This window comes from Pholcus phalangioides, unplaced genomic scaffold (assembly GCF_987345545.1).
Source record: "Pholcus phalangioides strain wild (caught in Gottingen) unplaced genomic scaffold, Ppha-v1.0 ptg000021l_1, whole genome shotgun sequence".
Lineage (NCBI taxonomy): Eukaryota > Metazoa > Arthropoda > Arachnida > Araneae > Pholcidae > Pholcus > Pholcus phalangioides.
Window position 1 is genome coordinate 10008784 of NW_028301614.1, and position 121896 is coordinate 10130679.

Genomic DNA, 121896 nt, shown 5'->3' on the forward strand with positions numbered 1-121896 from the left:
TTTTCTAAATGTTGCGAGAAAAAACAAAAGTACTTTCAATATTATTCTATAAGAATAACAATAAAGATATTTAAACTTGACTTTTCATCAAATAAATCAAAAGGAAAATCTCTCTCCTGCCTTTTAAGGATTCTCAATTGTATTTCGAATTTATCTCAGATATATGTAAATTCTGTTGACTAGCCAAGCACTGGGAAATTCAATTATGATATCGTATTTGGATATTTGAATAAATGAGAAAGAAACGTCAAGAAAGTAAACTATTTTAAATGAAAAATATTCAGATTTGTTTTCTCAGAAATCTTCGCAATTTGATATTTTGCAATAAAAGCGAAATTTCGCTTAGCTTTATATTTCAGGTTAGAGAAAATTTTTTCATTTAGTTGAATTTAAAGCCGCTAATTAATTTTACTCGGTAGAAATTGGTATGGTAAACCTATTGTTTATAGGTTTAGTTTGCTTTCAATTTTGTCAAAATTAATGATGGTTGTTTCTCAAATTTTCGAGTTGATATTTCAAAAAAGTATTACCGAAAATTTTTGAAAAGAATTTTAGGAATTATTTTAGAAATTCTTGAATTTTAATTTCGATTTAAAGAAATCACATGTTTGTGTAATAGAAAATGTACAGTGAGAGAGACGGGAAATATTATTCAATAATAATAATAATGATAAAAACTCTTAAAACTTGACTTTTCATCGAATAAATCAAAAGGAAAATCTCTCATGCCTTTGATTTTACTTATAATAAAATAATTCACAGTTGCATTTCGAATGTTTATCACAGGAAAATGTAAATTGTGATGACTAGCTATGTGCTTAGGACTGGGAAATCCAATTACGATATCGTATTTGATTATTTCCTTAAATGGGAAAGAAATTTGTAAAAGAAAAATATCTTAAATGAAAAAAAAAATCAGATTTGTTTATCAGAAAAATTAGATATTTTACAAATAGCAAAATTGAATGAGACTTAATCAATTAGCATACATATTTTCTTTTTGATGTAAGAAAATTTTTCATTTAGGTGAATAGAAAGCTGGTGATTGATTTTACTATATTGAAAATAGTATAAACACTGCTTATTTGCTTCAAAAATTTTGATACATTTAGTGATGTTTTAAATTTTTGAGTTGATGTTTAAGAAAGTGTTATTATATACAGAAAAACTTTGAAGGGAATGTTAGAATTTACAGTCGACGCTCGTTATAACGAGCCTCTTCAGTCCACGGAAAACAGACGTTTTTGTGGGAGATCGTTATTAGAAGATCATTATATGGAACGTTTTAAAAACTCATAAAGTTCAGCTTGTCTAGAAAAATGTGTATTGTACGCTACTGATAGAATTAAACAAAATTCTTTCATTCTGTTACAATATTACAATAAACCGTGAGAAAAAGAACTACAATTTTTTGAATACAATAATACAGTACAGTATGTGCATTCCACTAACGACAAATACTATGCTATGGCCGAAACCTACATTTATTTTTTATTACATGCAGTAAAATAGGGGGGGATCTAAAAGATCGAATCACAATCCTGTACAGCATTTACATTATTATTTGATTATATTTATAGGTACAAAAATGGCTAGAACAGTTTTCATTGGTATTGATGTTTCAAAAGAAACACTTGATATCTCAATCGACAATAAACATCAGCGTATAAAAAATGTAGAAAGAGCTATATCTGAGTTTATAAAGTCAAAAATAAGTTAATTGTAATTAATAAGTTAAGTTGCATGTAAGAAATTAAGAATTTATTAACTATGAATAAGATAATAATTAAAATTTAGAATAAGATAATAAAAATCAATCACGTAGGAAGAGAGAGAGAGAGAGAGAGAGAGAGAGAGAGAGAGAGAGAGAGAGAGAGAGTGGGAGTGAACCACCATATATGTGAGAAAATAAAACTCAATCGTAAGCAAAGTTTCCAATCATGGCACCAGTTAACCACAGAGTTATTCTTATCCTTAAATCATATATGTTTGTCCATATAGAAATACGGTTGAAGTTCGTTATAACGATCCCATCGGACGTGCGCATCTATTATTACGACCGTTCCATTATAAAGAACATGACGATAAGTCCAAGATTTTTCATTATTCAAGACATGTTACTTTTTACTACAATATAGCGACCTATAAAGATCATCCAATCCAATACAGCGTACGATTGCGACTTCTGCTCCGCCTCTTTTTCACACAGAAATGAATAAAATCCTTTTTGTTTTCCAAAATTGTGTTTTACACACCGACTCTTTATATCAGAGGTTCTTGACCTACGAGTCACGATCCAAACTTGGGTAGCAAGGGCTTCTAAGGTGGGTCATACAAGAACAATCAACAGCCAGGGATCCTTGAAACATGTGCCACGACCCTAACTTGATTCGCAGGGGCTTCTTAGATGAGTCACACGAATTTGTTTATAGTGTTGTTCTGAATGCACTTTTTACGTCACTGGTTTCACTAATTTTGAAAAGCAAACAGTCCCATGTGTCACGAAGCTGACATTGTTGTTGATTTTGACTGACGGCTGAAAAAGGATGAGAACCCTTGCTTTATACAGTCGGCGTTCCTTATACCGACCCCACGTTATAGTGACATTTCATTACAACGAAGGGAAGTCCCAAATGTTTTCATAGATGGACTATCACATACGTTTTCCTTTGAATACAACGACCCTCCCGATATAACTTCCGTTTTCGATGGGACAAAAGGGGTCGTTGTATCGAGCTTTGACTGTGTATATGGGTCTATATATTGCAGAATTCGGTTAATAGGTTCGAGCATATAATCAATTATTACAATTTTATTATTATTTGCCAACCTGTCTCATTTTTACGGCCACTATATTTATATTATAACAAAATGAAAATTTTAATTTCTTATATATTTTATTCATTAATCATCAAGTAAATTTTCAATCATCCGTACAGGCATCACAGCCTCTGGATGATAAATATGTTTTTTTTTAAACTAATCTAAATCTCTGTATGTTGGAAATGGATAAATTTGATTTGATTTGATTATTCTGCCCAAATATGGCTTCTTTTAAGATTTTTTAGAACGTTCAGTATGACGACCGCCCTATATAACGTCCGTTTCCCCCTTTTCCGTCGAACGACGAGGGTCGTTATAACGAGCGTTGACCGTATATTTGAAATTCTTAAATTTCAATTGCAATTTAAATTATAGTACGTTGACGTCATTGATAATGCACAATAGGAAACGGCATTCTTGTGGAATTATTTCCAAATACTTTTTACTTGAAGAAGCAATTTCGCTCTTTTCAGAAAATATATTATTTTATCACCGAAATAAAGTGCATCGGAACATTAGGAAATTGTTATGATTAATAATCTTTTTTCAGGTCATCATCATCATCTTTTGAAAATAATATGAAGGTTTGTTTTTTTTTCAGCAAATTTTTTCACTTTTTCATGAATATTACTTATTTCTCTAATTTCTCTCAAAAATTTCTTGCAACTAATTTTTAAGTACGAATCTGTAATTTCAGCCTCCACCCGAGACCTCAGAAACCTCATTTCTGCCCAAAACACCAAATACTTCTCTCATTCACTGCCCCGTAATTTAAAAACTTATCCAACAATGGTTTGGAGTTATCTCTTATCAATGGTTTGGAGTGGGACCAAAAGCCCACTTTCCTCAGAAATTTAAATAAAGATACATCTTCTTCAGAGATGGCTGCCGAATTCGATTTAGCGTTCTGCTCGGTTTTTTCAGTAGACCCCTCCACAATACTCATTTTTTGACTACATTCACAACTTCTGTTGGCCCCGATGACATCTCAAATTCTATTCTTTTAATTTTGTTCAATGTTTCACGAAATGCTGCTATCCTCTCCAATGACTGGAAAACCAATAAAACTATTCCCATCCACAAATCACGTCCACTTTCCAATCCCCTTAACTTTAGGTCAATAGCAATCACCTATAATCCTGATTCAAAATCTTCGAACATATTGCAGCGAAATAAATCCATATCCACTTCAACTCCAACAACTTCTTTTCCCCAATCAACACGGCTTTAGACAATCTCTCTCAGCTACCTCTAAATTGGCCCTCTTCATCAATGACCTCTCGTGAGCCATCCCGAGAGGGGATGATTATTTTATGATCAAATTTATAATGTTTATGACGTCCATTATATATGTATGATTATACTTATATAACGGACGTTAATATTAAAATATGTTTGAACACTTCGATCATATCTCCTCGACATCTGCGTTCATCCAATGTAAACATATTCAAAAAATGAAGCCTCTCTTCATAATTCAAGACCCGTGTGGCAAAAAGGACATGCGTAGCTGTTCTCTGCACCCCCTCGACCAAGTCTATGTCCGCCTGCAAGTATGGTCTCCAAAACCTTACAGCGTACTCCAGTCCAGAACGAATTAAGCCTCGAAAAATCCTAATCGACTTTAATAAGAACCTGAAGAGACCTTTTTGAAAATGAAACTGATCCATTCTATTCGTTTTTTTTTACCACAGTGAAACAATGTTCAGAAAACCTAAGCCGCTCGTAATCTAACCCATGGGTTCTGACCCAAACTTGGGTTGTAGTGGCTTCCGAGATGGGTAGTCCAAATCCACTAACAACCAGGGGCTCTTGAGTTCAATAACCCGTACCCAGATTTGATCCGCAGGGGCTTCCAAAATATGCCGTACAAATTTACTTATAGCCAGGTATTCTTGAGCTACGGATGAGCTATAGATCGCTGTATCGCCACAGACTTGATTCGTATATAACGACACCTCGGCCAAAACGTCAATAATCGGTGTTCCGGGCTGATTCTTGTGGAGAATAATGTTTATGATCCTGGCTTATAATATCGATGAAACGTCACGAACTCGGTTATAGCGACATTTTTTTTCATCGCCTTTGATTCCGTTTTTATAGTGTTTCCCTAAGAATATCCTAAAATTAGAGCTCATTGCATTAAGGGAATGACTTTCTTTTGTTCTATTGATGCCTAATAATGAAAAAAAGATTTATTGTGGAAGTGTGACGTTCCTCATTTACGCGACCCGTATACGGGACGCTACGGTACTTTCCTGGAATTTTGCCCTTAAAAACTTTTTTGTTCATGAATATGTTCCGCGAGTGCTCTTCTCAACGAAGCTTATACTCATCAGATAATGGAAGTAATTTTCATTATTTATAAATTACATTATATATAATAAAAATTTAATAACTATAAATACTCATTAAACATATTTGCCATGTTATTTTTTTTTTCTTCCCGTGAGATACATTTTAAATCACTGCTGACTTGCTGCAGCATTCTATTTCTCGGCAAGAATTATTTACCAGGAATATATTTGGCATTTTTGCTGACCATTGACAACATTTTTGGTAAGAATAGACAATGTGCCGTATTAACCCTTTGGCTGCGGAAATAGTCGGAACAATGCTTCTCTCTCTCTCTCTCTCTCTCTCTCTCTCTCTCTCTCTCCGGGAGTATACAAAAGTTTCCAATTTTCTTTTATAAAAAATTTGCTTTTACCCGCAGCTTCGTTAGAGTGGATTTGGTAATCAGAAAATTTGCTCGGGGATGATCCCCACCCGCATATAACATTTGAACCCCTCATGGTCCTCTTGCGGGTTCAATTTACTGAAATCCCATCTCCGTGTGAGCCTCTATATTATAAAATACAATACTGACCAAATTTCATATTTATAGCTTCAGCGGTTTGGGTTCACTTGATCATTTTTGACGCACCACAACGGTCATTTTCTGCACACGAGGGCTAAGTAGACCGGGATCTACAATTCATTGCCGATTCCTAACGGCAGGATTTTTTTATACTCACCAAGAACTTGGCGCGCTAACTCCTCTATGTGAAACTCCCGGCCATAAAAATCATTTTCCGTGGTCACGACGTCATTTCTGTTGTACCTCTGTGTCAGGAAAATTTCTGACAAGAATGAACCAGGTATCGAACTAGCGACACCTCTAAACATCTTTTGGTACTTCAGGCAAGTATCTTAGCGACCTGGACTACCACACGCATACGATTTTGGATTCAGCGATGATTGCCCCCATATAATCTTTGAACCAATCCCTCCCCCTTACCCTCTTATAAGTTGAATTTGGAAACATCGCTTCTTAATGAGTCTGGATTATAAAATAAAACTACTGACAGAATTTCATATTTATAGCTTCAGAGTTTCTGGCTCAGCAATGATTTCTCCTTATAATATTTGAACCTGCTTATTAACTTCTTAGGGATCGAATTACAAAAGACCCTTCTTACTGAGTCTTTACATGATATAATGGAACTACTGGCCAAATTTTATATTTATTGCTTCAGCGGTTTTGGCTTGACAATGATGAATCATTCATTCAGTCAGTCAGTCAGGATATGGTATTTTACATATAAAGTGTGCTGTAGGTACAAATGCGGCCTTTATTTTACCAACCGTCGGTCATAAAGGTATGATTCCAATTTAAAAAGTGCTCAAAATTTTATTCAAGAATCACCTTGTTCCAGTGTTGAGAGTGAAAATGCAGTGCTTCACAAAACAAAAAAAGAATCTAAATTTTTATACGTTCCCCCATCCCCATGTCCTTTAACTTTCACTTAGAAATTGGTTGCCCTGTATCTCCTGAGGCCAAGGAAAACATCCCATGCTTCTGAATGCAATAGTATCTGAGATATTCGAATTCAAAAATCGGAGAAAAGTTGGGAAAGGGCAACATAAATCAGGGAAAGAAGCGTCGTCCGTGTGTTGTAGTCTTTTCTATTATTTTCATAAGTGTGTGTCATTATAACCAAGTTTGACTGTAATTCTGACTGAACTCGGATAAAAAGGAAGGCAGGGTCGTGTCTCCAGTTCATTTCAGCATAATATTCAGAAGATATCTGTTTCCTCTATATCTTGGGCTGAGGAAATAAGCGTCCATCTCTTTCTCTACCGTCCCACCTAGGGGTCATTTGCTGTAATTAAGAGAGGCTACAAATACCTATACTTCAGCACCTCAAGCAACAGTGTGTAAAATAAGTAAGGCGGGGTCGTATGTCCAGTAGTGTAGATGGCAGCATGCTTGCCCGATTTGCAAGAGGGTTCGAGTCTCGGTGATCCAGATGACTTCCTTTTTCGAGCTCGCTTCAGCATAATATCCAAAAAATATCTGTTTCCCTGATAGATTTCGTATGTTGGCAAGTCGTAATTTCTCATAGTAGATTTCTTTACGTGAAAATGAGTAAATTATATGAGCAGAAAAAAAAAACACGTTTCCGGACAATGCATCGTTATAGCCCTAAAACAGGTTAACTTGATATAGCCTTTAGGTATATAACTTGAAGCTGCATTCATTCACACACATACGCAACACAGGTGTGGCGAAATAAAGTCATTATTCCTCGGTAGAATATGGTGATGATGATGATGATTCTTCGCTCACCTCCTCGAGGTGCTGAAAATTGCAATACGACACAAAGAAGAATAAACATTAGTCTTAACAAATAACAGTTTACAGAAATTGCGGTTCATTTTTCATCTCTGGCGAAAAGTCTTTCTTTCTCTTTCCTCCTCTTTGTTCAATGCTATGTCGCTTCTCCCGAATCCAAGTCTAAACGTGTTAAGTTATGCCGCGGAAAATAGGTCTTAAATTATACATTTTTGCCGCTGGTTGCTATAAGACATGCATAATGCACTACCGTCAAGAGAATGACCATAAGAAAAGAAGAAGAAAAACACAGATGCAATTGAACCATAAAGAATAAGTTTAAGGTGTTAAAAAGATCATTAGGAGAGTAATTTAGATCTAAGGGGGACAAAAAAGGGAGAGTTGGTGACTTTGGCTGCTCGTAAATCTGCAGCATGTTGTTTTTCCTTATTCACGTTGAATCATACGTAGGCTGAGTATTTTGTAATTCGGGAAAGAAAAAGATAAAAAAAATTTCCTTCACTGTAATTTTATTTGAAATCTTAATTCTTAAAGCTAAAAACCTTAAACAAAAAACATTCGATTGACTCTTTTTCTTTTAGTTTAAAAGTCAAGATACAGTCTACGCTCACAGTAACTACCCTCTTCGTTTGACGGAAAACGAACATTATATTGGGAGGTCGTTATTTCGAACGTTTCGAAAAAATTAAAAAAAACATAAAGTTTAACTTCTGCGGAAAAATTGCATGTCGTGTATTGACCAGGCCTGGACAAATCCCAGACACCAGGTCGCCATGGCTACCAAAAAATTGGTATTGGCACCTTAAATTTTCATCACAAAATGTTTCAATTTATAGCACCATATCTACCAACATGAAAGAGTATCACTATGCCTTGAAAAAGTCAAAAGAAGCCGTTTTGGAGCTTTTTCTTCGGGTAAAAAATATGTTTGGTGCCTAAAAAATTATTCGCGCGCCTAAATTTTTTTTGCTATTTACCTAGTATTGACGGAATTAAAAAAGTCCTTTTATTTTTTTTGTAGTGTTGCAATGGAAATGTATCTGGCAGGGGATGAAACATACATAATTTATTACCGTAATACCCCGCCTTTCGCGATATCGGAGTTACCCGATTTTCAGTGGAAAATGTCCATTTCTGAAATTAAAGCATAATCACGGGATTATTGCTGAAACAGTGGAGATTATTAAGTGATAATCAAGTTTAGAATTGGTTTTTTTTTTTCGATCATTTCATTACATTGCATTTAATGAAATTACAAGGATTTTTGAGAGTCTACAGTGTATAAAAATGGAAGCTTTGTCAGGATATAGGAATGGAATCCCAAGGCTTGTTTGGTATTTGCTATTTTTAGATGAAAAGGTTACAATTTTAAACCTCACAAGTAAGTCCAACGACAGTTTGAAAAATAATTTGTGCAACGCCGGTGAACAATATGAAGTTTTTATAAAAATTATTCTATAAACCTTGACAAATCAAACTAATAAGCGTTTCGGTTACATTTGCTCGAATGTAATCGGATAAGCTTATCGGTTCCTTTTTTTCAAGTTTATATAATACCTTGAACAAAACTTTCATAGTGTAATGCACTGGCCTAATGTATTGCTCTTTTGTGATAATGCTCCTTGTCTCTCTGCAACTTTGAATAAACTTCAACTCGTGCGTGAAAGTTGTTTTGCTTACCACACGAGTAACGCCTTTCTTTCGATAGACTATAAACTGTTATAAAACCATTCAAAGGGCTACACGCATGATTTCATCTGCACAGATTTTAGGGGAATACAGTGTTTTTTACTGGACCAGATTGCTGTCGCAATGCAAGTCAGATTCTATGCAGCCAAGGAAGAGTACTATAGAATTATAGCCATAGCAAGAAAGAAAAAGACAGGTGATTTTCATAACATTTGGTCCCAATTAACTAATGTTTAGATGTATTTCTGTCAAAAACTTCCCCGATTTATGCGGTTGTCGCCGTTCCCATCTATCGCGTAACATTGAGGTTATATATATATATATACTACTGTATGTACAATGGAATTGGAAAAGAAAAAACATACATTAATTTTCTTATTGCATGCAGCAAAATAATATGTTAATTTGTCATTATATTCTTGCACCTTGCTACGATTCACCCTGCTTCCAGTGATGGCACTAGTTTACCACCGGCTTTTCCGTAGAAGTGACAACGCTTTATCTTTAAACCGTCCTTGCTTCATAATCTTCCTTTTCAAGCATCAAAGGTCAAGGTTAAACGCACTCAACGGCGGAATTTATCCATTATTTTTTTCTAAAAAAAAGCAACACCTAAAACAGGAGGAGGGGGCTTACGAACTGAGTTCGGTCGTCGTGACGCAGGGGACTTCAACGCATGACCCACGGATCGCATTTGGCCCTCGGAGCTTTTTTGTCGTGGCCCACCGATCATTTTGAGAAAATGTTGAAAGCATTGAAAAATTATTTATTCTAGAACTAATGAAAGAAATAATTCGGTAATAAACGAAAGGAATAATTCTGGAATAAATTAAACAGATAATTCTAGGTAAAAAAATGAAAGAAATAATTCCTGAACAAATTGATGAAAACTTAGAATTAATGAAGCAAACAATTTTTGAAGAAAAAAAAGATTTCAGAATTAGTGAAAAAATCTATAAAGTAACATGTCCTGACTGATTCATCGACCAGCCGAAACCGCTCAAGCAATAAATACCAAATTGGGTCATTAGTTTTGATTCATGACTTAAAGACTAAGTAAGAAGGGATGTTTTTAAGTTCGACCCCCCTCCCTAAGAGGGCCATAAAGGGGTTCAAAGGTAACCGAGGAATCACGCCGAGCCAAAACCACAAGCTATATGCATAAAATTTGGTCAGAAGTTTTATTTCATGACGTAAAGAGAAAGGAAGAAGGGGTTTTCCGAAATTCGACAACTAAAGCCCCGTTCACATGTGCAATAAAACATCCCGGGAAGTTCCCGGTAACGGGGATTTTCGCTACAAACCATTCACATGATGTTTAGTTCATGCCGGTAATCCCCCTCTTCTTTACGGAAGTCGTCACTGGTTACGTAGGTTGAACGGAAGTGATTGATTCAAGATGGATGACGATGGAGCTTATAATAGTTTTCGCGGCGCAGAGGATTATGGGAGAAAAGGTCGATGTCGACCTCCAATCCACCCCAAGAAAGATGGGCTTTTTTGATGACCTTCTCTCCCACCTTTTTCTTCCCTACGAAGGGAAAAAAGTTGTCTCATGCCGGTAATTATCACCAAAGTGACCCCTAATCTTGCACATGTGAACGGGGCTTAAGGGAATCATGGGGGTAGAAGGGTTAAAAGGTAACGCAGAGAAATTACGCCTAGCCAACAACGCTGAAGCTATTCATGAAATTTGGTCAGAATTTCTGTTTCATGACGTATACACTACGAAGGGTTTCTTTTCGAAATTTGGCCCTAAGGGGATCAGAACCGGCTTCAAAGGCAACGTGGAGGAAATCACGCGAAGCCGAAACCGCTGAGTCAATAATATGGGTCACAAAATTGATGATTGAAATGAAATCAATTGAAATGATGATGAGTGATGAAATTGTCATGATCAATAATATGAGTCTATATTCATGAACTCTATAGTCTCAGAAGTTTTATTTCATTACTTATAAACTGAGAAGGATTTTTTTTCTCGAAATTCGAACCCTAAGGTTGTCATAAAGGGGTTCAAATGTAATATACAAATCACGCTGAGACCAGACCACTGAAATTTGGTCGACCATTTTACTTCATGATCAACTAAAAATAGGGTTTTTTCGAAATTCGACACCCCTAAAGAGTTCATAAGGGAGTTCAAATGTAACGTAGAGAAAGAACTCCAAGCCAAAACAACTGAAGCTATATTCATGAAATTTGGCGATTTTTATTTTGTGACGTAAACACTCACTAAAATGATGTTTTCTAATATTCGATTCCTAAGAAAATGTTCAAAGGTTACAAAGTGAAATCATGCAGAGTCGGAACCGCCGAAGCTTTATTCGTGAGAAATCTATCAACAGTTTTATTTCATGTCGTAGAAACTAACTAAGAAGGGATTTTTCGAAAGTCGACCCCTAGGGGGATCATAAGGGGTTTCAATAAGACCGGGTGCCATATGGGGAAATCACGCCGAGCCAACACCACTAAAGCTGTAAATAAGAAATTTGGTCAGTATTTTTGTTTTGTAATGCAGAAACTCACTAAGAAGTGATTTTTGAAAATTCAACCCCCCTGGGGGAGGGGTGAGTTCAAAGGTTATATGGAGCAATCACTCAGCCAGAATCGATGAAGCTATAAATATGAAATTTCGTCAGTATTACACTGGTGTAAGAAATTAAGAGAATTTGCAGACTTGGTCGATTATCTCTAGAACTACTGTACCGATTTTAATGAAATTTGATATGTACATACATCGATACAATACAAAACAAATAACCATTCAATAATTGTAGTACACACGCATGATCGCGCGTAACACTCGTTGGAGTCGGAAGGTATGAAACAGCGGTTGCAGAATAAACAAAAAAAATTGGTTAATAGGGGGGTATGGTCCCCTCTTACAGATATACAGGTCTCGCAGCGTGATTTCATACTTGAAATAAGGCAGTTTATCATTTCTTGTGGCAATTGGTCCAAATCGTTCAGCAACGCTGTTTTCATTCCCTGGATGGTTCCCGGACGGGGGTTGCGAGTTGCAATTGCCCTCCCCAGAGCGTCCCAGACATGCTCTATAGGGTTAAGGTCTGGAGATCTGGCTGGCCAATCCATCCGGCGAATATCCTCACTCTCTAGAAAATCGTCGAGCAGAAGAGCTCTATGTGGCCTCGCGTTATCGCCCATTAAAATGAACTCAGTGACAACTGCACCCCTGAAAAGGCGAACATAGGGCTCCAAGACCTCATCCCTATACCTCACACCAGTCACAGTGCCTCTTTCTAAGACATGGAGAGGTGTGCGGCCATCCAACATGATGCATGCCCAGACCATTAAACCTCCTCCGCCATAATGGTCGATTTCGCGGAAATTGGAGGGTAGGTAGCGGGTCCCTGGCTCTCTTCATATTTTAGTACGGTGAGAATCGGTGCTTAGACTGAACCGGGACTCATCAGTGAAGAGAACGGTCACCCCTTGATCCATACTCCAATCTCTTATGCTCTCTGCACCATGATAAACGGATTCTCCTGTCCGTAGAAGTGAGCGGGACGCAAACAGCAGGTCTTCTTGCAAACAACCCTCTCTCATGAAGTCTTTTGGAAACAGTCACCCTTGATACACGGGTTCCTGTGGCTGCATACAGGTCACGAGAAAGCTAAGAAGCTATAGCACTCCTGTTACGCCTCGCTATAATCAACAAATGGCGATTTTCTCTGGCCGTCGTGGCTCTTGGACGACCTTGCCCAGGCTTTCTCTCGATGAATCCGGTATCCTGAAACTGTTTCCATAACTTACACACGAAGCTAGGCGTTAAATTGAACTCTCTACAAATCTGGACTGGACTTGAGATTGGCCTGCTTCTAGCCTCCCCACAATTCGCCACCTCATTCCATCATCTAAACGTTGGTGGTTACTCATTTTTACTGTTACAATTTGAAATTAACCGTTTGCTGCAAAATAACACCAAGAAATTCGCCGAGGTGTGCTAGCGAACGAAATGCGTCTTACCTTACGCGCACTTATAAAGCCTGTTTCTCTACTGGCTTCGCCTACACACACGTGTACGCTTACGTATTTGACGTACAAGATTTGCATTTTTGTCTAGAAGCAGTGGTTTTACATTCAGTTCAGTTCTTTTCATGAAATTCGATAAAATATGCAAATTCTCTTAATTTATTTCACCAGTGTACATTGTCAATGTCGATCCACTAATCGGGGGATTTCTGAAAGTTCATCGCTAAAGGGGGGTCATGAGGTGTTCAAATGTTATATGGGAGAATCATCGCCCAGTAATTTTCAAATTAATAAATCCACGCGAGCGAAGCCGCGGGTAACAGCTAGTAACTTATAAATCAATACAAGGTATGATTTTGCAATTTCTGGTAGAAATTATTCCACAATTAATAAAACATTGATTGTGGAATAATTTGTATAAATATTGAAAGAAATGATTCCAAGATACATTGAGAAGGAAAATAATTTCAGAATTATCAAATAAATAATTAAAGAATCATTAAAAGTGTTTTCAGATTGAAGCTAATCTCAAAATTAATTAATTTTTAATCAGTAGTTACTCAAAAACTTTTTCAGAACAAATGAAAAAAAAGTTTGATAATTAATAAAAGAAATAATATCAGAATAAGTAAAAGTCTTCAATTATTTTTTCCCTTTTTTTGAGTCGCAGCCCCATTGGCCCTTTCTAAACATGTCACTAAATTGCATGATTTGGTGGCCCGCGGGCTTCGTGGGAAGTTCCAATTTGGCCCACCGTGTCTGAAAGATTGAAAGACCCCTTTCGTTATGGATTGAATGATATTTACAGGTTGTAATATTGGATAAAAATGATATCGGAGGAGGGGGGGGTGTAATAGAAAAATATTTGAGATCTGTCGTACCGGTTGTTTTACGGAACGATCGTTTTAACGGGCATTCGATGTAACGAGCGGCACAAACTTCCAAAACGGCTTTTTGGCATTAAAAAAATATATATTTTGTAACACTGATGATATTTTTAGGAGTCACTGTAATAACTGTCAACCCAACTGCAATCGATGAACTTTCCGACCTCATGAAATGGATATTTCTTATCTGAATTTCATCATTACGTTTTCCGTATATAAATTTATTAGTTCGGAGGAAGTAATGATATACTACATCACTCGGGGACAAACTCCTTCAGAAGGTAACGAGTATTTCCCCGGTGGATTTTTTTCTCTGATAAAAAGGAACGTAAGATAGGCATTCGTGAAAAAACGGGGTGTAATATCTTCTCAACACAAAAATTTTCGACTTGGGAGGATTGAAAAAAAGCATTATATCGTGAAATAGATTCTGTCAAGAAATGCATCATGTGTTTTTTTTGTTTTGTTTTTTCATGATGCTGGTGAAAGTGCTAGATATTTCTCTTCTATAAAAAATCCACTCATTTGCTAGTTTCTCTCTTCAAATTTCGCAGATAGATAGCAGTACACACACAGCACCAAAAGACATGTTTACTGTTGGGTAATGGAACACTTTTCAACATGTTTCATTAGATATTTCAAATTCACTCAGAAATGTCACATGTGTTATCATAGAATCTATACCTAAAAATGGTCGATTGCGAAGAACCTAGCAATTAACCTCCCATCTTGTTTAAAATTCTTTTGTACATCAGTCAGTGACAACTGCTCAAAAACAGACTTATTACCTGAAAATCAGTGACTTATGATAGAAATTATGCAATGATAATTCACATAGTTCTAAGATACCAACACAATAATTTATAATATTATAATAGTTGAAAATATTAGACTTCCTTATCTGTATATGTAAATATAAAGTATTTTGGTACACACACACACACACACATATATATATATATATATATATATATTTATTTATTTATTTATTTATTTATTTATTTTTAAAGACGCGCTTGGCGTCTTTGCTCAGTGGACGTGGTCTCGAAGCTACTGCGTGACGTCAGTTACTGTTTAAACACTTTTTTTACAGACAAAACGTGCTGATTTTTTTACATTTTAGTTGCTTATTGCTTATTTCACTTAATTGAGTGATCTCTTATGGTGTTGTTTTAGTGTCACTTTTATGTGCGTGTGGTATTTTTATAATCTATAAGCTAAGAAATGAGTAAATACAAAAAAGTGTTGGTGAGTAATAATATTTCTAATAGTAATAAGCATTCAAAATAGTAAGTGTTCAAACATTTTATATTAGGTTTTTTTTATTTGTTTCCCATGTTTTTATGTCACAGTTATATTGGCAATAACGAAGTCGAATGCTTCTAAAAGCTACACCAAATTCAAATAAGCAAATGCAAAATTTCTTATTTTAAATGTTTAGATGGTTGAACGAAGCAAGCCAATAAATATACAAATACTAATGACGATAATCGAACAGCTTCAAATTATTCAGTAAAATAGGCAGTACAGCGATTGCAAACTATCGTAATTAACCGGGTAGCGAAACGGACGCACTCGCTTCTGTTTGGGCAATGACGTCAAGCATGACGTCAGCTTGTACCGACTCCGGCTCGTCAGGAAACAGCCGTTATTATACAGCCTTGGTATGTAGTAGCATTTTTCATATTAAAACTTGTATTTGTTTAGAATCAGTCTTTTCCCATACCAATACCGAAGCTCAAGTTATTGATACTTAGAATTTATATATACTTCTTTAACATATTGGTTTCACATAAGCTGTCTGATCACGACAAACCTAGCCTTCGGAATATTTTTATCACCAAACAAAAAGTTCAAAGTTAGTTTCTGATGGGAAAAAAGGAGCAAAAATATGTAGTGGAATGATCAGCGATAAAGTCGAAGGACCTTGAAGCGCCACCTACGATGGTCGTCACGTGTCCTTATCTCGTAGAGCACGCATTTTATACTCCGATTAGAGTACTTTTATCGTGCCGAACTGAAATATCTAAAGTATCTGAATGTCTTCCCTGTTTTTTTTTTTAATAGATATTTTTGCTAAAACTGCTTCCATTCCGTTTTATCCCATTAATTTCTCCAGCGAGTTCGCTTTCTAAAGATCTTTATGTTAACGTGTAATGGACATCGTGAACGGAGAACATCAAAAGGATCTGCTTGATACAGAATCATATCGCGTCTGGGAAGCACTGATTTGTGTGCATCTGGAATAAAAACGTCTCTATTTATATTGAGAAACAAAAAAGACTATACAGTAACTTTTCAAGAGCTTTCAAAAGTGTAGCGTGTTGTTTTTTTGTTTCTAGCACACGCATCCACTGAGATGAGTGTAATGTGACTTGAAAAATACGACACCCAATCTTCTATCTTTTTGTCATACATTAGAATGATTCGAGGGTGATTTTTCCGTAGAATTACGTGGACCTTCTTTGAAAACCGGGTTGTGACATCAAATGCGGCTATCTTTATAAAGTACAAATTGCATAGACGGGTCTGCCAAAAAATTTGCAAATATTGTGACACTATTTTGAAGCACCTTAAATATGAATAAAGTGCGCATTCGTAGTAGCATAATTTTTGTGAGTAATTTCATGCAGTATCTCAAAATTTTATTCCAGCCACAATCGTAGTAATTTTTCTCCAAGTTTCACAGAAATTATCGATCAATGTACAACTAGTTTAATCACGATCTTCCATCACTATGTTCATCAATAAGCGTCACCATATTTCTGTCCAGAGTTTAACAATGTTTACCACCAATATCAAAGAAAGAGCTACTAGGATTTGGGAAAAAAAATGACTGTTGTGGAATGCGAGTACCTTTAAATCGAACTTGCAGGTTGAGAAACGCTAGTATATATTACTTTGCTGGAAGTTGTGTTTTACGTTTTCCAGAACAGCCCAGCTGCAGTGTATGAGAGCCCATAATTAGCACCGAGCAACCAAATATTAGGACTTTGAAAATTGTTTTAAATTTCATCATTGACCACACATTCAAGTCATGGCTACCAAAAGAAGAATAAGTTTAAAACTTGTGTACGAACACTTGCATCATCGTTAGTTATTTTATGACCACCCAGTATATATCAATATTTAATCTGACATGACGGCAGAACATGCCTCACATGCGAGCAAAAAATAGCCATATTAATCCAACTTCATTGCAGGCACGCGGCTGTAAATTTCCTAGGTTTCTCCAATTTCATTCAGACGAAACCGAAAACCTTCACGAAAAATTCATCAATTCTTCTTCCTCTTTTCGTAGCACCTTACCTTATGCTTCGACACTGAAGTGCGAAAGGCGTCCAAGGGTCATGTGGGTCCCACCCACAAGTTCAGTTGAGGGAATTACGATGTCTGGGGTGCGTGCAGAGGTATATATTGGGGCACCCATGTGTGTAGTCAAGAAGAAACGAAAATCCAAAAGAGATTGAGAGGAAAAAGAAGAAATTACACATAAGATGGTGAAGGAGAAAAAAAAAAGAAAGATAGCGCGAGAGAGAGAGAAAGGGGCTCGCCCCGGGGCCCGATGCTGGGCGGGCCGGTTCTTAGGGTGTTACCCGTGTTCGTCAAGAAATCGAGTTGGGAATCCAAACCCGAACGAAGTCCCGTCAGAACTGGGATGAGAAATCTGTGGGTGCGCTCATCGCACAACACGTTCTCTCTGTCTCCGGTCCATCAGCAGCTCTTCTCAGCGTGGTGGTGGCGGTTTCATGCCATGTGCTTTTAACACTACCGGCAAATTGCTTAGACTTGTCTGTCAGTTACGCTACTGGATTACCAGAGGCAGTGGTGTCAGAAATTACAATCGAAGGAAGGAAGAGAAAATCTTTCACTCAGGATTGATGAATAAAGGTAAATCACTAAATATATCTTACTCTTAAAATATATGCAGTAAAAGTTCGTTATAACGGAAGTTCGCAATCACGAAGAAAATTGTTGTCATAGAAGGAATCATCGTTATACGTGAATTTCGAATTTTTTGCTCTGTCAGGTAATAAAATTGTAGAAAACTGATGTTTTAACTTCATTGGAACATCTTTTAGATCGTTTCGTTCTAATATTAACGATAGATCAAATCTCTAGTCGCGAGCTTGACTTTCGGTCTCAAAGCTGTTGTTTCCCCTAAACCAGTTTTAAGTAATTAAAGTGATTTAATCGACCAAATTAACAATTGAAATGCTCAATTATCATATCACTGCTTACTTTCCATGAACTCGTCTACATTTTTTTTCCCTAATAGGAGAGGTTCTTAGCACTATTTTTCAGAGACTCTAAAAAAGGCCTCGAAACCTTTGGTCTCGTGGTCTCTTAGTAAATGGGGGGAAAACAAAAGTTTTTCAAATTCAAATTTATTCATCTACATAGAATCAAGCACTTATGCGTACAGTAAAGGGGAAAATAAGACATACAAATATAATAATTGCAGAAAAGTAATTACAAAATGTGAATGGTATTTTTTGGGCAGGAGAGAAAAGGCCATAAAAATCACCAGAAAAAAGTTGAATAAAATAATCAAATTTTCATTGTGTAAGTGGGGAAGCCCGTAAAAGGAAGAGAGGGTTAAATTTTTCGACTTTTCTGTGTCCATACTTTGTTAGAAGGGCCTCAGAGTACATTTTACGAGGAACATGTTCCATGATAAGACTCATTATGTTTGAAGAGAGAGAGAAAAGAAAAACTGGCATTTTTTTGACAACTTTTTTGACGTTATGGCGAATGTTTCCTAATTTTGAAACTGCCATCCCTTTCAGACCCTGTTGCGAAAAATGTAAGGGTTGCTTTTTCCCCTTTAGAATTTTTTTTTTCTTTTGAACTCCTAGAGTTAAAGGATTATGACTTAAAGGAATCCCTGACTTAAAGTATTGTGTAAGTTTTGAGTTAGAAATATGGTGATATAAACTTTGGGGGGTTTCATCAGAGGGCAGCACTTAAATTCGAACTTTCAGGAGTTTTTTAAACAGATGACTTTCAGGAAAAAGTGTGATTTATTACGTAAAATAAAATTCACGTGAATATGAATATACCTTGCATCATCTTGGCTGAAAAAAATTGAGTGAAGTAAATTATTTTTCTCAAAAAAATTTTTTAAAAAATTTAGAAAAAAATTGAAAAAAAGGATTGATAGCATTTGTGTTTTTTATGCGTATTTTTGAGTATCAAAAATGCAAAAATATGTTTGAAATTTTACGAAAAATGAATGCTCAAATCTAAAAGGGCTATAACCGAATGTTTTTGTATCTTTAAATAAGGTATTTGATTATCACTTGAAATCACTCGTTATAGCGGAATTGTCGTTATAATCCGTACGCGTTATATTGGACTTCTACTGATTTGAAAAGATTGGGTATATATATCATTTCTAGTAGAAATTTTTCTTCTTGTATATAAATTATATTGTATACTAATTTATATTATGAATGTATATATATATCATTTTTTCTAATTTAATATGAAGCGTATTTCTGTGTAATTCGGTACAATACATTACTTTATATACGTATTGAATTGCAATGGTATCGTTGTTTGTCGAGAGGACTACCTCCCTTTAGTGAAATTTATTATGTGTTCCAGAATTTGTCCCATTATACTAGCTCACCTTTATTAAGTAGCCATGCCATATCTTTCTGAATATACTAAATTATTAGATCTGCCGAGGGTAAATCTGTATGTCCTCCCCCCCCCCCCCCACAGTATATTATACAGTTAGCATATTTCCTCAAGATATTCTCGCAAATATTAATTCGATACACCAATGTTTGACGACACAAATATCGGTCAGTTCGATAGTTATCATATTAATGAAGGTGTCAGTAAATTTATTCCAATTTTGCATGCAAAATGTATTCATATTTTAAATATTATGATAATGCTTATATGATACATTGAACTTCTTGAATTTCATCACTGTCAACAGACATTTCTTCGCTGAAAATGCAAAATGAGGAAATTATGACAGTATTTAATTAACAATTATTTACGATATCAATGAGTTAGTTAAGAATAATAGCAACGTGTTTGTTATCCTACTTAATACGATTTTCTTCCCGATCAATGTATCATATATTTCCCTAATGTATTATAATATTGTAATATTCCCTATTTTATTTCTCACACATCGAAGTAGTTCCCGTATAATTCGTTTTAAACGGTCCCGGTGTCTAAAGTGGGATTAAATTATTATATTTCGAGTATGTGGAAAAACATATTTATATAAACTGGATTTATATATATATATATATATATATATATATATATCTTTTATCTTTACTTTACGTTTTACATTATAATCATTCTCATTGAATGCAGATCGTGACAATAGTTAGAAGCCTTTTTAAAGACGTTTTATTTGTGAAGTAATGTGTTGGAAAAACAATGTTGTTGTATTTATAATAAATCTATTTATTTGTTACTCGTTAAATAATCAGCTAAAGTTTGTAAAATTAATGTAACTTCAAGAAATATAAGGCACTGCTTTGTTTTTTTTTTTCCACTTTGGAGCATTAAGACGCACGACAGAAGCATCAAACTATTGTATCTGTATTGTTGAAAAAGGCATTAAATGCTCCGAAAGTTGATTATGAAGCCTTTTCCAAAAACCATTATTGTGCGACAGTTTTTTTCCACCATTTCTTAAATACTGAAAAAGTTTAAAATTAATCTATTCGACTGTGCCAGGTTTTCTTTGCTACATTGGTAACATTTTGCAAAGATTTGTGAAAGATTATAAGTTAGTATCAAAAACATACACAGGCATATAGCAAATTTGGAGCATCAATATATGTCGAAAAATTTGGTATTAAGAGAAATTGACAAAATTAAATTGAATGAGAGAGAATCATTGATTGTCAGTATTTATTGGAGTGAATATTTCTCCGTTATATGAATTCCTGATTAATATCATCGCAATCAATCTTTCTTGAACAAATTTACAACGTTTCGTTGAACAATGTTAATTGTAACGATTGTTATATTGATCCTCATATGAATCATTTGTATTACGCTACGTAGGAAATCTTTACGAAGTTTTGTGTGCGCGTATATGAATAATATTTACTCGCGCGTGTGGTACGTTTCTTATTTTCATCAAATAACGTACCGTTACAATGGAAATATTTCATATAAGACGTACGTATCACATTGCGATTTGGGTGAAGATAACGACGATATCCTTTGCATAGATACCGAGGAACCAATTCAGTTTTTCCATGGAAACATCAGAAATGAACGGAATGGATTCTGCGGTAAATCTGATACACGGTTATTGCTTGGTTGCGAAAATGATTGTCTGCCCACGTAATCATATCGAAGTGCGGATATTAAATATACATATTTTTCGAGAACACTTTTATCACCAATGCTTACGGGAAACACTTTTGGACTAACACAAACTGACAGTTTTCTCCAAACAATAACGGGGTTATACCCATTATCTTCAAAAAATAATAATTTTGCAAAAATATTAATTAATTGAAGCCGATATTCAAGTCCACAAGTTCAGTTTCCAGTTTTCTATACGAGAGAACTTCTAACCTTTCTTTTCTTTCTTTCAAACCGAGCACAACTCAGGTTTATCACAATTTATGTATTGCCGGATAATCAGCTTGGGTTCAGGAAGGGAAAGTCATGTGTGACTAACCTCCTTTGCTTCTGTGATCACGTGACGAAGGCTTTGGATAAGGGCAAAAATGTAGATGTTGTTTACCTTGATTTCCTGAAGGCATTTGATCGCGTCCAACATGGTAAACTCTTGAAACGTTTACACGAGATTGGGATTGGGGGCAACTTGCTGAATTGGATAGAATCGTGGTTAAGAGATAGGTCGCAACGAGTTATGGTGAACGGGGAATTCTCTGGTTGGACAGGCGTCACAAGTGGAGTTCCTCAAGGAAGTGTCCTTGTCCCCATAGTTTTTTCACTTTTTATCGATAAACTCAATCAGGGTATCGATGGGATTGTTTGCAAATTCGCAGATGACATGAAGCTAATGGGGGGTAATCGGGAATCAAAGCGATAGGAAGTTGCTCCAGACCAATTAAAACAGGATTGCAGCATGGGCAAATGAATGGAGCATGACGTTTAGCGTTGACAAGTGCATGGTCGCTCATTTTGATTCAAACAACCCACGGCTCTCTTACGAGTTGAATGGTGTCAATATCCCGGATGCAACTGGGGTCACCGATTTGGGAATTCTCATGGAACGAGCAGCCTAGTTTTCCTGAACATTGTTCAGCGGTGGTCAAAAAATCGAATAATATGCTTGGTCTGATTTTCAAAAAGGCATCTTCGCGTTCTCCTAAAGTCATTCTTTCGCTTTTCCAAGGCTTAGTTCGTCCTGGACTAGACTATGCTGTAAAGTTTTGGAGACCATACCTACAGAGGGACATAGACTTGGTTGAAGGAGTGCAGAGAAGAGCTACGCGTGTCCTGAAGAAAGACTTCATTTTTTGAATATGTTTACATTGGACGAACGCAGGTTTCGGGAAGATATCATCGAAGTGATCAATGCAATTAAATATAATTTCAATTTCATTATTTATGTATGATTTATTCGAGAGAAAAGTTTTTTTAATATTGATCCCCCCCCCCCATCAGTTTTCAATATACAACCTATACTAACGGTGTGAAATGGCAATTGAATTGTTCAACACATAATCGGATGCCCGCTTAAATGGATATTGCACTGGAATCATTGATATCCGATTTAGCGGAGCCGAGTGTAATTTTCATTTCATTTTGATGTCTGATTTATTGCAGGAAGTTTATTAAAGTTGGTGTTTTCCATATGCACACTATGATAACGGTGTTAAACAGAAATTGAATCGTTCCCCGCTTAATCAGATATTTTGTAATGGAACCGTAGATATCCGTTTAAGAGGGAATAAACGAATAAAAGCTTCTGATAAATTTATATAAAATTTCTAACGTGCAGTGAAAGTTGTTTTCGAAAATGAAAACAAAAGTTCTTGATAGCGACGTTCATCAACTAAGTAGTCTGTTCCAAGGTGACTTGACCATATTTTCTTTGCTCTTCTCCATTCCTCTTTCCTCGGCTCCTTTTAAGGATTACTGTTATTTTTCAAAATATAGCCCTCTCTTCCCCTCCCCTTTTACTTTTATATATATATTTTGTTCCGAACCTGTTTTTAAAACAGTTGTTTCGATGTTGGACGCAAGTACTAATATTTGCTTTCGTAATGCATTCCATCACTTTATTCTACGTCTCTCTCTTTCAAGAAAATAATAACAATACACTTTTTCTAGTAAGATGTAAGAAAAAAGAAAAGAAAGCAACTGGTGGTGGAAGAAGGGACCTCCTGTCGTAAATGACACGCCGTAAATAAATATTTGGCCAAACGTTTTTTGGTGAACTTGACATTATGAAGCTTCTGTTGTGATAGCCAGTCCCGTCTATCTCCTCTCTATTTTTCTTATCTTTTCTTTACCGTGACTTCTTTTTCACGTCCATGTCATGAAATTGAATCTTAGAATCTCGAAACACGAGTTCTTTAAGAAAAAAGAAGTTTTGAAAAGTCTAAATGATATATATATATAGTTTTCATTACTAATCTCTTAACCTTCAGTAAAGTAGGTTATCGAAGTCATGTGATACGTCCACTTCGAAGATCCATATATCAAATGGGCAACCGATATAATGCAATATAACCGAAAACTCCAACCAATCTGTGAGGAGTTCATATAAAAGAAGACAGAAACAAAAAAAACAAAAAAAAAAATAATAATAGTGTAGTATCTCAAGGATCGTTCTGTTCGATCACGTGTTATTGCGGATAAAAGTAATATGAGTCCAGGCGAAGAATTTATTATCCGGAAATGCGTTTGAAACGATTTCGTGACATTTTCAAGGTATCGAGCTTATAGCAATGTGACAGATACAAATCGTTCTGCTTCAAGTACATATGATCAGAGAAGAAAAAACGAATTTCATTTGCCAAATTTTACCTTATAACCGCTTGTTATTTATGTAAAGTTCGGCTGGTTTAATACTGAGGAGAGATGATCACATAACGATAAGATCGATCTTGGTGATAACGAATAATGAGAAAAGACATAAAGATGAAAGAAGAGGTAACGAAAACGATTAAGTGGACACAATAAACAAAAACAAAGGATGCGATGAAAAGAGAGGAGAACGAAGTAAAGCGACTACAAACGAAGATCATAAAGATAAAAGGGAATATGTTAAACAAATATCTTGATGACAATAAGAAAAATGAGATCTTATGAATGATAAGCAATCATAACAGTAAGGTGTACAGGGTGTTCCGAAAATATTTAGACAAACGTTTTTTGATAAACTTGAAGAACATTATGAAGCTTCTGTTGCGATAGCCATTCCCGTCTATTTGCTGTCTATTTTTCTTATCTTTCCTTTTTCACGTTCATGTCATCAAATTGAATCTTAGAATCTCGATAAATGAGTCCTTTGAGAAAAAAATGTTTCGAAAAAGTCTGTATGATACATATATTCCATTACTAATCTCTTAACCTTCAGTAAAGTAGGTTATCGGAGACATGTAGGTTATCGATACATCCACTTCGGAGATCTATGTATCAAATGGGCAACCGATATAATGCAATACAAGAAAACTCCTACCAATCTGTGGAGATTTCATATAGAAGAAGACAGAAACAAAAAATAATAGTACAGATATCAAGGATCGTTCTATTCGATCACGTGTTATTGCAGATAAAACTAATGTTAGTCCAGGCCAAGAATTTGTTATTCGGAAATAGATTTTTTAAACGATTTCGTGGCATTTTCAAGGTATCGAGCTTATAACAATGTGGCAGACAAATCAAGTACATATGATCGGAAGAAAAAACGAATTTTATTTGTCAAATTTTATCTTATAACTGTTTGGCATTTCATGTAAAGCTGGCTGTCTTGATACAGAGAAGAGATGATCATAACGAAAAGACAGATCTTGGTGATAACGAATAATTAGAAGAGGGATACAGAGAGATGAAAGATATAACGGCGATAACGATTAAGTGGATGATAAACAAACACTAAGGACATGATGAGAAGCGAGAAGAGATAAGAGTGAAGAGATAATGGAGATCATAAAGATAAAAGAGTTTATGTTAAACAAATATCCTGATGATAAGATCTTATGAATGATAAACAACCATCAACAGTAAAATATACAGGGCGTTCCGTAAATTTGCAAATAGTTTAAGAATTCATAAAAATTTGGAAGAATTGGTATAAAAAGTGGTTTGCGATAAACATACGGTGTTTTTCCCGGAATAAATAGTTCAATTTTTTTGTCGATAGAGGGTGCTGCACGAAAGCAAAGAGCTATTGGAACTGAACCTTTCCTCAATATCTTATATGTCGAATACGTTCATAAAGCTTCAGCCGGCGATTCGTGGCTGAGGTAAAATAACTTCACCAATAGTGCTATATTCACCAATGGTCAACATCACAATTGATACCTTATGTTAGTGACAGTAACAAGGAAATTCAGAAATGAACTGTTAATCGTACATCCTGTGCAGCCTTTTAAATGACTCTGATTTGCATATTTCCAGTGATTTGCTTTCGCGCAGCATCCTGTATTGACAAAATTTGAACAAAATTTTTTTCTGCCCCACAAAAAAAATTATAATCATCATTTAATAAATTTAATTTAAAAAAGAATTCTCAAAATATTTTTTAATTTTAAATTCTAATATAAAATTTTAATTTTAAATATATTTTTTTAAGTCAAAAAAAATATTTTCAAAATGATAATTTTTTTTGTACAAGAAAGTAAAATAACAATCCCCTTCGTGAAAACTTTAACATAAATAACTTTAAAAAAATAACTTTTCACGAACCGCATTCAAATATACCATCTCCTTCAATTTTTATTAATTTTTATGCTAATTAATAATTTATGGCACGCCCTGTATAGGCATTAGGGATGGTAACCTTATAAATCAAATGATTGTGAAGATCGCGCTGTAACGTAACTAGACTGGCATTCTTTAAAGACGCAGCGTTTTCATTAAAGTTTCATCTACATATAGTCAATCCTATCTGAAAATTAATTTTTCTGGTAAGGAACTTTTTTTCCTGCAATTAGATCCATTTCTATTAAAGAAGTCCCATCTTTGGTGAATTGGTTTTATGAGGCACCAAAGGTGGCCTATTCGAGGGCTCTAGTTGGAATCAGATTTAAGAACCGAGAAATAAATTTAGAATTTAGTGAGATGAAATAGTTCAAAATTATTTACAATGGGAAATCTAAACTGCTCCTAATCTAAAAATTCAAAGATCGACCGGTGATTATCACGGAATTATATTTTAGAAGATGGGTGGCAGCAGTTCAAACACAGCGCATGACAATAATGTCTCGGAGAAATGTTTACGAGGTACATGTGTGGTTTCGTAACAGCAGTAGTTGTGTTTAACTACTGTGAATCTTTGTTTTAATACGATTTTTCATTTTGGTGCTTTTTCTTATTGACTTTGGTGTGTTTATTAATTTATTTCGTAATAAGAACGTAAAGGTCCGATAATTATAAATTAATATTATCATTACGATACTTAGAAGAAATGAATTCCTGAAAAAAAAAACAAATTGAATTGAGAAAAAATATACACACATACAAAATTAAAAGTGCAAACATAACTCTCATTACCTCATTTGGAAATATTTTCTTGATAAACAGTTTTTGTTGTGTAAGAGTTCGCAATATATAAATATATTCAATATCTATTAGAAAAACACTAAAGTTTTTCACACACAGTTCTATTAATATCCTTATTAAATTCTGATGAAGAACTTTTTTTTATTTCACAACATATGCATTCATATAATTTCTATTCATTAAATAATATATATTCAATTGTGGCGTGTATTAAATTTTTTAAACAATTTATAACTATTTTCAGTACGGATAACGCATTTTCATCAGTAAATTATTCAAAGAACGAAATTATGAACACATTCACTGTAATATTTCTTCATTAGAAATATTTCATAAATATTCAAATGCAGTGCTTTGAATCTTTCACTCGTATAATTTTGAAATATTGCTCAATATATATACTCTAGATTGAAGTATGAAATGCTTCTCGAATTTTCCTTTTAATTTTAGGATTCCATTGCCATATATTTACATTTCCATCCACTTAGGATCTCAATGAAACTTGTGGAAATATTTATTATCTCTCTACTCGTCTACTGTAAGTACATAAAATTCAATCTCATCAAATCTGTCAAATCGAGAGAATGAGTAAATACGTTTTCCCCCCTCTGGTTCATTTATTTTTCGCAACACCGGCGCCGATTAGATCCTTGAAAACGTTTTCACAAAAGTTGTATTGGAAAAAAAAGTTTCTCAATTACCGTGCGCTATTCCGTTACATAGCGCAACAAATTCAATATATCTGTCGATCCGAATATTTCATGGGCATTCGAGAGAGAGAGAGAGTAATATTCATCGAAATGCTCAATTTCTCCGATCACAAATTAATGGAAGGATTTTTGACGAGCTACTGAGTTTCTTAATAGCATAGTGTCGTGGTTGGAGAACTTCGCCAGTTGAAATTTTCGAATAATTTAGCAATAACTGGGCTGCGAATAAAATAACTATAACAGTTTTATAGTGCTTTCTCGACTCTGCATATGTATCACTTAATCTAATCGGGCGTCGTGTGCATAAAAATTACTGCAATGAAGTTTGTCATCATTGCAGGACGTGAAACGTCATGAACTATCGGGTATTCATTAGATGCAAAACACGGAACGTGTGGTGTTTGTCCCATTCAGACCTGAGAATTACTTTTTTTAGGGTTTTCAAAATGTTTTTTCATTACTGATACTCGAAAAATGCATTAAATACATGTCAGCTAATCTGTATTTTTCACGTTTGTTTTTGAAATTTCCAACTTTTCTTTGGTGAAGAAATAATTCCGTTCGCTCAGTTTTTCTCAGCCAAGATGATACAGGGTATATTCATCTTCACATACAACTTTTTTTTAGAATTTAATAGCAAAATTTTATGTAATAAATCACGCTTTTGCGAGAGGCACTTAATCCTGGAAACCATCTTAAAAACCATTGAAAGATGTTTTGTGGTGAACACCACTTTTTGTGTTGCCCTCTGATGGAAGCTCCCGAAGTTCATATTCACGATATTTCTAATCAAAATTTACACAATCCTTTAAGTCAGAGCTTAACTCCTTGAGTTTAAAAGAAAAAAAATCTAGTGAGAAAAGCAACCCACACATTTGAGGCACCAGGATCTCTGAAAGGATTATTACATTACATGTGGATCTGTTTCCTTCTATATAAATATCCCTTGAGGTTTTTTTTTTCATTTTGACATATTGTTCAGTGCTCAAGAATTACTCTTATAGTGGCATCAGACACGCATCCTCACTCATTCGCGTAATTCTGCCTGCGTACTCTCGAAATAATCGAATGCCAAAAAATAATAGAAATACCGATTTTTATAAAATTCCTTATTCTCCAGCTACTTTCAGCAAGTAACTGAAATTATTGCTCATTGTATCCGCGATTATCTTTCTGAATTTTCACGATATTCAGCTGAAAATTTTTTAAAGTTACACTATATATCTGAAAACCAAATTGTGAAACAAATTATATTTCCTGCGCATGCGTATTAAAAAATTATTTGCTTAAAATGTTCACATCACCTTATCGAATACTGAATTGTTAAATCTCAAATTTTTTCACAGTGTCTCTGTCTCTGTATAGTGAGTCGTGTATGGCGTCAAATTTTATGTGAGTCACGTAAAAATTTATAACTGAATGATGAAAAATTTGAATTTTTTTATAAGAAACATTTATATCTTCATAAACATACGTGCTTTTTTCACGAAGGTAGATACAAGTATTGGAAAGAGCAAGCAAAAAATTCTGAAAAAAGTTACAAATCATTCGCAGCTTTTTTATAATGCAACGTTGATCAGAACCTTTTTTTCCCTTTTTTTAGTTTTTCGTGGGTTCCCTAGAAACATTCGTGACTGCATCTGTAGCGAAAAGTATGAGCTCAATTATTATAATTACATGCCCAAAATTGCAGAACAATGTGACGATATAGTTCATGAAGAAGTGGCCACTCAGTGTACAATCCAATGAGATTGGCTGTATTTCTTCATATAGAAATGAAAAATTAAATTCCCAAGCATATGTATAAAACTATAATAATAAATTTAAAACTGCAAATGATTGTTCAATATTTTTCTCATCATCGTGAATAGGTGACGCGTGACTTTAACACACGTCGTAAAAATTTAGCTTTTACAAAAGATCCGTGAAAATTACTTTTCTCTTTTAACACGTACGATTAGGGATAATTTGTTCCGAAACGCTCTATTTTGGTTTAACTAGAAACAATAAATAAACTAAAATTCTATTCGCGTTATTTTATCAAGTATCTTCTACTGAAAGCATCGCATTAATTTTTTTATTGCAGCTTCTTCGTAAAAATAAACATAAGCTTCTATGTCAAGTTCAAGTAAGTTTGTAAGTTCCAAATTGCTTTTGCCCTTGAATATCCATTTTCGGAATTAAGAAAAAGAGATTTTCGGAAAAGATAACATATGCCGACAAAAGCACTTGGCATCGTTTACTGGAACGAATGACGCGTAGCATATATTCTGGATATACTCAGCTCATGAAAAACCCACTTTTTATTTTATGCTTCTTAGACCAAAGGAAAAGATGCCAGAATTTATTCGAGCATACTTTACCCGAAAGATGCGATGTTTAGCTACTCAAAGGAATCCTCAACTACGTTAGCTTTTCCTAGTCACATTGCTTATTCCCAAGTAATTTCCAAATAATTTTCTTTTCTTGTTTTTTATCACGTCTTATTCCAGCTAAAGGTTGAAAGAGCCGATTCATTTTTCTAAGTAACATTATTTCTAAGCAAAGTGCTACTTGCAAAATAAAGGTACTTCATCTATACATTCGAATGATCCATCCGGATAGAAAAAAACTACCATAAAATTAAGTTTTCCTTCTCATTCCATTAGCTGCACTAAAACGTAATTCTGAACGTAATGTCTTCACGTTCACAAATTGTATTTAGCTTTGGGAAAGTACCCATGAACGGTCATTATTTTTTTATGATAATTTAGGCTGATCTTGAAAAGAAATAATAGGAAACTATGTAAAACTAGATTTTTTTTTTCCTAAGCAATATTATGTATATTTCTTACACAATAATGATGCTTCGTTTTTATTACCCTGCTGGTATTTCTGTGAAATTTGCTTTTTTCTTAAAATGTCATTAATTTGTATTCACATGCATTCGAAATTTGTAATCCAATAATCCCAAGACAGTAAAAAAGTTGTTCGTGGACACTTTTATCAAGAAATAATTCATACTTTTACCGGCATTATATACTCGGTGTATGTCTGGGTCAGACTCCCGACGGCTGAAATATCAATAACACGAAATACGCCGATGCGCAACATGAACAATATCCACATCCTCATTTTCTATGTCGGGACAATATTAAAATTCTGGCATTCTAGTTGCGGACAACGTGAAAATCCGGACGAATCCAAAATTTAGGCAATACTTATCCCAACAAGCTAAGGCATCCCTGGATAACGCTACTGAAATTCCGAAAGAGCAAAATGGGGATCAGAATTTGGACATACCGGATAATTAGCTGTTGGGATTATGTCTGAATCTGATTAAATATTTACGCTTTCTGATATTTTTTTATGAAGTTGACTATTTAAATGAATTATGTGACTTTTCGCTCGTATTATGATATAAAATCATAAACCTTGCGTCTTCTGTTTTCATTAGTATGAGCAATAAAAGTAACTTTTATCGAGATAGTAGAGTTTCGATTATGCGGAGTTGAACTGGAAAGAGACCTCCACGGATAATCCGCAAAAAAATATATAAACTATTTTGAAAGGAGAAAGCCACTTTTATTGATTTTATAGATAATATATAAATAGTAAAAATTAAAAAAATTAAAAAAATAAAAAAAATTTCTAACAAAAAAGAAATGAAAAAAATTTTGCTGCATGTAAAAATTTCTTCTAGATCCAGTTTTATATTAATAATCAAACTGAAATGAAGTTGAAAAATATTTCATCGATGAAAAAGTGTACGAAATATTTGTTCATACTGCATATTCATAATTCATAACTCTCCAGTACATTCGAAGCTCATCGGAAACTCATCTGTGATATTTAACATCATCGGAAACACAATTCAATTGTTTATCAAGTTTCGAAACTTGTTTGTTTTTCTTGTCGGATCGAATGGCAATATTAGAAGAAAATCAATCAAACACAAAAAACTACTACGTCTTTCTCAACGTTTCCGAATCTACCTTTCATCTTCGAAGGTTATTCAATGACGCTCGTAAAAACGCCTCAATTGATGAATGAATAATGAACATTCTCCCACCCTGAAAATATCCAAACAAGTCGGTAAATATCCCTGAATGTCCTTACTCTACTGAAATCCTTAGAGGCTAAATTGGGGAATGGATTTTGATGCATCGAGAAATTGTCTGATATTGTACCGAAATCGGACAGTGTTTACAATTAGCGCTATCCTTAAATTAATTTGATCATTTTTTTTGTCGCACCACGGTCATTTTCTGCACACAAGGGCTAATTAGACCGGGACCTACAATTTATTGCCGATTCCGAACGGCAGGCTTGTTTTTTTTTTATACTCATCGAGGGGTTGGTGCGCTAACCCCTCGATGGAGGAACCCCCTGCGGTAGCAATTTTTTGCTGCGGTCAAGTCACCGTTTTTTGTTGTACCCCTGTGTCAGGAACGTTTCCTGACAAGGACGAACCGGGTATCGAACTCGCGACACCTCTAAACATCCTTCGGTACTTTAGGCGAGTATCTTATCGACCGGGCTACCGCGCCCCTATTTAAATTAATATTATGTGGCTTCCCTCTATGATATAAAATCACAAATCTTGATTGTAATGCTCATTTTAAGTAACATTAGTCGAGGAAATCTGCTATAGTAAAGGCAAAGTGACCAATTTAAAAAAATTGTTGTCTGTAAAAGATATCCCCTGAATTCAATTTCCCACTCATAATCAAACTGAGTTGGAATTGAAAAAATCTATTAAAATGATGAAGGGTATGAAATAGTTGTTCGTACTATAATAATAATTCTCTTATGCCTTTAAGACTACGCTCGATCGATTGTGCGGGTGAAATACTTAACAAACATTCATGTTTTTCAAAAATTCCCTGGTCTTAAAGGGTTATACGTCCAAAGCTCATCGGAAACTCATCTGTCATTTGTATCCTCACCATCATCATCATCGGAAACACAATTCAATTGTTTGTCACGTTTCGAAATTCATATTTGTTTTCTTGTCGGGGGGAATGACAGAGTTAGCGGAAAACCAATCAAACACAGAAAACTTCTACGTCTTTCTCAACGTTTCCGAATCTATCGTTCATCTTCGAAGGTTATTCAATGACGCTCGTAAAAACGCCTCAATGAACGAATGAATGAATGAATGAATAATAACTCATCTGTGTCTCGGTCATCGTGGAATAAAAACCTTCTTTCAAGACTAACTCGTCCTTTTAAGTAAAGGAGAAAACACCTCTTTTTTTTCCTTTTCTTACGCGTATTTCGTATTTCCATTCAAGGAAACGAGACAGACGGGAGCTCTAAAAGGTACCAAATAGCCGTTTGTCCACTTATAGAAATAATGAAAAAGGTCCCAACTGAGGAAACGCTATAATCAGTGATATATAAATTTAGGAAAAGAAAAAAACTTCTCTATATATATATATACGGACGCACACGCGTAGAAAGTGAATGTTCGATGAATGCTAACGAGCTTCCGCCTCTTCAGTCTCTCGACCTGTCACGTCAGCGGATTATTACCTGCAATTACGTGCATACTCTCTTTATAAGGCATTTCATACTTTGTCTACAATTAACTTGACAAATGTCTTGTGTTTACCTTTAACATTATATATTTTCCCCCTTTCGACTAATTTACGGATACAGTCGGCGTCGCTAAATCGAGTAACCCCCCTGCTTAAATATATAAAATATTCTGGGACCAAAATATCCCATAGAGAGAAAGTGTTAAAGTGACCCGCTTAATGAAACAGTTTTAACAATTTTTTCACGCCTAATCGAATATTGTGATTCACACGTCAATCGTAAATAAATACAGGTGAACTTGGATAATTCGAACTTGGTTAACCACTTTTCGATCGCGGGTGAAACATTTCGTACAAACGTCTGTGGAATAAATTCGATCGTTTTCTCTGTGTTTTCTTTCCTCTCTCTTCACCATCGCGACGATCTATTGTAACCCTACGAACCGAAGTGGTTTTTATCGACCAATGTTTTTCTGTACTTCTGTTAGTGGGTTTGTTTTCCCTTCATATCTAACATGTCTTTCTAATATGTATACGTGTAGCGTAAGGGTGAAAATAGACTCTGAAAAAATACTCTTATTTACTTATCTCTCGCACTGTTTTTTATTTTATATTATTTTTCTCTTATTTTTTTCTTTCCACTTCTTCCTTCTTTTAACGTGCGGCTTATAGGTTAGGACAAGATTATCAATATAAATAATCCAAGTTTTTTGCCAAAAGTTTTTACACGAAGTTGTTAATTCGAATATTGGGAATTCACTTTAAGTTTCTATTCATTATGATGTTGAAATTACTTGTTTTATTCGACTTCCCCCTCCCCCCTGTCTGGAATAATTCGAAGTTTGAGTAAGCTGTTCCAATTGCACAAAATTTTACTTCTCTTAAAATTCCTAGTTGATTTTTTTAGTCAGCCTTTTCTTTATACCGTGATTTACTGAACTTTCCAGAATATATATATGACACATAACCTACACTAAACACAAAAAATTACTATACAAAAAAATTTAACTTTTTCCTTTTGGTTCAAAGCACCAATGATATCATTAATAGTTTCACACACGGTGGTGATTCTTGCTCTCAGCTAGTGTTTTACCGAATCTTGGATGACTTCATTAGCACCTTCCAATTGCAGATGTTAATGATACTTCTCAGGAAGTACGTTTGTGGGAATGCGTGTTTGTGGTAATTTTCTCCCTAGACAGAATTTTAAAAAGCTGGAGTGCGCTGAAATCCCACTGACTTTTCTAATAAAACGTGTTGATGATTCATGTCGCTCCAGCATTATTATTTGTTTATTTTGTATTATCAATGTAACATGTTTCACCCTGTCCAAACGAGGTCAATGCAATTGTACAACTCATGCGCTTGAAAAATTGCGCGCGGACACTGAAAAAATAAAGAATAAAGTCGCATTCAATTTTCTCACGAAGAGGTCGAAAACTAATCTAAGAAAGCAACAGAGTTCCTTGTTCCAACACTCGTAGAAATTAAGGATATGTTAGAAATAATCCGGCTATTAAAGCTCGAACATCGCGTGTTCAATTCCCTACATCAACTCAAAGATTTTGTGCAATGTTTAACAGCATCAAAAAGAAAATTACTAATTCATGAATGAAATCATTTTCGTGATCATTTACATTTTATTCAAACCCTAGCGGTAACGAAGAGAAAATTAGCATGGTAAGCGGTAGAATTCAAATACATTTTTCGTAATTATCAGAAGTTTTTTATGTTTCTACGAAAGCATAGTCATCCTATATCGGATAGTATTGGAATCGTTGATATCCATCTAAGCAAGGCCGAATGTATCTCCAAATGTGAACAGCCGAGTTACGTTATACATTAACGCTTCAATTTATCTCTCTTTAGTCTCTGGAGCTATCTCTAAAGACGTTTGAAATTTTTATTTCCCGAGGAATTCCGAAAATTAAAATTCGAGTTTCGTATTTCAATTTGCGAAAAAAAAGTATTTCTCTATTGAAATAAGTCATAAGTAAAATTTGAGATCGGAAATTCTGAGAAAATCGTTCAGGTAATAATCGAAAAAAATTGTTCAAATAAATAAGAAAAAAAAATTCCTCAAATAATAATAATAAATTATGATTGAAAGATAATTGCTTTCCTGGAGTTCTAATAACCGGGGCTCCCTATCTTATTAAGGTGACGTTTTTTACTATGTTTTTTTTAATCTGAAAATTATCTGCGTAATTTGATGTTTTCCTATCAGCCCTTCAAATTTTTTTAATGTGCAGTTTCGAAAAGACCGTGTATAATAAGCTAAACATTTCGAAAGATAATTATTTTGCACTTTAATTTTTTGTCAATTCACGATTTTTATGAAAGATTGGCCATTTATAATCATGAGTGCATTTCAAAAAAAAGATGTGGATTTCTTTCTCAGAGAACCAGAACCACGTGACATTTCTTCTATCTATTCAAGTAATTATTTCGACAATCATTATAGAATAGTAAAACAGAGGACGAACGAACTCACGCAAAGCGATAGTTGAAATTTTTCCCAATAATAATTATTTTGCAAAATATAATTGCAAATTGTAATATTCACGTTTTCAAATTTTGGACGAAAGCGGTTTTATTTTCCTAAGACAAGTGAGTGCCACGATCATCATCCGTACTTACATTCCCCCTTGTCATTCAATTATTGAGAGACCAAAGCACACAAAATAACGTATCACGAATTCAAAACTCGTCACATTTTCCCTATAACAAATTCTTAAAAACGAATTTCGGTCAAGAAAATCATTTCGATGAAAACTGGGAAATTCGTACAAAGTGGGTATTCACCCAACTTAGATTCAGATTGGATTCGATCTTTGTGAATGAAAGAGTAATGACAATAAATCAGGAAAAGTCCTGCTCTTTCTGTAATGAATGCGTATCAGAGATTCGTCAGCGTGTGTGATCCTGAGATGCAAAATTTACAGTTATTATAGAATAAAATGATTGGGAGCGCCAAAATAAACTAATACTTTACATATTTTACAAAAAAATGATGATAGAGTCTCATATGTAAAATATTCTGGTTTCTTTTTTGGCATTTCAATGTTGCGGGACTTGTCTGCATTGTAGCGTTATAACCCCTTTTATACAGTTCTAGTATTCTATTCACTTTTTTGTGCAGTGTTGTGAAACTTAAGAATTTGTAATAGTCCCCGCTTTCTGTAGTATATTGCGAATCCGCCTGTACATTTTGTCGTATAGCATGCATATAAGTGTCTTACTCTTACGCCACACTTGTATTCAAGTTGACATGCACAGTAGTGTGACTTGCTTAGTAAAGGCATTACAGCCCTTCTTAACTTCCTCTAAAGGCCTCCAGGTGGCGGTTAACAAGTCACGCTACTGTGCATGTTTAAAAACGGAAAAAGATCTCGTCTCTATGGTACAATGTGCTCTTGCGCAGTTTGCAAAAAGTCTTGGGTTGGATTCCCGGTAGCAACAATGGAACTTCTTTCCCAAGTTCACCACGGCATAATATCCAGAAAGTCTATTGATTTGATGTATTCTGGAAAGAGAAAAAAAATCATTATCCAAATCTGAAAGACAATGCCCATAACGTGTAATTTTTCTTCCTGATTCCATAGCCTGACAGAACAAAAAAAAAGGAATTTATTTCTCTTATAACAGAAATTTTCCTCGTAATTTTGAACTGTCGTTATAACGGATTTTTTTTTACTCTACTATCACAACCTTTTCGTATATTTCTCATAAAAAAGGGATTCACCGGGATCTTTTCCCAATTAATGAAAAAATAAAAACGATATTCAGAGACAAGAGGATTATGGCCCTATCCTATAATAAAACATACCAACTCAGATTATACTTTTTTCAACTATACTGAGATTATATATATTATTATAATCCTAACAAATTGAGCATTTCGCCTGTTGTGACCTTGTATTTTTATTTATTAGTATTAAATTTTTCAATTTCTAAACATTGTTACGGAGAAAAATATTTACAGTAGATGAAAGAAATATTAAGGAACTCGAAAAAAAAAATTTCCAAGAAAAATTTTATTTTCTCTTTTTCGCTCCGTTTCGTCAAATCCAAACTCTTTCCGGAGGATCATTAAGAGCATGTTTCTCTGTAATGATTATTTTCCGCAGTTGCAGTTTTCTTCATAATAGTTTTTCTTACAAGAGTATTTATGTGTATACCCTAACACACACATAAACTTACATGGCTTGGGTGTTCGTCAGATATACGTCGTTAAGCTTCGTCGTCATCCAGAAACTCCCGATCCAAATCTGCCCGGATGTTTCCCAGCAGGATATTAACGACACACAAATATTTAAAAAAATTATCTTCTACTTGATGTTGTGGGCAACAAACATTTTTGATTTCATTTTTCCCTAAAAGAAATGAAAGTTTGTTTTTGAAAACATATTTTTCCTGGACATTACTCTATTTTCACCAGAAAAATAGCCGTCATTTATTTTTGAATTACGAAGGTATTTTCGCCATTATGTTTCTCGTTGAATGGGGTCCTAAAAGGCTGTCCCATAAATTCTTGAATGCAGTAGTTTAAAATTCATAAAAGTTGAACGAATTGGTATGGTTAAACTCGGTTATAACGGCGATATTTGTAACGACACTGTGGCTATAACGTCAAAAATTGGAGATCTCGACTGATTCCCGTAAGCAGCCTTGCTTGTAACATCGGTAAAAAATACAATTACCTCCGATATAAAACGACACTTTTTTGTCGCTTTTGTTTTCGTTTTTATTATTTGTTCCAAAGAATTTAAAGGTATTATAGTTCAGCACATTGAGAAAATGTTTGTTTGTTCTTCTATTGATACCAAAGGATAAAAAAAATTATTACCCCCAAATTTTTGACGGTCAAATTTATGATCCTTATAATGAACAACCCTGTATTTTCCCGTAGTTTTGTCCACCTTTACGTAAAAACGTCCCGTTTTTCAGTAAAGCTTACTTTAATTCACGATATTTACTGAACTGGAATAAGGAGGATTTCACTTCTTTTAACTTTGTATTTGTATTTATAAAGGTTTTGAGAACGTTAGCCTTGGTTATAACACAAAATTTCTCAAAATAATTTGTCGATATAACCAAATTGGACTGAAAATAAATGCAAATTACGAATAAAGTTATTCTCATCAACATAAATGTGTATTTTTTGGTACAAGCAAAAAAATTAATTCAAATTTTTGTCGATAGAAAGCACTGCGCGAAAGCGAATCACTCGAAATATGCAAAATCGGAATCCTATAAAATGTTGGGTGTACCATTCACGGCTCATTTCGGAATTTTCCTGTTACTGGAGCTTATAATAAGGTTTTCTTGACATTGGTGGATAAAGCAGTATTGGTGAATATGTTTTACCTCAGCTACGAATCACCGGCTGAAGCTTTATAAACGTTTCGGACATATAAGAAGTATTCGGTTACAGTCATTACTGCAGGACTTTCGTGCAGTGTCCTCTGTCGACGAAAATTTGAATAAAAAATATCTGTACCAAAAAAGTCCACTTTTGTAAGTATAACGATTCCGCAAACAGCTTTCAAATACAACAACCCCTTCAATATTTTTATGAATTCTTAGACTGCAGTATTTTAATTTATGGGGCACCATGTATGTGCAAAGAGCCATTTACACAGAATAGCCGCTGAAAAATAAGAATAGTTCCTTGAACAATAGCATATAGGAATTTGTGTTGAAAAGTAGGATTCTTTCTACACCATTGAAAGGAATTTATGAAAATGATTCACTATAAAACATTTCCCGGAAATATCTCAGCATTGTAATGTATGCCCTTTTTTTTCCTCGTAAGAATCGAGGTTAAATTCCGTCAAACAGAACTCTAAACGTCTAGAAATGATTGATGAAAGTACAAATACACTCGGCCCTTTTTACCTGAACGCCGAAAGCAAGGCAGAGGAAAATGAAGTATACTACCTCTATTTTTTAGGGTTTATCCAACAACCAGGTGATTTAAAATAATCACCACCTCTACTTCTGGTGATTTGTAAGCATCTAGCCGTCCTAAATGGCTATAGAAGCAAAAAAAAAAAAAAACTATTATCCTTTTGCCGAAAATGGTTAGGTTCGGTTCCATAGAGATATAGATAAAAAGAAATCTTCAGAGTGCCTGGTTAAAACACGGCGCTTATAAGTCGATTATCACCCTACCGCAGAGCGTGGCTCGGAATTATATTCCGAGCACATGAACTTCGACATCCTGATCTACGGATACTTACCGAGTGTGTATAATATAGTGAAAAAGAAAAGCTTAAATAACCTGATAAAGTGTTTTTTGAATGAGGCCTTGAAGAATAGAGACAGCGAGAGCATAAAAAAAAAGAGAGAGGAAAACAATTTAAACGTAGATTGAAAAAAGAGTAGGTATTTTGTGCCGGAGATCGTTAGAAATTCTATTGGGAAGGTGGTTCTTGAAGAGATTATAATTGGTCGTTTAAAAGAATAAAAGGGAAGGAAAACAAACGCTAATCTTGATCTATATGTGTTGCGGGTATCGTATAAATACCGCGAAGGCGCTTCTTCTAATCAAACAGACTTTATACACATGTAAGACTCATTAAATTGTGATGGAAGAAAAATAATATGAGTAGATGGATGGAATTCAAAATACAGTACTAAGAAGATAAGTAAGGAAAAAGTCTGAGCCGGTAAACAAGAAAAAAAATGGGGAAGATAAATAAAAACAAAAAAATAAATGCAAGATTCCAAAACGGAAAAAATAATCAATGCCAATAATAGAAAAGATATACAAGACCACAAACAGAAAAGATAAGCAAGATCAAAATTAGAAAAGATAAGCAAGATCAAAATTAGAAAAGATAAGCAAGATCAAGATTAGAAAAGATAAGCAAGATCAAAATTAGAAAAGTTAAGAAAGATCAAAATTTTAGCTGGTAAGTGAGACCTAAACCTTATGTGACTACAAAACCAAAATCAAAATTTAAACTCATGAAGAAGACAAAAATCTAAATTTGAGTTGATAGAGAAGACAAAAATCTAAGATGGTATGCAAGACCGAGTTCCAAGCAAATGAACAGAAATAAAACTTAAGATGATAACCGAAATAAAAATTTGAGTTTAAAAACAAGGCAAAAACCTGAGCTAATAAATAAGACCCAAATCCGAGCTAAAAAGAGACACTAAAATCTCAGCTAAGAAGAAAGGTTAAAATAAGAGCTAAAAAGAAATACAAAATAAAATTTAAAAAGGACTAAAATCTGAGCTAAGAAAAAAAACTGAAACAAGAGCTAAAAAGAAAGACTAAATAAGAACTAACAAGAAACACTAAAATTTGAGCTAAAAAGAAAGACAATTCTTTTTAAGCCAGAAAATTGAAAAAATGAACAATACCGAAATTTGATTTGATAAACAAAACCAAAACCTAAGCTGATAAACATGACCTGAATCTGAGCTAAAAACGAAACCAAAATCTGAATCGATCTGATAGACCAAAACTATTAAAAAAGAGCAAATTAAGCAATGTCGAAGATAAGCGCGGGGCGAAAAATGTTGCAGATTAGAGAGACAAGAATCTAGCGAATAAAAAGGGTCCAAACTAAAGGAGATAAAAAAGAAGTAAAAAATGGTGGAAAAAAGTCCTAATATCTCTAGCAAAACCCGAGTTCGAAACTGAGCCAAAACTGCGAAGATGAATATATAACAAAAAAAAAGCCGAGCACGTTACCAAATTTCCGCACAAGGACGGTTATTTTCCATAAAACTACTTCACGACAGTAGAGTAACGTGATCATATCCGACATGTGAAGGGAAAACGGAATCGAAATATGTTTGAATTTTATGAACAACGACGTGTAAATCGTGAAAGGTGAACATCCCAATTTTGTCAACAGCATCGAAACTGATATTATCAAGCGAATCGGCATTTCATCCAGCATCAAAGAGTATAAATTACTAATGCAGTAAAATACTTACCGATTCATGTTCTTGCCGCGCTTCAGAAGTCATGCCTACGTGTATGGATGGAGATTTACACAAGTATATACCTAGGAAAATAACGTCTCATTTTCATGTCAAAGCCAATTCAATCGTCTCCTTACCTCCTCACGTGATGAAAGTAATCAGTGATTGATTATTATTGTACAATTCATTTCCTTATGTCTTTTCGGAAGCCAATATTAACCGCATGCAATCACATCTTGCATGTTCATCTATTATATAATTGAATTTGGAGACTTGATTATTTCTCTCGGCTTCAAAGAATTGGGCACGAGGATTACATGGAAGAAGTCTACTTGCTCAGCGTCCATGGCATTGCTGTCGTCGGTATAATTTAATTCATTTTCAGTTTTCTATAAGTAGATTATACTTCATTTTCCTTATAAACATAAGTTTCTAAAATTTCACGTCGTTTCTATTCTCGTAAACCGTGACATGAAAATATAGGAACTGAATTAATGTAATAATGTAATTAATCGAATGCAGGGTGTCTGACCTAATGGTATTTAAAAGTAATTTCTTATATTGAGGGAACCAAACCACTGATAGGATACTCCTTCAAGTTTCTCAATCCAAGATTTCTATAAAAACGACGCATGTGTCGTCAACATCTGAGAAACCGTCCATCCCTTTAGGAAAGAGCACACGCAAACCATCCCAAGATGGTCTCTCTGGGCGGTCAGCGGTCATGTCTGTCTGTCAACGTATGATCTGTAGTTTTTTCATAGCAGTTCGTACCGACTGTCGGTCAGCATGTGGAAGATACAAATTAAGGTTTAGTGCATGCTTTGGCAAGGTCAATTAACATCCCCTTTCAATGGCATGAGCTCTAATTTTAGGCAGTCGGGAAAAGGCCATAAAAACGGAAACTGACAAGAAACGTGTCGTTATATCCGAGGTCGTTGAGTACTTATCTACATTATAAGTAAGGCATCGTTAACGTTATTCTCTATGGAAAATCAGCCCTGGCCACCAATTATTGACTTTATATTCGAGGTGTCATTCACCCGGTCATTAAAACTGTTTATTTAACTACAGTTGAGCTGTATTCCAGAAGCTGAGCTGGCATCATTTTCATTATTATTGATCATCGAATGCTGGAAACCATCACGGAAACGTTTTGACCAGAATACACGTGGGAAGACCAACGAGCATCTCAGTCGATCCATGTCATCTTTCTCGTGACCGAGTACACTTATAAGTTCATAAGTCAGATATGTTGAAAAATAAATGTTGCCGAGTAAGCTTGTGCGATAGAACATTCCACTTGCAGTTCCAAAATAATAATAATAATAATAATCAATCAGCCATATGCCCAGTTACTTTTCAGACGCGCCCAGCAAAACTCTTGGGCGATGAAATTTCACCCGAAACCTACTATCTTCGAGCAATCGGTATCTAATTTATTGCAGTTTAATGTGTAATGGTGTGTGTGATTGGTGCCGGTGACCCGAGAGTTTCATCGGAAAATAAAAGAGAGAAGTGTCGCGACACTATCCAACAGAGGCATTACATGTGTGTGAGTTCGTGTAAAAAAAAGAAGATGAACTGCCTAATTGAATTTCTAATCGGTACACGGGGTGTACATTCAACAAGAGATTTCACGCAATCTACGTCCACAAGACACTGTCATTTCGGGCCATTCTGAAAGTTGTCATTAGTCCTCTCATCACTCACCGCCCCTACTAACGAGTGGACCTTCCCATCGATTAATTAAGGAGACTCGGACCCTTGTGTAGACAATTTGATTGAATTTAATGAGATAATTAGAGGGTTAGACGGTCGGTGTTATACCTTATCCGCTGAATATTAATGGCTCATTGGGCTCTGATAGATGTAGGGGAAAAAATGGTTTTTTTATTATTATTCTTGTTATATCTTTGGTGTATTTGCTGAGGTGGGGCCCACTAATATTCTCTGCTCTGATGCAAAATAGGTCGGCTGTTGTATTGACTTTTTTGCTTTTATACCTCAGGGGCAAGAGCAAGACCAACTACCGACCGGAAACATAAATTAAACGCTTTTTACCGCAAGGAATGTATCCAATTGATGAAGCCGAGGTAGTTGGGAGGAATAATTACATCGCACGACGAGAATTACGAATGTGGAAAGTCGTAGTAGTTTCTTCACTTCTTCATCATTGTCCATCTCTTCCAGGTTACGCCATGGCGTAAACATTACTATCGAATTCCACGCTGGAGACTGAAAAAATATACAGTTGCTGGAATCGGATATCAGCGATTTCAGCATACAATATCCGATTATGCGGAGAACAATTCAATTGAATTTTACAACATTGGTATAGTCTGTATATTAAAAAAAAGATGAAGGATCAATATTAATAAAGCTTCTCGAAAAAATCAGGCATCAAAAATGAAGTGAAAATTATATTTAATTACAATGGTCACAATACCCATTATTTGTTCTTTCATTATGAAAGTTAGCGTCCTCTATTGGCTCAACACAGAACATGAATTAAATGATTAAATATGTTCGACTTGGACACCATGACACTATTTTTTTTTAATCTCAACTTAGTAACATACTTTCCATTATTCCAAATGTTTCATTCAATGAAAACATTATGGGTATAGAGGCTGATGTGTATTAACAGTTGACGTGTCAAGCGCAATATTGAATGAAGAGGGGGAAAATCGTTGAAATTATCATATTATTATTTTTTCTTCCTTTGTATTAACTTACAAGCACTTCACATCTACACAAACACGCACAAACTTGTCTATAACCCCTTCATAGCTAGCAAGGGCAGTCTGTAAGTCGCCAGGCAGCCCCTTCGGGCTGGCCAGCGACGAGAAAAATTAAATTCTGTCTGTCTGTGTAAATTATCATGTTACGCGAAAAACTTTAGCATTGCCTCTATGGGATAAATTTTAGTACCGGAGGATTTTATCCGTTTACGGAGTTTATCAGATTAAACGGGGCGACTGTACTTCCAATCCAGGCACACCTAATAAACGCTTATCCACGGCTCCCAAGAGCAGTTTAACAAAGAATCTCTTCGAAAAACCTTCGTTGGGCTACCGCTCCTCGGCACCTCAGACAAAAGTCGGCGGCGCACCAGGACGCCGTTTCACACAATTTGAGAACCCCGGTTTTAATGGATATTTTTATTCCGTGGTTAGTATAAGTGGCGTTATCTGCTGATGCAATATAAAGATAGCGACTTGAATGTTTTGGCAAATGAAAGTTTTAACAATGAAGAAGCAATACGAGTGTCATTTTTTTGAAAATTGACTCACACTGATTGGCATCTGAGCCTTACATATGTAAGCCTTTCGACCTGAAATGAACTGCTAGAGTTAACAGTTAACATTGCTACCTAGCATGGATAGCAAAGTGATTTCACCCGATCAAGGTAAATAAACAGCAACGTTTAAAAAAATCATTGATGGGGAGAGGGAGATACGTAAATTTAAATTTTTACGTTTCTAGATCAAACAAAAATGTCGAATTGGTAAAATTTGTGCCTCAATTATACTGAAAAATATTTTCCTAGGAACATTTGGATAAAAATTCACGACATATCCATGATTGAATTTCTTGATTTCTGTCACTTTTCAAAGTGTTGAAAATGTTCGAGACAATTATTTTAGCTCTTTCTCTTAGTGGGTTTCTGTCTAAAATTCTGATAAATTTCTTCTTTTTTACACAAAAAATAACAATACACTTTTTTTAAAATGGTATCATACAAGAAGAAAGCACAATTTTTATTTCTTTTTTTTTTATTTCTTCAATTACATGTATTCTTTTACGAATTGTCACAGATGACTTTTCTTGCTCCGTTGATTATTTTTTTTTTCATTTTCTATCAATTTTATGCGTGTTGTGTATCCTGTGATCACAGTAAATCACCAGTGGAAAATCAACCTCTTTAAAAAGTAGACACAGTTGACCTTCGTTATAACGAACATGCATTATTGCGACCGGTATGACTCGTCCCGTAGTTTTTCCTAGTCATTCCATGTTAAATTTCGTCCAACGTTATCTAACGACCCACAAAGGCCATTCAAACCACTACAAAGAACGTTCGAACTCAGTTCTGCCATACCATTTTTTACAAAAAAAAGTAAAAAATCCTATTTTTTGTTTGCCAAAATTTTGTTGGGTCTTCACCTTCGATATTAGAGAATTCGATTCGCCATTCATGGGTGCTTGCGTGTACTAATTAATTTTTCTGATTTTATAATTGTTTTCTAATCTGATGTATTTTCACTGCAATTGTTTTTTTTTTATTTCAACCAAGTATAAATTCTCTCAAGAATACAATCGTTTTGTCAAGCGTTTGATAAAACGATCTCCAATTATAACATCCGTTTTCCATGGAACGAGAAGAGGTCGTTGTAACGAACGCCGATTATATTGTGGTAGACATCGCGTTGATCGATTGTGCACCTATTCGAACACATTGGGAATTCCGATCCAATGAATGGAATCAGAGAACCACAAACTACTGTATTTGTTTTGCGAAAGTTAGAGTGTGATTGATCACAAAAAACCAGACACATTTAGAAAACTTCCGCTTTGGTTTGCAGAAACAATCAGAGAAGATCTGGTATACCGTGGATTCTGAAGTCTTAAGTTCTGCCAAGAGGAAAATCCAGGTGTGCTTGGCATCTGTTGGTCACATTCACGATTTTGGCAAAAAAATAACACAGTAGATGCTGTTTATTAGAATCACAGATAATGCTATCATTTGGGTATTGTGATCACTTTCGCAAAGTGTGGAAAGTATGGAACGAACCACATTAAACATGGACAAAAACTCATTGTAGTTATAAGGCTTTTGTGGCTTATGTTATCACTTTTTTTTTTCGTCAAAAGTTTTCTCTTTTCTCTAAGGTTCACCCAGACTCAGTTTTCCCCCCATAAGTTATCGTTATCAACCGACAATACTATATGGGTAGTCAGAAGGATCTCTTTTGACAAAAATTTTCGTATTGAGTTTACAATATCCTAACCGGGCTGCAATAGCCCCTAATATCCACGTTCGTGTAGAAATTGAAATGTTCTGATGCAATGGCTCTCCTATAGTGAGGAAAAACATGCGTAGGTAAAATAAAATGCCTTTCTCCAGTTCTTGGTCATTTTTGACCATAATCACGTTCCTTGGCCAGAAGACAAGGGGACCCATGGAGCGTCCCATGCGCTAACAAAAGTATCGTAATTCGACAGTTCTATTGTAATTCCTCACAATTTCCGAATAAAGAAATGAATTTAGCTTAAAGGAAATAGCATTCCGTTTTAATATTTCCACTCGTCTCAATGCTAAAGCAAAAAGGCTCGATTCAACACTTTGAAACCAGTTATATGGGGCAAAAAACAGTTATCCCGTGCTCATACGTACCGTTAAACCAAACGGGACATTTGGTCATCGTACAGGGCAATCAACGGGTTTTTTGGGATATAATTATAAATCGGTTATTTTTATCAAAAACCTCGAGTCCTGATTTGATCACACGAAGCGGCGTGAACTGTATAACGTGAATAACTAAAATGTTGCAAACTTTTAACTCATCCTAACGTTTGACTACAGTGTGATCCTTCGTCACAAACACAAGCACTTCCCCATAAATATTTCACAAAAGCATATTCACATGCTTAGCATGCATGAACCGCGATGATATTTCCTTTGAGTGACATACATCTGCCATAGCCGATAATAAATTTCGTCGAATTAACATATTTTCGTATCACAAGCACCCTTGCTCTAGTTTTCCCAAGCACTTCGGCCATTATCTCTGCCTCTCTCTCTCTCTCCCTGTTTCACAAACATTATCCCGTGAGCTCTGATTGGTTATGATTTTTTGTCGAAACCTCAGTAAACAGTGATATAGGTCACACGTAGATTTCATTCACAAAAAACTCGACAACTCGTAGTAAAAGAAAAATCACATACACAATATTTCGAAACTTAATGTGTGTGTGTGTGCTGTTATCACGACTTCCGGACTGATTTCGGGCTTTTTCTTAATAGTTGTAAATCCGATTTCCATATATGGAATGGTAGAGGTTAAGTGTGTGTCTGTGTGTTTCTGAAGAGAACAAGAAAAGGAAAAGAAGGTTCTCTCTCATTCACCCACTCGTCTCTGTCATCTTTCTTGTACTAACTTTTATTCCTACCGTAATTCCAACGAGCACTCACCCTGTTCATTCATAAGAAAAAACCAGAATTTTACACACACACACATACTCAGAAGGAAAACTAATGAATAGAAAAAGAGGCAATGGGAGGTGGTGGATAAGATAGTGTAGAGTAAAATACAAAAAAAAAGGCTAAAAAAGGCCTAGCCATGGCCGAAGGGGGAAAAACAGTTATTATAGAAGTTGTCTTTCTCTTCCCCTTGTTTTCACTTTTCCTGCGTAGGCGAACCACCGAAGGATAAGACGAAGTAGAACCTGCAAATCGTACCTTATTTTAGTGCCTTTGACTTTAGCTAGTGTAGTTTAGAATGGCCTATTTGGGACACGACATTTTACTGACGACAGGAAAAGAAATACTTTTCTATATATGTTTATTTATATTTAATTCATATCTATCTCTAAAGAACTTGTCAGTGGCCTAAGCCGTGTCCCCGACAGGAATACCAATTCCTTGGAAAGATATTTCTAGATGATAAGCCACTTGGGGATGATGGAGCGCTGTTCTCTCTCTCTCTCTTACTTAGCAGTCTTATTACGGTGGACATATCTTCTGAGATAACCTAACCGATGACTTATTACGGGCTGTAATTGGTAGAGGAAAATGCAGAATAAGTCAGAAAATAATAAAAGCTAAGATTATCTCAATCAGTTGTTCAGTCGCCATTTATAGTATGTCGTCGCCGTATGAAGTGAAGCATCGACCGAACGTCAACGTCGATTTCTTTTTATTGAAAACTGACAAACGTGGCGTTTCAATCGTTATTAATAATTCTTTGCATGTTTATTTTGGTTAAGGATTGCTTTTTAAATTTGTCCAAGTAAAATTTTCCCAGCTCATTTGGGTTCATCTATACAGTTGACGTTTGCTAATTTGAGGTTGACGGGACCGAGACGACCTCGAATTACTGAAAGAACTCGGATTATCCCTAAAACACCGGAGAACAAGTTTCAGGTGGGAAAAAACCTCCCTATATTTATTTTATGGTAAATATACCGTATAGACTATAGCGTGCAGTAAAAATTAAGAAAATACAAAGTCGAACCCACATGTTAACTTCGGACATACGTATTCGTACTAACTCTTATCTTTTCAGTTCTTGCTTCACTGACATAATTTACTGAATTATGGATTTCACGATTAATGTTCTTTTTGTAACTAGGACTGACGTGGGCTCTAGTCCTGACGACCTGATATGAAAATATGTTTTTTATGCGGTTTTTGTTTACATTATAAATTTACTATAGAGAAGCCATGAATTCATTCCTGGGGGCCCAACGAAGACCACAGGATCCAGACCCCTCTTCAATTCCAGGGACAAAGTCCTCTTCAAATTAAAAGTACTGGCATTCATAGGAAAAATTAAACAAAACGCGTTCTTAGCGAAAAACAGAAAAGTAAGGTTCAGAGGAGAGGAATTTTGAAAAATTCCAGCACTTTGGATTATAAGGAACCTTAAACTTTCGAGACTCGAATAATCAAAACATGCTACTGTAACATAAATATGTGTACAGCATTCATAGTCATTACTACTAATAATCTCTGACTTATTTCTTGTGGTATTCTAGTGCGTATCTTTCTGAATGTCTTAAGATTAACACACACACACACACACACTCCTTTTAATCTTGGTACTAAAAATCTTAACGTTAAGATAACTCCAAAAATCCAATCTAATTGTTCTAATTGAGGAATGTAGAAGATGAGCCTGTTGGCCAGTGGCTTTTTACTCCACCACTTTTTTTCACCTTACAATAACACTCATAAAGTACTTTTTAACTCTGTTAACATGGTGATATCTCCAAAACCAGAGCCAATAAAACTAAGAAAAAACTCAAACTGATTTAGAATTTCTTATTTTCATGTCGGACACAAAATCATTGTTGTCTAGTGTTATTTCAATGGAACATTAAAAAATGAGCCTCACCACCCTCACAAAAACTAGAACAAATGATGATGTTGATGAATATTTCATGACACGCACATTACATTTAACATACATTTCAGTCATACAAAATGCATGCATTCGTCCAAGGCACTCCCATCGCGTATAATTGCCAGCTCGCATGAAACATGAATGAATTTTAATGAATTTTCAAAATTTCACATTCCCTACGCGTGGGTGCGGGTCCTCCCGTATCGATTAAATCTGGTGATGATTTCACGATCGTAAATGATAAACAACAATAGCACAATCGTGGGAGGGCGAGTTCGAATATTTTGTGATACTTTATAATGACGGAAATGCGCCGATTTCACGCGAATCAACTTAATTACTGGAATATCGAAGGCGGGTCTAATCACTTCGTAAAACCGCAACCCAATTTCATTGCTGCTTCAACACGGCGTTACAGTCATCACCAAACGAATGGTTCGCGCACGAAAATTCGTGACTGACTCACTAATTAAAAATCGGTCCGCAATAAACAAAAGGACCCACAAAAAAATATAAAAAGGATCGAAAAAATATTTTTTCCTAGCCGATAATTACCGTTAAGTAAGGCTCAAACGAAGGCGTGATCTTCGCAAGGTTGGAACGTGCCTCTTTCCATCTCTTATCTTCGTCTTCATTACCGCTAATTAAGATATTTTGTTGAGAACTATTAAAGTGGTAAGTTATTGGATGCAATACATCATTAGCTGGGTATTGGAAAAATGCAGAGCTCACTGTGTAAGGATTTTCCAGAAGATGTGCTCAAAATCACTTTGTAGAATCCGTTCTCGTGAACTTTCGTAATTCGAGTTCTCCGAACGAATTCTGCAAATGAGAGCTTATTTGTCAGAATCAGAAACTTAAATCCTCATTCGCCACGATCTTACGGGAAATATTTCAAAACTGTTATTTGGTAATCAGAGCGGATTACTTCATACTTTCGACCATGCTGAATGATGATCGTAAATTACTAGTATGGTTTCAAAAGGATTTAAACTCTCTCGAGGGCTTTTAAATAATTATTCAACACTTTTGTGAGCGGATCTTTTCAAAACTCATGAAATGTAGACCAGTGTTTCCCCAAAGTGGACAATATCACCCCCCCCCCCCATGGTGGGTGACGTCAACACCTTCTATAACAGAAAGCCTCCGCGCGAAGCTTTGACGTCACTGAAGTCGTTCATTTCACCTTTAGCTATTGGATACAGCAGTCCGACGTATGCGAAATCTTTACCTTTTTTTTTAAAGTACAGTAAAACTTCGATTAACCGTCACTCGTTTAACCGTCAGTTTCTGTTATTCGTCATCGTCTAAAAAAAAAATACGGAAAAAACAGTCCCCAGGTTTTAAGGTCCAAAAAGATTGGATCACTGCTATGGTCTCTGCAAATGCCATAGAATACCCCTGTCGGTAATTGGTAAATCCAAAAAAACACCTGGTTTCAGAAATATAAATATGAGCTTATTGCCTGTGAACTATTATGCCCAAAAAAGTGCTTAGATTGACCAAACAATTTTTTCGGAATGATTCCAAAGCGTTTTCGTGCCTTAATTAAGTTAGAGCTCACATGGCCGAAAAGCAGTTGCCGCAGGAAGCACTGCTGTTAATGGACAATGCCCTGACACATCCCTCTTGTAAACTCAAAAGTGATGATGGCAAAATAGCATGCCTCTTTCTTCCAGCGAATGCAGCTACACTTATCCATCCTGCGACTGTCAAAAAATTTTGGTAGAGATACAACATAAAGGACGCTATTTTAAAAATGTCGCCACTGTCTGGGCTGACATAAATTATATACAATATGTATGTATTATTTACTTTTTAAAGGATTTTATTTTCATTTTCGTCCCAAGTCCGAAAAGAAACCACGTTACTGTACGTATGTATTAAGAGATTTCTGTTACCCGTCTATTCGGTTATCCGTCACAGCTCTGGTCCGAACGGTGACGGTTAATCTAAGTTTTACTGTATAGATGAATTCTGCGACTTCAGTGACGTCACGAGCTTCGCGCAGAAAGTATATGAATATGCTTCTATATATGTATATGATATGTTTCTGTAGCAGAAAGTCTCGAGACTTTCTGCTATAGAAGGTGTAGGTGATGTAAAAAACCGGGATGGTAGAAGCTACCGTTATAAACATTGAATCTTATGGGATGGCTTAAACAATATTAGGGTGATGGGAGGATTTTTTTGAGAAGGGGATTGATGCGATAAATTGGTTTGAAAAACTCACAGACAATTTTTTTTTGCAATCAAGTTTAATGAAAATTTTTTTTGTAAATTATAAATAAACACCTGGAAAGTCGAAAAGATTACTTCTCATTTAGCAAAGTAATTCCTGAGGCTCCGATAATTTGTAGCCTCCTCTTCTCCCAGCGCAGAATTTTATTTTACGGGACCTTAAAACGATTGTCTTTTAGTAATAATTCATAGTGTATCTTTTTAATCAGTGCAATGTCCCTTCCAGAGTGCTATGAGGAAGAAAGATTTTTTATTGAGCATCTTGATTCAGATGATCCCGATCTATGATTATGTGAAAGTTTTTGATTGTGTGAAAGTCGATTATGTGAAAGTACATGAAACAGAAAAACAAAATGAAAACTGAAAGGATTTTATACGCATTTATGCATAGCAGTGAGAATATGAATAAAGACATGTTTTAAAGTACGGGCGAACCCCGAATTACCACAAAAAATGTTATCAGAACGAATCTCTTCATTTCAACGGGGTCGATAGCGATTCGATATAACGTCAAATTCTAGTTGTAGCACCAGAGTGCAGCAAAGTATATATAGTGGAACCTTCCCAACGGACATTGGCCGTCAATGGACACTTTTTCTGATCCTCGGTCCCGTGGAAAATAGGGCTTTAATATATTTTCCCCTCTCCGTTAACGGATACTGTCGATAGCTCATTTTTGATCATTTGATCATTTTTGTCACACCACGGTCATTTTCTGCACACGAGAGCTAATTAGACCGGGACCTACAATTTATTGCCGATTCCGAACGGCAGGCTTGTTTTTCATACTCATCGAGAGGTTGGTGCGCTAACCCCTCGATGGGGGACTCCCTGCGATAGCAATTTTTGCTGCGGTCAAGTCGCCGTTTTTTGTTGTACCCCTGTGTCAGGAAAGTTTTCTGACAAGGACGAACTGGGTATCGAACTCGCGACACCTCTATACATCCTTTGGTACTTTAGGCGAGCATCTTATCGACCGGGCTACCGCGCCCCTGTCGATAGCGGACCGTAAAATCAGGCAAACTCTAATTTATTAAATTTTGGTCACAAACCAAGATTTATCATATTCAACTAAGATTATGACGCGTTTCATCTCTCCATTGTAGAGCAGAAACGCTTCGACCATTCGACCAATTAAATTTTATTTATCTTAAAAACATGTCAATTTTTTGTATAAATTAAAACCAGGCAAAGGTCTAATTTTTATGATAAAAATTTGTTAACCACCAAAATGTTTCTCTCATAACCTGAGACATTTTTCTCTGTGAAAACATACTTCGCACTTTTTCTATACACTAGAAAACAACTCTGGAAATTATACCAGAGGCATCAGTAATGTCATCGGCTAGAAGTGCTTTAATATGAATTCCTAGGAAGAGTTGCTGCTCCTTGTGATTGACGAGCTATTCCGCTGTGGCTTCGCAACCGAGAGAAGCATATCGAAAATATGATGAGCAGATAATCTCACTCGATTTCCCGAAGGAGTTGTCTCACTCAGCAAATGCCTGTTTGCTCAGGAAGACGTTGGCAAATATATTTCATATCCCCCTATCCCAATAATACAGACTTATATCTTTGATGGCGACTTCAATTGCGGATATTTGTAAATGCGTCATCAACAAGGAACGGAATAATTGAGATATCAACATATATTATCTTACAGTCAATCGATATTAAGAAGATTGCAATACGAATAAAAACTGAAACTCTTCGAGGATATATTTGTGACTTTTAATGACTTATCCTTTGAAGTCACTATCAGACATCACTGACTTTCGTATTGTTAACCCTGTATGCGTTCAAGCCCATAAGAACGTATTAAAAATTTTTAAAAAAAAGTACTGATGTAAATGGGTGAATGGATGATGCCAGCATGCTTTTAATGGAAACAATTGAATATCAAGCAATAAATTATGGGCACAGCAATTTAATTAATCAGAGAGAGGATTTTTCAATTAGCTAAAACTGCTAATTAAGGGTAAAATATACAGATCGCCTTGATTTGAATGTTGCTGCAAACAGATAAAATCTTGCTAAAAAAAAGTTAAACAGTTGCAACCTTGAATTTTAATTCCAATTCCTTCAATTCAATGCGATTTTATAAATCTTGCAAAATTTCGGCAACTCTAAAAAAAAAAGGTATTAACGAGGAGAATCAACTTTTTCAAAGTAAAAAAAAAGTATTATATAGCAGTATTTTGTATTGAATTCACCCAAAAGATGCACTTTCTAAGATACCAAACCAGAACAGACCAGAATTGAACGCTTAAGTCGCCTCCTAGCCTTTGCAATCTGTCTAGCGACGTACAGATCTCCAGGGGTGGTATGTGAAGGAAAAATACAAGTTTGTGTGCATGTATGTAGTGTATGTATGTGTAGAGAATGAAAAGAACCAGGAGAGTATTGTTTACAAATCTTTGCAAAATTGGTGTTCATCGAGATAAAACACAAGACAACACAGTCGAAAGAATAAAGGGAAAAGGTCATGAGAGGGAGGGGGGAGTACCTTATGATATTCTACCCAAAATACCACAAACATTATTAAACATTATTACACAATCCAGAGACACCAATTAGAGATATTTAAATCAATACAAGATGAGTTCATGCCAAAATTTTTGTGTGAACAAGTTCAGTCGGCAGTACAGATACTGTAGAACCGGCATAATCAAGAACTATAATCAAGAACATCAGAGAAAAAGTTATAAAAGTTATAATGAAGACATAATACACCCCATTTCTGTATTGGAATTACATTAATTAGATCTACTAAGAATAATAATATATTTTGGATTTTACTCTGGATTATACTTTGGAATATATACTCTGATTTCTATATGCCTTTGCATATTTCGTTATTTTTACGTGATAGCATGTTTTGAAAATTTTAAGGCATATTTGGGAAATTTCCTGATTTCCGATAAAAAAGTAAATTTTTTTTCCTCGCTATTTCAATCCCGCTTCAGTCTGGCTTTTGCTGTCCCCGTCCCAGGGCTAGGATTTTTATGCACTAAAAATGGTTAGAGCATAAAAATTCTAGCCCTTTAACGACACTGGTGTATGGCTGTAAACAGATTAATGGTAACTCGCGGGAAAAATTGCCTAAAATTGGTAAGTGGGAGGACATGTGTGTGCTGAGTGTTTTTTTTTTTCAAATAAAAATAATTATAACAATATTTTTATTTTATTCATTTATTTTTTCAATTTTGTGCTTTTCTAAAAGCTAAATACACTATTTGACTAGGTATTCTACTTATAGATGGCAGCACATTAATTCTGAATTTGGAGGGAAAAACTTGCTCAAAAGGGAAATTTTTACTCGATGAGGTTAGTTAGTAAAACGAATTTCTGTTCGGACAATAAGTAATTGTTCAAAATAGTTTAGACTCCACCAACACTGCTGCCCATTATGATAATATTTAGCTAAAACTAATGTTATTTAAGATGAGAATGAAAAAAATTTTTAGGACATATTTTTCGTTTTATAGGGCGTATTTACAGTTTTTAAGAGCATAAATGCATATTTTATAGAGAATTTTTAGAGCATAAAAAGACTAGCTCTATTAATATGGAACATATACCCAGATACTAATTAAAAGAAATAGGTATAATGTTTGTTTTTTGACAATGTCCAGTTTTTCCAATAAATTTGTAAACAGTTTAAAAATTCATAAAAATTGAAGAAATTGGCATATTTGAATGCAGTTTGGGAAGAAGTTATTCTCACGCAGCGGGATTTATTTTAGTACTGGGAAAAAATATTTCAAATTTTAGTCGATAAAAATCACTGCACGAAAGCAAAGCAAGAGTAATTGGACTTGAACCTTTATCAATCTATTTCGTGTCCGACACGTTCATAAAGTTTCAAAAATTCGACGATTTGTGGCTGAGGTAAAACAACTCCACCATTATTGCTTTTTCGATCAATGTCAAAATCATAATGAGAACCTTACGCTAGTAACAGGAAAATTCAGGAATAAACTGTTAATCGTACATCGTGCATTTTATAAGACTCTGATTTGCATATTTCCAGTCATTTGCTTTCGTACTATTCTCTCTATCGACAAAAATTTGAACTATTTTTTTTTCTGTGCGAAAAAATATCCTCTCTACGTGAGAATATAACTTTTCACTCACCACATTCATTTTTTTTTATGAAACCAATTCCGGAATGGTTGAAAAACCTGAAATTCAGGTTTTCAACCAATCAGAAATGGCACCGACTTGTAGAATCGAAAACCAGCATGAGTTAGGTTTGCTACATAGTTGGGTGGAGCCATGTTGGGGAGAGCGCAGTCCCATCTAACGTTCAAATACGCTCCAAAGGAAGAAAATGTCGGTCCTCTGTAGCTTAATGGCAGAGCTCTCATTCAAACTGAGATAAGTTGGTAGTCCGATTCCTCGCTGAGGAATGTGGATTTTCTTTGTGAACTTCTTCCATCTCCGCTTGGTATCCAGTCTTTCGTTCTTTGTGTGAACAGCGGAGAGGGGCATCGTGCGTTTCTCTCTATCATGTGATCAGATTTAGAAACCAAATAGATTCTCGTACGGGTGATTCCGATACCCTAACTAAACTACAATCTGTTCATTAATTTAGCTCTTTCTCGCTCCAAATGAATCCATTGACCTTTCGTTGAACTGATTACGCTTTTCAGTTAGGCTGGGAGGGTAATGTTTTTCTGCTTAAACACTGCATTATGAAGTGTGTGTGTGTGTTTGCAAAGAAACAACGGTGAGAGGTGGGACACCACAAAAGGGTTTAGTTTGAGGAAAAATAGAATAAGAATAAGGCGAAAAAATAGTGGAAGGCCGATGAGGTACTCAAAGCACTTCCGTTCTCACGGGGCACTTCCCAAAGGATGATGTGTTCTTTTGTTTTTATGTATTTTTTTTTTTTCACTTGTTCTTTTTCATTTTATTTTTCGGATCCATTATGTTATTTGAGTCTCAGCCCTTTGTGGACCTGTTTCATTCTGTCACAAACACACGCGCTCCCTTCATTCGATGCCGGTTAGAAAGAGATGAATTAATATCTCGACAACAAAATAAAAGAAAGAAAGGTGAGCATCGCATACGTCAAGTGAGTTCTTAAGAGCCTCTCCATGATTCAGCACCAGCAGCCCCAAAGAAATACAATAGTGGGCTTAGACTAAATTGTTTTCAATTTTCACTGGCGACAGCGAAGGAGCGGTCGAGACTGTCCGACAAATTAATTCACGAAAGAATGAAATATTAAATAATAAAGAGGGCTTTTCTCTCGGATTTTTCATTTTGTGGCATCAAGCCAGATCATGATTGATTGTGCCATACTTGAAAAATTCTCTAATATCTAGGTGGTTCCATAATTCCCCCTTGCTGCATTTTACTGATGAACTGCAGATCCTGGAGGTACACTTCCAATTAGAAAATTATCCAAATAACAAGTCATTGGCGTACGCAAAGGAAGGAGTAGGGTTTTAGCCCCCCCCCCCAACCAAGATTATAGTGTTATTTTTCAGGAAAAGCGTAAACTCCCCTTCCCCCCTTCAGAAGAAATTTTTGAACCCCCCCCCTCCATAACATTTTGCATACGTATATGTAACGAGGAGAACTCAAATTCGTCATCAATGTTGCAAAGGGGTTTATAGTAATCGAAATATAATAACTAACTTTTTACACATACACCGCGTCCTCAAAAACCTGATTAAAAAGTTATTACCCTGTCTCTCCTGAGGCCAAAAAAAAAATCAAAAGTCGGAGAAAAGTTGGGAAAGAACAGCGTAAATCAAGGAAAGACGTGTTTTTGTTCGTTTATGCTGTTCTTTCCCGAATTCTCTTCGACTTTTGGATTCAAATATCTCAGCGAATATTGCACTTGGACCCGCGAAGTTATTTTGTTGGCCTTAGGTGAGACAGAGCAACAACTTTCTAATTGGGGTTTTGAGGGTAGGGTGTCATATAAAAAATTAATTTTTTGTCCTCCAATAACTATGCAACCCCTCACAATATGAATGGCGCAACTGTGGCCAACACCTCAAATGGATGTTTTTTCCAAACTGGAAGTATACTTCTATAGGGTCAACGGTTCGCCAGTAAAATTCAGCAAGGGGAATTATGGAATCACCCTGTGGACAAACTTGCACTGAAATGATATGGCCGACCTCATCTAAAGCGTTATTTTTACTATTATTTTGTGTGTGTTTCGGGGAAGGGAGAATTTATCAGCTCATGCAATCAGAAAAAAAAAATTTTAAATAGGTGGCAATTTCTAGAAGTTTTAGAGATTTCCACTGTGGCAGTTTTAATGCGGTTCAGGAAAATTTCTAAAACCGCTTACAAAGGTTTAAGTTAATATCTTGACAGAAAAGAAAGTTGAGAACATATCGCATATATCAAGTAATTTCTTCTTAAGAGCCTCTCAATGATTCAGCAACACCAACAGAAATACAATAGTGGGCTTCTATAGACTAAATCGTTTTCAATTTTCACTGGCGGCAGTGAAAGAGCGGTTGAGAAATTAATTAATTACAATAAAGAATAAAATAATAATAATAATAAACTAAAGCGTTTTTTTATATCTTTCGGATTTATCATTTTGTGGCATCAAGCCAGATCATGATTGATATTGTGTCATACTTGAAAAATCCACTAAGGCAAAGAGACTTGTATGGCAATGTATGACTAGTCACATCAAGAGTGTTGTTTCAAGTTTTGGCTTATCAAGTTTCACTTATCATTGTAATATCAATAACATCAACGTCGAATTTAAATGGATATTTTTGCTTGGCGCAATTCATGATTTTGCCTAAGAATATATTTTTCATATGTGAATCAATTTTGACGCTTTTGAACTTTATTTTTCTGTCCCTAGCTGACGCTTCAGTTCGATAAGTGTCAGTTTAAGACGCTCCGACGGTTTGAAGGTTGATTAATTCAACATCCATATTTAAGGCAAAGACGTTTCGGCTTGATATCTAATGAAAATTTTTTCATTTAAATAATTTCTCCATGAGTTAATGTATTTATGCAAGCTTCTCAACGAATTCTGATAACTTGAAGTAAAACTCATTTCGTAAGCAATTCTTTCCTTTTTACGTTGCTTTTACTTATTTATATAATTTTTTGAACAGAAAAAAAAGTTTTCTCTCAGCGGGACTAGAACCGGAACATTTTCTGAAGCTTAGTTAGCATTCAGTTAAAGAGTCATTTTCATGACAGTTGATTAATTTCAATAGCTTTGAATTAATTACCCACTAACTATGGATTGGAACTAAAAAAACAAAAAATTGTATAAAATAAGCAATTTTCAAAATACGTATATATGTACTTTTGAATTTCGGTAGTATGTTTTAGCGTAAGTTTTACAGAACAAAAAATATTGTTCACCGCAAGCTTCGCATCAACACGTGAATGCTATACATATCAAAGATGAAATTTAAAATTAATGTAATTAATTTTTTTTAGTTGTATATAAAACAAATATTTCTTGAAAAGTACTGGAAAAATTTGTTTCTAAAGGTTCAGAATCTAAATTAGTTAAAATAAATTTGACAGGTTTTTTTCGTGTACCAATATTTTAATAAAGTCCTTGAAACATTTTCTTCACTGTCAAAGCATCAACCTGAACAGGAGACTTAAATGAGTTAAATGCAGCTCTCCGTCGCAAATATTTTTCGTCTCGATGTATTTCATCACCAATACATGCTGTTATTTTTTCCTCTACCTGTTATCTAGATAAATGCCCGTATCTGTTATTAACAACGCAATAAAGTGATTAAACTTCAGTAACAATTTTATCTCCCTGAAAAAACGAATTTTTGTATTTTCGAATATAACATTGCGTGTATACAAGGCGATTACTTGATTCCCCCTTTCGCATTTTACTGCTCAACCGTCGACACTAGAAGCATACTTCCAATTAGAAAAATTAACCAAATAACCTGTAATACGTGACTCATGTAGCAAGGGGTTGTATTGTTATTGAAATAAAAAAATTAACTTCGTAAGGTTAAAGGTTAAGGTAAGGTTAACTTTTTAAACTTTTGTGATTAGCCCCTGTCTTTCCTGAGGCTAACAAAACAACCTCGTTTTTAAATGTAATATTCGCACACGTACTTGAATTTGAAAATCAGAGAAAAGTTTGGAAAGAACAGCATAAATCAGGGAAAGAAGCGTTTTCCGTGAGTTTTTATGCTGCTTTTCCCCAAATTTCCTGCGATTCATGAATTCAAATATCTCTGCAAATATAAAACACTTAGAAACTTGGAAGATTTTTTTTTTTTTTTTTGGTTTCACGAACGACAGGGCAACAACTTTCTGATTGGGTTTTCGAGAACATTGTTCCCGTAAAGAAAGTTATTTTTTTTTTATTTTGATAACTATACAACCCCTTGTAACAAATCAAATCAAATCAAATCAATTTATTCATTTACAACATACAGAGATTTAGATTAGTTTAAACAAAACAAAACATATTTATCATCCAGAGGCTGTGCTGCCTGTACGGATGATTGAAAATTTACATAATTAATGAATAAAATATCTAAAAATATACGACATGAACAGAAACATTAAAAAAAAAGAAAAGAGACAGATATACAACATAAAAGAGACAAAATTATCACTGTCAAATAAAAAAATACGTAAAGATAAAAAAAAAAATCAAGAACGAAAAAACGTACACAACACAAAAAAAGACAAGTTCTTAATGCATGGCGAGAAATGTAAAATAAAACAAAACATTATAGATAAAAAATATATGAGGAAAAAAATTAAACTCGCACAATAACGACGTATCTTTGTTCTACAAGTTATCTAAATACTTTTTGTAACTGGAAGTATACTTCTAGAATCAATTGTTTGCCAGTAAAATGCGGCAAGGGGAATTATGTTATCACGCTGTATAATTGTTTTTCTTAATTTTTTTTACCTTTTTTTCTTCCTTTATTTCCCTTTCCTGTCCTCTGTTGGGCAGTTTGCGTGTTATGGCTTCAAATTTTGTATTTGTATAATCTAATATGAGATACCCGAGTTAGAACGTTCCTGCACGACATCTCACCAGAGCTGAATAACCTCGACCAAGGAGATATTTTTACAATAGACAGCTCATGTTTAATTAATCATTAATAATTTCATTCATTAAACTTTTGAACCTCACATATAACGTAGGCTATGCAAACTTCCAATCACCGACTTCGGCTTAATTATCATCCTAGAACACAGTAACATGATTAGAATATTCAAATGGCCTTTTGCATATATTTTATAAATAATTTGTCACGTTATTCTTGTCTTCATGTCTATAATTTATGTAAAATCAATTTACCTAATGTGAAACGGAAATCATTTCGTAAAAAACACAAAACAAGTACGAGCTTCGAGAGAACAAGACAGCATGTTTTATTCATTAACTCTTTAAGCGGCTTTCCAAATTTTCTTAATCCGAATTATAACTTCCACATTGGAAATAAAAGTGTGTTAAGTGCCCAACATATTTCGGGGTGACCGAAATAAAGCAGATCGAGTTTGACGAGATATCTCGGGATTGCTGCTGTCAGGTTTAAACAGCGTTGTTAATATTATTTATCAAACTAATGTTACATTCACATGCTCTTGACATCCCTCACGTTGAAGAAAAAAATCCTGGTACAAAACGAACAGATAACGAGAAAACAACAAGAAGTGTTTTTCGCGCGACCGACGATTCAATCTGAATATTAAAACTTGATCACTGAACATCGATATAGTTCAGATTTTCTTATCTATTTTCCACTGAAAGTATGTTTCAATGTATAGAGTGAATAGAAAATTTTTTTTTTCTTACTTAATTTCTCACAATTTTTCGTCCTATAATTTCCAACTACATTGTTGGGCTTCAGATTTCGATACGATGCCCGAATTCAAACGTTCGTGTCAAAGCTGAACCTGAACCAAGAAAAATACATGTTTCGAAACAGACAGCTCATATTTGATCAGCGGGAACTACTCATTAAAGATTTCCCTCATTAAATATTTAAATCCCCAACACAACGTAGATTACGAAATTTTCAATCACCGCAACTTAGACTTAATTATTATTCTAGAAGACAGTAACATGATAAGAATGTTTAAAGCCTTTGCATATATTACATAAACAATTTGTCGTGTTATGCTTGCGTTCATGTCTATAACTCATGTAAGATCATTTTACTTAATGTCAAGCGGACATCATTTTGCAAAAAAAAAGAAAATAAAGAACAAGCTTTCACACACACACACAACAGAAAACAAAGAAAAACAGCGTTTTATTCATTAAACAGCGTTGCCATTATTATTTACTACATGGATATTTCATTCATGCTCTTGACATGTCTCATGTTGAAGGTAAAATAAATCAACAACAAAAAGTGTTTTTTGCGAGACCGATTCAATCTGAATATTAAAACTTGATCACTGAACATCGATAATTCAGGTTGCTTTTCTTATTTTCCATTCAAAGTCAACAGTTACAGAGATATCTGCTGTGTAAACACTTCGGAGCCGTCTGAATAGTTATGGAAATAATCGAATGTAATTCATTTTCTTATTTTTACATCTAGACAAATCCTAATACCCGTTATTAAAGTATAATTAGGCGATAAAGCATTCAAAACAGTTTTATTTCACTTTCAAAAACGAGTTTCTGTATTTTCGGAATATTAATACAGCGAATATACATTTTCTTTTTTCTTTCTTAATTTTTATCCTTATTTGTTTTTTCCCCTTTATTTTCCTTTCCAGCCCCCCCCCCCCCCTGTTGAGAAATTTGCATGTTATGCTTTCAGATTTTGCGTATTTGTATAATCTAAACTGTAATACCTGGGTTTTAACGTTCTTGTTTGTTGTCCCGCCACAGCTGCAAAATTTGAACCAAGAAAAATACGTTTCAAAATAAACATTCAACATTGAAGGACCGGACACACCCCGCTTCTCATCTCAGAGAGATATCGAAGCTATTCCGGGGATGGGTGTATCCGGAAATTTATTAATTTATGTGAAAATAACAAATAACGATATACGTATATACGATAAATAATCTGGAATAAAATTGTGTGATCATATCATCATCCACAGATAATCCACAGTCCATAATCGTAACGATGTCCTTATGTAGATAATCAAAGAATAATCTTGTCTTATATGTGATAGAATCTGGAATTGAGTTTATGCAATCTAGAATGTACCTATCTCATTGATTTTCAGTATAAGCAATCAAGCTGCAATAAGATATAATTTCAAAATAGACAGCTCATATTTAATCGATATGAACTCATCATTAATGATTTCACTGATTAAACATTAGAATCCCGAGTATAACGTAGACTATGCAAAATTTCAATCACCGAGTTCGACTTAATTACCATCCCAAAAGACAGTAACAAGATAAGAATATTCAAATACCTTTACCTATATAAATAATTTGTCACATTATCCTTGTCTTCATGTCTATAATTCATGTAAGATCATTCTAGCTAATGTCAAGCGTACATCATTTCGTAAAAAAAAACAACAACAAACAAACTCGGAGAAAACAAAGCAAAACAACGTGTTTTATTCATTAAACGGCGCTGTCATTATTATTTATTAGACGAATGTTTCATTCATACTCTTGACATGCCTCATGTTGAAGGGAAAAAATCCTGATCTGATACAAACGAGCAGATAACGAGAAAACAACAAGAAGTGTTTTTCGCGCGACCGATTCAATCTGAATATTAAAACTTGATCACTGAACATCGATATATAATTCAGGTTTTATTTTTTCTATATTTTTCATTAATATCATTTCAGCCTTGCCTAGTCTAATAGAATCGCCTTTCAAATCAGATGGAAATATTATTATTATTGCTTTTTCTCATCATTCTCAGACGAAGGAGGAGGTAGGTATCGGGTCAATAAAACTCTCAATCAACTGCTTGAAGTTCCCGTCTGAACCAACAACATCAAATGTAGATCAAACTCCAATGTCTCTTCTGTTCATTATTTCTACTTGTCAGGAAACACGTACACATACACAGGCCTTTTTTCTATTATTATTACTATCATTATTAATATTATTTCTATACATATATATATGTATGCCCGTCCACGTTCCAGTGGTGACAAATAGAAAAACAGGCGCTGAAAATTGGATATTAAATTCCAACAACTAAAAATGGCAATTGGCTCCACCCTGTGATTTCGAGGTTCATACAGAAATATGATTGAAAGGCTTTATTTTTTTTAACGAAAGAAATTTAATCGATTGCCTTATCGAATAAATCAATGCTGTCTTATTTTTTTTTATATATTGTCATTATTTTGTGTGTCATTATTTTTTATATCCCGACTAATATTTCCTCCCTATTTCTTCTTTGACACGTAAAAATTGGAAGAAATGATTGAATTGTTCGATTGGAGAATACGAAAAGGGTCATGTTAAGTCATGTTGCAATAAATGACTCTGTCAGTGTTGCATGTAACATAACCACTTGGGGAAAGAAATTATATGAGGTATGGATGCGTTATGTACTAGCGCTCAGCATTGGGGTCGTTTTGTTCTGTATTTTATTCGTAACTAGAGCAAAAATGCCTGACGCTTCCCGAGATTTCTTCTATTACTCGGTGGATTGAAAAAAGTGACAACCCATTATAAAGGGGAATAAACTATTATACATAATACTGGCATCATTAAAGGAGTGACAAACCATTGTAAAGGCATATGCATGTCTGAAACGCATGCTAGGAACCACGGTAACCAAAGTAAACGTTCCGAAAGTGATTGTTGAGGCCCAAAAACCATTGTTGCCCGACAGTTTTTCGCCCATTTCGGGCATCTGCCCAGTTCTGGCAAACTTTTAAAGTAGCCTATCATTCAATTAGGGTCTTGTTTCGTGTATATGCAAAATTTTCCAACGATCGATCTAAAATTGTAGATTTGTATAAAGAACATACACTGCTGGTTAAAAAAAAATGGTTGCATACTCTAATACAGTATAAAGAGTCAATCCTCGGTTTACGAAAATGATCCGTTCCCGAATCCCGTTCGTAAGCCGAATTTTTCGGAAACATAAATAATTTTCCGAGGATGACGCCATTCTCTGCTATCCATACGAAGGCTTTCAACAGCTGGCTGATGCGAAGATATATTTAGGAAAGAGGGAAAATTCAACTGCTCTTGCGGAGAATTGAACCCACGTCCTTTCACTAAGACGTTCACCTGGAAAGTAAAAGGACGTGGGTTCGATTCCCCGCAAGGGCAGTTGAATCTTTTCTTTTTCCTAAATATATCTTCACATCAGCCAGCTGTTAAAAACCTTTATAAATAATTTTTTTCTCATAGGAGTGAATGTGAAATCAATTATTTCGTTCCTGCGACCCCGAAGATTTCTAGTGTCAATTTTTGCAACAGTTATTTATGGTCAAATGCATAACGTAAAACCAGTTGAAATCATTACAGACAGTGAAAACACTTTTAGGAGATAAGCAATCCCAACCTTGCGAGGGGGCTTATATCCCATACCAGGGCCGTACCCATTTATAGTCTCATTAATTTCATCTATTAACCTCAGTGCCAAAGCTCTCGGAATTTGTGCCCACAAAACACTGGCCACAAAATACCTCTCAAACCAAAGTCATGCTTCTGTAAATCGCCTTATCAATAAGTGCTATGAGCAGGACCGTAGCTAACCATTCCTGTGCCCTGCGCAAGAATTTGAATTTAGGCCCCTTCTGGCCCATTTTTGGGCCCGTTTACGATCATTTTTGGGCCTCCTTCCAAGTGGGCCCTGTGCGGGTGCACCTGTTCCACCTGTCTAGTTACGGCCCTAGCTATGAGCAATGTATGACATTAAAATGATGTTTTCCAGAGGTCAGTGAATGTTGATTGCGTATCAGAGATTACAAAAACTATTAGAAATTACAAAAAATTTACAAAACATTTCTCTAATTGAAGTCTTCTGAAAATTCGAAATGGAATGTTGCTACATGAGCTGGATAAGAGGAGTCCTAGTCGAAAAAAAGAATTTGAAGAAAAAGTGCCATTTTTGGCCCAAGACTTTTCAATATCTCTAATGTTCCGATGGATTTTTTTAGTCTAATTCTTTTCTAACTTACGTGTCCGTAAACATCGACAAGTTCGCAAACTGAATCAATATTCGTTGTCCGTCAGAAATGTACGCAAACCGAGACGTCCGTAAACCGAGGGCTGAGTTTAGTCTACTTCATGGGTGTACAAACTCCGGGCAGCGACCCAAATCAGGCCAGCCAAATGTATTTATCCTGTTTTTTTTCCATACCGACTTTTCTTCGTTTTTCTAATTCAAATATCTCCGCGAATATTGCACTTAAAAACGTCACAAACTGTCTGAATAAAAACATAACATTTTTATTTTAATAATTATGCAACCCCTTGCAACATGAATTACATATGTGAGTACACGTTATTTGGATGCATTCTCTAACTGGAAGTATGGCTCTAGAATCAACTCGGTTCGCCATTTAAATACAATACGCCCTTCTACTGTTGCCCCCTGTATACATACCGAACGAACCGATTTAAGCACATTCACCCTCGCGAACTCTGGTACCCCCGGAGATTTAATGTGATATGTGGTACCATATATATATATATATATATATATTACATTGGTATGTATATATACATTATATATATACCAATTTCTGGCCCTCGAGCGGTAGCAATACCACAAATCTGGGCTGTGGACTTAAAAGTTTATGCACCCTCCCGTTCCACTTTTTTATATTCGAGTCAAATACGAATTATAGCACGTATTCACCAATGCAGATGACTTTACAAGTTGGCTCCATCTCTCTTCTACAGGTGGCACTAGCACCTCTGTATCGGAAATGATTCTAGCAACAACGGAGTATGTTCTCTATGTTCTGAAACAACAGAATACCATTTGGAGCACTCGTCCTTGACTACAAAAGTTGAACTAACCCAGCTTCTGCGGATAGTTAGAATTTTTTTTAACAATTGAATGCCCCAGCATGTAATATAATTTGACATTTTTCATATATATTTTTACCCTAAATATAAATTGTTCAATAAATTCGTAAATAGTTTAAAAATTCATCATAAAACTCAAAGAATCGGTATATTTGAATGTGATTTTTGCGGTGAGACCTTTTTTTTTTAGTACAAAAAAACAATTCAAATTGTTGTCAATAGATGACGCTGTATGAAAGCGAGTCACCGGGGATATGCGAATCAGAGTGCTATGACATGCAGGGTGTACGAATGGCATAAATTTCTAAATGGCTCATTTCTAAATTTTCCTGATACTGGTGCTTATACATTAGGCTTTCATTGTGAAGGTGAAATTGATGGATAAAGCACTATTGGTGAAGTTGTTTTGCATCAGCCACCGATTGCCTATGTACCAACGTTCCGGACACAAAAGAGATTGAAGAAAGGTCCAGGTGCAATCACTCCTCTGATTTCCAGTGTCCTCTATACACAAAAATTTAAAGTAAAATATATTCTATACAAAAACAAATACTCCTGCATGCGAATAGCGTTCTCACAAACCACTATGAAGTTTACTAATTCCCTCAATTTTTACGAATTTATGGGACACCCTGTATTTTGACTTATAGGAAGAACGAAATCAGATTATAAAAACTTCAATCAGGTATATTTCAAATTTCATTACTCTCAAATAAAGAAGAATCATCGAAGAATGAAATTTCTACAAACTTATCACAAGTTTCCTTCCGTATAGTATTATTGAATTACTGTATGATCCGAGTAATTGAAATCTTTCGAATCTTCTGCACTATACACGAGTTTTGAAAGATAAAAATGAAGGGGGGTTTGTTTTTTTTCAAATTTTTGATGCTTGTTTACAAATCCATCTTGAAAGAAGATTCGTATCCCTATAAAGATATTTTAAGCATTTTGAAGTTTTTCAACCAAGGTAATTTAATTTTTGTGAGATTTAGGATTGATTTTTTTTTGTTAGAATGTTTGATATGTAGGCATTGTTTAATTCCAATTCATTCCCTCAGATAATGATATTTCCCGGAAAGGGGGATTATTGTTCAGATAATTCCCTTGATAAAAGGTTGAATATTTGATATTTTGTCATAACTACCGCACTTCTCATGTGACTTATAATCTCCCTAATCATGTGATTTCTGATTTAAAATTAGAATGATAGGTTTTGTTCCTAATCCGTAATGATATGCCAATTTTCTCAAAAAGTAAAAAAATTATTAAATCTTTTGATTCATTTCTATAGCAAAAACATTGTTTTTGAGAAAACGGGGCTTCTTAAAAAGGTTAATGATAATAATAGATTGTGCGTGTGTGTGTGTGCACCAATCGTGGTAGACCAAGAGTGTGTCCAGTTCGGAAAATACTTTATCGCTTTGAATTTTAAGACATGTCTGTAAAGCGACGTTGTTTATAAAGTAAATATTTAAAAATCATTTTGTTGCGCCATATTCCTTTCATGCGTAAAATGACATACAGTTTTAGAGAGAGATCATTTTGAATGGTTTAACGCCAAAATTAAACCCATACTCTCAAAGAACTCGAAGATGGTGCTCAAACCACTCAGTTTTCAAAACACTATGATTTCATACTTTAGAAGGATCTCGCCTTTTAACATGGACAAAAAAAATCCTCAAAAACTATGCTGTAATAGAAACATCTTTTAATTCTTCTGCTGTATTTTTGAAACATATGACAACCATATTTTTATGGGCATCTTTTTATCAGCCACCTCGTTGGGCATTTTGCCTGTTGTGGCGTTGTATTTGTATTTGTATTATTTGTATTTGTATAATCATTGATTTACTTCCAATTTTCTACACATATTTCGATTGTATAAGCTATGCTATGCCGATATACAATATTTTACATATATCTCCGGTACTTTTTTTTCAACTTTTCAAACATAAAGAAAGAAAATGCATTATAAACACTTTGCATGCATAATAAAATGGCATGGCATCGATGTAATTGAAGAAATATTTATTCAAAATGAAGAAAACTGTTCAGTTCATGAAATGAGGTTAAATGATTTTGAGATCTATTTATAATAATAATTTATTCCTATTTAGTTTAGGCCGAAGCCCCAGAATTAGTACAGACAATTACATTACAAGTACATAGTTTTAAGGCAGCATCGAATTAGAAAAAAAAAATTTCAAAGTTTAATACAAGAAGAAAATGCAATAATTAAGCCAAGTGTTATGAAGGGCCTGGAGAGAAGGGGAAAACGTATTTTGTACAATGAAGACTGACTGTGTAAGCCAATAAAAAAAACAGAAGTGTTTAATTTCGAATTCAAATTTCTCTGCGAATTGCACTTGCAAAGGTGTTTTTTATGTTGTTGTTGTTTTTGCGCGTCGGGTGAGACAGGGCAACAACTTTCTAATTGGGTTTTTGAGCACAGGATGTCTGTATAAAAAATCAATTTCTTGATTTCAGTAACTGTACAACCCCTTGCAATATGAATGACGTATCTGAGGTCTAACTACACGTTATTACGATAGTTTTCATAATTTGAAGTATGCCTCTATGATTAGTGGTTCGCGATTAATTTGTGGCCAAGGAAATTAAGTAATTACCCTGCATATATATGTGTGCGTGTCAATTAAAATCACTAGTGCTACGTTTAAATTCATTGGGAGGGAGATCAAAATGACATAACTTTTTTAGAAACAGATAAGTTTTCTAAAATTCAATTCATTGTCAATAAATAGACGAACATAACGCCACTCGAAACAGTTGCATTATTTTCGTAGAATAGCTCAAAAAGAGTGTTCAACTCGATATGAAAAGCCAAACTCCTTCGAGACTGTATTTTATTATTGTTTCTCCTCAATTTATTCACGTCTGAAAGGTTCCCACATCACAAAGACCAGAAACATTCGAAGTAGAAGCGATCAAGAATCTCATCACCACGAGGCCAATACTACTATTAGCGTGGATATACTCGTACAAAACATAATTAAGATATGAAACTATGCCGAAATCTAATTAATAGGTTTGTAAATTATGGCTCATAAAATTAATAATTAAAGAATTCATAAAAGAAAAATGCAAATTACTTTCTCGGAAATACAATCCATATTATTCAAGTATATATATATATATATATATGTCAATCGTACAATTCAATATATTCATTCCAATGAATCCGGTAATAACTAGGGTTCTCTTTGGGATATTAATTATTGGACGTTGAAATATGAAAGCGTATGTTCCCATCGTTGTATGGACGTACCAGCGTATCAATCACGAAGGTTGTCTGGTTCCTATGCCCAACAGATTAATATACAGGTGTGATGAGTTTTAATAGGAAATAAATTACCCGCAAGTGTAGGGTTATTTTTCCTTTCATTTTTTTTTTTCATTTAATGTTATTAGCGCCGGCATTATTATTGAATTTTCAAGGTCATTAGAATTCAATTCACCATCAGCTAATGCTTCCCATCACCCAAGACTCCATTAAAAACAAGATACCCGAAAATACTCTCGTATATTTACCGATTTCCTAGAATGGAAGATAATCACTATAACTCCGTCAATGCTGTGTAATTGAGATTAACATGCAGCCTGTAGATATATATACGTGTACGATGTTTATAATGACGCCATTTTTCCTTAATGGTCTGATGATCAAGAAATGGCCGTCTGGTCTTAATTTCTAGTCCAGAAAATTTCTCTAGACTTTTTTTCCAGCTACGATTATTTATTATTATTTTCTCATCTTTTTCTCTTTCGGGCTTTCTAATTCTATTAGGGCCAATTTAACTCTTATTACTAAGACTTCGCACTCGGTCATTATAGTGAATTAGGCTTGCTTGTAATTATGCAAATATTGTTTCACCTTGAAACTTTTAAATTGTTATACATGGCTTTTCTTTCTTTTTACTATATATCTCACCATGATGTAGAAATTTGCTTTTTTTTGCCCTTCTCAATTGCATTTTGAAACAAATACGGGGACAAATGAAACAAGGCCACGGAACAATAAAACGAACAATTTTTGAGTCTGAAGATCATAACGTTAGTAAATGAATGGGTGTAAAAAAATAATTATATGTAATTAATTAAAAGTATTACGCATCGGCTTCTACGCAATAAATGGAACTTTAATGGTTGACAATAAAAACCTTCCTTAACAAAAGAGAAACTGGATTCGATCTCACGGGAAACGTTTCACCGAAAAATATTTTTTCTTTTATATATTTCTCTACATAGACGCGTATAAATATCTACACTTAATTAAATTTTTTAATGATTTCCGAATTCTCTCGCTCAAATATTATTTATTTTTTTTATGAAGTTAAATTTTATTTCTTGTGTAAATAAATATTTCTTTGCGCATCTTAAATATTGGAAAAATATTTGCTGCGAAATAATTGTATATTGTATAAGTGTATAACCTTTTCTGACTCGAATATTCATGTTTTTGGAATTTTTGAAATGTTTTCTTTTCTTATTTGTGATATTTAAAAAATAGGTTATCTTATTTTCAAAAAGGTCTCTTCGCGTTCTCCTAAAGTCATTCTTCCGCTTTTTCGAGGCTTAGTTCGTCCTGGACTGGAGTATGCTGTAAGGTTTTGGAGACCATACCTACAGAGGGACATAGACTTGGTTGAAGGGGTGCAGAGAATATAAATACAAATACAACGCCACAACAGGCAAATTGCCCAATGAGGTGGCTGACTTAAGAACATTATGGATCCCCGAGCCATTTTTTGGAGGCCCTACCTGCTACTACTACACCACACATGCACCCCACCCACACCCCCGCGGACCCCCCAACGAATCGGTGCATGCGGGAATGTGCGTGTACGTGTAGTGAAACCTGACGTGAAGTTTTGTTGTTTCTCTGTAATGCTTGATATGTGTAGTGCTGCCATCTTCCACAAGTTTTTTTTCTAACTATGAGTGAAGTGTTATGATTGCTACGTTATTATTGCTAGTGTTATGATTAGAAGAGCTACGCGTGTCCTTATTGGCACACGGGGCTTGAGTTATGAAGAGAGACTTCATTTTTTGAATATGTTTACATTGGATGAACGCAGGTGTCGAGGAGATATGATCGAAGTGTTCAAAATTTTCAATGGGATGGATAGGATGGACCATGAACTTTTAGTACACCGCCAATCGACTGTTTTTACCAGGGGACACCAGTATCGATTGGTGAGGGACAATGCAAGGTTATGGTGTCGCAGGGAATTTTTCTCTAATAGGGTTGTTAATAAATGGAACAGCTTACCCCCGGAGGTAGTAAATTGTAATAAAATTGACACGTTTAAAAAGAAATACGATAAACATGTTGGGGTAAATCGAGAAGCTATCCATTCTTAGAATAAGACAACCATAAGTATTCTTTATGGGCATTGTATAATATTTTATCATGTGTATATATTGTTTACAATTTGTGTTAATTGCATTTTTAATTGGGTTGCTGTATTTTTGAAATAAACGACATCCATATTTTTATGGGCATCTTTTTCTCAGCCACTTCGCTGGGCATTTTGCCTGTTGTGGCGTTGTATTTGTATTTGTATAACAGAAATGCAGGAGAAATCCTTATTTTCTTAATTTGTTTCCAATTTTTTTTTGTGAAGAAAAAATTCACTTCGTTCAAATTTTTTCACCCAAAGTAATGCAAGATATGATAATCTTCACATACAATTTTTTCCAGAATTATATTGCTACATTTTATGTAATAAATCACACTTCTCCCGAAGGCACTTTCTCCTGGAAGCCGTCTTAAAAAAAACCATGAAAGTTCAACTTTTTAAGTGCTGCCCTGTAATGAATGAATGAACGCCAGAACTTTGTCATTGGACTTATCTCGTTGTCGAGATCTCTTCCAGCCCAGCTTCATGGCGGAGTCTATTCATTCACTGCTCTATAATGAATGTCTCCAAAGTAAATATTCACCAAATTTCTAACACAGAACTTAAGCAATCCTTTGAGTCAGGGCTTAACCCTCTGAGGTAAAAAAAAAATTCTACAGTCAGGAAAAGCAACCCGAACACCAGGATCTTAAAAGGATAAAATATGCAAACATTAATTACATAGGGCAAGAGAATGTCAACGTCTATGGCGCAAGAACTTTTTTTAAAAATACTCCATAATAAGCTCTTGTTTTTCAAGCACTATCTTGATATACGTAGGGCTTGACAGAGGCTCTTGGAAGCTTGGGTGAGGTGTGGGATGATTCCAGATGCTCGAGGCAATCGCAAAAATTTTTTAAATTCACTGATGTAAATTTTACTCCTGGAAATACTCATTTTGATGACCTAAAAAGATTTTAAGAAATGTTCAAGTCAACGATGATTTCCAAGAATGATCTTATTAATTTCAAACGAAGTACAATTTACAAGTTGCGTTTCGAAAGAACTTACTCTAAAATCATAAAAAAAATCAAAGAATATGGGCACAGCAAAAAACAATTAACAATTTTCCAAAATATCAGATGATAAGCGATGGTCCCATCATTCAATCCACTTTTCAAAGCAAGTGGAGAAGAGTTTTTCTGAAAGCTATCTCTGCTCAACTGAAATAACAATTGATACTCCTATGGAGCTTCTCCTTCAGCGTCGGAAACAACCAGAAATCACACTCGAACCGTGAGGATGTTACGGCGTGATTTCAATATTGCATTTCATATTATGTTTCAGTTTCGGAAAATTTGTGACAACACACATCGATAAAGCATCGTGAACTGGTAGAAATTTCAGTTGTTATACAAGGTATACTGAGCCAGGGGTTCCGAAGAGAGAAAATCCTTCTCTACTTGATTTTATTAGAGAGTGCATTGGACGATGGGAATATTGCATACCATCTGAAGAAAGAAAGAAAAACTATTTTTGCTGTAGATTTCTTGTTTTTTTATGATTTTACTTGATGTTCTTATGGAAAGCACCTTGTACGACCTTGATAGATGGTATTGGGAAGGCTTGCGCAGAATGCAGAATTCAGATCCTGAAAAACCAGGATCGAAAATTTCGAAAAACTTGAGATACTACGTAACCATGATTATTTTTCCTCCATGGGAAGAAGTGTTTTCCAAATTGTACGATATTGTCTCTTGGACAGCGATGTATTTTACTGGGAGCTAGAAGCTAGGCCTGCTACAAATGCAATATAATACAATTATTGAATATTCCACAGTCCCAACAGGTCATTGACTCAGCTAGATAGCAACATAAAAAAAGATTATACTGTATATGTATTTGAATATTATTAGTTGGCTAATCAAGAGGGGTGAATGAAAAATTTTTCCGAGCAATATGGAGGCATGTAATTTTTATGGATCTAATACTACATGATGTATGAAAAATGCATGTGAAAGTGGGTGATGTATACAACTTTTGCGGACACCGGCTGAGCAAAAAATTCGCCCGCAAAAAAGGATGATAGTTAATCAGGGTTGAATTTAAGTCACCATCCTTATAAGTCGTCACTCTGGTTAAGTCATCGTTTTCCTTCGGTCCCGTCCAACTTTTCATAGATTGCCGCTGTGGTGACCGAGTGGTCATAGTGACGGACTCGCATCGCGATGATCCAGGTTCGAACCACACTTGGTCTCCAACACTTGAAGCGCGAATGCGAGCCGATCTCCCCGTTGAAGAGTATCACCACCGAGAGCAACTGGCCTAAAATGCTATAAATATTCCGTCATAACCCTTCACTCACTTCACTTCTGAAATACAGATGAGAGCACTGAAAATTCAGACACAACAAACCGTTACGCAAAATTTCAACATATACGCACTCAAACTGTTAAGTACACACTCACACTTCCAGCACAACTCATTCTATAGTAAATTGCCCATGGCGATAGGCCGGAGTTGTGCTCGCTTTGAAAGAAAGAAAGGCTTCCATAGATAATAATGTTCATAAACCCTCGTTTATTCGTCACTAATTTCGGTAAAATGGTCACTATGGAAAAGTCTGAGCGAGAGGATCAGATGGTTTCTATGGCTCCCTTTAAAGAAAGAGCTTGATAACAGCATTGCCATATGTTCAGAAGTGACCATAAAAGCCTTATGTACCAAAATGAAACTACTCAAATAACGAAAGTTTTGCTGATTTCATATTCATTTGTCGGCTAAAAACAAAAGTTCGTGAAACGTTTAGAGTCTGGAACCCGATTTCTGCATAGGCACCACTAATTTGGGGCTTCAAATTTAAACAAAAGTATCTGTTAAAAAATCAAACTTTTTTTCCCAAGTTGAGACATTATAATGTCTGATTTCCCTGCCGAAGTGTCCAACACTTGACGGTCAAAGTGTTCAACATTGACGGTCAAAGTGTCCAACATTACTTTATTGTTGCATCATGAACTGCTAATAAAGAATTCAAAGCCCTAAAATTGAATGCCATATACTGTATATGTAAAATTAAATTGCAATAGATCCCTGTTGTAGAGAAAAGCTAACTATATTCTAAAAACTGCTCTAATTAGTCTAAATTAAACTTTTTTTGGTTTTAATCACAAGAATGTGTACCAGTGTGTTTTGTCATACGTTACATACTAATACTAAAGCCCAAAAAAAAAAAATAAACAATGCTTCTTTTTTCTTTTGTTATCTATAAGTTTTGTTATTATTATATTTTTAATTCGTATTTTAATAAATGTTATATTACATGGGGGTTGCTGTATTTTTGAAACGTATGACATCCATATTTTTATGGGCATCTTTTTATCAGCCACCTCGTTGGGCATTTTGCCTGTTGTGGCGTTGTATTTGTATTTGTATTTAAATTTGTATGATTTTTCCATAATATTTCACACTAAATCTGACGGAACATTGCGTAAGTCGTCACTCCGCTTTAGCCGTCGTAATTTTTCGATAACGGGAGTGACGGCTGATCGAAATTTTACTGTACGCATACTTTTATTACAAGAGAAATTATACTTTGGCCGTGAAAGAATAGTAACCACCGCCTGAGGAGTGAACGTTACGAAGGGTTTTACTGTATTTGCATTTACTAGTTTTACAGGCGAGTGCAGTAACTGGCTTTTACAAGATCTGTTTACAATACCGTAAAAATGAGAAAAGAAAATGAAGTTGTGAGAAATTAGAAAACCCAAGTGGTATTGATACAAGTTTGATGCCACATGCAGAATAATAAAATGGCTACAGCGTCCTTCAATAATTACCGGCAATGATATCTAAAGTAATTGATACATATTCTACTCGTATAATTTGTATAAGGCGGTAATTTATTTACTTATTTATTTTGCTAAAGTTCTGCTGATGGCATGAGATCTTCGAGAAAATAGCATGTTATGCTAGAATCAGTCACATTGAAAAACAGTTGTGCAGTAGCCATCAGTATAAGCATCTCAAAAACATTTTCCGTGTTATTTTATACCGAGCATGTTAGAATCATTCTTGTAATTGCAATAGTCATTTCTCAAGAGTTTGAAATGTCACTAAATGTGTTTCTTTTCCGAATGAAGGTATTCAATACACGTTTATGAATTATTCGAAATTGCTTTTTAAGGGGGATATTTTTTTTCAAGGAAAATTAATTGAAGGAAAAGAAGGGGGGGTAATGTATATCCCGAGGGGCGAAAAGTTAACTTAATAGCATTTTCGAGTTTTCAATTTCTCACTTTTCGCCCACGATATGAAAGCTTTAAGAAACCGTTCTTCTTAGTCAGTGGATGTATTCGCCTTTAGGTGCAGCACAGATAGTTTTTTCTTTTTTTCCATATATATAAAACGATATCGCAGCACGTGACAGGTGTCCATTCGTGGACATAATACGTCGTTTTTCTTGCGCCCAGGACGTGATAGTACGTTTCCGGCCATATTTCATTCACAAAAGAGAAGTGAGCAAGAAACAGAAACCCTTTAGGCTCAGTTAGAAGACAGATAAAAGGAGCAACACGTGAAGTACGTGCAAATCACCCCGATTACTTTCTGGATAAATACTCTAGCCATGTTTACTAAAGTAAAACATGACGAAAATTACCGAGGGAAAAATTTGTCATTGCATGATTCGTCTCAACGGTTTCTTTTTTTTATATTCCGAAATGTTGAAATTGAATCATACCAATTCCGAAATTAGGTGAACGTAATCATGTTGAGCCTTGACATTTCGTTCTGATGAATTTTGAACCGCGCATATCGAGAACAAAAATACTGAAATCTATTCCCGTTGTATATTTATCATATAATTATTGCCTTACATCACTCATAAGCATACATGGTGTCCTGCAAGTCTTAATTCGGTCTTTACCTCATCAACCGTTCGTTGTAAAGGAGTGGTTTCAGTTTAAAAATTGCTCAAAATGCGTTCAGAAATCACCCTGCATCAGTTTTGAGAATATAAATAGAGTGTAAACAAATGAAAACCCTAAATTTTTATACGGTTCCCCGTTCTCTAGCTCCCGATTAAAAAAATGTTGCCCTGTCTCTTCTGAGCCCAGCAAAAAATCCGATGTTTCTAACTACTACTAAACCGTACATGCACCTTGTTCATATTCATCTGCGGAACTTCTACTGAATTGGTACATGTTGGAATGTCCGTGTATGTGTTGTGAGCCTAACGAAATTTGTTTCTGTATAACGCTTGTTATGTGTAGTGCTGCCATCTGCCATAAATTTTTATAACTATGAGTGAAACGATTGAGTAATTACGCCGTTGTGGGGGGGGGGGGGCTGTTGCTTCCTGTGGCAACACTTTTCGACGGGAAGATCAGATTAACGCCTCGAATTTGGGAACTACAGAAAACCAACTTTAGCCGACCACCACTCTGATGACGGTGACAGAGTGGTCATTACTGGCGAACCGTTGATCCTAGAGGCATACTTCTAATGAAGAGGTATTCAAATCACGTATTCAGATACGTCATTCAAGTGGTTCATATTTCAAGGGGTTGAATAGTTATAATGTATAGTTAGTCGTTATAAAAGTTAAAATAGACAAAAAACCCAACTTTTTATTTGATCACCCTCTGCTATAAACCCAATTACAAAGTTGTTGCCCTGTCTCTTGAGACCGACAAAAGAAAAAAATTACTATGTTTCTAACAAGGAAACGGACCGAAGGTGACGGCTTCGAAAACTTTGGAAACAACTGCCACTGATTCCCTTCATTTAAATATGCACATAAATATGAAAAAATCAAGCGGAGTTATTATGGGTCACACACAAAAAAATTGTAAATATTCATATTGTGAACTCCAATGAAGGCAGAGAATGAATTTGAAAACCCTTCAACCTTAGATTGCTAGAGTGACGTCATTCAAACAACGCATGATCAAGTACAGCGCAGACAAAGAGTAAAAAAAGAGAAATGCGGTAACTAGTTTCTAGAAATACAGAAGCTGGAGGAAAGAAATTAAAAGAAAGTGAAGAAACAAGATTTTTTTCTATAGATATCCGCCAAGAGGCGATGAGTATAGTCGACAGTTACCATTTTTAATAATTCCAGTTTGAATAATGCAACTTTAATAACTGCATTCCTCCTCTAATTTTCTTCTTTTCATGCGCTTTTTGGGTGAGTTTTTCATAATTGTTTGAGGGCGACACCTTGAGACCCTTTCCTTGTAAGTAGAATATTCGCTGAGGTATTTGAATTCAAAATCAGAGGAAAGTTTGGAAAGTACATCATGAACCAGAGAAGGAGGCTTTGCCCTTTATTTTATGATGTTCTTTTCTCAGATTTTTAAGTTCTGAGCGAATATTGCACTTAAAAACGTAGAATTTTTTCTTTTTCTTCTTTGGCCTCAAAAGAGACAGGGTAACAAGGGTTTGACAGGGTGTTTGAGGACATAGTGTCCGTATAAAAAGTTAGGTTTTTTTTATTAAAATAACTTTTAAACCCTTTGCAATGTGAATGACGCATCTCAGGTCTACCCATTTTTTGAATTACCTTCGTACATGGAAATATGCCTATAGAGTCAACGGTTTGCCAGTAATTTGCGGTCAAGGGACTTAATGCATCACCCTGTATACGAAACAACAAAATCATAATTAAGAGGAAGTCATCGTTTCATAACGAAAGACGATCCCTTAGCATTATCGTATCCCGACCCCCGCAATCATGGCTTTTCTCTTCTTAGACGAGAATGAACTCTCCAACGGACTGCCTATTGCCTCCTCGCACCTCGAAACCAGTCTAGTTCGAATAATTAATCAAGAACCCTCCTCGTTAAAATTTGGAGACTAAGTAGAGCCAAGCCTCCAGCACATCTAACGCATCAAATCGACTCGTGGATGGGAACACTTAATCTCGTTCTACCTCCCTCTCTCTCTCTCTTTCTATCTATATGCTTTTTACTTTTTTATTCTTCGAAGGATGGAACAATAAGTTGAAGGGCTGGCCAATTAATAAATTGTTTCTAAAAGACACCGGTAACGAGGGTGTGTTATACATACATATATATACAGCTTTTCCGAAACCTTGTGAGGTCAATTAATTTCTCAAATTAGACTGTTGAAACGGTTTAACCTTCAACTTCGAGCGGAACGTGCGATGAAAATGCGTCCTTTGTAGCCAAGGCTGGAAATTTTTTTCGGTCTGTAAACCGAGGCCGAGATATTTTTATGATAGGCAAGTTTACGGAATTTGCAATACTTATAATTATTCATAGTATGCCCGTTGTGTTTTGCTGAAATTGAGATTTTCTCCGATCTAGTTTTATCACATTAAATCGTTCAGTATTAAAGATTGAGTGGGCATTGCTTTTAGGGAATATCATGATGAACCTCGATTCCTTCGTTATTTCGACTCTATTTCTCCAGGGACATATAACAAGTGCTGTCTCATGAGGCACTGGAGTCGGTGGCAGCTGACGTCATGCCTTGCAGAACCGAGTGCGTCCGCTTTGCTATCTTGTTAATTACGGTAGTTTGCACAATTGCTGGGCACTGCCCATTTTACTGAATTCAAGAAGTTTTGCATTTGCTTATAAGGTAACTTTTACTAAGAATATTTTTTTTCTCGGATCCATTGCGGTCGAATTCCGCACGTTAATTAATTGTTGTACGTTATTTGATTGATTGAAAGCCAACTCTCGAGACAGATATAAGTTCAATTACCTTTTGAACTTTCTGATAATGTTTGATTGCTTTTTGTTTTCATTTGAATTAAGTGTAGCTTTTAAAGAGAAGCCTTGGAATTCATTATTACCAATAAAACTACAACGTAAAACATGGGAATAAAACATTGAAATATCCCAAAAATGTAATGTTTGAAGTTATTGTTATTTAAAATGCTATTTCTCAAAAGGCATTACTACTTATTTCTTAGGTTTTATCTATTTCTTTGTTTTATTCATCTCTTTCCGAATGCACTTTCTATCCCTATTCAAAATTCGAATTGTGATAAAAAAGTCCGAATTCTGATAAATTTATCATAGAATAAATGTGGATAACTTGTGGACATATATATATCAGGAAACTCCTTCGCGAGTCTCTCTTTCAGCTCTTTACTAACAGCTTTCAGATTGGTTTGAATGTCTCACGCTTACTTTATGGAGAGAAAACAATCGCACAAGAACTCATATATATACTGAGAACAACAATAATATATTATAAAAGTACCACCCGCGCATACCAGTGACATTAAAACAACACCATAAGCGAGAAATCACTCAATTATCCTTTTAACGGTCAATGTTTCTAATTGGAAACATTTATTAATCAGATAAAGAAAGTATTTTTTTTTTGTTCATGAAAGCAATTGATTTTTTTTTCCAGCAGACGTGAGATTCCAAACATAATTTACGAAACAAAAATTTCAATCATTGCAATATATAATTACTGTCAATTTGATTTTTTTTTTAAATCCCCTGTTTTTAAGAAAAAAGTATTTAATTTTTTTATATGTTTTTATGGACATTGGCAAGTCCAGAAACACGCAAGGAATATTTTTTTTCATGAGATTTTCGATTAATAAGTCTAAACTGATAAATCAGAAGGGAAAATAAAAAGGGAAAAAATTTAGAAATCAATCTAAATCTGAATTTGGCCGGTAAAAGGTTAAAAACAGTAACATAAACAACGTAAATTTTAAATAATTCAACTTACAAAACGTACTGTATTGCAGATATGTCGTCTGCGAGAAAAAAAAAAAGCAGGGCTGTAACGTCACACGGTATCTTCGAGACCACGCCCACTCATCCAAGGCGGCAATTGCAACATCAAAGAGATGAAGCGGCCCTTACCATATAGCCTTGCTATTTCTCAGCATTTCTTACATAAATTTCATTTTTTTAAAACATTCCACAAATAATATCTTTATTCTTTACCCTCACATAAAATTTGTAATTCACTCATGGTTGGAAAAATTAGAGGGAAAAATCAATCCCGTGGCATTCCTCAGACACTTGGATCGGCCAACACCATGTCCCACCCTAAATCCAAGATTAATCTGAAGAGGGTATTCAAATTTTTTTTGATCCACCAGGGAAATTTGTTGAAACATTGATGCAAGTATAGTTATAAATAAGTGTTGGGCGCGGTAGCCCAGGTAGACAAGATGTTCGCCTAAAATATAAAAGGATGTTTAGAGGTGTCGCGAGTTCGATACCCGATTCGTCCTCCTGTCGCGGTGGTACAACAGAAATGGCGACATGACCACACACAGAAGAAGATTGCTACCTCAGGGAGTCCCACACTGAAGAGTTAACGCACCAATCTCTCGCGGTGAGTATAAAAAAGGCAGGAATGTCGAACGCTGCCGTTCGGAATTCGCAATAAATTGTAAGTTCCCTGTCTAATTACTACAAAATGTGCAAAAAATGACCGTGGTGCGACAAAAACTATTTAGCATAAATAAAAATTCAGATATTGCTTGACCTCGTGGAATTAATGCCCGACGGATGCGTGCTTCAAGACTAGCAAAGTGTTCGAGAAAAAAGCATTCAATTATCATCGGGACTTTATTTTTTAGCCTCATAGTGTATATTTTCATGTCAAAAATATATTTGTCGGGAAAATATATAAGGCCGGTATTACACTATAAAAGTTCTTACACCAAGATCCTGTATAAGTTTGACAAAATAATATGATAGATATACAACCTTCTTCACAATCCGCGGTCCGGATGTGTGGTATTTCTGCCGCACTTGAGCCGGAAACTTGTATAGGGTGACACATCACACATAGGTTGACCATACGAGTCGTATTTTACGGGACATTTCTCCGTAATTTTGGCCGTACTTAAAAATGTTCTGTTTTTCTATTATTTTCAACGAGGCATGAGGTTTCAGAACCTCATCAAGAATTAAGATTATATTCATGACTTAAAAATTATGTTATGATAATTAAGATTCCACCATATTTTAATTATAGTCATATAAATATATTCATCTCATTTATTTGTCAAATATATACGTTTTTGGTGTATTATTTAAGAAAGATAGCCAGCTTATGTATTTATAGCGCTGTGTATGGTGATATTCATTACCGGAATATCTTTCACGGACGGGATTCAACCGCTTGTTCTGCCGCATTTGGCTAGCGGGCCGGAGGTTGTGCACCCCTGTGATAGTATAATGGTTAACTTTAATAACAGACGTGCTTTGCCAAAGTTTATTTTATCAAAGTTAGCCTGTATGATTCACTTATTATTTTAAAAGTAATTTCATAAAATAAATGTGATTAAATATTTTATAAAAGATATTCGTCAAGAAACATTTATAGTGTAGTAACGGCTTTAAGAGGAATGCATCATATATGTCGTAGGCGAATCGGAAAATCTGTCTTATTGCAAAAAGAATAGTCATTTTTTGAGAGCCCGGATAGTTGGAAAACTATCTAGGAAAACTTTAATTCGCCTTTAAACTTAATTCTTTAAATAATATTATTTTAGACTTGTTATAATGGGCCAACACACCTTTAATTTTATCATAAAATATGAAATAGTTTGCTCAACCAGCCCAGCTTTATCGAGGTTTATCAGAATAAGCTGGATTTTACAATAAACCAAATGTATATTACGTGTGTGAGAATTTTCAATGAATTAATTGAATGATCGAATGCGTATTATTCAACACACTACTTCGGCAGTTACGAAATGGATTCGGAAATCTCGAGAAAACGTGAATAACCGCTGGAACACATGCACGTTTCTTTTGAGAATGACAAACGTGATAAAATGAATTTCTTGAAGTCTTTTGAGTAAAGACCATACAAATATTTGGAATGGCTCTATTAAGAGTTAAATTTTCGTTCGGGTTTCAAAGGAAATCCATCAAGACGAAATCCACTTTCGTAGCATGTTTCGATGTTGGTATCGTGCCGCGGAATAGGTTTGAGTAATTAAAATTTCGATTTTATACTGCTTGTAGAGGCCACGGGAGTAATTACCCCCAGTATTCAGACTTCAGCACGCGTCTGAATAAATTAACTACATTTCTAACCATTGAATTGATAAAAGATGACTTTTCAAAGGTGTTCAGGAAATCCTGATACATTCATGAAGTCGCATTTGGCATGTATGCCGAAAAGATTTTCGCGTATAAGACAAAAATGTTTGATCATAAATCTGAAGCTTCTTTTACAAATGACGTCAAAAGAGATTCGCAAGTGTGTATCACACCAACTCTTTATATATCTCAGCAAACGATTGATGATCCAATAACTTTTACACTTTGATATTTATACGAGATATGTACAAACACTGCCTCTGTCGGCAACAAAAATGAAAACAATGAATCAGACGGATTTCTCCGAATACCACCGAGACTTGGATAATTCCAAGAAAGTTAAAAACTCTTGATGCAAAGGTTTGCTACTGAAATACGTAATAAGATTCGGTTTGGACGGCGGGAAATGTATGTGTGTTATCTAATTACCTCAACTTCTTTTATTGTGACTTCGCAAACATTCTTCGCCCATAAAACTTCATCGTGTCACTTTAGACAAAGCGCGCAAAAATTTCAAAAGGTAGTTTCACCATAAAGAGTCTGGAAAATGTCAACCAAATGATGGAAAAAATATATGCATATATAAATTTAGTCCAGATTTGGTATTTCTCGAGATAATTTAGAAAAAACTGTTCAGGGGTTTCATGATATTTAATAATATTATCGATTTGCAAAATTAGGAATCTTTAAATTGGATTAGCTTGATAATGTTTCAGCAGTGAAATCGAAAAAAAATTACGTCGCATCATGTACTGTATATGTATACCATTTAAGTTCGAGTAAGTCAGGCGTATTTATTTATTTTTCCTTTAGGTGCTTGTTGAAATGTCTGGTTATAAGTTTGAAGCCAAGTTTAGAATCAAGCTACCGATACTTCTATGAATGCCATGTATTTAATTGAAGTAAGTGTGTTGTGTTTTACCCAGCATAAAACTAACTACTCTATGTGCATGCAAAAAAAGACTTGATGGAGTTTTGTTTTAATTCGAACATCCTATCATGAAAAATTACTTAGCTGTATTTTTATTAAAGCAGGGCCGCCCTTACCATACGCGGAGCTCGTCGCGAAAGTAATAGTGGGGCCAGAGGCGTCTTCATAATTTCGTCCCTACCAGCCCCTAATTTTATATTGGAAGAATAATCTGTGGGAGAGGGGAATCGAAAATTCAGAAAATGAAAATCATGAAATAAATGCAATTTCATAATAAATGCAAGAAATAATTCCAGCTTGAAGATTTAATACATTCCTATGTCAAACTTTCCGTAAGGGTGCTCTTCTTTTGATGATGGGTAAAGATAGTGCTCGCGACAAAAAAAGGGTTGAAGAACCTCTGCTACAGAAGGGTAAAATGTTGCATTCAAACAATTAATTCATCATTTACTCCAAGAGCCGCATAGGTTCATGTCACTCTACTTAAATGAAATAATTCCTTCACATTTCTATGTAATGAAAACCATAATTTATTTTTACTTAATTCTGATATAGGGAAATTTTTACGTAATATAATTGAGGAAAAAAACATCATTTAACTTAAGCAATGTTTTTGCAGTGTGAAGCAAAAAAATGTAGAGTCAAAGCATAATTTTGCGGTGTAAGACTAACTATGTAAATCCATCGCTGCTTAGAAAGGGTAAAGAAATATCGTAATTGCATTCATTATACGAATCCCCACGCAGATCTGTACCGTTATGAAATACCATCATCACATCACGGCTTCCACCAACTCTACATTATTTTCTTTTTTTGCCTTCGAACTCGTAGGCAACTTTTTAGCGAAACGCTCGTAGAATTACTGATGAGTCTCTCTCTCGTTGCTGTTCCATCTAGTGGCGAGGTCATCAAGTTATTTTATTTATTTATTTTTTATTTTTTTTTACTCTAAGGCTCGAAATTTTATGACTGTGGGTCTTGGCGACGCGATTCATTCATGAGGTTACACCACACCATCGTCAGGCAGCAGCACTACTACATATTTTTCCTCTCTTTTCAGAGTATTACACTTTTTTTTTTACCTCCATTTTATTTTTAATACTTACCTTATATCTCTCTGAGTGCGTTCACAGTGGAGAAATGATTTCGTAGATAAGAAATGGAGTCGTTCAGTCGCGGAAAACAGTTCCCTAAAAAAAAGTAATAATGAAGAAAACTGTGATTTTTATTGCCATTGAAACAAACGTTTGAAAAATAAATGCCTAAATAAAAATAAGGTTTTTTTTTTGCACGTCCATGTTGTTATTTTATCGCTGCTGTTTTGGATGTAATTTATAAAATATGCTTGGTGAACGTGAGTAGAAGTACGTGAAACGGTCTCGATTGGGATAACATATATTTTAGAAACAATGTCGATTTTCTACCGATTTTGGTGCATTTTTCTTATTTAACCATATACGTATTTATTTGATTAGAGTGTGTGCAAGTCTGTAAATGATCGAAACAGTGGCCTAGAGCGTGTGGACGATCAAAATAATGATCGTCTAGAGCACGTGTAAACGTGTAAAGTATCAAAAGACTGAATTATGAAGCAAGGAATCATGTCAGTGAGCGACCAGAAGAGTGACCCAAAGCGTGTGCATGTATGTGAGTGGCCAAAACAGTGTGCAAGCATGTGAGTGGCCAAAACAGTGCGCAAGCATGTGAGTGACCAAAACAGTGTTCAAGCATGTGAGGGACCAAGACAGTGACTTGGAGAATGTGTGAGCATGGGAGTGGCCAAAATAGTGACTTAGAGATGAAAGTCCACTTGCAAGAGTGGGGAGGGGATGAAGCGGGTTATATCACAGAGTGGCGAATTCGAGAAAAAAGTAGTCAAGAAAATTAGGAATTTATGGGGGAAGGGTGGCAAAATTCGTATATCCTGCAAGAGGGAAAAACCATAAATAAGCCACTGGATGTCAAACATTAAGAAAAATTCTGATGAAAATGATTTTTACGGCAAGAGCAAAAGACTGAGCCGAAAATGAAAAAAAATCTAATTTCGTCGGTGTTGATCAAGCCTAATTACAATGGTTTTATGTTGAAAGAGTGTAAAATGCAATTATCAACGGCGCCAGAATTAGGCAAAAAACCACAATAAATCGCCAAAAATTTTGCACTCTGTAAAAATGTTTCTGCTTTATAAAGATGGTTACACACAGACGGCAGCAAAGAAAATTTCATGTTAAGGCATTGCAAACTATACAAGCATTTTGCAAACTGTATAAAGCAGTTTACAAACTATATAAAGCATTTTACAAACTATATAAAGCATTTTACAAACTATATAAAGCATTTTACAAACTATATAAAGCATTTTACAAACTATATAAAGCATTTTACAAACTATATAAAGCATTTTACAAACTATATAAAGCATTTTACAAACTATATAAAGCATTTTACAAACTATATAAAGCATTTTACAAACTATATAAAGCATTTTACAAACTATATAAAGCATTTTACAAACTATATAAAGCATTTTACAAACTATATAAAGCATTTTACAAACTATATAAGGCAATTTGTAATTCCCTCCATTCCACTGACCGTGTGAAATGGCAGCGGAATTGTTACCCCACGTATTCGGATATTCTGTGCTGGAATCATTGATTTACGTTTAAGCTGTACCGACTGTATTTAGCACCACAACCAGGACTGCCCTTATCATACACAAGGCCAGATGTGAAAATACTTTCAAGATTCTTAGCCCTGATTTACATATTTCGCGGGGAAGGGAATTGACATTCAAATAGTCATGCGTAATCACAGAATATACAAGAACTCAGAAAAATATCTGATCGAAAAAATATGTACACACAATTAAAATATAAATTAACATAAAAATTAATGAAAATTTTGATTTGATGAAAACTCAGAGATGAAAAATATTCTAAATTGATTAAATAAAAATGTTCAAAACTAATGAAAATTTTGGCCCAATGATCAAAAGAACAAATGAAAATAAATATTCAATTGATAAATTCAAAAAATGTAACTAATTGAAAGATATAATTCCAGCACTAATGAAAATTCAAAATTAATGAGAGAAAAATATCAGAATATCGATAGAAATTCGGAACTAATAACACACATTCCAGAATTAATGAAAATTTGGAATAAATGAGAGAGAAAAAATCTCATAATTCGCGAAAATTCAGAATTGGTGAGAGACATAAATTTCAGAATTTATAAAAATTCAGAATTTATAAGCGAAATAATTTCAGAATTGACGAAAACTCAAAAATGAATGATAGAAAAAAATCTCAGAATTGGGAAAAATTAATATTCATAATTATGGAGAGAAATAATCCGAGAATTGATGAAAATACAGAACTGATGACAGACATATATATATTTCATTACCACCGTATGTGCGGGGGGGGGCCTTCGAAACTGCGGGTCCACGGTACGACTTGTGCGGGTGGACCCTCGCACCGGGCTGAGGGCGGCTCTAACCACAACTTCACCTAATATATTCTCACTATTCTTTTTCTAGCTTCTTGATCTTTTTTTTCCCCTCTTTCAGTAAAATTTAGTGAAATAATGATTGTGTAGTTCTGATCCTTCTACTGATTCCGAAAATTTCCATCAATTTGACCCATTAGATAAAAATAAAAAGCAGTATACTCATCAGCAATCAAACGTGATAAATTTAACGTTAGCTTTAAATAGAAAAGCAACTGAGAGAGAAAACTCATTATTTCGTACTTAAATTCCAGGCGATTTCCTCCATTTTTTGTTTTTATTTAGGGAAACACTCATCTAGTGCTTTTTTAAACGCTTGTTTTGCAACATTTTCTACACTGATCCGCGATACAGAGAAAAACAATTACGGCACCCATTGAATTTAATTTCATCACCCGCGTGAGGGAGTGAAAGCGTTTACTGCTAAAAACAGTAGATAAAAGCGGTGTGAAAAGTGTGTAAAGACCATCATCATCATTCGTAGATCGACTGGAAAACAATTCGCTGAATTGAAATTTCCGACGAACTTTTCGAGAAGTTTCTAAAAGAGGATAAAAATCCCATTTGTAGAAAGATAGCGTGAGTGAAAGTGCGAGAAAATTCCCATAAAAATAGAATCCAAGGATTTTCTAGGAATCGCTTCTAAATCACTCGAAATCGTTACCGTAGATTGAATCATTATTCATTTGGAGAGAGTGGCAAACACACCAATTTCGTGAAGGAAAAATTTATTTGGTGAAATGATCTTTAGGTCACGATAGTACTCCGTAAAATCCCTTTTGCGGTCAGCTATGTTTTACAGCCTAATGAAAAATTTATAGCAAAGAGCTTGTTTAAATAATATATTTCGAAACTGTGATTAACCAGTTATTTACCATTGTTTCGAAAACCATAATTGGTGGTATAGTGGTTCCAATGGGTAGCAATAACCCATCGAATCCTCTTCATCACTACTCTGCAGATTCAGTAGCACGCTTTGCAACGATTAAGAGACATTATTATTATTCTCAGTTAAGCAATGGAATTCTTATTTTTAACTGCTGTAAACGTTACAAAAAACTCAATAGAAATGTTTCAAACTTTTAATAAATTTGATTAATGAATTAAAATAATCAATAATCCATATCGCCTAAGCGTCACAGCACCTTCAACCCCGTTAAATGTTTATTATTCACACCAATTTTATATATATCTTGCCACCACCTATTGTTATACTAAATGCAGTTGCGTTGCTCTCTTTCCTTTCTCTTATTTTCTTTCTTTTCTGTTGTTTATTTTTCACTTATCTTTATAATACATATTTTTACTTTTGTGTGTTTCATTAATTATAATTTTTCTATATATTTTTCAAGAATTCTAACTTATTGTAGTAATCTTAACATACAGAAACACATTTTGATTAATTTTTTTATGAATTATGTTTTATTTTATTTATTTATTTATTTTTTGTAATTATGTGAAAAATAAATTTTTAAAAATTTTGAAATAATTTTAATTTAATAAAAAAATGTTCTCACAGTTTTCCTTTTATATTTCATTCATATTATTACACTATAGTTACGCTATTCCATCATTCGTTTTATTGGACAAAAACCTCTGTAAGAGCATTATTAGTTGTGATTTTGATTCAAATTATGCTCACTAGATGACAGCACACATTACAATATTTGATACTCTTGGATACATTTGAATAAAATTTTGGATTGCTACCGTTGGACAGCACAAACACACACACACACACTGGTGTCGGTTTTGAATGCTCCCGTAGATGATAGTCTAATGTGAAAACAGAAGATCATACCACTGAAATATATGACATCATTAAGAAATTAACAATGTTATAGAGTTTTCTTGAGAAGACGGTATATGGAAGAAGTAGAGTGTGAAGCGAGAGAAAGCAGTGTCAAAAAATATTCGGGAATTGTTAAAGTACTGGATGGATTAAATACATTTGCCTCTAAACACAATGACGTAACGGAAAGGTATTGGATTTAGTCTCGAAGCTGAAAATACATTTTGAATAGATATAAATTCAGTATATAAACTTTGTATAATATTTCCTTTGCAATTTTAATTGTGTATCTGTGCAATAATTATGGACTTTCGTGACTTCAAATGCATATTTTATTGTCAAAATTTCGTTCATTTTCAGATAAAGAACCATTTCAGTTATTATTAACACTGTATTTTATAGATTTAACAGAGGAATCCCCCGATAGGGTCACCTCTCTTCCACGGACAGTTTTTTTTTGTCCCACGAGTGTTCGAGAAGACAGGCTTTCACTGTACGAAAAAATTTAAATTCTTTATTTAGGTCACACGATACTACTGTATTTTCTTCTACTCTCGAGTATGCAAATCAGTCGGTATCGTGTCACCAAAGCGATATACTCACCGATTCATTGGCTGTGTGTATAGCGACTGGGCTAACCACCGAGACAAGCATCATAAAAAATGCTAATGAAGCTCATTAGGCTCCCTCTACAGAGTAGTAGTAATTGGTTGTTTATTTACTTTTTCGGCCATACTAATACTGTGATTTTCGGCAAGCTTTGCTTTGGTAATTTTGTTTATGTGATTTTTTTTTTATCCTTGTAATTTCTATTTCTTTTCTATCCTTACTTGTCGACTTGTTTCTCAACACGTTCCGCTGATTCATCTTCGCGGCATTTAGGGCACGTGAATGTAGTTTCCAACCTATATGTGGCTTGTTATTAGTTTTTCGTGACTTCGGATAAGATTATTTTTGCTCTTTTGGCCAGCAATCAAGAAATACTAGGTAACTAACTATTTGAAAGGATGTCGATTTTTGATCCTGAAAATCAGTGTCTGAATGTTGAGAAAACCTAATGAGCCTCATAATTACAATCACGGGAAACTAATCACCATATCAGAAATTTGCAATTTGTAAAATATGTATTCTAACTATAATAAGTACAGGGTGTCCCATGAATTCGTGAATAGTTTAAAAATTCATATAACTTGAAAGCATGGTGTGTTTGAATGTGATTTGCAAAAAAAAGTTAAAATATCACGAAAGGGAGTTTTCTTCTTTTTTTTCTTTTTTTTTTTTGTTTGTTTGTTAGAAGGTTGGTTAAATTTTCTGTCGTTAGAGAGCTCTGCAAGAGAGCAAATCACGTAATTTTGTATCTGAACCTTTCTTCAATTTATTATGCGTCCGAAACGTCCGTGAAGCTTCATCGTGGAGATAAAACAACTTCACTAATAATGTTTTATCCATCAGTCAATACCACAATGAAAAGCTCATGGAAGAGCCAGTAACAGGAAAATTAATTCAGAAATGAGTTGTTTACCGTACAATTAATTAATTCCATTAATCGTACAACTTGCATTTACCCTGGAAGATAAAAATATATACCAGAGTAAAAATGTAATATATTCCCATTACATTCCATTTTTACTCTGCGTTCATCCATCTATTCGACGGTTTTATTTCCCTCAGTAATTCCTGAAATTAATTTTTTCGTTCATCCCCTGAAATAATTTCTTTTACTGATTCTGAAATGATTTCTTTATTATAATTAATGAATTTACGTCTATCCTGAAAGTTAGACTTCTCACCTATTTTGGTAAATTGTGTTATTATGTATCCATTTTTTTTGCATTTTTTCCCTCTAGAGATCACGAAATTAAGGACTCTAAAAGCGTTCGTCTCCCCCGCCCCAAATTTCCGGTGTGAATATGTCTTTTTAATCATCTGACGATGCTGGGAGCATTCGCAAAAAAAGTTACGTGACAAAATTCCTTAAACGCTCATACCTCAGGAAATACCCAGCGCAAGTCAAAAGCAATGGTTTTCAGATGTACATTAATGTACATCTGATGATAGCATCATCTTTGAATATCTCTTCCCATCTGGGCACCAGGGCCGCTGCTCTGATTCGTAATAAATTGTTTTCCGCCATATCTCCAGCAGTTCACAGCGAAAATAGATGACATTGATATAATTTGTTAGCTATTCAATAGACAAAGTCAATGGTGTTGACGTAATTTCATAATATCAGTACCTACCACGATATTCAAGGCACAAAAAACGTATTCACGTCAAAACTTGCAGCCGTGTTTGTGACACAGCCTACCTCTTTTTTTTGGGCACTGTAATGTGTCAGATTGAATGTATTAATTCAATCGTACTTCAAAATTTTTAGACTATTTCACATGGTCGGCGAAAACATTCGAGAGCTACATTTATTCAAGCGGGCCATGCGCGTTGAAGACGCCTGATTTAAATTACTAAATAGATTTCCTGGAATGTGTGATATGAAATGATAACAAATATGGTTGACGAAATTTTTGAAAATTTTATATTGATCCAATTTAAACAGCCTATTTATTTGCTGTGTGTGTACGTGCGTGTATGTGTGTGTATGATTATCTCTTTTCGCATAAAATAATAATTTCACCCCAACCTTCACACAGTGTCATGCACATGTAACGTGATAACATCAGGTGTTATTCGCGTCGCATTTTTTAATGCACATTCACATTGAAAAATATCCATATATGTATCATCATCATCAACAACCATTTTCAATCCACTGCTGGATGAAGGTCTCCTCAAAATTTTTCCATTCCGCTCTGTCTGATGCTTTAGCCATCCAGTTGACCCCTGCCACTTTCCTGATCTCGTCAATCCATCTTGCGTAGGAACGCTTTCTCGGACGTTTATCACTACGGTACCGATAGGGTACCGATATAGAATACTTGTGGTCCATCTGTTGTCCTGTCTTCTTGCAATATGTCCAGCCCATTTCCATTTCAAACGTTTGATTCTTTCCATGATATCATATACCTTTGTGTGGTTCCTTATCCAAGGGATTCGTTTTCTGTCTCTTCTTGTAATGCCTCACATACATCTTCCCATGCTCCTTTGCGTTGTCTGTAGCCTTTGTATTGTCTTGCTTGTGAGTGTCCATGTTTCAGCTCCATAAGTCAGTGTTGGTATCACACTCTGGTTGAAAACTTTTCTTTTCAGACATAATGACACGTGACTCTTCAGAATTACGCAGTTTTTGCCAAAAGTGCTCCATCTCCAATCCTGATCCTTCTGTTCATTTCATTAATGATTCCGTTGTCCATGGTAATTTCTTGTCCCAGGTATACATAGCTTTCTACTCCTTCTATCTTCTGTGTTGTTGGGCAAGATTGTCCTCTTCAACGCAAAGGGTTGAACATAACTTTAGTCTTTTGCAGATTCATTTTCAAGCCCACCTGAATACTTGTCTTCGCCAATTCTTGTATCATTTCTTCTAGTTCGTCTGGATTACTGCTGATAACAGCAATGTCGTCTGCGAAACGCAAATGGTTGAGAAACTCTCCATTTATTTTAATTCCTTTTTTATCCCAAGCCAGTTTTCTGAATACTTCTTCTAAAACAGCGGTAAAGAGTTTTGGTGAGATAGTATCACACCCTGTCTGACTCCTTTTCCAAGTTTAATTTTTGCTTTTCCTTTATCCAAACGAATCGTTGCAGTTGCTTCGTCATATATTTTCTTGATGATATTGATGTAAGTCTTCTCTACCCCAATTACATCTACAGCTTTAACAACAGCAGATGTGAAGACAGAGTCAAACGCTTTCTCAAAATCAATGAAGACCATACAGAATGGTAATTCGTATTCCTTATGTCTCTCTATAAGTTCCCTGATTGTTTGGTTGTGATCCATTTCGTAACTGAACTGGTACTGAATCCACTTCGAAATCCTGCCTGTTCTTTTGGTTGAGCTTCGTCCAATTGGGATCCAAGTCTATATGTCATCACTTTGGTGAAGATTTTATAAATTACTGATAGGAGACTGATTGGTCGATAGTTCTGGATATCCCCTTTTTCACCCTTTGTATATATATACTAGCTATAATACCCGGCGCTGCCCGGGTTTTCTTCAATGAGGCTGTTTGGATCACGTGATACCTCCTCTTTCTTTGAGGGACATGCAAACCGTGTCTAAGTTAACCAATATGGCGACTTCCTGCACGACTTCATGAAATAAACAAATTTAGATTTAAAGAAACATATAAACGAATATATTTTTTTTTCTTTTTTTTAAGGGACGCTAGGTATTTCGATTCCCCCCCCCCCCCCCCGAAATTCAAGTTATCTATTTCTGCCTGCTTCAGCTTTCAAAAATGCTTAATTGAAGCTGTGGAATTTCTTCGATGTACTTTACGGGGCCATAATTAATTTTAAAACATCCTAAACTATGAATTTATGCAGTTGAATATCAAAAGACAATACGGAGACATTAATTTTCATGCTTGAGAAGATATAAATAAAAAGTTGAAATCAATGTTATTGCATGAATGTCCAACTCCAAAGTAGGTCCAGCTAATTACTTAATATTTAATATCCCGGGCTTCGTATATCTTTAATCGAACTCAATATTTCAGAAATCTAGAATTCAATACAATTTTTAAAATTATTGATGTGACAGGAAACCCTACCAAATTTTCACATTTCTACAGTAAAATCGGCAATTTTAACACTGATTTCTATGATGATCACCCTTTTTCTGACCCTGAAAGCGATGCTGATAATGATTATGACGTCTATTCAAAAAGCCTCATTACTGACAGCATTGAAAATGTGGCCAACCATTATAAAGGCATAAACTATTGTAAAAATACACATACTAACAGGATTAAAGGAGTGACAAACCATTGTAAAGGCATATGCATGTCTGAAACGCATGCTAGGAACCACGGTAACCAAAGTAAACGTTCGGAAGTGATTGTTGAGGCCCAAAAACCATTGTTGCCCGACAGTTTTTTGCCCATTTGGGGCACTTGCCCTGCTCTGACGAAATTTTAAAGTATCCTATCGTTCAAGTCGGGTCCCATTTGGTATGTATGCAAAATTTGGCGACGATCGATCTAAAATTGTAGACTTGTATAGAGAACATACATACACACACAGACACACAGACAGAAAATCAATTTTATATATATAGATAGATATATATGATTAAGTAATATAGTTATTTCCTTCTGTAAATGAAATCATTAATGAATGTTAATGTCGTTAGTGAAATTTACCATAATTAAAAATTAAAAAAAAAACATCACGCATGAAAATTTACGAATTAATGCGGTCATGATACCACTTTTAACATTGACATTTCTCCATTGGAAAAAAAAATTAAATATCAGTTTAAAATGGAAAAAAAATTCATTAATATTTTAAGTCTTTTTCAAGGAATTTAATTTCCTCATTAAAATATTCATGACGTTATTTATTATGCATTCGTGAGTCGGAATTTCTCCTTTCAGTGATCAGACTTTGATATCAGACATTTCTAATTATTAAGAAGATTTCCGAAATATTTCTCATTAATTTTTCTTCACTGTTATTTAAACAGTTTGAGTTTTATTAAATTTATGGAAATTGATTTTACAGCTGTTTTCCCTCATTAAAAATTTACAATTTTCGGCCAATATCCATTAAATTTGGTGTAAATAAAACAAAACAAAATAAAACTCCGCGTGAAGAAAAAACTGTTATTTTATTTTTTTTTTCCATAAAAGTCTTGAACAGAAAAATGACGTGTCTCAAGATGATCATGAAATCGACACTCGCCTCAGAGACGTTTCTTGATGGACACTGTTTGGACAAATGTTGCGAATGATAGTCACATACACACACAACAAGTGAGGACAGGCTGGACGAAGCAGGGCCAGATTTTCGCATTGGCAACATGGTCATTTGCCCAGGGCTCCATGTTTTAAGGATGCCCTAAATTTATACCATAGTATAAGTTTTAAAATAAATGCTCCCTTTGGAGAACCTCCACGTGACGATTAATGTTTGCTGGGCCGGGGTAAGTTACAGCATATGTTTTACTCGGATGTTTATAAATTTTATTTTGTGAAATTTTGGAAAATTTAAGAATTTTTCCTAAATCACATCATATCGTTTCCATTATTAGCAAACCCTACTTTACACATCTATACAATGCACCTATCGCAATATTAACTGCACGACAATATTTCACATCTTTTTGACCGTAAAATGGTTCTTGAAACGATGACAAGAAAGTTTGCATTAACGTAAATCATCAATGAAGATTCTGCATATTTGCCAATTGCAAAACGTTGTGCATCTGATCTTGCTAACACTTTTTCAGACAAACTGCAACAATTTTCATCCTTGGTTCAGGTTTAGCTGAAGTTGGTTTTCTGTAGTTCCCAAATTAGAAAAGTTGGTGGCAAATGGAAACACACTAAACATAACAAACATTACACAGAAACAGACTTCACATTAGGTTCACAACACACACACACACACACACGTGCACAGCTTCCAGCATGGCCCAGGTCTTCTTCGACCACCTGCTAAAATTTCTTCATTGAGACAGAACGGCTGGTCATGATGTGGTTAGGAGGAGGATGCTCTGGACGTAAGCCTCCTTTCCTCTGTACAGAAAAATATTAAGACGGCCAAGTCGTATAGCCGTTGTTCAACAATATAATTCAACGGAGGCTTGTATCATGTGTGCCTTGAGAGAATTTATGATATCAGTGCCTTTCCAATATGTGACCTCCATCATCATCTAACCTTAGAGATTGTATCATTATAAATGAATACATAATACACATCATTAATACACCGTCAGTAGAGTGTTTCGACGAGGGGACATCAGTATCGGTTAGTAAGGAACAAGATTATGGTGTTGCAGGGAGTTTTTCTCTAATAAGGCTGTTGATCAATGGAATAGCTTTGTTGTAGAATTTGTATGTTGCGGAATTTGTGTTTGTATTTATATATATCAGCTAGCCATTCCTGTATTATCTCTCAGGAGCCTTCTCTTCTCGACATATCTCTAACTATGTACGCAGGAACTGTTAATTCATGGGGTGGGGAGAGAACTCGCGTTATTCCTCGTCGCAGCATATAAGTTCGCTCTCAATATGGACCGAGTAACGGGGCGGAGGTGCTGATGATATCCTGGATGGGATCCTATCACCTCGTTTTGTCCTGGAATAAGGAGGAGAATAATCTATGTCTATCTTGGAGACACTACTGCAAACAAAAATGTGCAACTTTGACCCTTTGTATTTTTGGACCTTATGAATCCTTAAGACATTATGTAGTACTGTCAATTCTGTCTTTTTTAAGGCGCATAGACTCAGTATCTTATTCAGTACAATTTGAAATTTTAATTATTCTTCTTTACGTGGATATTTTTCTATTTCGATAGCTTAGTAATGTCAAATAGAGGATGTCCAATAACTGGTAGTTTGAAAGTTCGTTCAAAATTTGAAGAAAATGAAAAATTTTAAAGTAGTTGGCGAAAAAAAAAGTTATTCTCACGAACGGGATTTTTTTGCTACAGAAAAAAAATTAGTTCAAGTTTTCTTTCGATAGAGGGTACTGATTGAACTAATTGGACCAGATCTTCTCCTTGATTTCTTTTGCATCCGAAACATTTGTAAAGCTTCATCCTTCGATTCCTGTGGCTACCTTAAAACAACTTAACCAAGTACATACCTGTATATTCGACATCCATATTTTTTATGGGCGTCTCTTTTCAGCCACCTTGTTGGGAATTTCCTCTGTTGTGGCCATTTGCATTTGTAATACCACCGATGTCAACATCACAATGAGAAATCCCATGCATGCACCTGTAACGGGAAAATTAAGAAATGAGCTCTCTATTACTAGTAGTCTGTGCATTTTTTACTAGTTTGATTTGCATATTTTCATACATTTCTTCTTTTGCAGCGTCCTCTATCGACAAGAGTTTTAACTTTTCTTTTTTTGTTACCAAAAAGAAATCATCCATCATGAGAATAACTTTTCCACTTAGTAACATAAGTACTGGTAACTTATTACAAAGAATAGTTGTGACAGATATTTGCATGCTCTTTACACATTCTTTAAATTTTCGGGATATTTATAACGCGAGAGAAAAGAAATTATATGATTTGTGTGTGACATGGATGAATCACTCTGTAGGTCACAACAAGAAAAGTCCTAAATGAATCTCGGAAGATCTTATCATCAGATGTTTTGTAAATTATTTACCACTCACACGTGTTCATAATAAATCGTGTTGCATTTTCAACGAGAAAAAAAAAATTATTTAATTTATTTCACTTTTGTTGTTTCTAAACAGAGACGTTAGCTCATTAAATTTATTCGCAACCTACATTCTGTGAATTATTGAAGTGTTGCTCTTTACGAAACTTTTGACTATATTTTTGTTTTCTTGTAAATTGAATGCAATCGGTATTTTACTATGAAGTGTTTTTCTTATATGAAATTTTAAATATTTATTGATAGAGGTTATCAGGAGAAACATCTGTGATTAGTCATCAATACAAGTCATAAGTACGCTTTCAGCAAGAAACCCTGTTCATGAAAATTTCGCATTTAAAGATATTTTAATAGCTGCGATGTCTAGCAATAACAATGTTGTTAAATATAATGACATATACAAATATTTTTAAATATAATGTGCCGTATGAACAGTCTACGACGTGTCTTTAAGAATTTTTTTTTTTTTTTGAATCGTGAGCACCGTTTACCTCCAGTCGTCTTTAACCAGTTGCTCACTAAAATTGAATGCAGTAAAGCACCAGATCGTGCTGATACCAGCATTCAATTTCGTGGTGGTAGACAATTCGATCAAATCATCCCATTCAAAGCGTTAGCAATGTGCTTAGATTTATAAACTTTTTACCGAGCTCAGTACAGTAATTTTAAACATAACTAATTTTAAAACAAATTTTTTCCGAGTAATTCGCAAAGTATTATTCGTAATAGATGCTCGCATACTCTCTACAAATTTTCCGATTTTCAGAATTTTTATAACTTGAGAGAATAAAACAGAAAATTATAAACGGTACTATATATATGTGACTTATGGAAAGACTACGACTTAGTAGGTCACAACAAGAAAAATCGTAAAACAAATCTCGTATAGTCTCGTAAATTTTGGAAGAGTATCAGAGGTTTTGTAAATTATGAGTCACTTGCACGGGTTCATAATGAATTATCGAATCGCATTCAACACGAGAAAAAGGATAATTTAATTTCCTTAACACTTTTGTTCTTGATGAAGAGAGATGTGTTGGCTCTCATTAAATTTGTTCGCAAATTACAAAGTAAACTCATTATTGAAATCCAGTTTCCAAACCATCCTAGAGTCTTACCATATTCAGAGATAGTTGGTGCCACAAAACTTGTTTTCTAGAACAGAATGATCTATAGCTGTCAAATTAATGTATGAAAATGAGGTGTTATTGCATAAATTCAAAATCTTCATGACGTTAAGCCGTATAACCTTACATTTCAACGCGTATGGATGCTAATAACATTATTTCCGCAATAAATCTTTATAATTGCCTTAAGAATGATTTTACAGAGATTTTATGGCCGTCGCAAACAACAGACTCAACAGATTATGGATATGGGGAATTATACGTGTATGGCTCGAATGTGCAACACTCGTGATGTGAGAACGAGCCGAGTAATTCTCAGTTCGAAAAGCCATTCGAAAATGACGCTGACGTCTTTTATGCTCGTTTCTAACTTAAACCTCTCTTGATTGGCTCTTCGAGTGCTTCGGGCTGTCCCGGAGATGTTCGACTGATGGTAATGGCGCCATAGTTCCCCCACAACAATGAACGCATGAGCCACTCATTAGGCACCAACAGGCAATCAGCGTCACAACGAATGAGTCGGTCACAACGAATTCCTTAACTAACGAGCGTGAGATTTGTGAAGGTATTTGCAAGAATCATTGTTTCGCCAAGATTACTCGGGATGGACTCGGAAACGAGAGAGATTCCATCATTGTTTTCTTAGTCAAAAGCCAATTATTTCTCCTTTTTGCTTTCAAGTTCGCCAATATGTAATTAAAATAGAATTAGTGCTAAAAAATGCTTTTCGCATTTAGATATTTGAATTTATACCTTGCGAGATATTCAATACAGATCTAATTCAATAATTTTCAAGTGAAATAAGTTTCGACTTGGACTGTGAAATGTAATTAAACTCGATTATAACGCCGTCGAAGTTACTGCGAAATTTTGTCTTTATTTCTTAAGTTGAAATTTCCAAGATGTTTTTTTGCCGAAAAATGCAATAAGATGCAATCACATACTGTGCCATAAAAATGTTATTTCATTATCATTACGCTTACCATATTGGATCGATAAAACTACAGGAAATTGGGATAAATGCGGAGCATCGTTAGTTCTCGCCATAAATGTTGCAAATTGCCGGAGAAATTGCCAATGCGTATAGAGCTTATGAAATAACCCTTCGTGAGAAAAAAATCCGGTTCTACCACAAGTCTGCAGTAAACTGAAATATATTTCACGGAAAATATGCGAGATGGATATTTATATTAGTAATCATTAACATCATCATAATAATTATAAAATTATGCAAATTACGCTCATCCCCGATTCCAGTAAAGATTATGAATCAATGTTGAAGAAACGGGACATTTTGACATTTTCATATGAGAAAAGTTCAGGAAGAACAAAATTACCTTATAATACGGGAGTGTCCCGTATACGCGGGCTATGCCAATTGATCATTGATCATTTTTGTCGCACCACGGTCATTTTCTGCACACGAGGGCTAATTAGACCGGGACCTACAATTTATTGCCGATTCCGAACGGCAGGCTTGTTTTTTATACTCATCGAGAGGTTGGTGCGCTAACCCCTCGATGGGGGGACTCCCTGCGGTAGCAATTTTTGCTGCGGTCAAGTCACCGTTTTTTTTGTTGTACCCCAGTGTCAGGAAAGTTTTCTGACAAGGACGAACCGGGTATCGAACTCGTGACACCTCTAAACATCCTTCGGTACTTTAGGCGAGTATCTTATCGACCTGGGCTGCCGCGCCCGCCATGCCAATTGAGCAATTCGGAGCGTCAAACATGAAATTTTTTTTTCTGTTATTTTTGAACGATAGGTATCAATTGAACAACAGACAAGCATTCCTTCGATGTGGATGAGCTTAACTCTAGAAATTCCTTAGGAAAACGCAGGTACAACGCAAAAGCGGCAAAAAATGTGTCGTCATTTCCGGGCTCATTGCGTTTTCATTGATGTTATAAAGAAGGTTGATTCAGAGCCGCCCTGCGACAGATACGGCCGCACATGGGGCCCGCACCCATAGTAACTTATATATTGGAGGCTTTCACCTATTCTTAGTTTATTTTTATTGTTGTTTTTTCATTAATTCTGAATTTCCATCATTTCCGGAATTTTTTCTACCGTAAATTCTGGTATTTTTTCTTTCGTGAATTACGAATTTTCATCAATTCTGGAATTATTTCTTCCATTTATTCTGAATTTTCATTAATTCTGAATTATCTCTTCCAGTTATTCTCAATTTTCATTATTTCTGGAATTATCACTTCCAATTATTCTGAATTTTTATTGTTGCTGGAATTATTTCCTTTCAATTCATGGAGTCTAAAAAATGTTCATTAGTTTCGGGAAATGTCTCTCTCATTAGTCTAAAATTACTACTAGTGCTGAATTTTCATCAGTTTTGTGCGTTAATTTACATTTAATTGCGCGTTTAAAATTATTTTGTATGGTTATTTTTCAGCATTACTGTAAATTCTGAAATAATGGATGCTTATTCCCCTACTCCCACATGTTTATAAAATCGGGACTAAAAGTGTTATGAACATTTTTGGTATATATATATATACTCCGAGACTCACCTGGTTCCACTATTACCTTCGCAACGGGCCCTTCGTCTGGTAAGGGCAGCCCTGGGTTGATTAGCATTATTCCCTATGGTATTCCGCCCTGACCATCAATAATTTACGTCAAAACCGAGGTGGGTGTCGTAACAATCCAGGTGGTTATAACCGAGTTTGGCTGGCTGTACTCTATATTCATACTAATTTTCTGGCATACTAAGGATTTTTTGTTCATAATCGCCAATCTTCTCAGTAAGTTTGATGAATTTTTCTTCATTTATCACTTTTAGCGGTGATTACGCATAATTCCCGAATGATGCTCGTAAGTATGGAAAAAATGATGCGATATAATATCACTTTAATTCAAACCACTTATCAGTATGCTCCGTACGTAATGGGTGCATTACACATATTTCGCCATGAAAATTAAATTAAATTAAAATAAGTGTTATAACGATAAAAAAAATAAAACGAAGTTATTATCAGTCTTGTAATATTCAAGTTTTCTTCACATTTATCAACATTTTTAATCATAATCAGCATCACTGATCGTATTCATCATCTTAGACCAGGTGTCTTCAACCTTTCGGACATGGTGAGCCAAATTGAAATTTCCCACAAAGCCCTCGGACCACTAAGTACTGTAATTAATTGACATCTTAATAGACGGGGCCAATTAGGCCGAATTAAACAGGGATAAAAATTAATCCAAGACTTTAACTTACTCTGAAATTATTTTATTTCTTAATTATAAATTTTGACTAATTTTCAATACTAATTCCGAAAAAGTGTGGAATTAGTGATTCCACCAATTTTTATTTTACCAACTAAATTAGTTAATTATGAAATCTGAAATCATTTTAAATGATTCTGTAATTATTTATTTCGCGCGCGCGATCATTGTGAAATTAAATTTTTTCTCAATATCTGTTGAAATAATTTTTTTTCAATAATTATGCAATTATTCTTTCATTGATATTGCGAAGTAATTTCTATAAAAAACTAAAATTATTTCTCGTATATTAAGTTTTTTTACTAATTTTTGAAATTATTTGTTTCGAAAAATTCAAAAATTGTTTATATAATTATTTTTTCCATTAATTCTCAGTTTCCACCAATTCCTTCTAGAATTATTTCTTTCATTTATTTTGGCATTATTTCTTTCATTTATTTTGGCATTGTTTCTTTCATTTATTTTGACATTATTTCTTTCATTTATTTTGACATTATTTCTTTCATTTATTTTGGCATTATTTCTTTCATTTATTTTGGCATTATTTCTTTCATTTATTTTGACATTATTTCTTTCATTTATTTCTGAATCATTTCTCGCATTTATTTCAGAATCATTTCTCTCATTTATTTCAGAATCATTTCTCTCATTTATTTCAGAATCATTTCTCTCATTTACTTCAGAAACAATCCTCTCATTTATTCTAGAATTATTTCTTTCATTAATTCTACAATTAGTAGTTTTCAATGTTTTCAACCATTTTCTGAAAATGATTGGTAGGCCACGACAAGAAACTCCGAGGACCAAATGTGGTCCAAGGGCCATGCGTTGTGAAACCCTCCTGTCCTAGAGTAAAGTTTGAGCAAAATGACCGGTAAATTCAATTAATTCGTTGACGATTTATCATATTTAACAATACGAGCCGGGAATTTACATAACCATAGAAGAACGCTATAAATTCCCAAAATTTATCAAACTTACTAAAACGGTCGAGTCCATAATGGATACTTTCCTTTGGGGGACACGTCCCGTTGTTTGAATTACGTCAACGGGGTTCAATGCATTTTCCCATCTATTAACGGACACACCGTTAGCGAACAAAATTCTCGATCTCAAGGGCGTCCGTTAATTAGAGGTTCTCTATTGTATATCATTACTATACTGATCCTGCAATGGCATTTCATTCGAAAAGTTCTCCACGTCCTTAAAATGGACCGCGGTGTGACAAAAAATTTACTTTAATACGTATTCTACGGATTTTTAAAAAAATCATAATGGCTCTAAAGACCCAAAAAGAACAAAAAAATACGCTTTTACAATTAATATTTTAAAATAAATTATGTTAGGCAGAGTGTGATAAAGATGAAAATGTGAAAATTACAGCAAAAATATAACGGAAGAAAAAAACCACACTTTAATATATAATTTAAATTCATGAAATTTGATATGCATCCCAATCATAACATTTTAATGATATTGTGTTGAAATAAATAAAATATTTCTGACGTATCAAGCAATTCAAAAATACTCCAAAGACCTTTAAGCAAACAAATGGCAAAAAAAATTGCAATTCACGTTTAAAAAAAATGTTTTCAAAATTAAATTCTCGATAATGGAAGCAACTTTTCATGAATTCCATCAAAACATCTTCCGACTAAATTAAGTCTTACTGCTTTTTTTTCAGTTTCAATGGGTAAGGGGTGTTGTTTCTAACACATAGACTTCAATGAAATTCTTTGAAATTGGCTTTGGAGAGTGCTAAAACCTGCAATCCGCGAAATGACTTCGGCTTGTTTGAACTGCGATTCCGGTTTCATGTTTCTCAATTTAATGTCAAGACTTCAAAGAAAATTTTTTTTCTGGACTATTTCGAGTGAGGATCAAATTTAGGACTTTTTTTCTGATGTGATAAAATTACGTTCTTCTTATTGAAATTTTTTCACCCTGAAGATATTTCTCGTTTTTTATTCTGACTATTATTTTCTTTGACAGTGATCCCGTTCGGTTTGGTTTATTTATTTGGCGTTACACGGAATAATGCACAGACCTGAGAAGTAATATGACGCTGAATATATCAGGCTGAACCAAAACAATTACGGAAGTTTGCATGTTCCACATCAAATGCCCACAAATTTTCGGGGCTGAATATGATTCCGAAATTGGCATCTTCTTCCGATGTTTTAATTTTTTACAAAAATATTAATTAATATTTCTTTTTTCATTTTTGTTCGTCATTAAAAGAGATGGGAGCCATGCTCTTCTGTCCCTGCGTATGCCTTTGCATTAAAGAAGGCTGAATAACCCCATTAGCCACCATGCTATAAAACTCGAGGGACACCATGTTTTCCATTTAAAGTAGTACCGTAATTCCCCGAAAATAAGACCTGGTCTTATAGTAATTTTTGCTTTAAAAAGTGCGTTAGGGCTTATTTTAGGGGTAGAGCTTATATTAGGAGCATCCTCAAAAATCACGCTAAGGCTTATTTTTTTGATAAAATAAGTCTTTTTGAATGAAGACAGACGAAAACATTTTTGAATGATAGTTACATAAAAATCAACTAAAAAAGCTCTTATAGCCGGGTTTACACGTTACAATTTTCATGAAAGATCTTTTACAAACTTACTGATACGGTTGGTATCAAATTGGTTGTGTTTTCCAAGTTTTATAAAAGATCTTTTATAAAACTTTTACAATGTAATTGCCCAGCCGTAGGCTGTTCACCTCTCGTCCAAGGAGGCCTGCTTGGTCGTTAACAAATATTTAAATGAAAATTGAATGATATCATTCATTTATATATATATTTTTTATGTGATAATAAATAATAATAAACCGTTATAATTTTATATAGATCAATACATCCGATCCGTCATGTGTTGCAACGACATACTGAATGCGTCTCGTTGATGATTTTAGCTAGGGTTTATTTTCAGGGCAGGGCTTATATTAGAATCATCCTGAAAAATCATGCAGGGGCTTATTTTCGGGAAAACACGGTAGTAGCTACGTAAAGACTTGAACATTGAAGGACCGGACACACCCCGCTTCCCATCTCAAGGAGATATCAAAGCGTTATGACCACAGTTGGCGTGCGGTGAAATATGGTATGCATTTTTAGCCAATTCAATGGATTTTTAGAATAAAGGTATTTAAAAATTTTCCAGAGCCTGTATGACTCGAAAAGTATTCCTGTAACATGCTGGTCTCCCCTAACCGTTTTCCGGCATGCCGGATAATGCGGAGGAATACGATAGATGAATAGTAGAATTTAGAAATTACATACACAAAGTGAAAAGAAAATGAAGTACTGCCATTTTTTCTATGATAAATGACAAAAAGATTGAAATTTTTTGTGTCTATATTCGAAAGATACATATTAAACGATGTTTAGAACATATTACGCCGTGTTATACGAGTAATAATTAGGTGAACATCTTAAAAACTTTCTTTTCCTAACAAGAAACCGCTGTATACATTTGCGAAGGGTATAATCATTACTAGGTATTACAACTTCATCGAAGTTTCACCAATGTTAGGGATACTCCCTTCTCTTAATATAAAAATCATAAATAAATCTATATTTGACAAAACGAGAAGAAACGTATAATTACGCGAGAAAACTTCCTGACATATACCTGTATATACGAGAAGCGTTTTTGAAGCTGAATCTGAAGCTCGAATTTTCGTTCTGAAATATACAGGATGAATAGGTAACAGGGCGTATGGTATTTTACTGGTGAACCGTTGATCCTAGAGGCATGCTGTCAATTAGAAAAAGTATCCAAGTAACGCGTACAACTCAGATATACTTCATTCATGTTGCAAGGGGTTGTATAGTAATAAAAATGTTAACTTTTTATACGGACTCCCTGTGCTTAATAACCCAATTAAAAAGTTGTTGCGCTTTTTCTCCTAATGTGAACTAAAAAAAACCACTTTTTTAAGTAATATTCATTGAGATATTCGAATTTGAAAAACGGAGAAAAGTTGAGAAGAAACAGCATGAATTCGTGTAAAACGCGTTTCACCACCATTTGTCCTGTTTTTTCCCAACGTTTCTCGAATTCGATTTTCTCAGTGAATATTGCACTTAGAAACATAGATTTTTTTCTCTTTCGGCATCAGGAGGGACAGAGAAACAACTTTCCAATTGGGTTTGGGCACACGGAGCTGCATAAAATATTAGTTCTTTTATTTTAATAACTATAGAACACCTTGAAATATGAGTGACATGGCTGAGAACAACACGTTATTTAGATACTTTTTCTAACTGAAAGTATACCTCTAGGAGCAACGGTTCGCCAGTAAAATATCATACGCCCTGTTACCTATGCACCCTGTATATGGAGCATTACCACCAGCAACAATGCTGGAAAAATCATTTTCCCATTCATTCTCGATCTTTCTGTGAGGCTAACGTATGATAATGTCAATAACATTTGAACAAAATTAAGCATTTCAGCAAAAAACATTCACTGAATTCAGTAAATGAGCTTAATCTTCGGGGATGCTTCGATTTGATTGCGTGAATTATCCGCGTAGTTTTTACTCATTAATAGATGGATGCACGTGTTCTTTCGGGACGAAATTGATGTAATTTTTCCTTGGTTTCGTGGAAAAATGAGTAATGCATCTTTAGGAAGTTCTAGAAAACATGACAAAATCAAGTTCATTAACTCAAATAAACAGGTTCAACACAAATAAAAAGGCTATATTAATATGTATTATGAACCAAGATTAATTTTTCAGATCTTTCAGTACGGATTTGCTCATTAGCATTCATTGACTTTAGCGTTTATTATCGCTCATTTAGCAGATTTCTATTAAGCCAACGAGATTGTGTGTTAAGCCATCTGCCAATATCAAATTTTAGTATTATATCGTTATTATAGGAAGCGCGAAGAATATGGAATGATATTTTTTTCTATTATTCTAATTTAGAAAGTGATAGAAACCTGTATATTTAAAAAATTTGGAAAATACTACTTGTCGTTCTATTGCCACACAAATACAGGTTCAAAAATAAAAATCATGTCAGAGAAAAAAGGTACATAAAAATCATATTCAGATATAATATAGAATAAGTGGCTTTCAAAATAAAAAAAATCTAAAGAAAATTGATCAATAATAAATCATAATGTGATGATGTGTGTATGTGTGTCCGTGATTTGTGTACATCGTGTCCTATAAATTCGTGAATAGTTTAACAATTCATAACAGTTCGAGGCATTGGTATATTATATGCATGTATTAGGCTTGGGCCAAGCCTATACATGCAGGAAAATTCAGAATGACTGATGTAACAGGAAAATTCAGAAATGACTGTTAATCATACACCCTACATTTTATGGGACTTTGATTTTCCTATTTACAGCAATTTTCTTTTGTCCAGCGCCCTCTATCCACAAAAAACTAACTTCAGTTTTTTGTACCGAAAAAAAATCCACTTTAGGAAAATACCCTTTTTGCAAACCGTATTCAAATATACCAACTCTCCCCTTCAATTTTTATAAATTTTTTAACTATTTACGAATTTATGAGATATTACATTTCCACGTAAAAATAAATTTTTAATAGAAACAATTTATTTATTCTTCACTATTAAAAATATAGGTCATCATACCCTTTATTTCCCAAAGACTATAAAAAATTATCAATATGAGAACTATTTGCAGTTGATAATGATCACAATTGTTCAAAACGCAATCTATTTCTTCCCCAAATAAATTGACTAATATGAATAAATTCATTTATTTTATTCCCAATAAATAGCAGAAATAAATTCCTTTATCTTATTCCCCAAAAAAAAAAAGAATTTATCTACTTTTCTGCCCATTCATGTTTACATACACCCAGAACCCCTTAGTTAATCATCTTCCATAAATTCTATTATTATTATGATCATCATTATTATTTTTATTATTATTATTCCGAATTCGTTCTTTAGTCAGCGTTTTCGTGACCCATCCAAATCCGTCTCGAGTTACGGACAAACCAAAAAGGAAGAAAATACTTTCTCCCTTAAAATAAATCTAGATAAGAAGTAATCGTGCATCTCGGCAGAAGAAAAATTACACACATACATTAATATTGTGGGATTACCCGCAGAGAGAAAGAGAGAGAGAGAGATCACACAGGGTAAATAGTTTTAGGTACACACAATCATGGACATACAGAGAGGATGAGAAGAAGAATCACGGTACACACACACACGGTAGCTCTGGTTCCATTTCAATTGGAAAATTCTATCTTGGACTGACTTTTTTACCTTAAGAAAAACGAGTCAATTCTTCACGATGATGATGATGGCGATCATGAAAACATTACAAGCCAAACGTGCTGTCGTAATTAAAGGGTGGATTTCTCATAAGAGAATAGGTCCTCGCATTAGGGACCACGGGGTGAGGAAATTCGTGATTCTGGGGCGTCACTAATCACCAAAAAGAAAAATAAGAGTAAAAGTAATCAGACTCGCATTAAGCGATAGGGACGCTCGGATTATTATTATTTCTTTTATACGGCTCTTTCGGTGGAAACAATTTCTTTCATAACCATCCTATAGATAGATATATATATATATAAATGTAATAAATGCGTGGTATACGCCCTGCAATTTGTGTGCGGATTTTCTTAAAGCATTTAATGTTATAGATCGCATTCGGAGATTATGTGCTCTTTAACTAATACCGGTAAAGAGCTTCTTATCTCGTACCGTGGATGGGGATTGAGGCTTCCTCTTATATTTATTATTACTTGTAAAAAAGACTACCGTGGTTATTGATAGAGGAACATAGACCGAGATTACATAGTGATTTCTCTTAATAAGTCTCAATTGGATTTTAAACGCTTAAACAATTTTTTTCCTATTTGTTTCTCTCGTTCTACCATCCTTTCTTTTCTTTTACTGTGTGTGTGTATATATATATTGTGATGGATGGCAACGAATTTGTTGTTAAGAACCTTGATGGATGGTTCGAGTGACCTTAGTTTGGGTTTATTACGATTTGATTGGTTTGGACTAACGAGGTTCTCAGACATATATCGGTTTGGTTCGAGATTTTGCGCTATTTTGAACGCTGTAAGAAGACGTTCTCTTGATGAGTGGGTTCATAAATGTGATGGGGGTTGCCGATCGTAAAAGTTGTAACCCTCCAACGTGTGGATCGAATTAGAATCAATGAGAGACATCCTTGCAATTTAACGATTATGGATCACCATGATGGATATTGCCACACAAAATCGCTTCAGAGCATTTACCAACATGAAATAAACTTAGAAAACGAAGCATAATGCGGTGTTAAAAGAAAAAAAGTTAAAAATAATGAATATGTATACGACACAAGGGTGTTACACCTTTAAGAGAGTGCGGGCCACGTCATTGATTTGAAAACGCGTCGCGAGACACTTAACTATGTGATCTGGGACAACGCCGTGGTTCACTCAAGTGATCCGTAAATATGCCGCATGTCGCTTCACTGATCTGGGAATGTGCCGCGGGTCGCTTAGAGTCGTTCCAGAGCTTCTTGCGACGATGTGTAGTTAAGCCACGAGTTACTAAACCGAAATACGGCTCTTTCTATACAAATATTTCTTTCATATTGTCTCCAACTTTTTTTCCTTCCCGCACCCCCAGAGCAATGCGACTATAGTTAATATTCAATTTTGACTTCTTTTTTTTCCTTTTTTTTTAATTTAATTCAAAAGCGAAACTAAAAAAACACTATTTTTAATAAGTTTTTGATATTTGTAAAAAAATTCATTGAAAATAGTTCTTCACTTATTGATTCCAGCCGCAACAACTATAAGAGGCATCTTCAACCTGTTTCTCGCGAGCACCACGGTGCTCACTGACGTACGTACCCAGGGTGCTTTATGCTCGTGTCCGATTTCGTGCTCGCGAACACTTGATCAATGTTCCAATTAAACACCATGGAGAAATTGTGTGCATTCAAGAAGTAAAATCATCGTCATGTCATGTATTCGTATGTTAAAATTGCCGTAAGGGTGCTATTCATTTGATGATAGGTACAGGCAGAGCTATCGACTGGAAAAAGGTTGAGGACCTGAGGGCCTCTGAACTATAAAATAATGTTTCTTTGACACTTGACTGAACTTTTGACGTTTTTCCTGAGTCATGTGTGTTCACGACGGTATCAAATCTAAGCACAACATGCTAATAACACGATTTACGGTATCAATGTAAACAAACCGCAAAGTAGTTTAGGTAAACTATAATGGTATTTTTTTTTTTCTCAACCAAAATGGAAAACAAGTACGATCGATAATCCAAAAAGGAACATTTACAACGCAAAATTTGTATGACTCATTTCTGTGCGCAAAAGTCAGAAGATGAGGCGTCAAAATATTGGTTTGATTCATATTTTTTTAGAAATTGAAAAATTCAATTTTTATCATCGCTTTCATGAATAATCAATCGTCATTTTGTAATTTTTCCCCGTCTCACACCTCGAGGTTGACCACTGCTATAGATATATATAAATGTAATAAGTGCGTGCTATACGCCCTGCTATTCGCGTGTGAATTTTCTTATTCCTTTGCGATCCTGTGTTGACGTGGATTCAACATCAGCAAAAACTTCATTGTTAGAACAACCCCCCCCCCCCTACGAGCATAAGAAAGTCCCCATTAATTTAGCTTAGCAGCACTCATAAGCTATGCTAAAAACGCAATAGCTAGCGTCTAGGGTTTTCTCCCATTGCGGGGGGAGGAATACAAACTGTACCTTCGAAGTACCGAAAAAAAACCTCTGGACCGCAAAGGGTTAAAGCATTTAATATTATAAATCTTATACAGAGATATGTGCCTTTAATTTAACCCATCTGTGTAAAGAATTTCTTCTCTAGTACTGTGGATGGGATTTGAACATTGTAAGACGTTCTCTTGATGAGTGGACTCATAAGAGGTCGCCGATAGTAAAAGTTGCAACCATTCAACTTGTCGATCGAATTAGAACCAGTGAGAGGCATCCTTGCGATTTAATGATTATGGATCACCCTGATGGAGATATTGCCACACAAAATGGCTCCAGATCATTCACGTACTAACATGAAATGAATTTAGAAAACAAGAAATAACACGCTGTTTATAAAAGTAATGAATATATGTTGTTGTGAGGTCGTGTTGACATTATATTGGACTCTCGAGGTGAAGATCTCGGTTCGAAAGCGTGCCATTCGCTACAAAAATTCGGTCAGCTGAAGTTGGTTTTCTGTGGCTTTCCAATTCCGGAGCGAATGCGAGTCGGTCCCCCCATTTGAAAAAAAAAATGAAAAAAAGTCTCCACAAAGAGCAGGCAGACCTTCTCAACACGATGCTTACATTACGCGAAAATTCAGGCATTTGTCATTTTCACTTGTGAAAAGGCACCGTAAAATTGCAACCTGACGCAGTAGTTTTGAAATATAATTGCGCTTCATTTTAGGATGAAACACCCACGCACGTGTTGAAACGTCAGAATGAATTTCAAATTCGTCACAGTTCCTTTAATACATAATTTAATCATCCGCATGCGAATTGAGTATCTTCATCGCAGACTTAAATTCACTGATTAAATATTACTGAAGCTTGAATAGAGAGAGATTTGCGCTTCCATTCACATCAGCTGCCGACCATTTTCTCATTCAGGATGCATTTGAGAAAAAAGTTTTTAATTAGCTGTCGCAATTAATTAAGAACATTACAACGTGACAGCTGAGATCATACCAATTAAAGTCAAAAAACAAGGTTTTGTTTTTTTTAATTATCCAAGGAAATATGAATTCATTTAATTTGTGCGTCTCCATGGATTTGATTAAATTAATTACTTAATTCTCCTGATTGTAACATTTCACTGAAAATTTGCAGCGTAATAATCTATTTCCAAAACAAAAATGTGTCCAATCACATTCCATATTTGTTCATTGGATGTTTTTCGTCAATTATTTGCTCTTTTGATCAGTTCTATCAGTTTCCAGAATCGTCGTTTCACGCTCGTTATGTGAAGTTTACTGTCGTCTTGGAAATTATTTTCTGTTGGAAAATGCTACTTTTAAATATTCGGGATAACACAGAATAGATAATTAATGTGTCGTTGAAATGAAATCTTCTGGAGTTTAGACAAAGGTAGTAGTTTCAACCTCTGTGAAGCGCGGGCCGCCCACTTCATTGATTTCAAAACTTGTCGGGTCTTGTACTTGACTTGTACTTGACGGGTCTTTAACAGCGCCACAGGTTACTTTAGCAATCTATAAATGCGCCGTCGGTTGCTTAAAAGTGCTCTGGAACCTGTGCCGCATTTGAATTAAGATATCTGGAATTGTGCAAGTCATATAAGTGATCTGTAAATGTCCCCTTGATCACTTAGGTGTGATTTCTATTGATTTGTTACTGATTTCATTCATGTGGTTGGTTTTCTTTAACACATTTTATTTTGATTTGATTATATTGGCCGGAACTCACTGGTGATGTGCACAATTGTGCCCGCCCGTGTAAAAAAGTTTGTATTTGCTGCCAGTGATAGCCGGCGAAGTAATTTTAATATTCAATAAATATCCGGAAGCACCGGAGTTCCCACAGGGCATTATACTTGAATCACGTTGTAACATAAAGAATGGGTGTCTCTCGGTTCTCTTGGTCGCTTAAGTGTTGTCTCGGAGATGTACAGCGGTAATTTGTAAATATGCAATGGGTCAATTAAGTTATCTGGGAGTGTGAACAGAATCACCGGTCATTAAAGTGATCTGTGCCGTGGTTGACTTGAATGATCTGTAAACATGCCGTGGTCACTTGAGTAATCTGTAAATGTGCCGTGGATCACTTAAGTGCTCTGAAACTGCCGCACAGTGATCTCTTGTTATTCCCTAAGTAATTGTCTGGAAATGTCGACAAGACACGTAAGTGATCTGGCACTCCATGTCTTTTCAAGTGATTTATTACGCGATTCACTCAACTGATCTGTGAATGTGCCGCTGGCCACTTGAGTGACGTGGAACTTCACCACGAATCATTTAAGCAATACGGAAATGTACCTCGGTCCGTTTGAGTGACCTATAAATGTGCCGTGGTTCATGGAGATATGTCACGGGCCACTCAAGTGATATGGAACTGCACCGGGGGTCACTTAAGCGATCTGGAAATGTGTCACTTAATTCATTTTTCCATAATTCGGTTAGAGGACGCGTGCCACATCGTATGACTCCGAGGGCCACATTTTGCTCGCGGGCGATAGGTTGAGCGTGTATGGCTTAGATATCATTGTCGTGTCAAACAGGCATCATTCAATTGGATCTTCTTCGCATACTTATATATATATATATATATATTAGCCACTTCATAAAATATATATATCAGATCGGGGAATTGAAAATGTGCATGTTTTCGAGCGAAAAAAGTGAAAACAAACTGCGTAGGGAGGACATCACATGCGTAGGTGATGATTTGGGTTGGCATCTGTCTGGCTGTGCCTACACAGTAAGTCTTGAGAGAGGGAAAAGATGCCTCAATGTCTGGAATTGTATGCAATATGTAGGTATTGGTTGCATAGGAGATTGCATATCTCTTTCTCAGGGTGACCCTTTTGGTGAGACGAGTTGCACGTCTAAGAGGATTGTGATGCTTTTCTCCGTTCGAAAACTGCAATAACTTCTTGAATCCTTTTCCAATAAAACCCAATAGATTCATGTTCGGAAATGACTACGTCGTATTGAATTTCTCAAAGTTCTTTAGCGACATTTCATTTTAAGGACATTCAATGTTTAAGAGTAAGTGCATTACACAACACAAGTATTATCCCTTTCAGACCCGAGCATTCATTTTTTTAATGTTATTTTTTACTTTTTGATTCTCAAAAAATGCATTGAAATCATAAAAATGTCAGCAAATCTTCAACTTTTTAAATTTTTGTGTGAAGAAATAATTCACTTCGTTCAAATTTTTCTACCAAAATGATGCAAAGTATATTTATCTTCACATACAATTTTTTCCAGAATTTTATTGCAAAATTTTATGTAATAAATCACACTTTTCCCGGAGGCATTTTCTCCTGGGAGCCATCTTAAAAAAACCCCAAGTGATGCCCTCTGACGAAAGCCCCATATAGTTCATTCATAGTTCTCAAGTTCGTGTTCACCATATTTCTAACTCAAAACTTGCACAATCCTTTAAAAGTCAGGGCTTCACTCCCTGAGGTTTAAAAGGAAAAATTATTAGAGTGAGGAAAAGCAGCCCGCACAATTGTAGCACCAGAGTCTGAAAGTAATACAAGATATACGAATGATGGACTTGTACTGACATTGTGCATCAGTGTTTCTCAACCTTTCTGAAAACAAAGACGAGTAAAATGTCTGAAAAAATCTGAAGCACCACTTCTGTCCTGTTTACGGGACATTTATACCAAATTTTCCCAGTATATTGTTGGTATCATAGGCGTACCCAGAATTTTCTCGAGGGGGGGGATCTAAGATTTTTTTCCCTTCTGAGGGGGGGGGGGGTTTACGTTTTTTCCTGCAAAATAACAGTATAATCTTGGCTCAAGGGAGGGAGGGGTTGGGACCCCAAACTCCCCCCACCCCACCCCTTTTGCGTACGCCATTGGTTGGTATGCACTACGGTTATCAGGCTTCTGGGAAAGTGAAGACGATGGTGGTTCTTACGTGCCTCAACCCCTTGGCAGAAGGTTTTTAATTTTTTTTCTGAATAGACCATGTCAGGTTTTTTTTTTTTACGTTTTCATTCTATTCATATGTCCATGACTAGGAACAACCCGCAATTGCAGAAAACCAAACCCAATTTTATAATTTAAAAACCTCAAAATTTTGATTCCCATTTACTACTTTTTCTAAATTTTTTTTTTCAAAGCTCTTATTTAAATGTTTTGCATGGAACAATAATAATCTAGTTTTCAGATAGATTATGTAATTGAACTAGATTATGTTTCAGGTAATTAGATTGCAAGATTATGTATCAAGAAATCATTATTGCTGTTGCATGAAGCCATAGCGTTTGTGCAGATTTAGCTAATTTTTATCTTTCGTTAAGCCCTCTAGGATCAAACGTTACGATGCCCGTGCTACGCTCGGGTAAGTCAATTTCGGGAAGAAGCGGATGGCTGTTTTTGGCACGGGCATGTCAGTCAAGGGGTTAATAGAATTGGTCAAAATGACAGCTTTGATCAAAAAAAACACATACTTTTCTTTCTCCATTTCATTTCTCTGCACTGCACAGTTAACCCTAGTCCTTTAGAACTTGTCTACCGCAATCATATAGATTTCTGTGTTTACTTCACACAAGTCAATTTCAAAACATGCCGAAAACGTCAAATGATATGGCATGTACCGATTCGTTGGGGGTTCCGCGGGGGGTTGTGGGCGAGGTGCATGTGTGGTGTAGCAGTAGTAGGTAGGGCTCGGAGGTAGGGTAAAAAAGGGCTCGGGGATCCATGATGTTCTTAAGTCAGCCACCTCGTTGGGCAATTTGCCTGTTGTGGTGTTGTATTTGTATTTGTACCAGCTGCTAATGACAATGTAACGCAAAAAATATGAGTGAGAAAAATGAACTTTTGAAAAAGAAGCTAGAGAGTGCAGAAAACCAAGTACGAATGTTTTGTGAAAAATATGGAATCGGAAAATCTACCTTCGAGAGATCTTCGGAAATATCCAACGTTCTTCTAATAATAGTAATTTTTAAAGAATAAGCAAAGGTCATGCTCGTTTTCTTCAACCAGCCTTCCAATACCTTCCAGCTTCCAAAATTTGTCAAGCATTTCCAATGATGGAACGTATCGGGCCTGGTCCCCGAATAGCCAGAGACATGCATAATAACGCAGATTAACCTTAATCATTGTGGGATACGTAAAAATTTCGCAAATATAAAATAGAAATTTCCCAAAAACAAAGTTTTGAAATCGGAAATTTCGCATTTATTCACAAAAAAAGTTTAAATCAAAAATTTTGCGTTTGTTCACTAAAAGCCACTCATTTTTTTTCTCAAGTATGAATACGTCTGTTTTTTTAATTATGGCTGGTTTTTAATTTAAATCAATAGCTGCCCTTGAAAAGTACCCACATTTTTTTTTATTTTGCATTTTGCAGTCTACTACTAATATTACTTAACCATACATGCAACTTGTAAACATTTATCTGAGAAACTTCTACAAATTTGTACATGCAGGAACATGGTGCGTGTATATGCGTGGTCCTAACATATTTATGTTGCCCAAGTTATGCATGTTTCGGGATATACTGGGGTATAGCATTTGAAATTTCCATGGCATAACCTAAAGACCGTCGGTTTACCACTAGAAGCCGTTGTCTGTTAACATGATCGTTTTCTCCCTCCCGTGTCATCTTTAATAAAATATTTTTTGAAGAGGCTTCCAGTAATAAATTTGGGTTCAAAGATGATGCAGGTGTTTTGTTACGGCTTCAGATGTCCAAATTATCTATATTTTGACAGGCTTCATTCGTAGCGTTAGTTCAATTTAGTTATCTGCTGCTATCTTTAGCATCATATTTTTTGCCCTTCTTCAATTCACTATTTTCATTTTTGCCAAAATGTTTCTGTCTTTTTTTTTCAAAAATGAGCTTACTTTGGCGTTCAAAAGATTTCAAGACCATTCCTTACTCCACATTGCATATTTTGCAAAACGATCACATGCAAAAAGGTGATCTAGTTTTTACAAGAGAATATTGGCTTTTAAGCACATGAGGACATGAGGACGCAAGGCTTAAGTACTGAGCAAAATTATGACCGATTTTCGCTTTTAAGACTACAAATTATCGACGCTTCACGGAAAAATAGTGAAAAATCCAATTTTCGCATTTATTCGTCAAAATTCACAAATTTCGCATTTATCACATTTATTTCGCGAATTTCGCATTCATTGCATCTATTTCGTAAATACGAAATTTGCGTATCCCTATTAATCATACAAAAACCGGGAATTTCTGATACTTTCAATTTCACAAGCCATTTTCAAATCCATTGGAATGCGACATGATGACGAGTTAAACACAATGTAAAATTTTCGAACTCTTCAGTCCAAATTTCGAATCAAAACTCAGAAAATATTTTAAACATGGCTGCATTTAGTTGGTACAAGAATTTGTTGAGCTGCATAAAATTGATATCGGCTCATTCACATATCGTACAAAATATTTTCCTGTGCGCAACTTGCACAACTTTTTCTCCCAGACTTTCATAAATTTGGTAGTGGTTTTGTTAATGCTGAGTCGATATTAGATTAGTCTTGCACATTTGATGAGTCTTAAGTAGAACTGTTTTATGCAATTTCTTACTACATATGCTAAAAAAAAATAGCTTACTATATATATTTATCTTTTATCCACTTTTAGATAGAGCTCCAGGCGTATTTGTGAGTCTACTCAACGCATAAGGAAAAAGATATTCGAGAAATGAGACTGACCGAGGAAAAGTTCAATGTGAACCATATTTGAATCCTTGATGCTGGACCAATAAATGTTGATATTCAATATATTTATGCATTATTTTTGAATCGCTTGAAACATTATTTTGACTACGTGATCTGAAGAGAACAAAGGTACTCCGGTACTCTTCGTCTCATAAATGAAAATGGCGTTGGGTATATCTTACGGTGATATGGATGATGCACTTTGTTCTCAAACTTGTGACGGTTTCAGTTACGGATCACGTGGTGAAAGTTCCAGTGACGTCAGCAGTCCGGAAGTGCAGATGAAGGATAAGACGGAACCTCTTTCGTCTCCGTCAGGGTTAACGGATGAAGATACCCAAGGCGTTGCAGTTCCGACACCAAACTACAACTTGAGACAGAGATCTATAAAAAACCGGATCGAAACGGAAATCCGTCGCAAAGTCGCCAAGAAATCGCCGAAACCAAAACAGAAGCCGCCTCCTCTCAGCAAGTACAGGCGGAAGACGGCCAACGCCAGGGAAAGGAATCGCATGCAAGAAATCAACGAAGCCTTCGAACACCTAAGGAAAGTAGTGCCGCAGTTCCCGTGCAAGAGAGGACAAGACAACACGAAACTCACGAAGATCACGACGCTGAGACTAGCAGTGAATTACATCGCAGCTCTCACGCAAATCCTTAAACAGTCAGACGAAACATCGAATAACGAAAGGATGGACGTTCACGAATCGCTGAACGTTGATTCGATCGATCCGGCGGATTTCCTGGAAGCTGGTCTTCCAGGAGATGACTGCAGCCTCCTGGATGAATCTTTCGATCTGATTCTCGAATCTGATGGTGACAGCCTGCAATTGAGTGACGACCTCGTCTGACATTCTTCCATGCCAGTTCAACGCAGACTTTTCTCAATGACTAATTGAGGATAGTGCTCAATACTCTCGTGAACAGTACTGGCATGACAGACCAGAGAGTGACTGGAAAAACCAGTTTTAGTCGATGTCTGTTGAAAATATTTCAAAAAAAAGTTTGATGAATCAAAGACGAACTCAAATGTTAGCAAATGCATGTATTTTTCAAGCATATCATAATAATGTTTTTATAAATTTGATTGATTTGATCTGATCCTTCATCAATACGAAACCACCGAAAAAACATCGCAATTTAATCATTTGAATATACATATTTAGTTGTTCTATGTCAGTGATAGCCAACTTTTCCGTTGGTTTTTTGCCAATTTTAACCAGAAATATTTACTACTCCCCAACTTACTTTATTTATGTCACTTCTGACTTGGTTTTTATAGTTTGTTTCATTAGTGTTTAACAGACGTCGGCCGTATATGAGAGATTTTATCATTTTTGAAAGAATGTTCTGATGTTCCAAAAAACATTCAATTATATTTGAACTTTTCAATTTTCTCTTAAAAAACTTTTTGTTTTGAACCTTCATGTGTCATTATGTTGGTCACCAACCACTCTCATATATGCATATTTTTTTAATGTATATCTATACCACTTTGGATTGTGTTCTGTATTTCCAACGATTTGATAATATGAATATGCATATTATAACTCTGGACCAATAAAATATGGTCGAGTCGATAAATGGCCAGGAAAAAATCACTAGAAACAATATAAAATAAATTTCTATGTTTCCCTCATTCTAATATAAGTCACATATTAGAATATTTTCTCGAGGAAAAAAAACTGTTAACACCAAAAGGAGTGAAAACCGGAATTGCCTGTGCATAACTCGATCTCTATGCATGAAAAAATACCTTTTTCTACCCATATTCTCTCATGTTCTGAGGGCAATATGACGATGTGGGCACTCCTGCGGGCTATAGATAGGCAATTATAGTATATTGCTGGTAATTTAAACACTATAGCCAATGTTTTTTTACGTGTTCATGTTTTCAAGAATCTATTGAGAAGTGCGAAAAATTATGAAATGTCTGCGTAGGAGCATTTTTGTGGTGTGTGTGTCACGTGACCCCGGTCATCGCCAGGCGGTTAACCGTCACAGCGTCTCCGAAACTATGGTCCAGGACGATGGCACAGGCAGACTTCATTGTTTAATTCTAATCGAATGAAAAATTGTCGAATTGTTGCAATTGATGTAGTATTGACATTTATGTTGTAATATCCTTATGTGGGCTCAGATAAAAATAATAATACAGTAAGAAAAAAATTCTGGTCGCAAACTTCAAGGTAAAAAGAAAGAAGTGCAAAAACAGAACATTTCAACAAACAAAGAGTTGTTATCGTTAATTGGAACATCAACCAGAAAATTTAAAATATCAAATGGAAAAGAAAATGACCTCAACGTATGTGCAAAGTCAATGCTGAATTTTTATCTTTAAACTGAAGTTATGCATCATTTAATTGTAAGAGCTACAATTGGAAAAAAACGCAGTTGAATCGGTCCGAAATATTTGTTTTGGGAAATTCTCAAGTGAGGTGAATCGAAGCTAAAAAAACCAACCAAAAGGTTCAAAAATAATTCACTTAGTCCAAAATTTTGCATTCTTTTTAACTTGGAGCCTAATATTCTTCAATTCCGATGATCAGCGATTCAGAAAGAAAGTCCGACGTATGACAGTTCCTCACAGTTCACTCCATTCGTGACCTCAAAATAATAATAATAATAATAATAATAAATAAATAAATAAATAATTACTCTATATACAAAATAATTGTCTAAAATATATTTAAAATATTTCCACTTATCCTATGCAATAGTTGTTTTCATTTGTGCAATTCATATCAATGGATATAGATTTCATTTTGTGATTTCTTTTTAGAAAATATGAGAAAAAATATATTTTGATAACAAAGAATAATGTTTGAATCGATTGGATTCAATAAACCGGTGAAGTAAATCATGTGATTATGAACGATGTAAGAATATGTTGTGAAATGTACATCACAAGAGCCGTTTACGCAAAATGTTCTTTGAGGTATAGCCGATCAAAGAAAGTTTTCCTAAATAGAAGAACCGTGCTGAGAGATGAAATGCAAATATTTAATATAATTAATGACTCGAGTGAAATAAAGTGTATTTACTGAGATAATGTTTTGAAAGAGTTGTGCGATGTACATGTATGATATATGTATTAATGCTCAAAGCAATGTACATTTACTTGCTCAATGTCATTTATTGTTACTTTTTTTAAAGAGCACTTGTTTGACTTGAAACATTCCTGATATTGTTCAATTTACATTCCAATTCATTCGGACTATAGCTCAAAAAAATCACGATGAAATTGAATGTGTGTACTTTTTTTTTTTGCCGAGGATGTTTCCATATTTTGTGTGAACCTATTTTTTTGGGGGGGAATTTCATATAGTATATATATTATATTATATTTTACGTATATGTTTATTTCTACGTTGAAATCAGTTTCTCGCTGGTCGAAAACTGATGTTCCGTCCATGTTTTTGTTCCATTTTTGAATAAAGATGCTTCGGTGTACATGAAATATTTGTGCAAATCATTTCTCAAACAACATAACGTAAAAAAATAGCTTAAACGTTGATGTAAACCACTTTTATACTGTAATTTATCGTCCAATGAAAAATATATATGGGTATATTAGCTGTTAGCCGGCTATGCTAGCGTGGATTTGGTAATCTAAAAATTGCTTGGCGATTTGCCCCCATATGACATTCGAACCTCTCATCACTTCTTCCCCATAGGGATTTAATTTCGAGAAGTCCTGTCTTGGTGAGTATATTACAAAATATAATATATATTAAATTTTCCTCTATATTATATCGTCCTCTGTGTCAAAAAATGTAATTCTACCTAAATTTCATATTTATAGTTCAGCGGTTTGAGCTCAGTGGTCATTGCCCCTTATAGCCTTTGAACACTCCTTATGACCCACTTCGGAGTCGAATTTTGAAAAATTCCTTCGAACGGCCGTATTCACCAACACAGTTTAAACTACAATCGCGGGTTAAAAGATTAGCGATCGACACATATTGGTTAAAATCCTCAATTTGACCAATCCGTGTTCTGCCAGTGAATACGACCATAAGCGAGTCTTTACATCATGAAGTAAAACTGTGCTGACCGAATTTCATATCTATATCTTCAGCGGTGTCGGCCCAGAATGATTTCTCTATATAACTTTTGAACCTCCCCCCCCCCCCGCGCCCATGACTTTATGACTTAGGGATCGAATTTCAAAAACTCCTCCTTAGTAAATCTTTAAATCATGAAGTAAATTACTGACGAATTTCATATTTATGGCTTCAGCGACTTCGGCTCAACGGTGATTGCCCATATAACCTTATGAACATCCAATCCTTAAAGAAAGGATTTTGAAAAATTCCTTCTTAGTGAGTCATTACAATAAATAAATTGCTGATCAGATTTCATATTAATAGCTTCGGTGGTTTCGGCTAGGCCTATTTTTAATATGCCTTTATGACCCCCTTAGGGGTCGAATTTCGATAAACTCGTTCTTAGTGAGATTTTAAATCATGAAGAAATACTACTGACGAAATTCATATTCATGGCTTCATCGACTTCGGCTCACATGCCCCATTTAACCTTTGAACTCCGCTCCTAAGACCCTCCTCTAGGGGGTTGAATTTAGAAAAATATGACGGCATTTTTAGTATACCAAAGGCACAGCATTAATTTTGAATCTGGAAAGTATCTCACAGTTCTAAATACAGTAGTACAGATTTAAGTGGCCTGCCTTTAGAGATTTTTTTATTTATAATCTTGATTAGCTATTTTCTCAAAATGGTAGGTGGGCCACGACAAAAAAGCTCCGAGGATCATATTTGGCGCAGAACAAGATGGGTTGAAGACCCCTACCTTAACCCATCATTTAACATTGTTCTTTTTATAAACGCTTGCTTACATGTCTAAATGCAGACAGACAGAATTTGATTTTTCTCGTCGCTGGCCAGCCCGAAGGGGCTGCCTGGTGACTTACAGACTGCCCTTGCTAGCTATGAAGGGGGTTATA

General features: G+C 35.0%; 1 protein-coding gene across 4 annotated transcripts; it reads left to right on the plus strand.

Moving 5' to 3' along the window:
• The first annotated feature begins 17628 nt into the window (after positions 1-17628).
• LOC149070590 (uncharacterized) lies at positions 17629-120364 on the plus strand. Of its 4 annotated transcripts, XM_089249034.1 has the most exons (4): positions 17647-17904; positions 27163-27250; positions 83451-83539; positions 116854-120364. In XM_089249034.1, the coding sequence occupies exon 4, from the start codon at positions 117086-117088 to the stop codon at positions 117779-117781; it is 696 nt and encodes a 231-aa protein (XP_089105160.1). In that variant the 5' UTR covers positions 17647-17904; positions 27163-27250; positions 83451-83539; positions 116854-117085; the 3' UTR covers positions 117782-120364. The 4 variants fall into 4 exon arrangements, with proteins under 4 accessions (XP_089105163.1, XP_089105160.1, XP_089105161.1 ...); XM_089249037.1 differs by lacking the exon at positions 27163-27250 and having other exon boundaries at positions 17629-17904; XM_089249035.1 differs by lacking the exons at positions 27163-27250; positions 83451-83539.
• The last annotated feature ends 1532 nt before the right edge of the window (positions 120365-121896 follow it).

Bases quoted from the DNA above. Each gene is read 5' to 3' on its own strand.
- LOC149070590 (XM_089249037.1), top strand. From the start codon at position 117,086: ATGAAAATGGCGTTGGGTATATCTTACGGTGATATGGATGATGCACTT.